General features: G+C 40.4%; 15 protein-coding genes and 2 long non-coding RNA genes across 38 annotated transcripts in view; 14 read left to right on the forward strand and 3 right to left on the reverse strand.

Annotated features, from left to right (window-relative positions):
• Positions 1-645, forward strand: part of LOC115752187 (receptor-like serine/threonine-protein kinase NCRK) — an 8,160-nt gene extending 7,515 nt beyond the window's left edge. For all 4 annotated transcript variants that reach the window (XM_030690248.2, XM_030690246.2, XM_048280252.1 and 1 more), the window contains one exon: positions 32-645. In XM_030690248.2, coding sequence (XP_030546108.1) covers positions 32-364 — 333 coding nt within the window. In that variant the 3' untranslated portion in view covers positions 365-645. The remainder of the gene's footprint in view (positions 1-31) is intronic.
• An 869-nt stretch (positions 646-1,514) lies between these two features.
• LOC115752222 lies at positions 1,515-2,264 on the forward strand. The gene is made up of 2 exons (XR_004016706.2): positions 1,515-2,007; positions 2,170-2,264. It is a non-coding gene; the product is annotated as an uncharacterized LOC115752222 (long non-coding RNA).
• Positions 2,265-6,749: 4,485 nt separating this feature from the next.
• On the forward strand, positions 6,750-11,091 carry LOC115752252 (protein CNGC15b). Its single transcript, XM_030690352.2, has 8 exons — positions 6,750-7,204; positions 7,289-7,724; positions 7,876-8,413; positions 8,520-8,732; positions 8,934-9,226; positions 9,541-9,652; positions 9,802-10,038; positions 10,193-11,091. Exons 2-8 carry the CDS (start codon positions 7,696-7,698, stop codon positions 10,874-10,876), a joined length of 2,106 nt encoding a protein of 701 aa, XP_030546212.2. The 5' UTR covers positions 6,750-7,204; positions 7,289-7,695; the 3' UTR covers positions 10,877-11,091.
• Positions 11,092-14,566: 3,475 nt separating this feature from the next.
• LOC115752264 (cytokinin riboside 5'-monophosphate phosphoribohydrolase LOG1) lies at positions 14,567-18,444 on the forward strand. 2 transcript variants are annotated; one of them, XM_048281463.1, is made up of 7 exons: positions 14,567-14,988; positions 15,167-15,264; positions 15,375-15,405; positions 16,005-16,104; positions 17,274-17,344; positions 17,464-17,610; positions 18,048-18,444. In XM_048281463.1, the coding sequence occupies exons 1-7, from the start codon at positions 14,878-14,880 to the stop codon at positions 18,138-18,140; spliced, it is 651 nt and encodes a 216-aa protein (XP_048137420.1). In that variant the 5' UTR covers positions 14,567-14,877; the 3' UTR covers positions 18,141-18,444. The 2 variants fall into 2 exon arrangements, with proteins under 2 accessions (XP_048137420.1, XP_030546233.2); XM_030690373.2 differs by having other exon boundaries at positions 14,570-14,988; positions 17,467-17,610.
• A 9,335-nt stretch (positions 18,445-27,779) lies between these two features.
• LOC115752263 lies at positions 27,780-31,768 on the forward strand. Its single transcript, XM_030690372.2, has 3 exons — positions 27,780-28,927; positions 29,841-30,514; positions 30,607-31,768. Exons 1-3 carry the CDS (start codon positions 27,813-27,815, stop codon positions 31,626-31,628), a joined length of 2,811 nt encoding a protein of 936 aa, XP_030546232.2. The 5' UTR covers positions 27,780-27,812; the 3' UTR covers positions 31,629-31,768.
• A 3,444-nt stretch (positions 31,769-35,212) lies between these two features.
• On the forward strand, positions 35,213-41,433 carry LOC115752260. The gene is made up of 15 exons (XM_030690366.2): positions 35,213-35,354; positions 36,430-36,625; positions 36,754-36,865; positions 36,948-37,040; positions 37,805-37,909; positions 38,072-38,155; positions 38,248-38,363; positions 38,587-38,688; positions 38,781-38,894; positions 39,016-39,072; positions 39,207-39,273; positions 39,383-39,436; positions 39,879-39,953; positions 40,614-40,649; positions 40,800-41,433. Exons 2-15 carry the CDS (start codon positions 36,606-36,608, stop codon positions 40,890-40,892), a joined length of 1,128 nt encoding a protein of 375 aa, XP_030546226.1. The 5' UTR covers positions 35,213-35,354; positions 36,430-36,605; the 3' UTR covers positions 40,893-41,433.
• Positions 41,434-44,792: 3,359 nt separating this feature from the next.
• Positions 44,793-47,860, forward strand: LOC115752261 (UDP-xylose transporter 1). Of its 2 annotated transcripts, none has more exons than XM_030690368.2 (9): positions 44,793-44,954; positions 45,061-45,102; positions 45,714-45,882; positions 45,990-46,174; positions 46,302-46,369; positions 46,458-46,590; positions 46,817-46,978; positions 47,174-47,443; positions 47,631-47,860. In XM_030690368.2, exons 3-9 carry the CDS (start codon positions 45,762-45,764, stop codon positions 47,733-47,735), a joined length of 1,044 nt encoding a protein of 347 aa, XP_030546228.1. In that variant the 5' UTR covers positions 44,793-44,954; positions 45,061-45,102; positions 45,714-45,761; the 3' UTR covers positions 47,736-47,860. The 2 variants fall into 2 exon arrangements, with proteins under 2 accessions (XP_030546228.1, XP_030546227.1); XM_030690367.2 differs by having other exon boundaries at positions 45,749-45,882.
• A 1,028-nt stretch (positions 47,861-48,888) lies between these two features.
• Positions 48,889-56,390, forward strand: LOC115752256 (protein ENHANCED DISEASE RESISTANCE 2-like). 6 transcript variants are annotated; one of them, XM_048281518.1, is made up of 21 exons: positions 48,889-49,146; positions 50,566-50,640; positions 50,748-50,801; positions 50,882-50,947; positions 51,022-51,083; positions 51,244-51,374; positions 51,461-51,489; positions 51,580-51,677; positions 51,852-51,947; positions 52,039-52,103; positions 52,195-52,266; positions 52,511-52,657; positions 52,758-53,044; positions 53,197-53,257; positions 53,406-53,581; positions 54,442-54,543; positions 54,655-54,705; positions 54,789-54,932; positions 55,281-55,376; positions 55,764-55,865; positions 56,026-56,390. In XM_048281518.1, exons 1-21 carry the CDS (start codon positions 49,021-49,023, stop codon positions 56,116-56,118), a joined length of 2,133 nt encoding a protein of 710 aa, XP_048137475.1. In that variant the 5' UTR covers positions 48,889-49,020; the 3' UTR covers positions 56,119-56,390. The 6 variants fall into 6 exon arrangements, 5 of the variants coding, with proteins under 5 accessions (XP_048137475.1, XP_048137477.1, XP_048137478.1 ...); XM_048281520.1 differs by having other exon boundaries at positions 49,081-49,146; positions 50,732-50,801; positions 51,443-51,489; XM_048281521.1 differs by having other exon boundaries at positions 49,081-49,146; positions 50,732-50,801; positions 51,032-51,083; positions 51,443-51,489.
• A 1,010-nt stretch (positions 56,391-57,400) lies between these two features.
• LOC115752257 (protein-tyrosine sulfotransferase-like) lies at positions 57,401-73,245 on the forward strand. Of its 8 annotated transcripts, XM_048281525.1 has the most exons (14): positions 67,535-67,869; positions 67,980-68,041; positions 68,391-68,482; positions 68,856-69,021; positions 69,126-69,197; positions 69,277-69,571; positions 69,885-70,025; positions 70,920-71,024; positions 71,137-71,284; positions 71,741-71,787; positions 71,893-71,952; positions 72,042-72,161; positions 72,699-72,851; positions 72,971-73,245. In XM_048281525.1, the coding sequence occupies exons 3-14, from the start codon at positions 68,428-68,430 to the stop codon at positions 73,112-73,114; spliced, it is 1,506 nt and encodes a 501-aa protein (XP_048137482.1). In that variant the 5' UTR covers positions 67,535-67,869; positions 67,980-68,041; positions 68,391-68,427; the 3' UTR covers positions 73,115-73,245. The 8 variants fall into 8 exon arrangements, with proteins under 8 accessions (XP_048137480.1, XP_048137485.1, XP_030546223.1 ...); XM_048281523.1 differs by lacking the exons at positions 67,535-67,869; positions 67,980-68,041; positions 68,391-68,482 and adding exons at positions 57,401-57,593; positions 57,950-58,025; XM_048281528.1 differs by lacking the exons at positions 67,535-67,869; positions 67,980-68,041; positions 68,391-68,482 and adding exons at positions 57,401-57,593; positions 57,950-58,025 and having other exon boundaries at positions 72,717-72,851.
• Positions 58,420-61,058, forward strand: LOC125315369 (protein-tyrosine sulfotransferase-like). Its single transcript, XM_048279965.1, has 6 exons — positions 58,420-58,585; positions 58,691-58,762; positions 58,845-59,139; positions 59,613-59,672; positions 59,897-59,986; positions 60,993-61,058. Exons 2-6 carry the CDS (start codon positions 58,701-58,703, stop codon positions 61,056-61,058), a joined length of 573 nt encoding a protein of 190 aa, XP_048135922.1. The 5' UTR covers positions 58,420-58,585; positions 58,691-58,700.
• On the forward strand, positions 61,157-61,995 carry LOC125315676. The gene is made up of 3 exons (XR_007198963.1): positions 61,157-61,288; positions 61,786-61,832; positions 61,942-61,995. It is a non-coding gene; the product is annotated as an uncharacterized LOC125315676 (long non-coding RNA).
• On the forward strand, positions 62,043-63,421 carry LOC115752262 (protein-tyrosine sulfotransferase-like). Of its 2 annotated transcripts, XR_007198962.1 has the most exons (4): positions 62,047-62,127; positions 62,216-62,278; positions 62,842-62,976; positions 63,096-63,420. XR_007198962.1 is itself a non-coding variant. In XM_030690371.2 (3 exons), exons 1-3 carry the CDS (start codon positions 62,165-62,167, stop codon positions 63,102-63,104), a joined length of 276 nt encoding a protein of 91 aa, XP_030546231.1. In that variant the 5' UTR covers positions 62,043-62,164; the 3' UTR covers positions 63,105-63,421. The 2 variants fall into 2 exon arrangements, 1 of the variants encoding a protein (XP_030546231.1); XM_030690371.2 differs by having other exon boundaries at positions 62,043-62,278; positions 62,824-62,976; positions 63,096-63,421.
• Positions 73,246-75,034: 1,789 nt separating the features above from the next.
• LOC115752259 (protein-tyrosine sulfotransferase-like) lies at positions 75,035-80,143 on the forward strand. 2 transcript variants are annotated; one of them, XR_007198961.1, is made up of 12 exons: positions 75,035-75,320; positions 75,704-75,869; positions 75,973-76,044; positions 76,124-76,403; positions 76,811-76,948; positions 77,746-77,850; positions 77,963-78,110; positions 78,618-78,664; positions 78,772-78,831; positions 78,976-79,042; positions 79,634-79,768; positions 79,879-80,016. XR_007198961.1 is itself a non-coding variant. In XM_030690365.2 (12 exons), exons 1-12 carry the CDS (start codon positions 75,257-75,259, stop codon positions 80,020-80,022), a joined length of 1,479 nt encoding a protein of 492 aa, XP_030546225.1. In that variant the 5' UTR covers positions 75,035-75,256; the 3' UTR covers positions 80,023-80,143. The 2 variants fall into 2 exon arrangements, 1 of the variants encoding a protein (XP_030546225.1); XM_030690365.2 differs by having other exon boundaries at positions 78,923-79,042; positions 79,879-80,143.
• Positions 80,144-81,361: 1,218 nt separating this feature from the next.
• On the forward strand, positions 81,362-82,939 carry LOC115752194 (GATA transcription factor 8). The gene is made up of 3 exons (XM_048280777.1): positions 81,362-81,634; positions 82,305-82,494; positions 82,599-82,939. The coding sequence occupies exons 1-3, from the start codon at positions 81,362-81,364 to the stop codon at positions 82,937-82,939; spliced, it is 804 nt and encodes a 267-aa protein (XP_048136734.1).
• Positions 81,888-86,435, reverse strand: LOC115752249 (pentatricopeptide repeat-containing protein DOT4, chloroplastic-like). Of its 2 annotated transcripts, XM_030690348.2 has the most exons (4): positions 86,406-86,435; positions 83,263-85,503; positions 82,711-82,840; positions 81,888-82,628 (listed from the first exon to the last, which is right to left on the reverse strand). In XM_030690348.2, the coding sequence occupies exon 2, from the start codon at positions 85,397-85,399 to the stop codon at positions 83,477-83,479; it is 1,923 nt and encodes a 640-aa protein (XP_030546208.1). In that variant the 5' UTR covers positions 85,400-85,503; positions 86,406-86,435; the 3' UTR covers positions 81,888-82,628; positions 82,711-82,840; positions 83,263-83,476. The 2 variants fall into 2 exon arrangements, with proteins under 2 accessions (XP_030546208.1, XP_030546207.1); XM_030690347.2 differs by having other exon boundaries at positions 81,888-82,840.
• A 2,093-nt stretch (positions 86,436-88,528) lies between these two features.
• Positions 88,529-97,958, reverse strand: LOC115752205 (serine/threonine-protein phosphatase 6 regulatory subunit 3). Of its 2 annotated transcripts, none has more exons than XM_030690282.2 (19): positions 97,637-97,958; positions 96,787-96,890; positions 96,302-96,388; positions 96,133-96,208; positions 95,954-96,028; positions 95,655-95,708; positions 94,582-94,641; positions 94,366-94,482; positions 94,123-94,217; positions 93,798-94,006; positions 92,971-93,068; positions 92,700-92,803; positions 92,405-92,570; positions 92,058-92,180; positions 90,858-90,940; positions 90,255-90,393; positions 90,131-90,160; positions 89,953-90,023; positions 88,529-89,552 (listed from the first exon to the last, which is right to left on the reverse strand). In XM_030690282.2, exons 1-19 carry the CDS (start codon positions 97,673-97,675, stop codon positions 88,781-88,783), a joined length of 2,502 nt encoding a protein of 833 aa, XP_030546142.1. In that variant the 5' UTR covers positions 97,676-97,958; the 3' UTR covers positions 88,529-88,780. The 2 variants fall into 2 exon arrangements, with proteins under 2 accessions (XP_030546142.1, XP_030546141.1); XM_030690281.2 differs by having other exon boundaries at positions 88,529-89,555.
• Positions 97,959-103,740: 5,782 nt separating this feature from the next.
• On the reverse strand, positions 103,741-110,431 carry LOC115752211 (homeobox-leucine zipper protein REVOLUTA). The gene is made up of 18 exons (XM_030690304.2): positions 109,276-110,431; positions 108,957-109,116; positions 108,462-108,547; positions 108,285-108,375; positions 108,071-108,166; positions 107,844-107,957; positions 107,664-107,747; positions 107,419-107,574; positions 107,270-107,344; positions 107,018-107,124; positions 106,657-106,840; positions 105,942-106,130; positions 105,567-105,647; positions 105,218-105,352; positions 104,747-105,081; positions 104,401-104,506; positions 104,150-104,299; positions 103,741-104,064 (listed from the first exon to the last, which is right to left on the reverse strand). The coding sequence occupies exons 1-18, from the start codon at positions 109,506-109,508 to the stop codon at positions 103,915-103,917; spliced, it is 2,532 nt and encodes an 843-aa protein (XP_030546164.2). The 5' UTR covers positions 109,509-110,431; the 3' UTR covers positions 103,741-103,914.
• Positions 110,432-114,679: the final 4,248 nt, after the last annotated feature.

Consider the following 114,679-nt stretch of genomic DNA (forward strand, 5'->3'; position numbering starts at 1 on the left):
GAATTTTCTTTGGTGCTTCTCTGATGTGCAGTGGTCTTCTGCCAGCATGAAATCTGATTTGATTACAGAAAGACCTGGCAAACTGGTAAATAGTCCTATAGACGCAGAAGAGTTGAAAAATATCGCGTCAAACGGGTTGTCCAGCCCATGTTCTTCATGTTCTCTACCAGTTGATGTCGGCCCAGAGCCTTGGGTTGCAAGCAATGACAACAATATTTCCTCCAATCATGCAGAGAGATTGATTCTGCTCTCCTCTAAAGCCAGGAGCTGCCGTTCCCACGAGGATGATACAGTGGACTTAGTTGAACCTCGGTTCGAATCCTTCTGCTTGGCGACTGCAAGTCCCCTTGAGAAGGCACATTGAGTCAGTTCATGGGGATGAGAGCAGCAGTGAGTACATAATTTCTGTAAACCTGCATTGCAATGTATTGGCTTCTTTTTGGCCTATTTGTTTGTTGAGTATACATAGGTTTACGAGATACATTAAGCTTCTCGTCTTTCTTTCATTTTTGTTCCCTTTCCCTCTCAAAACATAGGTTGAATTAGGTGGGAGGGTTCCAACCTCTTTCTTGGTTGTTTCATGCTTAATCAAATTGCTTGTACAGAAGTTAAACAATAGAAATGCCAATCTCTTTTTAGTAGAAATCTGAACTTCGATAGGATTCTGAAATTGTGCCACTTTCTTGTAGATTTGATGTGTGAAAGATGCCTCAGAGTTCAGTGTCATTGGAACACTGTCAATTGACTAACTAAAATGAGTTTAGTTGCGCAAAAGGTTGTAGGATGATTGAGGTGGAAAACACACAGCTTTGTTCTCACAAGTTTTTCTCTTTACTGAAGCTTTTTTCTGTCCTTGAACCATTTTTCTCAATCCATTGCCGCAACAGCCGGAAACGTGGATAATTGTCCATAAAGTCCTAAACCTATTGTGTGATGGCCAATTCGGTTATAATCTTTTCAATTGTGCTAATATAGTCTTAAACCTTTTGAAGACTTGTCAATTTAGTTCTAAACTTTTCAATTGTGCCAATTTAATTCTAAACCTTTTGACGATTTACCGATTTAGTTCTAATTCTTTTGATAATTTGCTAATTTAGTCCTTTTTGCCAATATATAATTAGGACTAAATTGATAAAACTTCAAAAGGTTTATGATTAAATTGTCGAAACTTAAGAAGGTATAGGGCTAAACTGGCACAATTGAAAGGTTTAAGGCTACATTTGTCAAAAATTTTAAGACTAAATTGGCACAATTGAAAGATCTAACACTAAATTGGTCGTTGTACGATAGGCATCTGACTTTATTTTACGACTTTCCCGCCAAAAAACATGTTGTCATGACAGCTTACATGAAAACTTGATCTAGACTCAATGACAGAGAGATAGTTTGATCTGTCAAGAGATTGAAGCAAACCAACACGACTCGTCGGCAATGAGTCCGGTCAATACTCTACAATTTTTTTAACGCAAACTGATCCATCAAGATAGCCTTACAGGGCACATGCAGTGGGAACGAGACTTGTTGCTTGAGGAGACCGGGACAGAAAAAAGAATGCCAGGATACTGAAAACTGATCTTCTTGCACAGATTCAATCAGCAAGTGAGAGGCATTAACAATCCACATCGCCTCACTACTTTTCTATAATTATCCCTCTTTCTGCGAGTATCCCTAGTTTTCGTGCACATGCAATCTCAAGCTAGTCTTAGTTCATACGTTACTGGCCTGATGAACATGTCCAAAACCTGGGTAGTTAGTCCCATGGCTTGACTGGTAGATGAATGCCTTGACCGGAGGTCAGTAGGAGCATTGGACTACCCTTTAAAAGCCATCTTAACCTCTCTTCAAAGGATAGAGAGCCTCATTCACTCAGCTTCCTGCTCTTCGCTTCGAGAAAGTGTCGGATCTCTCTTCTAGGTCGGCAATGGATCCACCGCCACCGGCAAGTGCACCGCTTCTGGCACCCGCTCCTCCGCCCGGTCCGCCCGGTGGAGGATGCTTGGATTTCATGTAAGATGATTCTTTCTTCACCACTCTTTTCAACTCTACATGTTAACCGGAAGAGAAGAAGAAGAAGAAGAAATACCCAAAGTTCTAATGCATGCAGACTAGCATGAGACAAATTGCTCATTATTGTTGATTCTTTTCTTCCTTTGTTGGCCTGCTGTGCAGCTTGTGGTTTCTGGGCTGCTGCGGCCTGTACCGAAGCTGCTGCCCGCCGCTCTTCGAGCCTGGGCCTCCCCCGCCGTGAGGCTTTCCGCATTTCCGGAAAAACCCGCCACAAGTATTTCAAAAATGCAATTTTTTTGTTTGTTTGATTGTTTGTACTGTTGAATTGGGTACAGAATTGTGTGTTGATTTGATTCCACTCTGCAAAGTGCCTAGACATTGTGTTTCCCCAATTGACCCCGTTGTGTTGGTGTAGTAGCTCGGATCTTTTCGCCTTCCTGATTTGCTACGTCGCGTTTTCTTATCCAACTGATGTATTTGTGTTAATAATACTGATGATTTCAGAAATCTAAAATGTGAGACTGGTTTGAAATTTTGCAGACTTGTGTGATTTTGCAGAGAAATAGGCTTCTCCTAGTTTCATTGCTAGAAATCGGCACTTTCATACTCTGGTTAGTATCGGAACAGATCTTTCACCGAGTCATAAACTTGTCATCTGGGCTTTAATTCTTCCCCCCACGCCAATTGATGCTGCAAAATACAAAAATCTAAAGCTTGCATGAGTTTAAACAATTCGACTCCGGATTCATTTAGCGCTTTCGAACACAAACTAAAACCAGTTGACAAATTCGACAGTGGCTCATCGAACGCTTTGACTTGCCGATGAGAGCGCAACGGTTGCCGCCGTTCTTGAAATTCTCAAGAGTTTGAGAGAAACATCTAAGAATATGGATTTCCCTGCCAATGTGCCAAGAATTGAGAGATGTCACAATCCAATCCAAGTGAATACCCCGCCCGAAATTATTTGAATTCGAAGCTTGGTCTGGCCGAGACGATTAGGGTGCGCATGATATCACTTTTGGGAGTGGATTTCTGCTCCAGAAGCACTTCTAGAACAAAATTCCGTTTGGTAATTTAACTTTTGAAGCAGAAATTCATTTGGTAAAAATATTTACTTCTGAAAGAAATTTCTACTTCTGAAGTTATTTTGCCACCAATTTTTTTTTTTTTGTCCAACTTTTGCCCCCAATTTGAGAAGTTAAAAAAAGTTACTTCTCAACTCAAGAAATACATTTGACAAAAAAAAAAAAAACCTCAAGAAGTACTTCTTGCCTCATCCTTTTTTCATTACGCCCTCATCCTCTTTTCTACCCCGCCCGCCTCCACCGCCACCCACCATTGACCACCGCTCCCCACCGCCCATCACCACCCGCGACCACCATCAACCGTCGACCACAGCCCGTCGCCCCCCACAACAAACCTCCATCCGTTGCCACCCACTGCTGCCACCCACCGGCCACCCCCACCCCCTCCCCCCCGGGTAACCACCACTAACCGCCCTTGGTTGGCAAGGGCCAGCCTATCTTGGAAAAATATGGGAGAAAAAATGAAAAAAAAAAAAAGATAAACTGAAGAAAATATCATTGATCACGTCCTTAATTGAAATTTTTCTTTTTTTATTATTTAGGGCTAAACAAGTAAACTAAGGGTTTTATCTTTCGGAGGTTAAGATGAGATTTTGGGTCTTATCAACATAGTGACTCTGTTTAATGTTATCTATAAACGAGGGCTCAGATCTCAAAATAAACACAGTGTTGGCTTTTATAATTGGGTCTCATTCCTACATTTGTTTTTGTAAAAGGGTCATCATTGCCGATTACAATTTTCAAGTTAAATATTTCCTTATTAGGACCTGGTTTTTTTTTTTGTACAGTCTTCGTCCTTAACACTATGTTCGGACAACTAAAGAAAGGAGGACTTGGATTTACACATTCCAAAATGCTTACAAGCATGAACATCCTTCTAGCAATTTTCTTTGGATCGGATTATTTCAATGTCTATAAAAATCGATGACTATTCATAACTTTTACTTTGACGTCAAAGAAGAGTTTGATCCAGTACTTTATTTCTATCCTAGTTGATCCTAATTCGAAAACTCAAATCTAAATCCAAATCATGTCTTTGATATTACTGGCGTCTCAAAGTACAACTTTTGCCCGCTTAATGAAAGTGTAGGCCCTTCCTTAGCGCAAATACACGAAATGCTTGGCCTCCTTCACAATTTGACTCCTACATCCACGAGAGTCTGTGGCTACAATTCAATTCAAAATAAGACCATACTCAGTATGTTGCGATAAAATGGACTAAATTGCAATCCGATGGCGAAGCATAAAATCATAAGCCTATCGCATTGCGGTTCCGCATTTAAGTCCCCTTCGTCCTAAATCACTTCTTTGACATGCGTGGAACGCGTGCCTTAAAATTTGACTCAATATTTCGTGATATTCTCTTTTATCGCGTCAACCTAACATATAATCGGGCACATCCACAATGTCATTCACATCTCTTTCTTTGATTATGCAATTAATTCGATCTTCGGAAACGTCACGGACCAAATTCTCACTTTCCCATAGTTTTCTTCCTCCATTACTACATTTCCTTTTGTTTTAAATACTACCAAATAGAAGAAAAGAAAAAATTTCAAAGAAGGTCCGAAGTGTCATTATTTTCTCAAATAAAGATATGAAGTGGACGTCGTTTCAAATAAGGTCCTAAAGTATTTAAATTATTTAAAAAAAGGGCCAAACCGAAAAGAATTTTTATCCTTTGCTTTTTTTTTGTTTGACCTTTTCTTTTCTTTTCTTTTTCTTTTCTTTTTTCTTCCCTCCCTCCCTTCCCCCTCCCCTCCCCAGGCCATCGTCGGTCTCGCCTGAGCCGGCATCAAGCGAGAGCAACCCTCACTCGGGCGGACGAAGGCGCCCCTCGCTAGATCCGGCGAGCGTAGCCCTCGTGTCACCTAGGTGGGCAAGGGCCCTCGCTAATGTCGGCCCGAGCGAGGGTAGCCCGACGCCTAGCCTCGCCAACCTAGGCGAGGGGGTCCTCGTTTGACGCCGCCCAAGTGAGGATGGCCTCGAGGTGGCGATGGCCAAGGGAGGGGAGGGGAGAAAAAAGAAAAGAAAGGGCAAAAATAAAAATAAAAAGATAAAAAAATGATAGAAAAAATAAATAAATAAAGGACTAAAATACCTTTTGATCAAGCCCATCTTTGAAATAAGTTGAGCACTTCGGGCCCTTATTTAAAACAAAGTTCATTTCGAGCCCTTTTTTGAAATTTTTCCAAAAGAAAATAAGGAAAATTGGGAGACTATAAATGAAAGCAAAGCATTATTGAAGAGGTGAGTGAGGAGATCATTGAAATGGGGGGGTTTGGTGTCATCCGGATGTCGTGGGTTCGATGCCTTCCATTGTACAAACAGAAGAGCTGGTTCGGGCCGAGATCTTGTTGGCTTGTCCGCTTTTTTTTTATTATTATCTTTAATTTTCCCATCGTTCCCAAAAAAATAAATATACGAAAATAACATTCTGGTCCCCCTAAAATTGCATAATTTTTTTTTGGTTAAAAAAATTGCATAATTCAGTGGCTTGTGATTGCAAATGGGGCAACTATTTCAATAATCCATAAATCGAGGGACTAATGGAGGGTCGTGTCTTCGGCCAGGAAGAGCTTCGCTGGCGTCTGCCAAAAAAACGTCCGACCGCCAATCGGACGAGGACGAGGAACATTGAATTGGAGGGGGTGGGGGGGCCCACTTCCGGCCTGGTTGGATAACCAGTCCCCACCAATCAGTGTCGCATCTGTCATCCACTTCATTCAATTCATGGGAGAATTTCTTGCTTTTCGAGAGTTTCAGACCATGCCCGGATCCCATTCCCATTCACATCTGGGGTCTTGTCTTAATCGCTCCGTTATTCGCCGACTGCAGTACGAAATGGGTTTTGAGTTAGCTCCAGAGGACGAGATTGGTCCGGACGGAAGTTAAGGACATCTTACCAACAACGAATTACAAATCCAGAACGTTAATGGGCGGATCATAAGAGTAACAATGGACATCGACGACCAAAGGGGTTGCTTGCTTCTTCTTAGAGCGGATTCAACTTGTGGAAACAGCAAGATTTGGTCTTTTTGTATGTCAAGCGGTTTGGACTTTGAGTTCTTGTGCATATTTTCCAGCTTGTTTGTTCAGAAGAAGATATTACGGCGCGTTCCTCTCTCGCGTCATATCTAGATGGTAAAAACAAAATCTTATATGTTGCGGAAACTATTTCGCGGCCAACTTATCGTATCAGTAAAAGATAAGTCTAATGCTATCGATCCTAAAAATTGAGAATCGGTTTTAACGGCCTGTCTCTTTTGTAACCTCGTACCTATTATCCCGTCTTAATTACGAATTAAATGCCTAAACGTGCCGCAATCAACAGAGGAGAGATGTAACCCAGAGGAGCAAGCAGCAAGCTCTGTCGCTCATGAAGGTCGGGTGCAGCATCAAGGTTCCATGTGGCATGGATATGCGCATCAAACTTTGTCAACGCTTGATCTTTTTTCAAAAGAAGAAAGAAAGCCACGACCCAACGATTTCTTCTTCTTTTTATCACTGTTTCTTTTGTCCTTTTTCGCATTTGTCTAATGATCATGTAATATAAAAAAAATAGAGACAAAGGCCAGCTTTTAAATGCTGATGGGATCAGGTACCTTGTCATTTTCTTGAAATTCTGAAATGTCTAATTAAGGGGGTTGCCCAACTCAAGGGTCGTAAGTGTTTGAAACAAGCGACGATCACGAGGAGGGTCGGCTTTGTACTGTTCCCGAACATCGAAAGTGGATCCTCGCTTCCCCATTTTGCCAAAGTTTCCACTTTTGGCATCTTCCTTCGCTGCTCCAATCTCGGAGTGGAAAATGAAAAATGCCATTCCAGATTCCTTTCTGAGCTGATCTCTATGCATTCTTAGTGAAATTCGATTCCGCAAGTTTGTGACTTTCATGGTGTCAGCTACTGAGAAAAGCAATACCCTTGTGAGCTCTCTGTCTCTCTCCCTCTCTCCAGTTCATGCTTGATTAACAGACTGAGGATTTTGAATTCTGATGTCAATCTGAGTCTTGAATTGATTGGCCTTGTCTTCTTTTACAGCCCAAGTGTGTTTCTTGTCGAACTTTTTCTGAGGTTTCTTATTCATGTTGTTTGCTGTCCAAGCATCTGGGGTTAGTTTTCAGTCTATGTGCAATTTGCTCTTTTTCCCTTTGTTGGAGATGTTTAGAGTCATGGTAATGTGTGATTAATTTCAGGCTTAAAGTTTCTGCTCATTCCGAAGTTCAAGAAAGACCGAAAGTTTCCAACTTGCTGGAGTTCACACTCTAAAGAGTATACAGGTCACATGTTTTGACTTACTTTGTGTCACAGAAAGGCGTTTTAAGTCACAAAAGGTTCAGCCTTCAAGTTGCTGCATCTTGAATTTATTTTCTTCACATGATTCATGGCCAAAGAAGGCCATACAAGGGCTTTTGACTCTTGTGGCTTCAAGGGCATCCCCAGTCACTTTCTTCTGATTTCACAAGTTGATAGTAGATAGATACTTGTGAAAAAAAGAAAGGGATGGTTCATTGATCAGTGCATAAATCAAGTCTTCTTGTATGAGAGATTTCCGCGATCAATTGCGGCTTTCGCCAAGGGACCGAACGTGTACTCGAGCACTATGGGATATGACAATTCAAGATCTGTCAGGTTTGTCTCTTCCTAGTTCCTGAGTCTCTGCCAAACTCTTGCTTTTTCTGGATTCTGAATGCCATAATCAATTGAATTGCCAATCTAGTACATGACCATTTCTTAAGTAGATTCAATCTTCAATGCCTGACATTCGCTCTAAACCGACCAGATTTCAAGAGGATCATCATCCAGCAAAGCTCCCTATGGCGAAAGGCAATGGAATTGGTCAACTGAACTACAAGAGTAATGGGAATGAGCTGTACGAACCAAAAGCCACGCCTGAGAAAGCAGGGAAGTCCTTGAAAGCTAAAGTGCTGCTAAGAGTGTTCTCCGAGGATTACGAGAGAGTGAAGCGAAAAATATTGGATCCTCGGGGACGAATCATTCACCGTTGGAACAAGATTTTCTTGGTGGCATCTTTGATTTCTCTGTTTGTGGACCCCCTCTTCTTTTATTTGCCTGTAGTTTGGAAGGAACAATGCATAGAAATAGGGATACCACTAGAAGTTGCCCTTACTATAGTAAGGTCGGTGGCTGATGTGTTTTACATGATTCAGATGTTCGTTCGGTTTCATACAGCTTATGTCGCGCCATCTTCCCGAGTCTTCGGGAGAGGTGAACTTGTTATTGACTCGTCGAAGATCGCCTCGAGGTACTTTCGCAAGGACTTCTGGATCGATCTTGTTGCTGCCTTACCACTTCCTCAGGTGAAAAATCCAGAATTTCTAGTACAAGTCATTCTCTGGCATGCTGAAAACTTGCTCGCGCACAATGGCTTGTGGTTGTTTTCTTCATTTTTTATCAATGCTTCAGGTGCTGATATGGCTTGTTATCCCCAATCTCGAGGGTTCGACAATGACCAATACCAAAAACGTCCTCCGTTTTATCATAATCTTTCAATATATCCCGAGACTCTTTCTTATATTCCCACTATCATCGCAAATCGTCAAGGCCGCTGGCGTCGTCACGGAGACAGCATGGGCCGGAGCAGCTTATAATCTCATGCTTTACATGTTGGCAAGCCATGTAAGTACAGAAAAACAGAGAACCTCAAAGCAATGTTTCCATAAAACTAGAGGTTATTCCATTGATTTTCTAAATGGAAGGTTTAGTAGTAGATCTTCCGGACATTCATGATCTCTCGCTGCCATCTATTTTTTACGTATCCCATTTCAATCAAGACTAATTTTCACCTCTGTTAATGCTCTTCTTCTTCTTTTTAAACAGGTTTTAGGAGCTTGTTGGTATCTGTTATCAATAGAACGACAGGAGGCATGCTGGAGAAGTGTATGTGACGATCAGAAGCTGTCTTGTGAGCCCGGTTTCTTCGATTGCTACAGGGCAAATAATGTCGACAGGACCGCCTGGTTCCAATCAAGCAATCTCTCCCGCTTATGCAATCCCTCGAGTGGTTTTTATGATTTCGGCATATATGGCGATGCGGTGACATCTGAAGTGACCGTGTCTCTGTTCTTCAACAAGTACTTTTATTGCCTTTGGTGGGGGTTGAGGAATCTGAGGTAAGATAACAGGAGATTACTCTGTTTCTGGAATTACCAGTTCGTACCGAACTTTCTTCTTCGTATAGGTACAACATTTCGTGTTTGACTATGATCGATGAACGTGCTCTGACATTCTCGCTTTACCAGATACATCTGAAACTTTTCTCTAGATGCTTGATTATGTCTGAAATTTAAGCACCATGGTTGGAAGCCACAGATAGATTTGCCAAGATGCATCTCTTTCTTTTTCTATTTTTACAATTATTGAGTCGAAAATCATTTTTGTTCAACCACTTCGAGTTCAGGTGATGATCTTTCGATTGCACTTGCAGTTCTTTGGGACAAAATCTCTCGACGAGCACATATGTCGGAGAAATCATTTTTGCGATAACCATTGCGACTCTAGGGCTGGTTCTCTTTGCATTGCTGATTGGAAATATGCAAGTAAGTATGAATGACTCGCTGTCTTTCTTCTTTCATTTCCCATACGTGTTTTTCAGTTTGAAAAGAAATTATGTAACTAGACAAGAATCGAAAACAATGCGCGATGCTTCGGTCAGGTAATGTTAGATGCTAATGTGCTCATCTAACAGACATACCTGCAATCTACGACGGTCCGACTGGAAGAGTGGAGGATCAAGCGAACAGATATAGAACAGTGGATGCATCACAGGCAACTACCTCAGGAGCTGAAGCAATCCATTCGGAAACATGACCAGTTCAGGTGGATTGCCACTAGAGGTGTCGATGAGGAAACTGTTCTGAAAGGCCTTCCCGTGGATCTCAGGAGGGACATCAAGCGTCATCTCTGCCTCGATCTAGTTCGACGCGTAAGTCCGAAACTATCGCCACTAGGCAACTTCATTAGTCATCCCTATGTGTCGTACTATGGTTCTTGATGAAGTTGACATGACGGTCGAGCTTCGAGATGCTGATCCTAATGTTTGAATTGATGATTTGAATTGTTTCTTGATGAACAAACAGGTCCCGTTATTTGATCAAATGGACGAGAGAATGCTGGATGCGATCTGCGAGAGGCTGAAGCCCACCTTGTGCACCGAAGGCACGTTCCTGGTGCGCGAAGGCGACCCCGTCAACGAGATGCTCTTCATCATCCGGGGCCATCTCGACTCTTACACCACCAACGGCGGACGCACCGGTTTCTTCAACTCGTGCTGCATTGGACCTGGCGACTTCTGCGGAGAGGAGCTGCTCACGTGGGCCCTGGACCCGCGACCGAGTGTGATCCTCCCGTCATCAACCCGGACAGTCAAGTCCATTTCGGAAGTTGAGGCATTTGCCCTCAGCGCGGAAGACTTGAAGTTCGTGGCATCGCAGTTCCGGAGGCTGCACAGCAAGCAGCTGCGGCACAAGTTCAGGTTCTACTCGCATCACTGGCGGACATGGGCCGCTTGCTTCGCACAAGCTGCGTGGCGCCGGTTCAAGAAGCAGAAGGAAGTCGCTGAGCTTAAGGCTCAAGAGAGCCTCGCACAGTGTGTTAAGGCTGCCAAAAAGGTCCTGGCCGGCTCAGGACTGGCTTCATACTCGACTAGGCCGGCCGCAAGCACTAGGAAAGGCGGTGGGCATAGTCATTCTGGCTCAGACTCAAGTCCCATTGCATCGCTACAGAAACCGGCAGAGCCGGACTTCTCCGTCGACGATGATTGAGCGGAGAACCAACCGATGATGCATGTACATTGATTGCCTTATAAGAAGTTAAGACATGGTGATTCTTTCATTGGTTGGGAGGAAGATATAGAAGAAGAGATAATTGCATGTTGAGAGAGACATGTTGTAGCTGATGCATATTGTAGCTAAGACATTGAAGACAGCTTGTCCTTCCTTTTAAAAGTACAAGTAGAAGCTTCAGAGTCAAAATTTGCAGCATCAATCATTCATGTTGACAACGTTAGGAAATGCAAATGCTAATTCTCGGAAGATCAAAGCTGTCACATAAGAAAAGATTCAATTCATTAATTAGAATAATACTCAGAGAGATATATAGAACGCTTTCAAGCCTAGCAAAGCTCACATAACTGCAAAACAAAGCAAACGCCGGAAAGCAATTAACAATGCATTGTCTGCAGTTTGAACCACACTCTCATCCTCAAGAATAGATCTGTCTTCGTAAAAGATCAGCGGCCGATCACCAGATTCAGTGATAAACACGTGCCGAAATCTCCCGTTCCATTTGCAACGGCTTGCGGTGGTAGCTAGGTACATTGTCCTTTTTAGATCTAAGGGGTGCAGGAAAATCACAAACACGCGCAGAAAAATGGTATCGCGTAGAGTGATTTATTATATCAAAGCAATCACATATCAAGACAAATTCAAAGCCACTAGAAACTGGAATGAGCTGTGCAACCATGATAAAGCTTTTCGTTCCTCGTGAGTTCATGATCAATCCCTTGATCTAGAGTTCGAGCCCAAATGAACTAAAACGTAATAAAAGCTTACGAGTAGCCCATGACTCAATTAGCAGTTGAGCTGAACCATAACAAACTTGCAAGTAGCCCATGACTTTGTGCTTCGTGGGAGAGAACCTCAAAAAATGAAACATTAAAAATGAAAAAAGCTACCAAAAACTCCAAACTATGCCCGATAAATTTACTTTAAACTTTTTTTTTACATAAAAAATCTCAAACTTGTACCCACGTGACACATTTATTCTAAACTTGTACCGATTTGACATATTTACCCCAAACTTTTTCTTGTGACACCAAAAATTCTAGACTTATATCCGTGCGATACATTTACCCCAAATTATTCTTTTGTTACATCAAAAACCCCAAACTTATAGGCGTGAGAGTAGTTTAGAGGTTCTGGTGGCTCTTTTCCAATAAAAAAAAAATGAGTAGAATTGCTTTGAAAGAAAAGTATATTCTATATTACCACATGGGACACAAGCAAGGCATCAACAATTTAGAAGTAGGCCCTTCATTGTTGAAGTGGGGGATGTAACTTGGGTTAGTTATTGAAGATAGGGCGGTCCCTTTTTGTGTTTTTTTTTACTAATGGCATGTTTTCCTAAGTTCCTCAAGTGATTATTGAGAAAAAAAAAAAAGCATGTAGTTTAATCATCTTCTCGCATCAAAAGTAAAGCTCGCTCTACTTTGTTGAACGGAACAGGGTCGTTGCAGTTTGTAATTCCTCTCCTGTGTACTGTTAATATATTCAATTACACTAAGCGTCACGCGCTGCTATTTTGAATCGACAGCCTTCGCCAAGGGTTTTTTTTTTTTTTGGCATTTTGTTGGTTATGTCGACCGACCGTTCGATTGCTCCATTAACACCTTGATACGATCGATCTGTCTATAGCTTGGCCTATTAATTCCCAAAGATAGTGACTCTTAAGGTTAAGGTGAAGAAGTGGTCCCCAAGGGTCCGAGCAACGTCTCGATGACGTGCATTTTTTTCTGGCTAAAATTCGATTCCAACCATCAATTCCAAGACCGATAAGGACACGGGTTCACATGCATGATGCCGAGCTAAAACATATCGATTTGCGTGTTCACGTTTGCTTCCCCTGAAATTAAAGCACTCTTCTGCTCCGATGATTGAGGTTCATTGCCGCGCGAGAGCGGCATGCATTCAAGATGGGGAGATTATAAAAAAAAAAAAAAGTCGGTGGTTACTTTTTGGCCTTTCCTTTCCTTTTAATTGCATTTTTGAATATTGCTTTCTCATGATTGGAATTGAATTGCTTTCTTGGCTATGTTTTATCTTCTTGATTGATATCCATCGTGAGGGAATCGATGGAGAAGTACCAAAAAAATCATAAATTTATTTCGTTGGTGACAATTCGGTCTTAAAACTTTTGATTTGGTCAATTTAGTCCTAAAAAATTTTGTGTTTATGCAAATTGAGTCCACTCGGCCAATTTGTCGAAATTTGGCCATCTTACGTGGTGCGGCCAGTGCTGATACGGATATTTTAATTATTTTTATTTAAACGAATTTTTTAATATATATTTTTTTTTGCCCTTTTTATTTTGGCCGCAATCCTTGTTGGTGACCCTCGCCCAGAGTTGGCGGGGCCACAAAGGCCCTAGGCAAGAGCCTTCGTAACCTCGCTTGTTGGCCACGGGCGAGTTGGCCCTCGCCAACTAGCATGAAAGGGGGAAAAAAAAGAAATAGAAGAAAAATATTCAATAATTTTAATTTTTTTAAAACAATTCGTAAATGTCCACATAAGCAACAAAGAGCTGAATGCAGACTAAAATTAGTTGAATGGACTCAATTAATACAAATGCAAAATGTTTATAATTAAATTAGTTCAATTGAATTGTTTAGAATTGAATTGGTACTAATTCAATAGGTCTAGGGTTTTTTTGATACTTTTCCTGGGAATTGGAATGGGAAACATGTTGCAAAGGGATGCAAGTGGGAACATGATTGGAATAGATTCATTCAGGATCAAATAAAGCAACAAAGAGCTGAATTCTTGTGGGGAAATTCGACTTGACTACCTTCGACAAATCGCTTTCGACTGACGTCGAGAAAGCAGCAAATGCAGTGCGAGCTGTTCTTGTTGTCCCACTGAGAACATCCCCATAAAAGCCAAACTTTCAGTCGTGTGTGCTCTCAGCATCAAAGTCGGAGAAAGAATGAAAAATCCTGGGTGGTCACTGCAGAACTTTGTGTGGATAGAGATGCTGCGCCCACGTTTGCGGAATATAAGTCTCATTCTTTCTACGCCAACTCACCTCCGTGGCAAGTGTGGATTTCCAAAGAGATAAGTAAGATGCTGACCACATAATAAATGTTGAGGGCGCACAGCAGAAGTCCAAAATAATCATCCGGGATATCGTCAAGAGGGAACCAAGTCCGAGCCTATTAACATATATAGTTGAACTCACTTTCACTCAAAAACTTAAGACGATGAGTTATGAGCCAATTAGTATATATTAGATGCTCGGCACCGCACCAATTTTATGATGATGGATTTTTCTAACACAACTCACGTGCATCCTAATAATAAGTCCGTAGTGCCTGCCTCCTCCTTATCCGAAGAAAAGCAATCACCTTTAGATTGGAAAAGGTATTGGAAATTTTTTCTTTGTCGAAAGTGACTTTAGAGCTCTTTCCAAAGTGGTTTCAAGCTCTTGATTGGAGGTTTCGTGGTCGAATCATTTAAGACTCGAATGTCCCGTCGAGGACAGGCTCGCTCGAGCCTACTTTGGGTTTGCGTGACGATGAAGTGCAAGGACTTTGCTCTCGATTGAGTTAGTCTCATAATTGATGTGGCACAGAACGTATATACTGAGAATATTTCTGATAGGTATGCAAGACATACGCTTTCCACCGCACGGATGTTTGTTCCTCCTAACTTCAAATCCAATATAGAGTCCATGTTTTCATTGCTTCAAACGACCGGACATGGCTAGCAAAAGTAGGATCGGAGGACAATCCTAGAATCTGTGTCGAAGGTACTGAAGTACTCGAGCCCGCAAGAGAAAAAAGCAAAGGTGGACCCCACATGCATGGCTTTGTGACTATGATTGAAGCTGCTACCGCTAGGGTTGTGTCGATTTACATGGCCATAAAACGAGAAGAGCCATAGAAGAATTCTTCGTCTATGGATTTATGGACAAACTCAGCTCCTCTCATATCAGTCTCAGCCCAGGAATAGGAAAGGCTTTGCATCTTCTCATATAGAGAGAGAGAGAGATGGAGATGAAGCAATCATCAAAGTTCAAGAGGGTATGTGTGTTCTGTGGGAGCAGCCAAGGGAAGAAGAGCAGCTATAAAGATGCTGCTATTGAGCTCGGCAAAGAGCTGGTTTGCTTTGTTCCTTCTTCTTCTTCTTCTTCTTCTTCTTCTCGCTTTAGTGATGTCCCTGTAATTCTCTTCGTTCGTTTTGGTGTGTGGCAAGCTCTTTACATAAGAAAGTAAATTGATATTGCAGTTCGGTCCGTCAAAATCACCAGTAATGCCTAGTTGCTTTTCCCTGTTGAAGGTGTCGAGGAATATCGATCTGGTGTATGGAGGAGGGAGCATCGGGCTGATGGGTCTTGTCTCGCAAGCCGTCTACAGCGGGGGCCGCCATGTCCTCGGGTGAGTGATATTGTCATCGTAATGAGATGAGACAGTGCTAAAGCGAAAGCAAAATCACGAAGACAAGAGGTTAAAGTTTAGCAGTAATTGAGGACGTGCTTGTTTTGCAGGGTCATTCCCAAAAGTCTCATGCCTCGAGAGGTTTGTATTCCTAGTATGCTACCCTTGAGAAAGTATCTTACGCATCGGCACGGTACTCGCGTGACATGAATCCCGACAAACTCGTAACCGGTGATTGGAAGCTGTGTCCAATCGAGTTTGTGGGCAGAACGGGGTGTGGGAGAAGCAAAGAGCCTCTCTCTTCTTGCCGGTGCCGGAGCCTAGAGTACACTAGGCTCGTCTGAATCGCAGGAAACTCATCTCTCCATTTGTACCCTTGTCCTAGTTCACGGCATTTGTCTGTCTCTGCTTGTTTTCACATGCCTTGGTTAGATTCTGTGCCGAGTATACTTTCACCCTTGTACCTTTCTGCACCTGCTCTTTACTAAGTGTGAGCGTGTCCCCCTCTTCACTTTTGTCAGTCTCCCCCGCCTGGCCTTCATCCACCCATATGAGTTCAGTATCTCAGTTCGAGGCTTGAAATTCCGGCATTACCCGGCGAATGCAAGCCTATTCCATCTCGGCTCACACGATCGGGCAAATGCTAACTCGCTCCGCATGACACATCCGAGGGGGGTTTTTGATCTGCATGTTTTGAATATTGGATTCGAGCAATGCAAAAGTTGTTTGTGGTGTGGCAGATAACTGGAGAAACAGTGGGAGAAGTGAAGGCGGTTGCCGACATGCATGAGAGGAAGGCGGAGATGGCTCGACGTTCGGACGCATTCATCGCCTTACCTGGTTAGTGCACACGTAAATCCCCTCGAAACATGTTCAGCAATGAATACATTCCATTTTCAACCAAGATCAGGTCCAATCACTTGACCACTTCGGGCTTAGTTTCGTCACTCGGCCCATGTTGAACCCAAGTGGTCTGGTTCGAATCTGACCCGCAGTCCATGACTTCAATTTTGAGCCTCCAAGTGCACCGAAAATCTTAAAATATTTCATAAAAGTGCATACGCAGCCCTAAAACTTACAAAATATATAATCAAATCCTCAAAATTATTAAATTAATGTAATCGAGTCTTTCCCTTAACTCTATCCAACTTGACTGACAAAAAATACTACCACGATTTTTTATTTTATTTTCTTTATCCTATGCGGCAACTATATAATAGAAACGACGTTGCTTTGATCCAAATATGACTTTTAATATATATTATATCTAAGCTACATTAAAAATAAGCTAAAAAAACAAAGAGAAAGAAAAAACGATGAGAAACTAGGCAGCGAGGGCTGCCGCCCCACCATTGCCAAAAAAGATCAGCAAGGGTGGGGAATGGGTAGCGACAAGTGGTCGACGACCCTCACCCAGATCTAGGCAAGGGCCTGCAAGCCCTTGCTTGCGGCCGAGGAGGGTTGCCAGCCGCTAGCCAAGGCCCAACAATCCTCGTCGGCCATCACCCACCCTCATCGGTCCTTCCTGACGATGGTGAAGCAGTGGCCGCAAGGGCTGCACCTCTTTTCTCTTAATGTAGCTTGTTTTGCAATTTTAAATAACATTTGTACTTATGCGAACCAAAACAATGTTATTTTAATATTATGTTTCATGTTTTAGTCATGTGAACGCCACTTAGAAAGAGAAATTATGAAAAAGAACAACGTCCGCATTTTTCATGGATCGCATCAAATTAACGAGCTTTAGGACTTGATTGCACTTTTAGTTAATTTTATGGCTCAATCATACTTTCATGATAAGTTTTAAGACTTTCAGTACATTTATCCTATTTTTGAAAAATAGGAGTGAAACAATAGTAACTCACTCGACTCACCTGACCAAAGAACCGAAAAAAAAGTTAGTATTGTCGAGGTTTATTTATGGCAAACTAGTCTCCATCAATTAATAACCTAGCAAGGAGCTAAATTTTTCGCAAAGGCGGTAAATCTGTGTATGATTTTTTCACAAGGGGGTTATGGAACGCTCGAAGAACTTCTGGAAGTGATTGCCTGGGCCCAACTGGGCATCCACGACAAGCCGGTAATTCATCTTTTTTACCGTAGTAAATCTTATTCTCCATTTAGTTTTTTTGTTAAAGTCGATCTTTATTTGAAAATTCTTCTTCTCGCATTCCTTAAGGTGAAAAAAGATAAATTTTGCAGGTGGGGATGCTGAACGTAGATGGGTACTACAACCCCTTGTTGGAATTCATCGACAAAGCAGTGGAGGAAGGTTTCATCCGGCCCAATGCACGCCACATCATTGTATCTGCACCTTGTGCCCGGGACTTGATCAAGAGGATGGAGGTAATTAAAACGTTTCTCCTCTGTTTGTTTCACAATAAATAAATGATTTGAAGAACATTTCATTGAAAATAATCTCTTGTATCGCTTGACACAATAAGTCAATCGAAAACATTTTCATCATCGATAAAAATATATGTCTAAACTATTTCGTGAACGGGGAAAATATTTTTTGATGTTCATTTTGGTAAGCGTTATAAGCGATCATTTTTAGGAAAATATTTTTCAGATCGTTCATTTTTCGCGAAATAAACGAAGCCCTTGTTCATTAACACTTCGGTTTTGGTAATGTTTGCCATTATTATGTTTGGTTTTGCTTCCAATAAATCTTGGTTGATTTGTATTAATTCGGCAAAAGAAAAGGAAAAAGAAGAAGAAGAAGAATTTATAAGTGAGAAGATGGATGCTAATCCTTCAAAATTGCGATATGAATTTTTCAGGAGTATTGTCCTCGCCATGAAAGGGTGGCTTCGAAGCTAAGTTGGGAGATGGAGCAACTGGCCTCCTCTACAAATTATGACATCTCCAGATGATTGAGAAAGAGAAAAAGAAGAAGAAGAAGAAATTAGGAGAAAAATAATCCTTGTGAAAAACTAAGGAAATTAAAAAGGATGACTCTACAATTCATTGTGGAATTTTTACCCTAATTTTTTTTTTCTCTTGTAAGTTAAAAGTTGGCCTCAAAAGAATGGGCTATGATCTAGGACACGCATTTATTTAGCAGTAAATTTTTCTGATTCACTGTGAACTTGATATAGTGGAATAATGTAAAAACTTTGTAGGATCACTATTGACTGTGTCAAATGTTTAAATGATTATCATTTGATCCTTTGTTCATTGGGTTTTCTCTAGACATTTTGTGTTAGGAAATAGTAAGAAAAGTACGATGTCTATGCCGATGCTTATAGCAAAATCATTCACATATTTTCATAGGCTTGGCACCTCCCCAGTAAGTGTCATATTTACTTATCATTTAAACCTTTCGTATTTTTGCCAGTTCACTCCAGCCGATCAATTTTGACTAGAAATCGCCGATATGGACGCAAATTGTTCTACGTGACACGACCAGCACCGAAATTGAGCATGTAGTCTGCCATGCCATATAGGACAATCGCTGTCTATATCAGCGATTTCCTGCCAAAATAGACCGGATAAACTAAATTGGCACAAATACAAAATGTTGAATACTGAATTGGTACGAAAGTAATAAGTTTAGGACTTTTTTGTACTATTCCCTCGAAGAACAAGATGGACGTTTTAACAGTTGCTGTAAAAAAGCTGTCACCCCAAATATAAAGCGGAACAAGAAAAGACAATCATGTGCCCACTTTAGAGAATTACTTGTTACCAACTGGCATCGCACATCTCCAATAATAATATCATCTCAAAATAGTCATGTTATCATAGAACGGGTTGACCCGGAAATTGAAGGGTTTGTCCGAACTTTAAATGCACCGCCTTATTCCGTAAAAAATACATTTATAATTATGTACTGTGTATAGTATTTTTAATCAAAGACAGATCCATTAATTTCATAGGCTTTATATATATGAAATCAAGGAACAAGTGGTGCACCGTACGGCACATCCTTGGTGATCAGCTCGAGACTTCCCTCGAGAGACTCGGGACTCACATGAGAATTATAGTCGTAGAAAAAAACCATGTGAAAATGCCGCGACAAAACAGGGTTGGCATCGCTCCACTTGTAGGTTTTCTAGATTCAAGATCCAACCCGATTTCATAGACTTGAGATCGCAAGACAAAATTGGGTGAATGGACTTAATTAATAAAATATAAAAATATTTAATAAAAATATTTAAGAGTGAATTAACAAAAGTGCAATATATTTATGACTCTTTTTGATAACTTTCTCCTTAATCTTGGACTCTAATCTTAGGATCCATTTGTTTGAAGGAAAATTATTTCGGGGGAAATTGTTATCCCACTTTACGGTGTTTAGATAACAAAAGATTCATCGATTCACGGAAAAATGAACTGAAAACTAACAACCTTAAATCGGAGGAAACCGACTTTCCTTTCTAGCAAGAACGAAATTATTTTCTCTAAATTACTGAACAAATAAAAAATAAATATTTTATTTGAAAAATGATTTTCATGAAATACATTTTCATCAATAGTATTACGTGAAATGCGCTCCCGGAAGATGCTTTATTGGTGCATGGGTAAAAGAGAGAGGGAAAATTACCAAAAAAATCTTAAACTTATTGCAATTGTGTCAATTAAGTCATAATTTTTTTTTGCCGATTCAGTCCTAAACATTTTGCAATTGTACCAATTCAGTCCATCCGACCAAATTTGACCAGCCGGCGCCGACGTGGACGTCGGCCAACGCCGACCGTCGGGTGACACATTATTTTAATATTTTATTTCTCTTTCCTTTTTTTTCCTTTCCCTCTTCATCTTCTTCCTCCGGCTCTTCGTCTCCTCGCCTCGGCCCTTCGTCTTCTTCCTTTGGCCAGCGACCCGCCTCGGGTGATGCTTGCCCCGCCGACCACTAGCAAGAAGCCTCACCGTTGCCGGGGCCTCGCCGGCTCGGATATGGCGAGATCGAGCCTCGCCGGCTCGACTTCGCCATCGCCGAACGAGGCATGAGCCTGCCTCATCTAGCGATGGCTGGGCTAGATAGGCCGAGACCTCGCTAGATCTAGGCTAGCGGGGTGAGCCTCACCCGGCCACGGCAAGGTCGAGTCTTACCCGGCCCACGGCGAGGTGGATTGCGCATTCACTATTGGGACATTGGTATTTTTCCAAACCGCTCGTGATGGACATCATAGGACAAGATTAAGTTATAGAGTGCCAAAGTCACTTGCTATAGGGGAAGAAGATGAAGAGGGAAGAAATTTTTTTTTGGAAAAATTGAAAAAAATTGAAAAAGAAAATTAAAAGTTAAAAAATATTAAAATATTATGTCGTCGGATGGCCGCCGCCGGTCGGCGTCTACGTCGTTGCCATGAGGCCAAAATTGGCCGGATGGACTGAATTGACACAATTGCAAAAGGTTTAGGACTGAATTTGCAAAAAAAAAGTTTAAGACTGAATTGGCATAATTGCAATAAGTTTAGGTCTTTTTTGGTCATTTTCCCAAAAGAGAGACTGACTGCTTCATTCTATGATGGCTAGCGCCTACTAAATCGGACCTGCTTTTTCTACTTAAACTACCGGTCGAACAATCTAAGACCATCGATATCGAGTCTTTTTGCAATTAATTGTTAGTTTTGAACATGAATATAGATCGATAAATGAAGCTGAAATCGAGCGTGTGGCCGCTCGTTAAAGAGTATGGGTGAACGGTACTAGGTTCGGGTTTCGTACAAGTTCTATTTATAATCTGGAGCATACCCTTCAAAACAGGTTCTTCATTTTTTGGAACTTGTAACTTACTCTGCATACCTTAGAACCCGAAACTTGTTTTGAACATGAATATAGATCGATAAATGAAGCTGAAATCGAGCGTGTGGCCGCTCGTTAAAGAGTATGGGTGAACGGTACTAGGTTCGGGTTTCGTACAAGTTCTATTTATAATCTGGAGCATACCCTTCAAAACAGGTTCTTCATTTTTTGGAACTTGTAACCTACTCTGCATACCTTAGAACCCGAAACTTATCACGTGACGATTTTAGGGTCTTCTCGGGTTTCACCTATATTTTTAATTTAGGAATTACAATTAACATCACCTTTAATGACCACCATTTATTGCTACAATTTATTGATCACAACTCATATTCCGACATACGAATAAATATGCAATATTAACAAAGTAAAAGTTTCATTCGTAAATATTGTTGGAAATAGAAACTCGGATGAGAGGTTCCAGATTATACACTCATCGTCGAACACCATGGAATGTCGCAGGATTGCACGAAAATATATACCATGTATGCAAAAACTCTTTACATGTTTCAGGTTCCAAGTTTCACGTACCTTTGTCGGAATAGGTTGTTCAATTTTCAGTACATAGAATCTCACCCCTGGTTTGCGCGAAAACATATACCATGTATGCATAAATTTTTTTTGTCACGCACGGCCTCGGGCGAGGCGGCCCTCTCCTAAGGACAACAAGCCCTCACCTAGTGGCCGGCGACACTTGCCGAAGTGAAAAAAAAAAAAAGAATGAAAAAAAGCAAAAAATAATTAAAAATATCATTTTAAAAATTACCTAAAATGCCCACGTCAATGTCGGCCACGCCACATGAATAATTTCCGGACTAAATTGGTCAAATATACTAAATTGGTACCAATGCAAAAAAATTTAGGATTGAATTGATACATATAATTTTTTTTTGGTACTTTTCTCATCAAATAAGAGTTAAGCCACGTGATAGATGACAAAGTTCCCGATGTTACTCTGAGGAGGAAGAAACCATGCACTTAAGTCAAGAGCCGCGCGGGTTATATCTCGTTTATGTCGAGATTAGGGCATCTAAGTACTTAACGTTATCCATTTTTTGCATGAAGTAACATATTATGAGATCAAGCTATACCGAATTACCGATCCATCGAAATCAATATTCTTCTTCTTCTTCTTCTTCTTTGCGTGTTAGGTCTTCCCTTCTGGGTTCCACAAGATCTACAGACTCATATTGGGCTCGGTCAAGTTCTGCCATCTGGCTCAAGTCAAAGGGGGCCAACGCAGTGCGCCTGTCAGCACACGGACCATCATATTGGACATTGAGAAATTAATAATTTCGTCCCTTTCCGGGACAAAAATTGGTTGACTTTTTTTCTGCTGGGGGCGTAGAGTTTTGACCTTCGAATGCTTCTATCTTGCCATTAAAATAAAATAAATTGAAGTCACAAAGAGTGGAATTAATAATTATGTCCCTTTGGGCCGTGCATGTCAATATTTCTAGAGTAGAATTTCTGCTCCACAAGTATTTTTGGAACAGAAATCCTTTTGATAATGTAACTTCCGGAATATAAATCCGTTTAGTTACGCAACTTCATTTTTCTACTTTTAAAACATTTTTTTACTTCATAAATAATTTTGGAACCACTTGAAAAAGTACAAAAAAGTTACTTCTTTCCATAAATTGATTTGTAGAGCAGAAGTATTGTTATGCACTTGCCCAAAAAGGGAGAAAAGAGCTCCAATCCTCCAGCTAGTAATATTGAGGAGATCTCGCCATTCTACCTCGGGATGCTTAATGCTAAGCGTATGAACTTAGACAAGTTAAAAATGATGATATTTCAAATGATATTCTAATTTACAAGAAATTCAACATTCGTCGCAACATAAGTAGTTTGTTTTTTTCAAAGAAAATGTCAATTTAATAACCCTTTTTAGGAGAGTAGTAGATAATTCATCGTCCTAGCGATTTATGTGAAAGAAAGCACACCGTTCTTGATGAACGAAGGGTAGTTCTTTTATTGCCGATTGAATGGCGAAGGTCGTGAGGCTCGAAAACTCTTCGAGAACTTCCTTGCCTTCTAATCTGCCTTGCTGCTAGAATGCCTAATGGCCGATCAAATTTGACATGTTTGCCGACATTTCTTTTTTGGCAAAATAACTCAAATGGTCCCTAAAATTTGATCCAATGTATAATGTAATCCCTGAACTTTTAATTTGGCCAATATGGTCCATGAACTTTTAGATCATGTTCAACTTAGTCCCCGAACTTGAATCAATGGAAGGACTATACTGAACATCTTCCTATAATTCATGGACTATATTGCACATGTTCCAAAAGTTCAAGGACCAAATTTGTCAAATTAAAAGTTTAGAGATCACATTGAATATTGGGTCAAAGTTCAATGACCATATTTGTCAAATTAAAAGTACATGGACTACATTGCACATAAGGTTGAAATTCATGGACTATTTGAGTCATTATCCCTTCTTTTTTATGCTTCCTCGATCTAAGTTATATAAGCGTGGAAGGTTGATTATATGATTAACTAGACAATTACAACTTTGTTAAAGCCATATACATCGCATCGCGAAGACGTTTATGTTCAGGGTATACTTTATTATCCCCACTCTCGTTCTCCCTTTTACCACCAACGAACTGAAGGAACTTATATGCTTTCTTCGTTTTCCAAGAATGAACCGACACGCCTCTTGGAGTCTACTACTTAGTCCTGATATGTTGTCAACCCGCGCAAATCTTTCATCTTAGGACAGAAATCAGCGAATGATCATTAGGCTGATGTGTGAAGTCTTAGTCAAAATGTGGATATAACTGGTAACTAAAACCCTTTCATTAATCACGGATGGGAAGAAGTCAACGCCGAAGCGCCATCTTCTCTCAACCACGGCGCTTCTTGGTAAACCTCACATGTTTCGTCGAAAGTCAACGAAAGGCGAGAGCTTCTTGTCTTTTGCTTTCTCAAACACAGATTGAGTAATGGGAGAGAAAGAGAACACAGAAAGTGTAAAGTGAGCTCAACGTGAAGGTATCAACTAATTTCATTTTTTTTTCTAAGAAAAAAGTTGATTGCTTCTTCTCATAAATTCGAATTAGAGCCAGAAAATTAACTCAAGGAATCACTTTTATGGATGATGTTATTATCCAAGACACAAAAAGTACCTAAGGAGTTGAATCTGGGAAAGTAGCATGTAACCCATGTACACACACGTAGAATACAGGTATATCTTTGGAGCGTTGAAAGAAAGATGGTAGGCTGAGCCATAGCCACATCTATGGAGATATACAGGCACCTTGACATTCTACTCCAATATTGACTCGACCTTATAAATAGAGAGATATAATTGTCTAGAAAGTCATAAACCTATTGTATATCCGTCAATTCAATTCTAAACGGAAAAATTGCTATGTGAGCACCGACAGCATCACATCGGTTGCCGGCCGGCATCGACATTAGCGTTGGCCGGTCAAAATTTGCCGAATGGATTGAATTGACACAAATATAAAAATTTTAACACTGAATTGGCAAAAAGAAAAATCTATGACTGAATTGGTATAATTGCAATAGGTTTATGACATTTTTGGTAATTTTTCCATCCTAAATCTTTCAATTTTGCCAGTGTAGTCCTAAACTTTTTGACGATTTGCTAATTTATTCCTAAATCTTTCCATTGTGCCGATTCAGGCCTAAACATTTTGACGATTTAGTCCCAAACCTTTTTATGATTTGTCAATGTAGTCATCTCTGCCAATATAGGTTTAGGACTAAATTGATAAAATTTCAAAAGATTTATGACCGAACCGGCACAATCAAAAGGTTCAAGACTTCATTAGCAAATCATCAAAAGGTTTAAAATTAAATTGGCATAATTGGAAGGTTTATAACTGAATTGGCCGTCATACAATAGATTTATGACTTTTTGGACAATTTTCCCTGAATAAAAATATATATACATGTATTATTATCGAGGGTTTTTTTCCAAAATTATTTTTTAAAAATAAATATTTACTGATTTGGGCCTCGCTCGGCGGTTGGATTGCCGAGCGAGGCCCGCTTCGGCGATGGGCCTCCCGAGCAAGGCACAAATCCAGCCCGCATTCCTTTTTTTTTTTTTTTTAATTTCGTATTTTTTTAATTATTGATACTTAGAATATTTATTTTATTTATAATTTTTTTCTTGTGAAGCTTATATTTATAACATTATTAGCAATAATTAATGTAAATATTTATTAAGACATATAATTAATAAATAATGTTGTGATATAATGTAATATAGCCGCAGGAATATGTTGGAAACCACAGTAATAGATAAATAGGAAACCGCAACAAAAGAGTTAAAAACCGTATGAAAAGATTAAAAACCACAGCAAAAGAGTGGAAACGAGTAAAGAAAGGGCAAAACTTTGGAAAAGCATATCTCATCGCTCGGACGTCCGTTTGAGACGAATTTTTTTTTATTTCACGTAATTTTTTGAGAACTTTGTCATCCATGCGATGGACACAAAGGCCCTATTTGGTTCAACATTTGGCTAAGGGACTTTAAGAAAATGCAAATACCTTTGGGTTAAAGGCCTTTTTCAAAATGCAAGTAGTGTTTGGTAAAGTGTATTTTAAAAACACATTTGGAAAGTAACTTTGACATAAATGTTGTTTGGTGAAAAATGAACTTGGTAAAATATTTTTTCTTTTTGAAAAAAAGGCGGCAGCAGCGTCGACCGACGACCGGCGACCGGCGGCTAATGGGCGATGGCGGCGGGCGGCGGCAGCAAGTGAAGGTGACAAAATTAAAATAATAAAAAAATTTGTTGCATTTACAAAAGTCCTTTAGCCCAAAGTACTTCTAGAGGTACTTTGAAGAGTATTTGAAATGCAATCGCATCTCCCCAAAGTGAGCCAAAAAATGAACCAAACAACATTTACATTTGGCCAAAGGACTTTAGAGCTCCAATGTTCATTTGGAATACTGAACCAAACAGGGCCAAACTTAGGTGAAACAAATGGAATGTGTCATGTTCAGCTTTACCTAATAATTTCCTAGGGTTTTTTTTTTTTTTTTTTTGTGGCCATGTCTCTGCAGTTTCTTCCCCCTGGTTGATTATGATTAGTCCGTTATACCTATCCTAGTTTTCCTCTCATTCCTCTCTCTCCCTCATGTTCTGCAACTTAATGCCAACCTACCGACCAAAGAAAAAAACATAAAGACTTGACCAACGAGGGAAAAAAAAAAAATATGCGTGGGTCTCTTTCTTTTTAATCTGAATTTCCCAGAATTCTTGTTCAAATTCCTTGAACGAGCCATGCCGAACCCATTTGTACTCTTCTCTCCCGCAAGCTAAAATACAAGCAATCCAGTCATCTGTTTTCTTGCGTTCAACTTGCCCATAAAGTTTGGCGAGATGGCATTAGCAAAGCCCACATTTCTGCTGATTTCATCTACGTATCTTCATGCAAAGTCAACATTGGCCATACCATATATGTATATCTGCACTTTATATATCTCCCCCATTTACTCAATCAAGCCATGCCCAATATTTGTTTCCTTTTTTCATTTCTTTCTCTTCATGCATGTTCATTCAGACGGTGGTGTGAGGTCGAGTTTCTTAGCTAAGCTTTAGCTTGATTTGCTGAAGAAGAAATTAAGCTCAAGCTAATTGATTTCGATCTCTCTTCCCCATCAAGGTACTCGGTTTTGACTTCTTAATTACTGTTTGTCGTTTCCCTTTAATTTGTCTCTTCCAGGTTTTTTCTTGTTCTAAGCTCAAGTTCTGGGCCATTCCTCGCTTGCATTTGCCGTGTGATGAACTTCTCCGGGTAGAAACTCGAGATGCTCCTCAAATCTTGATCTTGGGAAGTGGGTTTGACGAGGACTGGGGAATTTGATCGGGATTTGGGTTCCACCGAACTCTTTTAAGATAGTTTTTATGGAGAAGAATATCTAATTAATGAACCTGCAAAATGGATAATATATAGCTGGAACATTAATTGCAAATGACACCTGTACACCTTGCATTGTCTCCCTCAGCAGTGCTTTCTCAGGACCAGAAATCTTACGTTGTTTTCCTATTGGCCTAGAATTTTGCGGAAATTTTATTCAAAACCTCTCTGCTCCTTGTCAAACTCAAAACCAAGTTAGAGGGGGGGGTAGGGAGGTGTTGGTGTGTGGGGTTTAAATTTTATTAGCAGTAGAGAGAAGAAGCGAAGTGCCAAAAACGCAAGGGAAGCCCTATACTCCGGCATCAAAACCGGCTTCAAAACGGTGTCTCGAGGGTGGGAATATATGAGATGAAGTGAAGATAACGCGTCCTCACCATCTTCTTTCTTTCTTCTAATCGATGTATTTGTTTTTTTTTTTTTTGGGTGACAGGCACAAGCAAGTTTAGCCCATGTGACCTTTGGTGCCATTTCTCATGGGGTTGGGCTGCTTCATTTTTACATTTTTCTGGCTCCCTCTTTTTAATTATTATAAAGGCACAAGATCCATGGCTCTCCCGAATGCAGTGGTCTACCACTCTCCAGAATCCCTCAAAAACCTCTTAGCCCTTAAGCCTTCTTTCTTCCGAATCGAAACCGAGATAGATATCTATCCATCTTTTTCCATCGGAATCACGCCAAAGCTGTGCATATTTAACCGTTTTTCGCTTACTTTGGATTGTTAGTAGTTGTGGGTCACTCTCAAAATTTGATCTTTTTGCACATTTCATGCCTCAGCTCATTGAAGTAGTATAGACTGAATCAATGGTTTCTTGATTCTGTTCCTTTTTTTTCATTTTTAAGTTCCTTGCAGGGTCTTGGATATGCTCTAGGGCTAAATTCAAGAAATGGGTTTAGTCCGAAACGCAACCATGAGAAGCGGGGATTACTTGGAAGGCGTCTTGACCGACTACGTTAGTGGCAACAAGGCCAGCAAGCTGAAGCCCCAGCGGAGCTACTCCGGCCGCCTTGTCGCGTGCCTCACCTTCCTGCAGTTCGCCTTTGCTGTCTACGCGACCTTCCTGCTGTACTACATGAGCCCCGCGATCGATCTACGGTCCAAGCCAGACTTCGCGTGGGCCACGCGCATCGCGCAGCAGTGGAAGCAGCTCATAGTCCCACCCCACGTACTGAGCCGCCACCAACAATCAGCCAACGCGGTCCTGGGGCCCGAACTGATCCCGCGGGTCAGCCCTATGGAGGTGTGCGAGCACGAGAAGATTGAGTTCGAGCAGAAGAAGTCCAACGATGCAGTGATGATCAAGCTCAAGAGAGAGCTCTACGATGAGGTATTGTCATTCCAGGGCAAGAACTTTGGGACGGAGACTCTGGCTCAGCTCATGGCGATAAAGTCCAAGTGGGACTTGAAGGGCCCGAACCGGCCTAAAGTGACTGTGATCTTGAACCACTTCAAGAGGAAAACGCTCTGTGCACAACTGGACTCGCTGCTCCACCAAACGCTACCGTTTCACCATGTTTGGGTCCTCTCCTTCGGTAGCCCCAACGAGCTCTCCCTGAGAAGGATCGTTGAGAGCTACAACGACTCAAGAATCAGCTTCGTCAGCTCCAGCTACGACTTCAAATACTACGGGAGGTTCCAAATGGCGCTGCAGACCGAGGCCGACCTCGTGTATGTCCTCGACGATGACATGATCCCCGGGAAGAAGATGCTGCAGATCCTGTCTCACGTGGCCGGAACTGACAAGTACAAGAACTCGGTCCTCGGGAGCATCGGGCGGATCCTGCCCTTCCGGCAGAAGGACTTCACGTTCCCTAGCTACCGGAAGTTCCGGTCGAAGGAGGCGGGGCTCTATCTGCCCGATCCGGCCTACAACATCACAGTGGACCGGATCGTTCAGGTGGATTTCCTGTCCAGCTCGTGGTTCTTGTCGGCCGAGCTCGTGAAGACGCTCTTCATCGAGACGCCCCTCACGTTCATGACCGGCGAAGATCTCCACCTTAGGTACGTACTAAAATATTTCGATTTCTCTCTCACATGATCGGATCACGATATCCATCATTTTGTTCATTGGTTTTAGAACTTTATAAATAAACAGAGAAATGTCTAGTGATTAGTGAGACTTCACGCATCAGATAAAAGTCGATAAATGCTAACTTTGAGTAACCCAAAACAAAAAAGTACCATTAAAAATTGCTAAACTATAGTAGGAAATTAAAAATTTCATTGAGTGGGTGACCTGCTCTTCATAGTGCATACACTTGTTTGATTATTCGAGCCAGATTAGTTAGAAGCTAAGACTAAAATAAACATAGAAATTAGGACGAGCAAATGGTTCCGATCACGTAGAAATTTGAACTCCATAGATTGAAACTGGAAGTAATCATTTTCTACTCGAAGGGGCTATTAAAATAGCGTGCATGGGAAGCTTTATTTTATCTGAGGATCTTCCTACCCGAGGCATTCATTAATGGCGTGGTCAACGATTAGGGTTTTCATCACCTTCCTAAGTTATATACAATTCATCAAATTTCAAGTGTGTATTGAGGGGTTGGTCACAGAGTCCCTCTCCATTATTTCGTCTGATCTCGAGATGTTTTGTTTTTGTTCAAATCCTCATTTTTCATTCATATCGACTTTAGTAAATTGGACGGCTCTCCCAACTAATTAATCGAATTATTGCTCTTGTGCATATTTTTGGAAACTTTAATTAGTTCATGGTGAAAATCAAATTTTACAAGACACACCCGTAGCCACGTCAGATGATGAATTTGTAATTAAATTCTATCGTTTAATAATGATTGCGGGGCATTTATTTCCATAAGTTCGAAAAAAAAAAAGGGAAGGTGGGGGTGGCGGCTCGGATTGATTCCCTATTCCTTGGACATCAATATGCTCTTGATCCTGTATTTGGCAGCTACCAGCTTCAAAAGTATAGGAACGCCTACTCCTACGTGCTGCCGGTGGACCCCAGCGACATCGACACGTGGGGCGACAGCGAGCACCGGTTGGCCTACGTGTCAGAAACGACGGCGATCTTCAAGGACATCGTCCAGGTCCGGGACGATCAGTGGTGGAGAGCCCTCGCCTCCGGCTACGTCACCCAGTGGGCCCAGATGCACCCGCAGCGGATCGACGCCCTGTTCTACGCCCACTCCGTCGCCGAGGTCAAGGCCCTTGCCCCCCTCCTGGAGAAGTTCCGCTCCACCGTCGGCAAGAAGGCCTACCTAGCGGTCTCCGGCGGCGGCTTCTGCCCATGCGAGGCCGCCGCCGCCGTTCTCCAGTGGCCTCCGGCCGTTTGCAGCGAGAGGCGGTTCAAGGTGTTCGACCTGGCCGTCGGGGCGACCTCGGGGGTGTCGGACTCGGAGGTCCCGGTGCTCCAGGTGGTCTACTCGAGCGTGAAGGGGCTAATTCGGATCCACAACCCGACCGTGGTGGTTGCGGTGGCTGATCTGGACGAGAACGTGAAGAAGGCGCTGAGGATGGCGGCGGAGAGCAACGGGAATGGGATGACGACGGTGGTGCTCTTGCCCAGGGCCTCCCTGCCCAAGGTGCTTTGGATGGCTGATCTCCGGTCAACGGCGCTACCGAGTAAGACCTCTTACCCGCCACTTTTTCGTTCTCTTCTTCTTCTTAAGTTTCTTTTCACGATAGAGATAACCATTGGTTTGCTGGAAAAGCAGATTGGAACAGGATGCGAATCTCTGTCAACATCATCACGCAGAACCGAGCGACGTCCCTGAAGAGGCTACTCACGTCGCTCAGCAATGCCTTCTACCTCAGCGACGAGGTCCCTATCAGCTTCAACATGGACAGCAAGGTGGACGAGGCCACCATAAAGCTGGTGAACTCCTTCGACTGGCCGCACGGCCCCAAGACCCTACGCCGGAGGATCATCCAGGGAGGCCTGATCCGAGCCGTCAGCGAGAGCTGGTACCCGGCGTCCGACGACGACTACGGCCTCCTCCTCGAGGATGACATCGAGGTCTCCCCTTACTACTACTTGTGGGTCAAGTATGCTCTCTTGGCCTATCACTATGACCCGCAGGTCGCGCTCCCGGAGCTCTCGTCCATCTCTCTCTACACTCCGAAGCTGGTCGAGGTCGTGAAGGAGCGGCCGAAGTGGAATGCGACGGAGTTCTTCAAGCACATCCACCCGAATACGCCGTACCTCCACCAATTGCCGTGTAGCTGGGGCGCGGTCTTCTTCCCCAAGCATTGGAAGGAGTTCTACGTGTACATGAACATGAGGTTCACCGAGAACGCCAAGGAGAACCCAGTCCAGATCCCCAAGTCCCGCACCAACGGCTGGCAGGCCTCCTGGAAGAAGTTCCTGATCGACATGATGTACCTCCGGGGCTACGTGAGCCTGTACCCCAACTTCCCGAACCAGGCGAGCTTCTCCACCAACCACATGGAGCCCGGAGCCCACATCAGCGCCAAGGACAACGTCGTGAGGCACAACAAGGCCGACTTCGAGGTGCCGCTGCTGAAGGAGGACTTCAGGAACTTCTTGCCCGGCGGGAAGCTGCCTCCGGCGTCGAGGCTCCCCTCGCTGAACCTGTTCAACCAGCCGCTCTCCCTCAAGGGGCTGAAGGCGGCGGGTGCCAAGCTGGGGCAGGACGTGATTCGCTGCGACAACAAGACCGAGATAGTGGCGGTCGATCACGGGACGGGGCTGCCGGCGCGGTGTGCCAAGTTCTGATGGGTGGAGTAATCAAAATTTGTTATTCTTTCAATGGATTTGTTTCCTGTAAAATCTTGAAGAAAACACTCTTTTTATCCCATCTGGGTCGGTGGTCGGACTTAAAAGCTTTGTTCATCAACTGGTGCTTGTGGGATAGCGGATTGTGTGGGAGGACTAAGGATGGTATACAACGCTTGGTCACTGAACTGACTCCCCTTCTAATGCATTGGGGGAATCAGTATTCTGTTTATTTCAGTGAACATTGATAAATGGAACCTGCTGATTCAAGGCATTCTAAATAATAACTTGACGTGTCTTCAGTTTTAAAATAAGCCCTAAAGTCGTTGTATTAATCTCAAATAAATGCATGAAGTGGCGTGACAATTTCAAATAAGGCTTGTCGCCGTATTATGGCTGATCAAAGACATTTTCGTCCAAAGACAATTTTAATTTTGAATTATTTATTATTTTCTTTATTTCCTTTTTTTGGTCATTTCTTTTTTCCCTTTGCTGCGGCCAATGAGGGCTTGGCGACCATCGCTTGTAGCTTCGAGGGTGGCCTCACCCAAGGCCAGGGTTGCCTTGTCCAGGGGAGGTACGGCTGCCCCTCGCCCAACAACCCCTTCGGACATCACCGGTGGCCACCGGAGAAAAAAAATAGAAAAAGGAAAAAAAATTAAAAAATTAAATGACGAAAATGTCATTTTCTTTGAGACTGACATAACCACTTCAAACGTTTATTAGAAATAAGGTTCACTTTAATTCCTTATTTAAAAAAAATAAGGGCAGTTCAAGTCTTTATCTGAAATAAGATTTTCAAGTTTTATTTGGAATTTTTGTTTCGTTGTTTGATGTCTTGCTCGATCAAATTCGGCCCAAAAGTCTGGGAAAAAAGAGCGGAAAGGCCTGGCAATTTGAGCAGACTTGCTCAATTGGGTTGACTCTGAGATGCGAAACGGGCCGAACCTTGGGCCTCCGACATTCCGCACGTCAGTCATCTGTCTGCATCAATCTGAACCACACCAAATTCCAAATTGACCAGTTTCGGCTTCGCCAAATGATTAGCTGATAGAAGAAATTGGATCACGCAACGCGGAGTTGGAACATCCCTGCCGCGGTTTGGTCGCCTATCCAAATCTGAATTGGCAAAGCCATTAACGGCGGATCTTCCCCGATGCACATTTGATGATCTCGCGTCGACCTTTCGTTCGATGATGGGCACCGGTGTTCCCTTGTCAATTAAGCAACAAAACACTGGAGCTTCCACGAGGCTATCAAGGCTCGCGGGGTCCTAATCGGCCAAACTGCTCGTTGTTAATAGACTTGGACTTACTGGCCGTCGAGTTGAGCGTGGTTTATTCAGTGGTCTCGTACTCATTTGTCTTTGATGAAACCGAGAATTCGGATTCTATATACAACGAGTGAACCTCCGGCTGATTTATACTATTGGGCAATGCTACTCGGTGTAAAAAAGAAGTACAAACAGCTGACATATTAGTTAGATCATTGTGATGGCTCGCCAACTTCAAACCTTAGTGACTTGGACATGGTTAAATAATCACTATTCAAATCGTATATTAACGGATGCTAAACAGTATGGATGTTAGTAAACTTTTTGGCTAGTAAATGGTTTAGCTGGTTCCCAAATTAAGGCTGGCAATTGATGCGAGACGTGCTAAATATAAAGTGTAGATTAACTATAATAATAAAGATAAGAAACTTATCAGAAAAGCCGTTCACTGATGAAAAGATTATTGGCAGGTTCATCGTCAATGTAAGAAATCACCTGCGCCTTTACTATTGGATTATGACATGTATTTTGTATTACCGACAGCTGACCTTATAAGAGTCCATTTACAAACGACTATATGAACACTGATAAATAAACCGAATTAAGGTTGGTAAATGTCAAACTAATTGATAACTTAATCGAATGGAAGTTAATACATCCTTTAAATTAGGATTGAAAGTTGTAAATCACTCGATTAAGTAAGCATGTGTGTTATTGGAAAAGTTAATAATTTGGAAAGGGGAAAACCACACCTCGTCGGATTTTTGTAAGGCAATTATGGAGGAAACTGCGACATAAGGCGTATCCAGGTCACTAGTACAAGGGATATCATATCGGTGAGTTGACAAAGAAGTTTGGGATATTGGCGTTGCATGAGAAAAAAGTTTAGGATTTTTTGTGAGATTATCCTTTTTAAAGAAAAAAATCAAATAAATGTAGATAACTCTGGTAACAATTTTAAGGTTTGTGATTTTATATTGAAGTCGGTAAATTTTAAAAATAAAAGTTAGTAAGTTATTATAGAAGTTGGTAATTTACAGAGGATTATTACTCCATTCATTACAGTATAAATGAGAAGATTTACACATTGGATGAGTGACATGTGAGTTTGCAATCAATTTGAGAATGAATTCTTCCACTTGTCAATTATCTCATGACAAGTGTGTAAGTACTCTTTTTAATAAAGACAATAGACTTAATAGAAATCCATTCACAAATACGAAGACAAATGCTAGTATGTTACAAAGAAGAATTTTAGTATATCATTCAAATTAAAGAAAAAAAATTTCTGGTCAAAATTAAAGAAAAGTTGGCAAGTCACTCCGACAAAGTTACTCAAGATAATGGGGATTTTGGGATGGGTTATTTTCACTTATCGCTTAATTTAGTCTAGATTATTAACTCTATTAAGGTTAGCGGAATGTAACTGTTGACTCAACATTAGAGCAGCGCAACGTCGATAGCTTATCAATTGGGGTCGCGCAATCTTGCTCGAGGTCACCCGGTTTCCAAATCTAGTGCACTTAAAGTCATGTGCTTTAGTGTCGGCTTGCCCGGGATAGCGTGACATTGGTAGCTCATCACCTGCGATCGTAGGACCTTGGCGGAGGTCACGTGGTCTCCAAATTTGGCTCTTCCTGGGTCGCATGATCTCTCGATCCGTCACCGAGCTCATGTTCTTCTCTTTATTAAAGGCTCTATTTGTTTTGCAAATAATGAACAATTCGAAAAATATTTTTCTGAACACGATCGCTTGATTCGTTTGAAATAATTAGTCAATGAAAAATATTTTTATTACTTGCAACAATTGAAGTTTGGATATTTTCATGGATGATAAAAATATCTTTCGTATATTTATTTTTATAAGTGATATAAATGATCAATTTTAAAATAATATTTTTTAAAATTATTTATTTTTCTTGGGATAAATAAATTCTAATGAAAAAACATTGCTTTAAAGGGAGAAACCGCAAGACCTTACCAAACTGCTTGTCATGAAAATCCTTCGCATAATACAAAGTCGCTGGACAAAAGGCCAACCAAAAATACCTGTAATGGCTGTCACCGAACTCCTGACCGTCGTGGCATCTCACGATTGGTCATTGACCGAGGAGAGCAACACCAACGTGACACGCCGTGTGGCACGAGCTTTCCAGGTAGAATTTGTTGTCCCAGGCGACGCGGGCCCGCGAAAATGGACGAGACATTCGTCCTACACGTGGCACCTTTCCGTTGGCCTGTGCGCACCAGATGGCGGACTCTAGCGGAACACACGATGGAGACTCTCTCCTCCTGATCGGGAATTCAAAAAACCAGAGCGGGGGCAATATGGTCACGCGATATTGTGAAGCCATTTTCTTCTTCCTCCTTTCTGTTTTCAGAATCAGGTGGTAGCAAACAAAACTCGTTCTCTCTCTCTCTCTCTCTCTCTCTCCCGGAAGATCTCAAAGCAGGTATGCGTCGGTTCTTCTGTGTTCGCCTATGGTTTTCGCGATTAGCGGTCGGTTTGAATAACGTCGCGAATCAGCTCTCCTCGGAAATTGCTCCTTGAATGCGTTCCGCGGACGGCCGTGGCGTGTTGGTCCGATTCAATTGCCGCCTCATAATGATGGAGGATCTTTTGGAACGGAAGGCGCCGTTTGCAATTTAAGCTCGGTTCATCGATGATCTGTGCCCGATCGTTCGTCTTTTTTTTTTTTTTTGTGCGTGTGTGTTCTCCTCCAACGTTTGGCGGTGGTTTAATTTGCCTTCGGATTGGCAGTTTACGAGCGCGATAGTTCGCTGAAGTGAAATGAATAGCATATAGGCGGTATCTCTTCGGCCCGAGCGTCCGAGGAGGTTGGAGCCTGGGAAATCGGGGTTCGGTTGCTTCCGATGGGCTCGAACTTTTCTGGTTGGGCGTTTGAATCGGAGAACATGGAGCGGTCTAGGTTGTCATTTGGCTCGTTTAATGTGAAAGGATATAGACATGCTCTTCCTTCTAACATTAAGAGGACAAAATAGCTTGAATTTAGAGTAGTTCAGTCTGCCCTTCCGCTTGAATGTTAAGAGCCTGAGCATACCTAGAACTGTTCCTAGAGCAGTAAGATCTACCAGCAGCTTATATACACATATTCAAAATATATGTTGACTATGATTCTTACTTTTGTGGATGAATAGACTTGTTTCTAAGTTAAGATTACCATTCATTTAATGGATTCAATCATATTAAAAAACTCAACAAGGGAGAAGAGAGTAATGACCAACCTGAGAACTCGTGGATTAATTTGGGACAACGGGGGATTATCTGGCTGTGAAATGAATTGGTTCTGGCCCTTTGCCTACTAAATGACTATGCGTAGATATTTCTTCTGAGTTTCCCAAAGTTCCTAGCGATCGAGGACTGAACTAGAAGCATTCTTTTTCCCGTTGCTTCATGATGTATAATCTAAACTCAAACTATTCCTGCTATTGTTGTGTTGTTATATTGTTCTACTATATGGACTTTCTTTAATGATCATTGTTAATGATCATTTCTTTAAAATGAAGGGACTGCGTGTATTGTCATCGGTTTTTGAAGCTTGAAGCACCTTTTCTACAAGAGGCGGACACCTCGGAAGAACTGTTGTATTTTTGTGTAGATATTCTCTTCAAAATTCATTGAAGTAGTTGAGGTCCTCATTTTATTCTTGACCTGGTAATGTGAGAGTCGAGCATACATCAGGATGGGGATAATGCACCGCAGGTTCGTTCCACATGCTATATTTTAGCTGATTTTCTTGACATATCAGCTTTGAATATTTTAAGCCTTTCTCATTTCGATATGATGTTCAAGCTTTGAAATTGCCTAAGCTACCCTCATTTGGTCTGCAGTGGAGTTCTAAAGAAATCAAATGACAGGGCCAGAATTATCATTGCAACTGTCTTGGGCGTTGCATTTGGGTTCTTCATAGGCATTTCTTTTCCATCTGTTTCTCTGACAAAGGTATATGCTTTTGTGCTGTTAAACTAGGTTCACATTGCTTGCTGCTTACCATCAGTTGTTTGACTTGCATTTAAACTTGCAGATTAACTTCCGTTCAAGTATTATATCATCTCTTGATCTGATCAGTGATGAAAGTAGACCCATCAGCAAATCCTCTGATAATTTAGTCCCCAAGGTACGATGCCTTTTTTCTTCTGATTTTGTCTTTCTTCCATTGTCATGGATTGTTGCGTGTCTGATACTGGGAAGAGGAGTCATTAGTGATTGCTTCACCTAAGTGCAAATACATCTTGTTTTATAAGAGGTTTTGATTGGTTTGTTTGGTCTTTGTTCACCTGTTATTTCACCTGTTATTTCTAAGATGCCGTGGTTCTCAGTTCATAACCAGAAAATTCTGGTCATTTTCGGTGCATGCTCTCTGAAGTAGTTGTAACGGGGTAGTTTTTTTTTTTTTTCCTCACCCTCATGTTTCCCATTCAATGTGCTTCTTTCCAGTCATATTGAGGTAGCTTCTTCTTTCACTCCTTTTATTCATGACTAGCATCGAAGCTTAATAGCTTGAAAGTGAGCCTCACCTCTGCACAAATATTTTGGGAACAGATACTGGATTAAGCTCATGACACTTGTAAATCAGTTGGGTCTTCATTTTTCGTTGATACTAATCTTGCATGTGAGGCAGGAAAATTATATGTGAAAAACCTTCCTTAATTAAATCGATGCCCATGAACACGTATATGCAAATAAAAGTTTGAAATATGCATTAGAGCTTAACGTTGTCGGCAATCAGTTGCATTCTATTTGGCTGTTATGTGGCATCCGCACTTCGTGCTATGTAGTGCAAAGCGGGATGCCTAATCAGAATTATATGGTGAAGGGCTTCTCTTTTGCTGGAACATATGGTCATGGACATGGACTTTGATCATTCTTTTTTGTTTCCAGATATATGTTCCGACAAATCCTCGTGGTGCAGAGTCTTTGCCACCAAATATTATTGTATCAGAAACTGATTTCTATTTGCGCAGATTATGGGGTGAACCTAGCGAGGTATGAGTTTTATTTTGTCGTTCGAGTTTTGCTCATTATTTATGCGTATCATGTACCAATGGATAATACGTCTTTGGGAGATATGGGGTCTTTGCCTTTGGTATCAAGTCAACCTGATAAACTTTTAATATACATACCTAAGGACGTATGTTTTATCTGCAGGACCTGAAGAAGAAACCAAAATACTTGGTTACATTTACAGTGGGTTTCGATCAGAAGCATAACATTGATGCATCAATTAGAAAGGTTCTAAGATCTCACTTTAAACTATAGATCTTCATGTAGTCATCTCATTTTTAAATTGTTCTGAGATACCATATCTTTTATTGGTTTTGCAGTTCTCAGAGGACTTCCAAATTCTGCTTTTTCATTATGATGGTCGGGCAAGTGAATGGGACCAGTTCGAGTGGTCAAAGGATGCAATTCATATCAGCGTGAGGAAGCAAACCAAATGGTAAGTTGAGAACAACTTGTGTAGCTCTCATTTCCCTGCAGCATCACCTCTTAAGTTAGTACTAGAAAGTAGATAGTCTCCTACATTAACAGACCAGTTATCTTCAACTTCTAGCTAACTATACATTTTTTTTTTCTCCCTAAAGCTAGCTAAATATACGCTAGCATTCAGTTAGAATACCCTTGCAATCACTTGTTTTCACATGTCTAAGCTATATCTTCAGGTGGTATGCAAAAAGGTTTTTGCATCCAGATGTTGTTGCAGCTTATGAATATATTTTCATCTGGGATGAAGATCTTGGAGTTGAACATTTTAATGGGGATAAGTAAGCTATTTAAAATTATCACAAGCTATTTCGAATTATCATGTCGAATTCAATGATAGGTTCTTATATACTTGTTACATTCAATTTACCAGGTACATTCAGTTGGTCAAGAAACATGGTTTGGAGATATCTCAACCAGGTCTCGAGCCCAATAATGGACTGACATGGCAGATGACAAAGAGGAGAGGTGACAGAGAAGTGCACAAGTACTCTCTCTCTCTTACCCCCCTGCGCATGGGCATACTTGTTTCTGTATCTATCTGCACTGTTGTTCAATAGTCCAAGTGCATTTACGTTTTTCTCTTTTTCATTTGTCTTGATGAATAGGGATACAGAAGAGAAACCAGGCTGGTGTAGTGACCCACATTTGCCTCCATGTGCAGCGTAAATCCCTATCGTTTTTGTGGGATTGCATGTATAGTTCGTTTCATGACTTCTTCATAGTCATGAGGGAATGGAAGCAGTTCAAGTTTTCAAATTTGTTTTCTCAGTCCTCATGTTTAGTGCTTCTGCTATAGGTTTGTGGAAATTATGGCTCCAGTCTTTTCAAGAGAAGCTTGGCGCTGTGTATGGCATATGATTCAGGTTGCTGCTCTGTCTAAGATGATGGGCTAATGTCATGGATAATTAGACATGCATTTATCGTATATGGTTAAGCATATGCTGATCAAATGTTCTTAACACATGCTTTTAGAATGACTTGGTGCATGGATGGGGATTGGACTTCGCTCTCAGACGATGTGTAGAGGTCTGTAATCGCTGGCTCTCATAGATTATGCTTTTGTTATTCATTGCTGGCGCCTTTTGTTGGTGAAAGAAGAGAACCGCAGACCCGCCCGCGGGGCGGGGGGGCGGGGGGGAGGGGGGGAAGGAGCAGAGGGCAGGGGGTTGTTGTTTGGACAAACTAGCTGAAACAATTTGAAGTATCATAGTGGTGCTTTGGGAAGAGTGATGTCATTGAAAAAGAATGGCTCAAACAGCTTATGAAATAGTTTTCAGAGTTCTTAATTGTGAGCGAGTACAGCCAACTGTTTTAACAAACCTCTTCCAATGTGCTCTCTATCCCTATGTGGCCATTGAGAGTGACGTGGTCCATGGAAAGCTAACCTGCTTTTTCCCATTCATACTCATCTTTTTTGTCCTCTCCGTGTGCTTGTAGTGATTCATAAAAGTCCTTTTTGTTTCTGCAGCCTGCTCATGAGAAGATCGGTGTTGTTGATTCTCAATGGATTGTTCACCAAGTAATTCCTTCCTTGGGCAGTCAGGTAAGTAGTCCATCAACTTATTGTGGCTGTGGTTTCATTTACTGCACTCTCTGCACAATGCCTAAAGAAGATTGATGTCCAGTGGACCATTAAAACGTCTGTTTTCATGCATTCTTTTGAAAGAGGCTCTAGCAATACTTGCATGCGAGTGCTTTCTTGAAAAACAGATTCTTGATGTAAGAAATGACATCTGAAACCACGATGATTGACAATAACGTTTGACTTAATGCTTCTTTGATATCAACTTCCTGATGCTGTCTTACATATTTGTACTGTGGATATCCTCCTTCCATACATGATGGACATAACGCGAGGTGGTGTTTTTTCACTTTTAGCTTCTAGACTTCGTGAATTGTCGATTCTTTTAACTTTCTTATGACCTTTTGGGCAATGGTACCTTGGAGTCCACAGGCCATGTTAGTGTCAGGTTGGTCATGTAATGGCCCTCTAAATAACTACCAATCTGCTTCGTAACTGCTTTTACTATAATTTTATGTGAAGATTATGTGGTGGGATTGGGACTTGCTCTTCTTCTAAACTGTTTTCTCGTTGATTCATATTTCCTATTCCCTCTATTATGAAATATCTACTCTAAATCGGTCCACATAATTTTCTTCTTAAAACCCTGATAGGCTGATTCATTACTTTGTCAAATTGCAGGGGCAGTCAGAGAAAGGGAAAGCTCCATGGGAAGGAGTACGTATCTTTTTAGTATTGCCGTTCATCTTCTCATGTCCTGCAGTTATTTATCTTATTTGCTCATTCGACCAGTCCCGAGGAAGCGCTTAAATAAACAAATTTTGATGTCTGGCTGCTCATTTGTTGCCACTTCTTTACCTCTTTCAGGTCAGAGCAAGATGCAGAAACGAGTGGGCCTTGTTCCAGAATCGCCTCGCAGATGCAGACAAGGCATATTTAGCTCAGACTGAGAAGAACTGATTTTGGCACTCCCACTATGTTTGTCCTTTCCGGAAGGGAATTGTGTACATGTCTTACGACCACACATCAGAGCTGAAGAGTTTCACAAAGCCATGTGGTTTTTCGTGAACCAATGTGGTCGCACTTTTGAGAGCTGCATTTTGATTTTGTACAGACAGCACTAAGTAGAGCAGTACTTCGCCTCTCTTGTTGCCAACAAGGGGGAAAAGAAGTACTGAATTAGCAAGGCCCCAGCTTTTTTTTGTGTTGCCATATCTCTTATTTATCAATCAAAGGGGCCTTTATGTTTTTGTCAAAAAGAAGAGTTGGGGGGATTTTGTACTTGAGATATCTTGTATTGTATAACCTGGGTAGTCTTTGGATGGCTAGGTAGTGTTCTTCATCTTCCATCCTTTGTGGCAATAGCGTAGGATTCAGCCTGGGGAATGTGAAGCAAGCTCTGTCTGCTAAAGTCCCTGTTGTATCTTTGTATTTGGTTGAATTGGCATGAATATTGACTAATATTCAATCCATTGGTCCCTCCGCACGTGGGTTTCATCAATATATGACGTTCAAGCAGATAGATTGGAACATCTTTAGGAATAGCTTCTTTGTTTCCCTTGAGAACCGAGCTTCAGGCCGTATTGCTACTATTGCATCACCATTGCCACCGCATGAAAACATTCCTCCAAGGGTTGCTGTTATGAGTTTCTTTCTTTTTTTTGGTGACTCGGAATACTAACAAGGTAGCAGCATCTTTTCTTTCATAGTCGAAAGTATAATAAGTCAGGTTTACAATATTGGTAGATAGGGATCTCATAAAAAACTTCTTTCGAGGAATATTCTCTTAAGCTAAATTATTCGTGCTTGGATGGAGCTGATCCATATTCCCTCGAGCCACGTGGAGCGTTAATCCTTTGTTCCAGTCATTGTAGCATGCGTGTCGTTCGGGGCATATAAGGATAGGAACCCATGAACCATACGTTCTTTGATCGGAGTTCCAATTTCCTGGTCTTTGCATAAAAGAGAGAGGTAGGTTTGGGTGGAGAAGTTAATAGTTAATAGACACATTTTCATACTTTATATTCGAAGTACTTCATTCTCTTGAATGAAAATAGAAAAGAGATGTAACTCCAGTTCCTTTCATTCTCTTGAATGGAAATTTCTCTTGAATGGGAATAGAAAAGAGATGTAACTCCAGTTCCTTTGGAATGGTAATGATACCATAGACATCATTTTTTTTTTCTGTCTTATTCCTAACTATCCTCTCTCTCGCAAACAGAGGGCGGGAGTCAAAGCACCTGTGATACTAGAGCCGCGACCCATTCCCTTATGACTAGGCTGAATGTCTAGTGACTAATAGCTCACAACAATTTCAAAATTAGGTTTTCTGCAAAAGCTAGCGGGTGGCATCTTATGGATAATGGTAGGAAAAATTATCCAAAAAATCCTAAACATGTTGCATTTTTACCAATTCAGTACTAAACTTTTTAATTTTTCCAGTTGAGTCCTAAACCTTTTAACTTTTTGTCAATCTTGGCTGAAAATCATTGACATGAATACTGGCCGTCTTACGTGGCACGAGCGATACCGACATTGATAAATTTTAATAATATATAAAAATCGTTTCGAATTTTTAATTATTTTTTACTTTTCTTTCAAGAAATATTTTTTTTGAGTCGAAATTTCAAGAAATATTCAAAAAATAAAATAAAATAAAAACTGAATTAGATGTTTTTTTTTTGTCAGAAAAATAAATTAGATTAAAAATTGAAAAGCTAAAAAAAAAATTAAAATGAAAGAAAAACAAACCCCCATGGACGGAAAATATTCCCAACAGCTCATTTTTACGCGCAAGGTTTGGTTTTGCATTTGCCAATTTCCACCGAACAGTTCCCTTCCCTTGGGGAATCGAAATTCCATTTTTCTCTTTTGTTTGATAGTCCTCGTTTCTGCTTTTTTTTTGGCTTTCTTTTTGGTAAGCCAGCCGTTAGGAGTTAATAAGTGCAGAAATACACATTTTCATATGGGATTCGACCCCAAAAAAAAAAAAAAAAAAACAACAACAACAACAACAATGACGACAACGAACGGTATGGGAATTCTTTAATCAGAGTTTCTTGAGTTTTGAATTCATTCCTCTGCGATGGGTCCTGTGCAACAGTAGGTCGGAGACAGCAATTAGCGTATCGTTCTGTAATATTTCGTTCTTCATTATGTATGCCAAGATTCCTGACGTCATCTATCCAACGTTGATCGGGACATTGACATTTCTTCTGTCAATTGGCAACAAATGAAGGGCCATTGAAACTTTTGTGCTCCCTGTTGTGTTTGGTAATAGTGGCCGATGGAGACCTAAATCGAAAAAAAAAAAAGCAAGGGTTAATATTACGAAAAAAAATCTTAAATCAGTACACGCATAATAAATTCAGTTCCAAATTAATTTTTTTTACCGCTAAAAACCTCAAGCTAAATTTTTTTTCCTCCCATTTGCTTCGGTTAAATTTTGGCCATTAAAGTGCCGAATTAGATGACTCGTGGAAGCTGACTAGTATATCGCATGTGCACTAATTTAAAAGTTTTCATGGTATTAACATAATTTAACGAAAACAAATGAAGGGAAAAATTGTCACAGGTATATTAATTTAGGATTTTTTTTGCTGTTAAAAAACTAGCTAGCGTAAATTTGCCGCATGTGTACTAGTTTGAGGTTTTCAGTGATCAAAAAAATTTGTTTCGAGTAGATTTATCACAGATATACTAATTTAGAGTAGTTTCATGATATTAACTAAAGAAAACAATAAAAACAAAAAGGCCTTTGTTGTAGGGTTTCTGCTGAAGTGGAACAGAAGGTTCTTCACCCAACATTAGTTCAGTCTGGTTGGAGAGAGAGAGAGAGAGCCCTTTGCTTGCTTTTGCAGATTCTCAGGCCTCCCATGGCGAGATGTACATTTCACCTTCCTGTCTTGTCTACCAAGATTTGTTCAATGTTTAGCAACGGCCAGTTCAGGACGTCTCAGCTGTCAATGAATAATTTGTCAAAACTAAAATCGGTTCATGCTTTAATTTTGAATACCCTTCCACAGGGAAAACGACATTCACACTGCCTATGCACCTAATTTTGATACGGACAGCCCGGTTGCCTCATTTTGCTACATGACAGAAAACATGGTCAGTTTGATTTCTTCGAAACGATTGCACCTACGCCTTCCGAACACGCATCGGTTTGTGAGAAATGTGTCCGACGTAGCTTAACATGATGTCCGAGCGTAAACTTTTGCGCAAGTAGTAAGAAGAGGGTTCTCCTCGCTGTTGTCTCCTTGAGTTTTGGAAATGTGAAGGGTTTGATCCGTGCCGAAATTGACCACAGAACTTTTTGCCCTCAAACTCCTAGTGTTAACCAAAATATGACGAATACATGAGTAGGAGATTGCCAATAGCACACATTCTCCTATAGATTTTGCCCTTGTTGCTGAAAAAAAGAAGCATATAACTATGGGAAAGTCTCGTTGGTGTACCGTCGACTTGACTTTCGATTTGACATCTTTTCTACAATGCAAGCTGTTATTCCCATGGAATCTGCCATTTTGACCAGTCCAGACAGAGAGCGAGTGACCTTGATTCCATGGGTTAAAATCGAACCGAGATACAATCCAGCACCATGGCAAATTGGAGGTAAAACCCAGATGAGAGAGAAGAGTGGCTGCGTCATATGAAGCAGAACTCTCACCTCATTTACTAGAGAGTCTACTAGAGAGAGATATCGACCATGGACGCGTAGTCCTTGCTTGAAGTTGCCGTCAACGTTTAACTTGTGAAAGTGATGAGCCATTGCCTAACAGTTTAACACCCTTCTCCTATCATCACCAACCTCTCTTGGTAATAGTCTCTTATATACATGCCTTTCAATGCTCTTTTCATTCAAGCCAATCCCTCTCTCTCTCTCTCTCTCTCTCTCTCTCTCTAAGGGTTGGCTTCAAAAAAGTGCTGATTTGGTGCTTGAGCAGTGATTTGAGTTTGAAGCTCTAGGAGCTACTGCTATCTCCTCAACATCCTAGTTTTTTGCCTCTTCGGTTTTCCTTGGTAAGCACTAAGCATGCAGTTTTGTGACATTTGAGTTTGAATGTTCTAGTACAGACTCAATCATCTGCCTTCCTCCTTATCAATGTCTTAACTCTGATTCTCTCAGGTTTTGGATAACACCCTCCAAAGATCCATTAGTTTCTCCAAGGTACTTTTTCTGTTCTGTTCTGTTCCGTTCTGTTCTGTTCTGTCCTTTCTTTTTGCTGTTTCATGTTCAATGAATTTTCTAACATAACGTGCAATGTTTTGGCTACTGGAGTAAGGTCGAATTACTCCAGTTTATCAGGAATTCGGTTTTTTGGGGTTATGATTTCATTTCTCAATTCGTAAAACTAACAGGAACCAATGTGTTGTGGCTGAAAAAAATGGTTGGAATGACATGACATTCTCTAAGACAATACAGCCAAAACCACCCATTCAAGAAACATATTCTGAGATTTGTTTAAACCTTACTCCTGTAGAAATGCATGAGATTCGCATGGTCACCTAGAAAACAATGAAGTTATCCTGCTAAGCTGATCAATGGTTGTTAGCAGAATGTTAGCAGAACGAATGAACCACGAGCGCGACATTATCAAATGATTTTTTTGACTTGTTAACCTTCTCATCTTTATTTGTATTCGGCCAGCAGAAAACTTCTGACTTTCAAGATACTAGAATATTGTCTTTTCTCAGTCCCAACCCCCAGGAGACATTTAAAAAGGTTCACCAGCTATGCATTATGTGATTAGTCCGCTGAGATAAGTTTCATTTTGAAAGAGATTTTTGTGTGTCAACCTTGGTTTGTCTGTCAGAAAACATTGCAGCATGGGGGAGATGACAGGCTTCCAGTTGGGTGTGATTGGTGCTCTGTTTCTCTCAGTGGCATCATCTGTGTCCATTGTCATCTGCAACAAGGCTCTAATGAGCAATCTTGGCTTCCCTTTTGGTAAATGAAGCTCTTGTTTTGCGTAGATTCTGATGGTCGGATTTTTTCTTAGTTTTCAAGCATGAGCACGAGGTAAAATTCTCTCCTTTTGGTCTGGATGAATGCAGCCACAACTCTCACCAGTTGGCACCTGATGGTAACATTTTGTACGCTGCATGTGGCTCAACGTTTGAACTTCTTCGAAACAAAGGCGATCGACTTGAAGACCGTGATGCTATTTGGCATTCTGAATGGAGTTTCGATTGGCCTTTTGAACTTGAGTCTTGGTTTCAACTCCGTCGGATTCTACCAGGTTCCTATACCCCATTGTTTACTAGTAGAAGCATCTACAATTGAGAACGCTCGTACAATCTCAGTTAATAAGCTTTACACTGAATTTGCCTCCTCATTAACTTCTTCTAGCTTCTTGTTTTGGGCAGATGACAAAACTGGCAATCATACCATTCACTGTACTCCTGGAAACTCTCTTCCTTAATAAGCAGTTCAGGTAACATACCCTGTGATCCAGTTGCTTGAACATGGTTTCCTTTTTTCTTCTAGCCATTTTCTGAGACAACTTTTTTCTGTTCTTGCAGCCGGAAAATAAAATTCTCTCTATTTGTCTTGATTGCTGGGGTTGGCTTCGCCTCCATCACGGATCTCCAACTCAATTTTGTGGGGACAGTGCTCTCTGCTCTGGCCATCGTCACAACCTGCGTCGGCCAAATTGTATGCTTCCTCTTTCCAGAAATTTTTCTCTTTCCAACAAGGTGCACCTGAATTCATAAAAGTATAGTCAGTGATGTCTTGTACTAAACAAATGTGGATTGATTTGGATGCTCTTCTTGCAAAAACTCCAAAGGGGCATACATAAGCACAACTCTTTTCGCAAAACATCTTTTCTCTTATGGAGATGGATATGAAGTTTGACCCTTCGCAATTGTCCTCTCTTCAGTTGACAAACACCATACAGAAGAAGCTCAATGTCTCCTCCACGCAGCTGCTGTACCAGTCAGCACCTTTCCAAGCAGGCATTCTCTTTGTCTCAGGCCCTCTGGTGGATCAATGCCTCACCAAGCAAAATGTCTTTGCTTATAAGTACTCTCCCATAGTCTTGGTAAGTAACACATCCATTCCACTTTTCATCTACTCTTCTCGGTTCTTCACGGTTCACTCAAAACTAAATGATCACGCAATCCTGATAGTCTTGGAAAGGGACACATCCATTCCACTTTCCATTATACGGACCCTTTTCTGGTGAGAATCGAGCAAAAATCATCATGTGATCGCACCGTGAATGGACTTGTTGCAGGGTTTCATCATTCTTTCCTGCCTGATAGCAGTGTCAGTGAACTTCAGCACATTCTTGGTGATTGGGAAGACATCCCCTGTGACTTACCAAGTGCTGGGCCACCTCAAGACATGCCTGGTCCTGGGGTTCGGCTACACGTTGCTGCACGACCCTTTCACCGAGAGGAACATCATCGGCATTCTCGTCGCCATGCTTGGGATGGGCTTATACTCTTACTTCTGCACCCAAGAGAGCAAGAAGAAGCAGTCAACAGATCTCTCCATTCCTCAGGTCCCTCTCTCTCTCTCTCTCTCTCCCTCCCCCACCATGTTCTGCATATGGGTCAAAACGGATTAAATGGGCCAATATGGATCGGATCATATCGGACCCGACCCACCCCTTTGACTCCTCTACTGTATATAGTCTTGCGAGTAGGCTTTTTTCATACGTCCCTTTGTGTTTTTGGGTATTTTCTCAGATTAAAGAGAAGGTTACTGAACCGCTTCTTGATGGGAAGAGCTTGGGCTATCAAGACAAAGAAAGTCAAGATGCCAAGAAATCAAGTAGAGACTCCTTTGTCTGAGATTCAACAGAAAGCTGGGATTTTTTTGGGATTACTCGTGGGGTTCCTTTTTCTCTTTCTCCTCTTCCTAAGGCTTCATTTCGAGTGTAAATGGATTTTTATCAAGTGTAATAATATTCTTTCCCCCATTTCAGGGTCGTCGCTCTCCTGCCTATTTCATGCGATGGCACTTTAGTAGTTGATGATTGCGATTTTGCATATTGTCTTAGATAATAAGTCGGCAATCTTAGGAAGTTTTATTGAAACTTGAAAGATCCGTAGTTAGTAAATAGGAGTGTGCACCAGGAACGAGTAAGACGGATCGACCGAACCGAGATCCGTTTGAACCGGATCGAACCGAGTTCGATCCGGTTCTCAAGAGCACCGAATCAGTTTTCGGTTCCATAAAATTGAAATTTGTGATTTTCGATCTGGTTCTCGGTTTCAAGGGAATCGAACCGAAACCAATTACTTACGTACTTATTTTTTTGAAATGTGAACATAATTATAACTAATATGTTAAAATTAAAGTATGTATTGCTCCCGATTTCATTAGATCACCCGGAAATCGAATCGGACCAATTTGGTCTAGTTCATGATTCCTAGGTGAGACCGGACTAGACAAAGAACCGACCATCCCTAACATAATGCAAATTGAAATTCAATGTATTGATAATTTCGCGTCTTGGGGAAAATTTCAATGCCAATTTAATTTCTTTTTAAATTATTAGGCTGTGATTTATGTTTAAATCTTGACATTCTACCTTCGAGGGGAAAAAGGAACTAGAGGCACCGATTCAACATGTTATTTGAATTTCGACAAAAAAAACATGTTATCTGAAAATATATTGATCAATACATGTACACCAAGCGAGCGCATCTCCGCCGTTAATCGCGTGGGCCCCATGGTGGGCCCCGTTAACAGTTATTTGTTACTTTGGTTCATGATACGGTACGACGAGGCAACACTTTTAATAAAAATAATTAAAATAAAAATATAATCTCTTTCCAATCTTGGTCCGACATTAGGCACCAAAATCAGTTAAACTTCAACAGAAAGAAAGCGAGGAACTTTATTTTGGATTTGTCGTCTTCTTCGCTTGCGATTCTGTCGCCATCGCCATCATCAACCACCGTCTATGGAGGACGGGAGCGCGCAGTTTTCGATTCTCGGAACCTTCTCTCACTTCGATTTCCGCTCACGAGTTCGCTGCACGCACCGCTTGTAGTGGAAGAGGAGTTTCGGGACGATTTCTGGGTGGTGGTTTGGTTCGAGAAATCGGAGCGGACTCTGGGGTCGGATCGAATGGAGGGTTGGTTGTATCTGATCCGCTCCAATCGGCTCGGCCTTCAGTTCTCCAGGAAGCGCTACTTCGTCCACGACGATCACAGTCTCAAGTGCTTCAAATCGGTTCCTTCTTCTATAGATGAGGTCCCTTCTTCTTCTTCTTCTTCTTCTTCTTCTTCTTCGTACCGTGTAGCTTGCATGTGTTTAAGTTCTTCTAAAGGCTTGTTTACCTGAGACGAAGGTGGTGCTTACAGTCGAGGAACTTATGTGCCAAGCGGACTTAATGGATTGCTTTGTTTCTATCGATTCTTTTTTAAAGTCTCAATGTGGAGAAAACAGGTGAGAGCGAGCTTATCGTCCGGCCCTCTTCTGAGGGGGGATCATTTGGCAGTAGTTTCCCTGTCTGAGATCAACCTCCCTACGTGCAGAGATATTGACGAATGGAGATGGTTTTTTCCTGTTTAATGTAGCATTTGATGTCTAATGGCTCTGTCTAGTCCTTATTCCACCACACATTCGGGTGCCAAACTGGGATTTGGTTTTTCACTGTACGGTTTTTCAAATCGCTAGTGTCTGTCAAATAGTGAATCGTTAGTTCAATTGATATATACTGGTTTCTTTAGATTTGATACTGTATTTGGTCGTTCTCGCCCTTTGCTTGTACTTTATCCATTAAGGGTCAATTCGGTAATGGAACGTACACTGCATGTGCCCGACTTTGGGCCATGTTCTCAGTTCTCACAACCTAATTGATTGTGATGTGCTGGTACTGTACTAATTTCCACTCCATGCATGAGAAAGTTGATGTGATGTTTTACATAGATTAACAACAATCTTGGTAATTCAGTTGTTTGCCTATCGTTTGGATAAATTGCCCCACTAGTTTTACTGTGTTGCCCAAGAGATCCTCTGAGAAATATGTGAAGTTGGTCTCCAGTTGTTACTTCACTTCTGATGTTAAATGAATATTCAAATCCTGTTTACCAAAAAAAAAAAAAATTAAAAGAGACCACCGAAATTTTGGATGCTGGCAGTGGATAAACGCATTTTCCTGGGCCCTGTTCGGTTTGATTAAAATGTGATGCCTTTGGTTCGCTCAAAATTAGATTGACCGGGTTGAATAATTGCTGCTATCAGAGAGCATGATTTCTTAAGTCTTGGTAGTGTTTTGTCCATTACAATGTATGTTAATGTGAAAGGGACATGAGGACTTACTCACATTGTATGTGTAGCTATCTGATAGAGGGAAGTTTCGGGATATTGATCTGATTTAGGCATGGAATCAATAGTTTTCAGTGCCTCTAATTGAGGTAGGAACCTGGTTAATATGAGGAGCATTTCTGGGCCAGTTGATTCAATCCCAGTGCTAGGATGTGCTTAAGACTATCTTGCGCATTTTCTTTTTTTCTAAGGGGACCAGCTCTAACTATAACATCACATTCTGTCTTAAAATATAAGCATTCCATACCTCTGTAATTGGTTCGTAGAACATGGGAACGATACGTATATGCAAGTATCACTTGTTCTTAGGACGCCTAATCATGTGCTTCATTTTTATCTCAGGATCCTGTGAGAAGTGCGATGATTGATTCCTGTATTCGAGTCATGGACAATGGAAGAGAAAGCATTCATAGAAAAGTATGGTCTTTTTTCATTTATTTCTTTCCACTAGAAGTCAATCAACTAATGTTTTTATCCAATAACTGCAGTTCAATGTACTTATGAAAAGCTCTTTGTGCTAACAGGTGTTCTTCATATTCACACTTTATAATACGTCAAATCACAATGACCAACTCAAGGTACAAGAGTAAATGTGACTGCCATTTAAAGATTTTCTTCAAATTTCTAATCTTTTAACTTAAGGTACTATACCAAATAGCTGGGAGCATATAGTCCTGAAGAAGCAGCAAGATGGATTCATTCCTTCCAGGAAGCAGCTATTAAGGTTCGAAGTTCTTGCATTATTGGGCAAGGCATACCTTATTTGGACTACAGACTAATGCTTTACTTTCTCTCTAGGGCGGTCCAGATCCTGGTGCTAGTGTTCTGAACTGCTCAAAAATGAGCCGGCACTCATTAAGGTGTGAAGAGTTATACGATATGTACACAGAAGCACTTGGTTTACTATTGACGTTTTTGTTGTTCGAATGCTGTTGATAAGACAAACTATAGCTGATGTTGTATGTTGAGATTATACTCCTATTCTTATTTTGGCTACTAATAATTCGTTCATGTCTGTAGATTAAGTGGTTCCAACAGAGTAAGTCATGTTATTCCAGTGGACTGGACTCTTGGTACATCCAACCATACAGATCTAGTGGCATCAGATGTTGTTGCCCCTTCACCATGGACAATCTTTGGTTTCCAGAATGGTAATAAGTACTTCCTAGCATACTCTTGATTTAGCTTGCTCTATTTCCTATGGCATAGATCTGTGCAGGTTTGCGGCTTTTTAAAGAAGCAAAAGAGTGGGATTCTCATGGGAAAGTTAGTTAGCTGTTCCTTTCTCTCACTTGCTGGTTTCAATGAACTAATTGATTGCTGAGCAAGCAACCTGCAACTTTTTCTCCTCTGCAGTGGGATGACCATCCTGCAGTAATGGCTGTCGGTGTGGTTGATGGCACATCAGAAGCCATTTTTCAAACACTTATGTCTCTTGGTCCCTCAAGATCTGAGTAGGTCCTCTTTGTTAGATATTTTCCATCTGCAAGTGAGATCACCTATAGGCGTCAATACCATTGTTAATATGATCTTAGAATTGAGCTTATATGGAGATTAAGAAGAATGCTGTGCCTTCCACCGATTTTACACAGTTCTAAATTTTCCTTGTCTATGAAATTCCAATACAGATGGGACTTCTGTTTCTATAAGGGAAGGGTGGTTGAGCATCTCGATGGTCACACCGATATCATTCACAAGCAGCTGTATAGCGATTGGCTACCTTGGTTAGTTGAAAATTTTTGCAATCTCAAATTTTCTAGAAGGCAGCTTAAAATTTGCTTTTGTGGCTCTCTCATTTGTGTGTCATACATTCAGGGAACTGAAATGTAGAGATCTGTTGTTGCGTCGATATTGGAGAAGAGAAGATGATGGTACATATGGTATGCACTCTATTGGATATTACTTGCGGGTTAGATCTTTTACTGAATCCAGCAAAATGTGAGGTGACATCTTTGTCCTATTATTTTGCAGTTATACTCTATCATTCAGTGTTCCACAAGAAGTGCCCCCCGCAGAAAGGCTTTGTCCGAGTGTGCCTAAAAAGTAATGTATGCTTGACTCTAATTTAATGTATGCACCTTATTGCGTTGCATTGCTATATCAGCCCTGATATTTCATCTCCTAGACCAAAAAATCTCAGGGGAACAATGGTGCAATTAACGTGTTCATCTGAATCTTTGTGTACAAACATGACTCTAATTACTTGTTTGGGTGGTGAACCTGCATGATCATACCGTAGGTGCTGCGAAGCTCACAATTTCTGACAGTGGAATTTTTCTGTCTGCAGGTGGAGGATATGTCATTACTCCAGTGAACCAAGGGGCACAATCAATAGTAAAACACATGCTTGCTATTGATTGGAAATACTGGAAATCTTACATACGAACTTCTTCAGGCCGGTGTATAACAATCAAAATGCTTGGCAGAGTTGCTGGTGAATCTGATCTGTGCATAATTAGTTATATCTAATATGATTGCTCCACTATGGACCCTTCCAATGTTTACTAAAAGCAACTAGCTTTTGTTTTTCGCAGCACTAAGAGAGTTGTTTCAAGCAAAAATAGGGAATTTTTCCTCAAACTTTTCGTCAGGAGAGCTGGCAAGAAATGTTATGTTTCATGACGATAGACCCATGGAATCGTTAAAGGATGGTAGGACAGTGGAAGAGATGAGTGATGGATCAGGTAAGGCGCCTTCAGAGCATGCTAGCCTTCTCAGCCTAAACGATGCTGCTGACGAGTTCTTTGATGTTCTGGAGCCATCAGATGACCAATCAGAGAGCAGTTGGTCTCGTGATTTTGCACCAGACATTTACCCTCAGGTACAGCTAACATAGAATGGGTATGACCGGGTGATTTTATCATAAACCGATAGTAGATGGAGTTCTCATTAGTTTTACATCTAGGCACATGGCCTCTTGCTCTCTATGTATTGAGTTTCTCATCTGATTTCTATCCCGCCATCACGTTGCAGGGACATCATCCGAGATTATCAACTGCTGCTGGTTTTGTGAGAAAATTACATGACCTTGCAGGTGAACAGAATTAATTTGGAGCACTTACAGGCTTATACAGTTGTCCTACGCATTTGCTGCACTCTTTTCTGTTTTAAATGGCCATCTCACGAGGACCAAGACCTATATAATTCGATGTGCTGACAGTTGAGACTTTTGTATGTTGTAGTTCAGAAGAGGGGCTATGTTGACTTACAAGATATGGTGACAGAAGACATTGTCTCATGTTGCTATGGAACTACTCTTCCTAAAGATCCGACTTGCATGTTGACTTCCAGCTGGACTGAAGCAGACCCTTCTACATTTTTAATCCGTGGAAAGAATTATTTGAAGGACCATCAGAAGGTGTGTACAATACACTGCACAGATTAGCCAGAGCGCTAGCTTGGGATGGCACTTACTCATACATTGCCTGATATATTCATCTATATGACCCATTGAAGGGTTAACAGAGACAAAAATGGTGTCTACTGGCAGATGACTCTTTCTACGTCAGGGATCTGAACTCATGATCCTCTGTAGGAAGTTCTGCTAGCCACTGAATAAGGTTCCCGCCACTACCTGTTGGCAGAGATGATTTTAGTTGAGATTGTGAGCTTTAGTGGGACCACCGGCAACTGTTCTAAAAGCTTGATCTCACATGATATCACAGCAGGAGGTCATGAGTTCAAATCTTTCCATGCCCTATTTGTCTCCCCAATTATATATTTCCACGCTTAGTACTAGGCAAAAAAAATAGTTTACGCTGTGCTCATTACATAACAGAGACTATGCTAAAAACTTGCCTATATTGAGGGGAACTTATGTACTTTGGAAATGTAAAAGGAGTAATTGTGCATGATAAGATATTCTCAAAGAGTGAAATCATCGTGAGCTGTTCATTTTGAAACTGTAGTGGTATGTATAGTTGGCCAAGGCACTTTTTCTTTTTGTATTTTATTTTGCCATAAGACCTTAGGCACTTGTTTACAAGACCACTATTGGTTGGCTTCTGTGGACTCTTTTCATGCAATGGATCCACATAAAACAAAATCAATGAATTGACAGTTAACTCTTCGGTGGAAGTACCTACTGGTGAAGTTTTTTTTCATATGACCAAGTGTTCTTGTAGAGTCATTTCCCGATAGAAATACATCATATTTTACTCTCTCTCTCTCTCTCTCTCTCTCTCTCTCTCATGTTATTGCTTCTGAACTGACCTCAAGGTTAAAGCCAAAGGAACCTTGATGCAAATGGTTGCTGCAGATTGGCTAAGATCTGACAAAAGGGAAGATGATCTTGGAGGAAGGCCGGGGAGTATTGTTCAGGTTCAAACTTAAATCCAAATATTTATATAACCTCTTCACTAAATTCACATTTCTTTGTTTTAGCATGGTGGCATTTATGTTTTTTCTTATCATGCTGACTTTGTTATGCAGAAATATGCAGCCCATGGTGGAGCAGAGTTCTTATTTATTGTAAACATACAGGCAAATATTTTCTCTCGTCTATGTTAACTGAGCTTGATGTCATTGCCCTTATCGGTTATAAAGATTCATGTCCTGTGAAGCAGGTACCTGGATCAACAACCTACAGCCTAGCACTATACTACATGATGAGCACTACCCTGAAAGATGCACCCCTACTGGAGAGCTTTGTCAAGGGGGATGATGCACATAGAAATTCAAGGTTCAAGCTTATACCTTATATCTCAAAGGTCCGTGTCCTTCATGATTGCTTTAATATTAAAGAAACTAGCAGCATACTTTCATGATTTTCACTGACTGAACTGACAAGATGGTTTATCCACCCCATGTACTGCACAGGTAGCCATCAACAATTCACTTATTTGCTCAAGTTTACCTTGCGTTTGTTTTCTTGAGGGTCAGTATCACCTCAGTTAGATGACTATCCTAGAACGCGACTAGGCAGAAAAATATCTGCCTCCAATTTGGTGCTATGCTATGCAGATTAGCTCAATCAGATGTGTACATTTAGTTTAGTGGCACGACCACCTTCTTTTGTATGTTCCATGAACCTTGTTAATTCTTTTCCTTATTTTCAGGGTTCTTGGATAGTTAAGCAGAGTGTAGGAAAGAAAGCCTGTCTGATTGACCAAGCACTGCAAATGAATTATTTTCGTGGGAGTAACTACTTGGAGGTAACTCCAATGCATTTTAGCTTCGTGGATTCGATTACTTGAACTTGGCATGACAATATCAGATATGTATTGGAATAAAATGGTGCATTCGTATTGATAGTCTTCAAAGAATTTTCATCTTGGCATTCAGTTGTTCTCTTGACCATTCTGCCAGGGAACACAAAGAGTGGTACGCTTAGCCATTTATCATTTCTTCTTGGATTCATCCCATCTGTGCATTTACCTCATTGATCATGTAACATTACATGATCACAATGCTTGTGCTAGGGCTTGTCGGTTGTTAACCCATTCACTGCATTGAAACACTGAAAAAATAAACCACAAAGTTGAGACATCATGTATAAAAGTTACACATCAAAGCATGCTAACCCTAAATACGCATTACAGCTTGGGATCAACATTGGGTCATCAACAGTTGCCAGGGGAGTGGTTAATCTGGTACTTGGTTACCTTAACAGCCTGGTCATCGAAATGGCATTCTTGGTGCAGGTAAAAGTGTTCATTTTGTTTAAGTTGTTACGGAAGTTTCATTTGGCCGTCTTGATGTCCAGTGTGCAATTATTCCCCCAGCTGTTACTTCATATTCGTTTCAGTCCCTCTTACTTTATTTCTGAACCACACTGTTGCACGGATTGTCTGTTCTCATCAGGCTAACACGGAAGACGAGCTGCCCGAGTATCATCTGGGAACTTGCCGGCTTAACTATCTGGATGCAGCAAGATCGGTTCTACTCAAACAGTGATATGGTTGTCTCCTGTTGTCTGTATCTCATCAGGCAGCATAACAAGCCTTTGCTCTGTAGAGTTGCAGAAGAGAAAAGGGGAGTGTTAGAGTTTGTAATTTTAGTATAGATGGACACTCGTTAATTCAATCCCGTTGAATGGGGCAAATTCGCATTCTACCAAGAAAGACAACAAAAGAAAATCGACAATATAAAGAGTATCGTTAAAGGTTGCCTTGAATAGTATATTTGTTATGTACAGTTAAAGTCGAAATTGAGAGAATATTTACTTTTAAGCTCGGCACGTGGCACCCAACTTAATTCCTGTGATTACCACATGTCATAATTGTGCCACATACCCCATACTCGACCGATTAGCAATAGTTTCGTGGTTTATTATTCTCAATTCTCCATCATTTATTATATTCGAATTTCAGAACCGATATCGAAAAGGATGTGGAAATGTATAATTTAAAAATGGATAAAAGAGAGGGAGCATGTTCAAATATATTGAGTTGGAAAATAGGTCAAGCACCTTGAAATAATTTAATTTTTCTCCTTCGAAAATATTCATTTCTTTCGACTTATTTAGTCGATCTTAAATTTGAAAAGGAGGAGATAATCATAAAGCATCTTTGAATCTATAATTTATCCATTTAACTAGAATAAAAATAGCAATTTTATTTGAAACATGCGAGTTACATTTCATTTAGTTTTATTTTCTTATTTTGAAATTCATTTATTTTGGCCGTCCGACGAGGTGAGATCCTTGTTTGAAATAATTATGGGCACTGCAGACCCTTATTTGGCTGTACTTTTGATCCTTATATGAAATTTTGTCTTTTTTGAATTCAAAAATATTTGGACAAAAATGCCCTTGTTTCAGCTGTTGGAAAAGTTGCATACTTGCCCATGTCCTTATTTGAAACTAATTTGGATATTCAGATCCTTACGTGAGATAATATTCATGTTATGTCTTTTTTTGAGAGAATGGTCTCATTTCATTTCAGGCGTTTGTTTAGAATTTTTCTTGAAAAGAGAAGCAAAATTTGTAGCATTGAAAACGCCGACGTTGGTTCTTTCTTGCGGTTGCTCCTCCGTCACCCTGAAGCTCCCTCGCTCTTTTTTCGTTTCATTGAATTACGATGATGTCCACGAGCATCTCTCTCCTCCCCCTCCTCCCCCTCCTCCTCTCTCCCTCTCTCCTCCTCCTGCTCTTGCTTTCGGGGGCGACAGAGAACGCCCATCGGCTTCCGCTGCTGAAGACGATGACGGGGATGAAGACGACGATGACGAGGCCCAGGACGATCGATGCCGCCGCCGTTTCGACACCATCAGCGTGCTTTGTTTCTCTGTTCCTTCTCTGAGTGTAATGTTATTAATATTTTATGCAGCTCCACATTTCGACATCATCGCCATGCTTCGGTTTTTAGCTTGTCTCAGAATTCTGTGATCAGTGTTTCCTTTCAACAAGAAAAGAAGGCCCTTCTTTATTGGTATGTCGATTCTGGTTCGAACGTAGACGATTTTCCCTTTTTTGTCCATTTAATTCGTTTAGAAAGCTCGCGCCTTTAGTTTTGGCTCGAGTTTTTTTTTTTTTTTTGCATGGATTATCTGATGAGTCTTTTTAAATGGCAAAAGAAAGGTGTTATTTGAGTTGCTACTAGGTGCTAGCTAGACAATGCTAAATTTGTAATGGACGGCGGCATTGATCTAATAGATTTGAAATAAAAGCAAAGGAATAAGATGTAGCGTTTCAGCTCAATTTTTTAAACTGTCTTGGTTGTTATGGTTTAGTTGGAGACTTCTAAGAACTTGCTTTTCGATGTTTTGTCAGATTTTGTTCTAGCAGGTGTTCAGTAGGATGAGGGTTATGGACCCTACTCTAAGCCCGAGGCTTGCTATTTTGCTGATTCTTCTTGGATTGGGTAAGTGGGGGCAGATTCTAAATCCCATCTTCATTTTTCACCATCCTTAGCTTCTTTCCCACCTTGTAATGGTAAATGTTGTATTATCATTTTGACTTAAGCAAGAGTGATAAGAAGGGATGCTTTGTGCAGTCCTTGCAGTCATGAGATGAAGTATGGAACTCCATTTACTGACTTGAAACTGAGTAGTCGCTTCCCTCCTTTTCTGCTCAGTCGAGAGATAATTCTATTGCAATCAGTGCTTTGTCATATATTACGTCCTACTATGAGGATGGAGTTTGTGTGAGTGACCAGATTGTTTGGGAAAACATTAGGGTTGATCATGAACATTTAACTTCTAAGCTTGGCTTTTAGCCGAATGAGGCTTTTAAACTTTCCCTGTTTTCTCTGTCGGCTAATGCTTCACCTCACAAAAGGCATTATGGGCATTGTGAGAATGTAGTGAAGAAGTGAGTTGCTTCTGCACCTAGTCTGGAAGTTAAAGAAGATAAGCACGCCCTGCGAGATTTGCTCTTCTTTCTCCATATTCCAAGAACAGGAGGAACTACATACTTCCGCTGGTAATTCAATTCTCTCTTGGTGCAGAGCACATAGTTGTAGGTTATTGGTGCATTCATTGGATGAGCCACCAGTGTGTTTCCTTCTTGCGAAATCCGTATTTGCAGTTTCCTGAAGATGTTGTATCCTAGTGCTCTGGAATGCCCTCACTCTTATGATCAATTGAGGTTTGATCCCAGGTATGACTTTCTTTCCTCCCTTGTTGACATTTGTGTTGTACTTAATTTTCTGTGTTTAAGTTGAATGTCTATTGCTGTGTAGCAAGCGAAAGTGCAGGTTGTTGGTCACTCATGATGACTGTAGCCTGATGTCAAAACTTCCTAAGGATAGAACATCAGTGGTGACCATACTAAGAGACCCCGTCGATCGTGTTTTCAGTACATATGAATTCTCGGTGGAGGAAGCAGCTAGATTTTTGGTGCACCCTAATTTAACTTCTTACACAAGAATGGTTGGGCGCTTGCGCTCCGAGACTAAAGGATTTGCAGTTAGTACACTGGATATATGGCCATGGAAGTATCTAGTTACTTGGATGAGAGAAGACCTATTTGCAAGGGTACGCTTGCTTATATTGCCTGATTCTAGATATTTTCTCCATTTTTTATCCTCTATTGATGGTCATCGGAAATTTCTGGCTAACTGGTTTTTGATGGAGACCTTTATTAACTTTAAGGCATGCTGCAAAGAATCAATCTGATGAAGAGAGAAAAGGAAAAGTTTGAAGTTGCAGTAGACGGAGATGGATGATTCACTTGTTTGTCTGGTGGATAAAGTAATCTAAGCAGATCAATCTCCTGGGAAGGAGCTGCTGCGAAATTTTGGGTAAGAGAGAGAGAGGTTTTTGTGTGGTGGGGTTTGGGGTTTTGTTTTTGTGTTTGGGGGGGTTGTTGGTTGTTGTGGTGGTTATAGGAATCAAATGTTCCCCGACCCTGCGTTGTATGGGGTTTCTATTTTCTGTTAGTAAATGGTCTGTCTTGTGTTATATGCTTCTGTTTCATATGTGTTTACCAGCAACCTCTTTCTCTACAGAGATATGCGAGAAGGCATGGTGGATCCAGGGATATCTACAGCAGCAACCCATACAATATGTTCGGATCGCCTAAGTCAATAGCTCAAAAATGGGATCCCACTTTTCGCAGGGTACAAAACTTCATTGGGTATAGAGAGAGCTAGTGAGGGCCAGAATGGAATATCATATGTAGTGTAGAATTGGATCCGAAGCTCTAATGAAAGGAATTTCTAGAGAGACCATGGAGGAGTTCCTTGAAAAAGAAGGTTTGATCCTGGCTCAGGAGTGGGGTATAGTTGCCCAAGAGGAAGGGCAATGCATTGTAATGCCATTGCATAAGTATATCTATGACCCTATTGCTCGAGATATAATTCACAATGGTGCCACGTTTCAGGTAAGTCTGATTCTTTTAAATCCGTGTCATTTGCCAATTTCATGTCTGTTTCGTTTTCGGGCTGTTGAAGCATGAGTTTCACCCTTCTTGCTTCAAATTGTGAGCTTTCTTTGAAAATTAATATTCTGGTTGAATGTTATGATTTAACATACGTCAAAATCCTTAATCCGAGATGTGAAATGTTCTTTTTATTCAAGTGCCTAAGATTCTCTGGAAGGAAGTTTAGATGGGACAGAGAAGCAACAATTGGTTTGATGACAGTTCTTCTTTTAAATCTTTGAGGATAAATGCTACTTTCAAGTAAAAAATTGTTCGATGCCTTACATGCACTTAACATATACAGTGTAGTAATCTGCATCAACTTTCCGGAAAAAAGGGAACAGAACCTTAAAGGACATTAGGAACAGAGGAGTTCCGTTGCTTGATTAGAGTGTGGAATTCACATGCTAATTCACTCCTAGTCTTGCTGTGGTCCCTGTCAATGAACTTCAGTTTTCTTGTGTTGGTTAGACGTGTTTGAGGCTTGTCTTTGTGTTGATTGGAGGCTTGTTATTTGGTTGCTAAGCATGTCATATTATGAGGGAAGACTTGATTGCGCATTTCTTTGGAGTTCTCTTGTTTACTATTTAGGTGGTTTAGATTTTTTTGGTATTCCACTGATGAAAGAATCATTAACTCCACCAGATTGCCTGGTAAATGATGTCTATAGAATTCGCTTTCTATGATTATTGAGTAAAGAGAAGATATTCTGCTTTTTGCTTATGGCAACAGGAAAATCATTCTCGTTTTTCTAACTACCCCACGGAAGTTTTAAAACTACGCTTGTGCTAAGTTTCTGGTGTCATGAATCTTTCTTGTCTGCCAATATTCTAAATATCTTAAAATCTAGTATGTAGTGGCCTGTATAGACCAATTTCAGGCTAAATTTTCTTGATGACAGATTGCAGGGTTAACTAACAATTCCTATTTTGCGGAGTCACATGAAGTACGTCACTGTGTTATGCAGCACAAAGAACTTGGCAAACTTGTCCTTGAAGTTGCAAAGGCCAGTGAAATTGGTTATTGGGTTTAATGGATCATGCTCTTATATTTGTTTCCTAATATTGTGTTTCCCTTTTGCGCTAGCGATCATGGTAGATAACTCTAAATCTTGCAGAGGAGATTGGACGATATGCTACGTTGGTCTCACCGAGGACCATAAGGAATCTGCAGCAATGTTTGCATGTGGTCGGTGCACAATTAATTTCTCAACTGAGAGGATCTTGCTCTGTGGTTCGCAGACTGTGGCAACAAATAAATCAGGTACATGTGGTGCTATTATTACTGTTTTTAGCCTCTAGGTACAGTTTGTTGGTTCTTTTGAACAAGTTTTGCTGAATATGGTTGAATAAAAAAGTTGAGCTTCTGGACCCCAAAAAAAAAAAAAAATTAAGTTGAGCTTCTGGGCCAAATTTGCTGGTCAATTTATTTTCTTCTTCTCTGCTACCCTTCTTCCTTAGCTACTTCACACCAGTTGAATCTGTAATAGTCCACCATACCCCAACAGATGCTGAAGATGCATCGTTGCCGTATTTTATGTGATATTGTAGTTTTAACTTGAACAGTTACCATAGAACTAGCTTCTCAGAATTCTTGTGTTTCTCTGTTGAACTGCAAGTTCATGGTAAAGGAGGATTCCTTGTCCTTCAGTTTGCTTTGCCATGCTTCAATGGCCTTTTCATCTCTTTGAGTTCCATAAGAACAAGATATAAGGGTTTATCATCATTCCCTTGCCTGTAAGTTATGTACATCTGTTGCAGAACAGAGCTCCTTGTCAGACAGCGAACCTGATGACGAATACTGTCAGGTAGATAGCAGCAGAGTGTGTGCTTTTTGCTGAATGTAAGATTTCCTGAATCGATGCTAATAACTGACTTTCCTTGTATCCTCATTGTTTTCTACTGCCTTTTTTGCAGAATGAAACTTTGGAATTGCTGAAGGTAAACAATGAAGCAAGTAATTTCCTTACCAAAAAAAAAAAAACAATGAAGCAAGTAATCTTTACCAAAAAAAAAAAAAAACAATGAAGCAAGTAAAGAAAACATAGGGCATGTTTTGCATGTTGTATCTTGTACCGTGTGAGGAAATTACATCTTGGATAAGTAAGTTCATGGTAGATCTCGTATCTTTCGGGTGACAATGGAAGAACTTATGGAATCTTATCAGAGCTGCCTGTCTACTCGGAGGAAGTCCAAGTCTCTCCACGGCATCTCTTTCTGGAAGAGAATCTCCCCTGCGAATTTTACGAAAGAGGTGCGGTCAAATTTACGTTTTTGCTTCTTGAAAGTAGCGATGCTAATTTTTATTTACTGATTTACATACTTCTTATCCCAGATACAATAAATTTTGGGTTTGCTGAAAATTCTGTCAAAAGAAAGATATAAGAAATTGTACTATCTACATGAAAACAACAGGAGGTTCGAATTTTACCCCCGTGCTTCCATTTCTCACCTACCAAGTTGTCTAGAATTGACCTGTCCATTATGTAGATAAAACTTTCACTCAGTATCGTTGCTCCATAATTGCTCCTGTTATATCTGGTTGTTATAATAAATGTTGAATACAGGGTATCTGTCACAATTTTAACCTCTGCTCCTAAATAATATTTGAAGTATCTTGCATTTATTAGTCTAATTCTTCTAGCTCACTTTTTTTGAATAAAGCTAAATGCCGGCTTTGTCCTGCATGACATCTTTACTCTGCTTGGTAGTTTATTCGAAAGAGTTCCACCTGTCCAACCCGGTTGCTCTCTGTTCTTCCTTTCGTAAACATTTCCACGTATTTCCTGCTAATTTTAGGACACTTTGAATCTGCAGTTGCATCGTCAGGTCGGTGAAGTGGTTCTTCAGGAGATAAAATCACTGAATAATCTTGATTTGGAGCTCTATGGGTATGCTAAGGATATTTTTGCTCAGCGACGTGGACGGACCATCCAGAAGTCCACTGTCACAGTTTAGTATTCAGCCTCATGCTGCCATAAGAAGGGGGATATTTGATTAAATTTCGTTAACCAATCCTACTACTGATAAGCACAACTGAGTGAGTAATGTTCCACCATTTTATTTTGCAGGAGAAATAGAGAAAATGATAACCAGTTCATATGGCACTTCACAGTGGATTCGCGTTTTCTTGTTCTTGCCCATCATATTGCTCCCGGTATTCTTCATCCTTTTTGTAAATGCAAGGAGAAGGACATCAAAAGTGAAGATACAAATGTAATTGCTTCTCGAAAATTAAAGTCTATCTAGGTGGTAGAAAGAGATTGATTTTGATATGGCGACAATGTGCTACATTATGACAAGTCTCCACTCTGAAAGGGAAAAAAAACAAAAGATGTTAACTTGCTTTATCTTTCTGATAGAAGAGGGTCTTTTTATTCCTATTTCTAAATGTAGCCTTCACGTGGTTGTTCATTTTGTTTGTTAACCCCCCTTTCAGGTTGTATTTCTAAATATTTTTTGGCTGGTGAAAACGTGTTTGATCATAGGGTGTCCGTTTTCCTTGAGAAATTTCATTGACTAAGACCTTGCAATTCGGTAGTCAGATTGATGATACTCCATAGGTCGTATGTTCAAATTTAGACACACTTATAAAAATAAATACCATGTAGAAGTGTTTTTTTAATCAAACTAAGAAGTATATCCTTTATAATAGGACTATAAATTTTGTTTACTTTGTTCTAACCTTTTTTTTTTTCGCCGGGGGGGGGCGTTGGTGTTTGTTTGTTCTGATGATAGTGTATCATTTTGCTTGTATAAATTGTACTTTTCAATCTAATTTTTTTACTGCGACACTGCACAAACACAATTGCTCCATCTAATCAAGGCTCCCCCATTGGATTAACAAGGCCTATTCCTCAGGTTTTCTCCTCAGCGAAGATGATTCAGACCGCCATAATTTCATTTCTTTTGAAACATTTACCAAGCACGAAGAACAATCCGAACGGAATTGAAAATGGAATAAATAAGTTAGGCCTCAAATAGTTAAATTTGGTTCATCGTTGCATTGTGACAGCTATCCTACAAGACAGACATGGTGGCAACTGACAAGAACCAAACCAGGGGAAGCTTTGGATTTTCTTTGCCCGTTCAATTCGCGTATGAAAGCTCTTGCCTTTCATTTTGGTGGGAGCGACCTTTTCCCATATCGACTAATGCATCGAAACCTTTTGTTTTGAGAAAAAGGTGGGGTGGATTATCCGATGGGTGTTATTAAAGACGGTTCTAAATTCAAAAATGGACTTTGGCACTGATCTAACACACATTGGAATTAGAAACATAGGAATAACAACCTGGGATCGACATCGTACCTTTTTCTCTTGCCACAACCAACATAGTAAACCACTAAACATTAGATGATGGCCAACACGGTTCATGTAGATATAGATAGACATGGGCAGATGAAGGCACCCTACAATTTGACACGAGCCGTTTGAGCCTAGTTTGCGGTCCGAGAGAGTCAAGAGACGGAGAGAGTGGTTCGTTTGATGAGAAATAGAAAGGAACATCGGAATTTCATGGTTCGATATTCTAATGTCCTAGGGGGTCCGTCCCATGTCATCTGAACCCCCAAAAAAGCAAAGCAAAAATGTGTGGGGCTAACTTGGATAGCACGCTATAAGTTTCTCTTCTCAATGCCCTCGATATTAGTTTTGCCAACATATTGATTTATCATACTATATATATAGCTAAGAGATATACAACTAACTAAGCTCATACCCAAAATTCCCTCTATCAAATGCGTTGGCTGTAATGTGAACGCTCTCATTGTATTAGCCGCTAACCGAGGGAGGGACCTGAAAATATTTAGAAGGAATGGGATGAGCAACACAATCCAGTGAGTAATACATCTCTTCTAAGCAAATCGAACATTCACCACGCACATTTAGACACAAAATCATAACTCATTTACACCAAATCCAGGATGTAACAAACTTGCAAGATCAAAATGAGTTGTCTATATCAGTTCAACAAAACTACAATCATAGGAGAAATGTCATTTTGAACACTCATATCAAAACATGATCCAATCCATCGATCAATCTCATTAAATCACACGTCAATGGTCTATTCTATTGACCAATCTTGTGCTCAAGTCTCCAATCGTGATCACACATAACTTTCGTGACAAACACGACCAAGTTCCTCCATTGGGTAGGTCTCCACTTATATTGCCGATGGTTGGCCCACAAGGAAATCCTAAAATTAGTATGCATACATATAAACCCCTCAACGAGTTTACAGAGATATTGAACATAATCCATCAACCTATCTCCAATAATCCACAACAAAAATCAGAAACCCTCTCAATACTCGGGTTTAATAACCAAAAATCACATAACTTTTCATGATCCAATATATATAAACGTACCTTTCATAAACCACTTTCACAAATCATAAACTTTTCGTGATCCTTTCATAAAAGGTTTCGCAATCCAATTATAGGCAATCAACTCAAACTGTAATCAACGAATACTTGTTCCATTTCAAATTAACACAACGGTAATAAATGCTCGATCCAAATTTTATGCCATAAGCATGACATGTCATAAACTCATGACAATGCATATCTTGGGAAGTTGCTTATGTGTATGCCAATGCTTAGCTGTGAAACTCTAAAGTTAAGCATGTTTACGGATAAGCCTTACTAGGATGGGAACATAGGAGTTTGTTGCTAAGCATTTGACCAAATATGATTGTCCAGTTCCTATAGAACCTATCACTAAAGTACCCCTAAAGGGGGATAGGGTTAAGCAGAGCGAAAAAGATTTTTCATGAGATGTGAAATGAAAATTATTAGCCTCACATGAGATTGTGAATAAGTGACTATCCAATAATGAGTAAGGAATATCCGCCTTTCTGCTAAACAGAATATATTGAACTCATAATTCATTGGATATTTTTTATGAATGTCAACTAAGTATCGTAAGTAAATTACTCCCGATTGTTCAATCATTTAATAATCAGTCATTCTTTTTCAAATGATCACTATGAGTAACTCCTAGTAAAGCTCACACCTCTACACCAAAGGACACAATTGTGAGGCTCGATATGGAACGGGCTAAAATGAATAATACCTTGAGTGAGTTAATTCAGGGATATCACACTTTCTATTTCTAGATTTTCAAGTCAACGGTGAACTGAGAACCGGGAGTGGGGCTCCCAGTGGTGCCTCGGAATTGTATATGAAAAGGTTATACCAATAAATGAGTGGGCCCTCCAACTGTTATTGGCACTATAAAGAGCATTATCGATGGTTGCCTTGAATAGTTCATTTATTATGTATAGTTAAAGTCGAAATTGAGAGAATATTTACTCTTAAGCCCGTCACATGGCACTCAATTTTATTTTTATGGCATAATTATACGACATAGCCCATACTCGATCGATGAGTATTAGTTTCGTTATTTGTTATCCTCAAACTTATATCGCTTATTATTATAATTATACTTGACGAGTCCTAACCCCCTATAAATAGATCGACTATTTGAAATATGCATGGTACATTTCGTTTAATTTTATTTTCTTATTTTGAAATTCACTCATTTCAAATATAGCTCACATCATTTGAAGCAATTTTTTTTAGCAAAAAATAAAAATGAAAACAAACTTTTCCAAAACTCATTTGATTTAAATCCAAGATATCGTTAGAAAGGAAAATCGGATAACAAGAGATAATTAAGCTCATGATTTCTTATTTACCATTATATTGTTTGAATGGTGGTCAATAACATAAATAACAAGGATATATATTTCTAGTAATTTGAAATAGATTGAATATTTTGTTGAAATCTATACTTATATTTATAATTTCTTGAATCAGCAATTAGGTTCAAGCATGAGGGATCATAGCTCATCTCCTCTTCTCTACTGATAGCCTTCATTTAGGGTCCTCACAAACGAAGACATACTCCGGAATTGCTATTTCATGGAAACTGAAACTTTTTTTTTTTTTGGCGATCAAGGCCCTTATTGTGTTCATCGTCGTAATAGTGAGAAGAAAGGATCTTATAATTTTTGCGATTATAGGAAGAAATTATACATTAAACATTGGAATTAATAATATTCAACAATACAAATTCTGATCTAACTTCAAATAGAAAATTTTGTTTTGGCATGGATACACGTAAAAAAAAAATTATTTACAAACATATTTCCACGTAAAACGCATGTCATACAATTAATAAGAAATATTTAACTTTTTGAAACGTCAGTTATATATGAGATGAGAAAATTTATGCATGTGAAACGGTCTTATTAACCAGTGTCTTAAATTACTTGTTAAATAAATTTGCTATGTTCTTAATTGGTTACTTTATCGGGCAGTTTAACAAAATCCTGTTAAAATTTGCAATTTAATTTTGGTTTAACTGGTCGACAACGGCGCGCATGTCATTCCATTTTAGTATTTTACCAATATGTCCCTCTTCTCCTTCCGACACTCGAATAATTTATTTAAAAGATTAAAAAAAAAAAAACACAGACAGCGACACATTCCACTCACTGTTGCGATCGTCGTCAAAAGCATTTCACTTCTTCCATCGAATCGCTGACTCTCTGTCTCTCTCTCTCTCTCTCTCTCTCTCTGACTTCTATCGGTTTCGACGGCTCTATCCCATTTTCCCTTTTGCGCTTCGCTCCGAGGTCTTCTGAGGTCGCTCGCTATGGCGAGGGCAATTCTGTAGATTTTCCTGCGTCAATCCCTTGCTTGGATGCCGAGAAAATCACTGGTAATTGTGAAAGTGGTGGTGGGACACCGGTTATTGTGAGACTTGTCTGGTGGAGCAGCAACAGAGATCGAGGGAATTTATGAGCACGAGACTTCGGTAGTCGTCTGTACACAGGGTAGGTCCACTTTGTTTTGTTTCTTTGTTCCGTCTCTGAGTTTTAGTCTTATTAATTTTCTTTTTATGCCACTCCACATTTCGACATCATCGCCATGCTTCGGATTTTAGCTTGTCTCCAAATTCCGTGATCAGGGTTTCCTTCCAATAAGAAAAGAAGGCCCTCTTTATTGGTATGTCGATTGTGGTTCGGAGGCAGGCGATTTTTTTCTTTTTTGTCCGTTCAATTCGTTTAAGAAAGCTCGTGCCTTTCGTTTTAGCTCGAGTTTTTTCTGTTTGAGAAGGTTGCATGGATTATCTGATGAGTTTTTTTAAATGGGAAAAGAAATGTGTTATTGAGTTGCTCCTAGGTGCTAGCTAGACAATGTTAAATTGGTAATGGACCACGACATTGATCTAATAGATTTGAAGTAAAAGCAAAGGAAGAAGGTGTAGCGTTTCAGTTCAATTTTTTAGAATGGTATGGTTTTTATGGTTTAGTTGAAGAGACTTATGAGAACTTGTTTGTCAATGTTTTGCCAGACTTCGTTCTAGCAGTTGTTGGAGTAGGAAGAGGGTGATGGATCCTACTCTAAGCCTGAGGCTTGTTATTTTGCTGATTCTTCTTGGATTGGGTAAGTGGGGGCAGATTCTGAATCCCATCTTCATTTTTCACAATCCTGAGCTTCTTTCCCACCTTGTTGTTTTGTGTTAAGCGAGAGTGATAAGAAGGGATGCTTTGTGCAATCCTTGAAGTCATGAGATTAAGTATGGAACTCCATTTACTGACTTGAAAATGAGTAGTCGCCTCGCCTCCCTCCTTTCCTGCTCAGTTGAGATACGATTCTATTGGAATCAGTGCTTTGTCATACATCATTCTATGAGGATGAAGTTTGTGTGAGTGACCAGCTTGTTTGGGAAAACATTAGGGTTGACCACGAACATTTAACTTCTAAGCTTGGCTTTTAGCTGAATGAGGTTTTTAACTTTCCCTGGTTTCTCTATCAGCTAATGCTTCTCCTCACGAAAGGGAATTTGGGTATTGTGAGAAGGTAGTGAAGAAGTGGGCTTCTTCTGCACCTAGTCTAGAAGTTAAAGAAAACAAGCACACCCTGCGAGATTTGCTGTTCTTTCTCCATATTCCAAGAACAGGAGGACGTACATACTTCCACTGGTAATTTAAATCTCTCTTGGTGCAGAGCACATAGTTGTATTTATTGGTGCATTCATTGAATGAGCCACCAGTGTGATTCCTTCTTGCTAAATCCGTACCTGCAGTTTCCTGAAAAAGTTGTATCCTAGTGCTCTGGAATGCCCTCGCTCTTATGATAAATTGAGGTTTGACCCCAGGTATGACCATTTTTTCCCCTTTTTGACATTTGTGTTGTACTTCATTTTTATGTTAACCCGATTCTCTACTACTGTGTAGCAAGCCAAAGTGCAGGTTGTTGGCCACTCATGATGACTATAGCATGATGTCAAAACTTCCCAAGGATAAAACATCAGTGGTGACCATACTAAGACACCCAGTAGATCGTGTTTTCAGTACATATGAATTCTCGGTGGAGGTAGCAGCTAGATTTTTGGTGCACCCTAATTTAACTTCTGCCACGAGAATGGTTGGGCGCTTGCGCTCCAAGAATAAAGGATTTGCAGTTAGTACACTGGATATATGGCCGTGGAAGTATCTAGTTCCTTGGATGAGAGAAGACCTATTTGCAAGGGTAAACTTGTTATATTGCTTGATGTTCATATTTTCTCCATTTTTTTGGATATTTCTGGCCTACTGATTTTTGTTGGAGACCTTTATTAACCTTAAGGCATGCTGCAAAGAATCAATCTGATGTATAGAGAGAAGGAAAGGTTCATAGTTGCTGTAGATGGAGATGGATGATTCACTTGTTTGTCTAGTGGATTAAGTAATAATCTAAGCAGATCAATCTCCTGGGAAGGAGCAGCTGGGAATTTGGGGGGGGAAGGTTTATAGGAATCAATGCTTCTGTTCTATATGTGTTTATCAGCAACCTCTCTGTACAGAGAGATGCAAGAAGGCATAGTGGATCCAGGGACATCTACGGCAGTGACCCATACAATATGGAGGATGTTGTAATGCCATTGCATAAGTATATCAACGACCCTATTGCTCGAGATATAATTCACAATGGTGTCACATTTCAGGTAAGTTGGATTCTGTTAAATCTGTATTACTTGCCAAATTCATGTCTGTTTCGTTTTCAGGCTGTGAAGCATGAGTTTCGCCCTTATGCCTTCAAATTGTGAGCTTTCTTTGAAAAGTAATGTTCTGGCTAAATTTTAAGATGTAACATCGCTTAAAGGCCTTAATCTGAGATGTGAAATGGACTTTTTATTCAAGTGCCTAAGATTCTCTGGAAGGAAGTTTAGATGGGATAGAGAAGCAACCATTGGTTTGACGGCAGTTCTTCTGTTAAATCCTTGAGGATAAATGCTACTCTTGAGTAAAAATTTGTTAGATGCCTTACACGCACTTAAAATACAGTGTTCTAATTTTGAATCAACTTTCCTAAGTGGGGGGAACAGAACCTTAAAGAACAATAGGAACAGAGTAGTTCCTTTGCTTGATGGGAGTGTGGAATTCACAGGCTAATTCACAGAGCTAGTCTTGCAGTGGTACCTGTCAATGAACTTCAGTTTTCTTGTGTTGGTGTGACGTGTTTGAGGCCTTGTCTTTGCGTTGAAGAGGCTTGTTATTTGGTTGCTATTATGAGGGAAGAGTTTATAGATTCAGGTGGTTTAGATTCTTCAGTATGCCACTGTGAAAGAATCATAAATCCACCAGATTGCCTGGTAAGTGATGTCTATGGAATTTTCTTTTGACGATGACTGAGTAAAGAGAAGGTATTCTGCATTCTGCTTATGACAACTGAAAACTCATTCGCATTTTCTAACTGCCCCAAAAAAGTTTTAAATGTAAACTTGTGCTAAGTTTCAGGTTTCATGAATCTGTTTTGTCTGATAGGATCTATATATCTTAAAATCTAGTACCTAGTGGCTTAAATAGACCAATTCCAGGCTAAATTTTCTTGGTGACAGATTGCAGGGTTAACTAACAATTCCTATTTTGCGGAATCACATGAAGTACGTCACTGTGTTATGCTGCACAAAGAACTTGGTGAACTTGTCCTTGAAGTTGCAAAGGTCGGTAAAATTGGTTTTGGGGTTTTAATGGATCAGGCTCTTATATTGTTTTCCTAATATTGTGTTGCCCTTTTGCGGTTGTGATCATGGTAGATAATTGTAAATCTTGCAGAGGAGATTGGATGATATGCTGTACGTTGGTCTCACTGAGGACCATAGGGAATCTGCAACAATGTTTGGAGATGTGGTCGGTGCACAAGTAATTTCTCAATTGAGAGGATCTAGCTCTGGTGTGCAGACTGTGGCAACAAATAATTCAGGTACATGTGCTATTATTGCTGTTTCTAGCCTCTAGGTGCAGTTAGTTCTTTTGAACAGGTTTTGCTGAATGTGGTTGCATAAATAAGTTGAGCTTCCGGACCAAATTTGTTGGTCAATTTATTTTCTTCTTCTCTTCTACCCTTCTTCCTTAGCTACTTCACACTAGTTGGATCTGTAATAGTCCACCATATCCCAACAGATGCTTAAGATGCATTGTTGCTGTATTTTGTGCGATATTGTAGTTTCAAGTTGAGCTGTTACAACCGAACTAGCTTCTCTATCAGAAATCTTGTGTTTTTCTGTTGTACCGCAAGTTTATGGTGGAGGAGGATTCCTTGTCCTTCAGTTTGTTTTGCCATGCTTCAATGGCCTTCTCATCTCTTTGAGTTCCACATGAACAAGATACAAGGGTTAATCATCATTTCCTTACCTGAACTTATGTACATCTGTTGCAGAACAGAGCTCCTTGCCAGACAGCGAGCCTGATGAGGAACACAGTCAGGTAGATGGCAGAGTGTGTGCATTTTGCTGAATGTAAACCTTCCTCAATCGATGCTAATAAGTGAGTTCCCTTGTATCCTCATTGTTTTCTACTGCCTTTTTGCAGAATGCCACTTTGGACTTTGAGGTTTCTATGAAGGAAAACAATGAAGCAAGTAAAGGAAACGTAAGGCATTTTTGTCACTTTTTATCTTCTACTGTGCAGGAAATTACATCTTGGATAAGTAAGTTTATGGTGGATCTTGTATATTTCAGATGACAGTGGGAAAACTTATGGAATCTTATGAAAGTTGCATATCTACTTTGAGGAAGTCCCAGTCTCTCCGCCGCATCTCTTCCTTGAAGAGAGTCTCACCTGCAAATTTTACAAAAGAGGTGTGGTCAACTTTACGCTTTTGCTTCTTGAAAGAAGCGATGCTAATTTTTCTTTGACTTAAATTTACATAATTCTTACCCCAGATACACTATATATTAGGTTTGCTGAAAATGAAATGCTTCTGTCAAAAGAACGATTATATAAGAGATTTACTATTCACATGGAAATGAGAGACAGGATGTTCACATTTTAACCGCATGTTTCCATCACTCACATACCAAGTTGTCTAGAATTGACTTGTCCATTGCGTTGATAAAATTTTTACTTAGGATTGTTGCTTTGTAGCTTCTCCTGTTATATCTGGATATTATCATATATGTTGTGTCACAATTTTAACAGCTGCTACTAAAAGATTTTTGAAGTGTTGTGCATATATTAGTCTAATTCTTTCTGAATAAAACTAAATGTTCGCTTTGCCCTGCATGAGATTTTTACTATGCTTGGTTAGTTCATTTGAAAGAGTTCCTCCAGTCCAACCCTGTTGCTCTTTTTTTATTTCTTTGGATACATATCCGCGTATTTCCTGCAAATTTTGAGAAACTTTGAATCTGCAGTCGCGTCGTCAGGTCGGTGGAGCGGTGCTTCAGGAGATAAAATCACTGAATAATCTTGATTTGGAGCTCTATGAGTATGCTAAGGATATTTTTGCTCAACAACATAGACGGACCGCCCAGAATTCTGCCGTCACAGTTAAGTATTCAGCCTTGTGCAGCCATAAGAAGGGGAAATTTTTTAATAAATTTCTTTGGCCAATCCTACTCTGATAAGCACAACCGAGTGTGTAACGTTTCGTCATTTTATTTTGCAGGAGAAATTAGAGAACATGATAACCAGTTCATATGGGACTTCTCAGTGGATTCGCGTTTTCTTATTCTTGCCCATCATGTTGCTTCTCATATTCTTTTTTCTTTTTGTAAATGCAAGGAGAAGAACATCTAAAGTGAAGATATGAATGTAATTGCTTCTCGAAAATTATTACATATCGCAAGGTCTAAAGTCTCTCTAGGTGGTAGAAAGAGATTAATTTTGATACGGCCACGATATGGTACATGTTATGTCTCCGGTAAAAAGAAGGGTTCTTTAGATGATGCTTTATTTTCCTGATAGAAGAGAGTCCTTTTATTACGCTTTGCTTCTATATATAGCCTCCCCTTTGCTTCTCAGTTTGTTTGTTAACCCCTCTTTCATGTTGAATTGATAGCCACTGAATCCAAAGTTAGAGGCTAGCACTCCATTCAATTTCTTTTCTTGGGTTGAAATTTAGTTGTGCCTTTGTCTTGCCGATACGCCCCATGACCTGTAGTATGATATGAAGCTAATGCATTTATTACCATTCCACGAGCCATTTGAAAGCAAATTCAAGAGGCTTTAAGTGCTGCTACATAGTAATTGATTAGATCTGTTTGAAGCCCTTATAATTTATCCTCATGAATTCTAATCAATTTTGTTATACTCCTGTCTTTGTGCCAACTTTTAAGTCAGACCGCAAGGTCCCTCATTTAATAATCTGCAGTTTTAAGGAATTTATGGAAAGGTGAATTTAAGATCTGGTCTCAACACGGGAGTACCAAGGCTACTTTGTAACCATTATTCGATATGGTCCGTTATGAAGATTACACTTAAGGAGAGAATTAACTCTTCAATTGGTAACGAATTTATAATGCCGCTTTAATTGGAAAAATTAGTAAGCGCCATAATTATAAGTTATTGCTACGCTTCTCTCCTTACCATATCTGCAAATTTCTCTCCACCCTTCTTATTGCACCCAGATCTGAGCTGTTTCCCTTGGACCATTGTCCATTTCTCTCGTTGAGATATAGCTGAAATTAGTTCATGAGTCGTAGTTGAGAACAACGCTATAAGGTTAGATCTTATGTCACAAGGTTTGAAGCCTTCCGACATGCTCATGCGTGATTGAAATGAAACCCAAGTTGAGTTGCTTGTTGGAATTTACTTGGTTTATGAATAAAATTTTGCTGGTGAAAACACGTTCATCGTAGGGTTACTGGGTTAGTTCGTTTTCCTTAAGAAATTTCATTGGCTTAGACCATGCAATTCAGTAGTCAGATTCATGATACTCCATAGGTCGTCTGTTCATATTTAGACAGATTTATAAAAATAAATACCATATACAAAATTCAAATTAAGAAGTAAGAATATTTCTTGCCCTTACCACCCACCTGGGTGGCGCCGCTGGTTCGCGCACTCTTCCTCTCGCAAAAGGTCGAGTGTTCGAATCCCAGGGGCGTCGCAGGGTGACTTACCCGGTGGCACGTGTGTGCTGACTAGCACGTGTTGCCCCCGGGGTTTACCTCCCGGCTGCCGGCCGTGCGGGGGTTCCTTGGATCACAAAAAAATATATATTTCTTGCCCTTTATTATAGGCTTATCAACGTTTACTGTGTTCTAACTTTTCTTTTCGTTTTTTAAGTTCTGATGATACTGCAGCATTTTACTTGGATAAATTGTACTTTTTAAACTAGTTTTTGACTGCAACGCTGCACAAACACAATTGCTCCATCTAATCAAGGCTCCCCCATTGGATTAACAATGCCTATTACTCAAGTTATCTCCTCAGTGAAGATGATTCAGGCCATCATAATCTCATTTCTTTTGAAACATTTACTAAGCATGAAGAATAATCCGAACAAAATTGAAAATGGAAACAAGTTAGGTCTCCAATAGTAAATTTGGTTGATCGTTTTCACAGTGACTGGTATCCTACAGGGCAGACATGGTGACAACTGACAAGAACCAAACTAGAGAAAGCTCGGGTATGAAAGCTCTTGCCTTTCATTTTGGTTGGAGCATCAAGATATACAAAATTGAGCTCCAGGGCTTTTCCATATATCGGCTAATGCACCGGAACCTTTTGTTTTGACAAAAGTTTAGTGGATTATCTGATGGATGTTATTAAAGACAGTTCTAAATTGGAAAAGGACTTTGGCACTGATCTAGTACACATTGGAATTACAAACATTAGAAGAAAGTCCAATTTTTTCGATTGTTTTTGTTAGTAATGTTCTTGTTGGCCTCACAAAAACTTGTCTGTTGATTTCTTGTCAAAATTTTGTACGAGCAGGTGTTGGAATAGGATGAGGCTGATGGATCCTACTCCGAGCCTGAGGTTTGCTATTTTGCTGATTCTTCTTGGATTGAGTACGTGTGAGCACATTCTGATTTCTGAATCCCATCTTCATTTTTCACTCTCTTCTATTTCTTTCTCTCCTTGTGATGTTAAACGTTGTATTATGGCTTTGTTTGTAAGTGAGGGTGATAGGTAGGAATGTTTTGTGCGATTCGTGAAGTTATGATCCGTGACATTGAGTAAGGAAATCCGCTTACTGACTTGAAATTGAGTAGCTGTTTCCCTGCCTTTATTGTCCAGTTGGGATCTAAATGCTATTGCAATCAGTGCTTTGTAATGAACTCCACATACTCTGGGGATGAAAGTTGGTGCGAGTCACCAGATTGTCTGGGGAACTAATTAGGGGACCAACATGAACAATTTTGACCTCTAACTTCCCTGGATTCTCTATCAGCTAATGCTTTTCCACAGAAAAGGGATTTTGGGCATTGTGAGAGTGTAGTGAAGAGGTGGACTTCTTCTGCACCTAGTCTAGAAGTTAAGGCAGACAATCACGCCCTGCGAGATTTGCTGTTCTTCCTCCATGTTCCGAGAACAGGAGGTCGCACATACTTCCACTGGTAATTCAAATCTCTTTTGGTGCAGTGCATGCCCGTAGATATCAGGGGCATTGAATCAGGTATGCACTGGTGTAATTCCTTCTTGCTAAATTCATACTCGCAGTTTCTTGCACAAGCTGTATTCTGGTGCTCTGGAATGCCCTCGCTCTTATGACAAATTGAATTTTGATCCCAGGTATTACCTTTTTCCCTGTTTGGACATTTGTGTTGTAATCAATCTGTGATGTTTAACCCGATTCTCTTCTTTTGTGTAGCAAGCGAAAGTGCAGCTTGTTGGTCTCTCATGATGACTACAGCTTGGTGTCGAAACTTCCCAAAGATAGAACATCAGTGGTGACCATACTAAGAGACCCCATTGATCGTGTTTTCAGTACATACGAATTATCGGTGGAGCTAGCGACTGAATTTTTGGCATACCCTAATTTAACTTCGGCCACAACGACGGCTGGAAGCTTGAGCTCCAAGACAAGTACACTGGATATATGGCCGTGGAAGTATCTAGTTCCTTGGATGAAAGAAGACCTATTTGCAAGGGTACGCTGGTTATCTGAGATGATGCTATATCTCCTCATATTTTTCGTACATCAATGATCATCCGATATTTCTGGTCTCTACTGATTTTCGTCAGAGACCTTTCATGACTTTAAGGGCATGCTGCAAAGATATGAATCTGATGTATAGAGAAAAGAAAAAATTCATCGTTGCCATAGATAGAGTTGGATGCTTCACTTGTTTGTTTTGTGGATGAAGTAATCTAAGCCGATAAATCTCCTTGGATGGAGCTGCTAGATAATTCTGGGTTAGAGAGGGAGAGCTGTATAGGAATCATGTTCTACAACTTGATTGTAGGCTATATTTACTTTTAAGTTATCAGATGTTTGATCACATGTTATATGCTTCCATTTCATGTGGATTTTCGGGCAACCTCTCTCTCTATACAGAGAGATGCAAGAAGAAGAGGATCAAGGGATACCTACAGCAGCGACCCATACAATATGGAGGACATTGTAATCCCATTGCATAAGTTTATCAAGGATCCTATTTCACAAGATATAATTCACAATGGGGCCACGTTTCAGGTTAGTTGAATTTGTACAAATCTGTGTTCGCGTCAGTTTCATTCTGTTCCATTTCTGGCTGCCTTAAATTCTGCTGAAGGAAGCTCCCAAGTGATAGGGAAAGCAACCATTGGCTTGATAACGGTTCTTCATTAATTTCTTGAGGATAATTGCTACTCTTTAGTAAAAATTTGTTCAATGCCTTGCATGTAATGTAAGTCTAGTGTAGTAATTTGCATCAACTTGTCGTGAAGAGGAACAGAACGTGAGAGGATGCCTGGAACATAGGAGCTTCTTTGTTTGATGCGAGGGTAACATTTTCACATGCTTGTTCACAGAGCTCTTCTTGCAGCTGCACCTGTCGATGAACTACAGTTGTATTGGGTTTCTCATAACATTTCTGAGGCACATCTTTGTGTTCCGAAGAGGCTTGTTATTTGGTTCATAAACATGTGGGAAGATTTCAATTCATAATTCTTTGTAGTTCTCTTGTTGACATATTCAGGTGGTTTAGATTTTTTGGCATGCCACTGATGAAAAGTCATTAACTCCACCTGATGTATGCAAACTAGTATTTCCGCTAGAATTTGCTTCTGATGATCACAGATGTGAAGAGACTGGTGCTCTTTCTGCTGCTTATGACAACTAAAAGATTAATCCTCACTTTTTTCAATGCCCCACAAAAATTCTACTAAATCTGTGCTCACTTTCTGGTGTCTAAAATCTGTCCTGTCTGTATATGAGATTCCGTATACCTTGCAATCTAGTACAAGGTGGCCTCAGTAGACCAATTTCTGGCTAAATCTTCTTGCTAACAGGTTGCAGGGTTAACTAACAATTCGTATTTTCCGGAGTCACGTGAAGTACGTCACTGTGTTACGCAGCATAAAGTACTAGGTCAACATGTCCTTGAAGTTGCAAAGGTCAGTAAAATTGGTTATCAGGGTGTCATGGGTCATGCTCTTATGTTGTTTTCCTGATATACTATCAAGCCTTTGAGGTTGTGATCGTGGTAGATAATTGTAAATCTTGCAGAGGAGATTGGATAATATGCTATATGTTGGTCTCACCGAGGACCATAAGAAATCTGCAACAATGTTTGCAGATGTGGTTGGTGCACAAGCAATTTCCCAACTGAAAGGATCTAGCTCCGGTGTGGAGACTGCGTCTACAAATGAATCAGGTTCATGTTGTGCTACTAGTACTGCTTCTAGCCTCTAGGTACTGTTTGTCAGTGCATTTGAACAGGTTTTGCTGAATATAGTTTAATAGATAAGTTATAACTCCAGATCAAATGTGGTCCTCATTAATTTTCTTCTCCTCTTCAACCATTCTTCCTATGCTAGTCCGTCACAGTGTTGGACCTCTAATTGTCCCTGCATACCCAAATTGATATGCTTAAGATGCGTTGTTTTAAGCAACAAATGCAGTATCCACTTGGAACATTTCCCAACGTACCATATAACTAGCTCTCCATCAGAATCCTAGTGGTGTTAATGGTATAGGTAAAATTTCTCTTAACATTACCGTTTAACGTCAAGTTTATGGAAAAAGGAGCATTCATAGTCCTTCAGTTTGCTTTGCCATGCTTCGATGACCTTCTCATCTACTTTATGTTCTAGGAGAACAACATAGATACTCTTCGATTTATCATGATTTGCTTTCCTGAAGTTATGCACATCTGCTGCAGAACAGAGCTCCTTGTCAGATAGCAAGTCTGACGATGATCAGAGTCAGGTAAATAGCGGCAGAATGTGTGCATTTCGCTGAATGTGAGCTTTCCTCAATTGAAGCTAATAACTGAGCTTCCTTGTACGTCATTGTCTTCTACTGCCCTTTTACAGAATGTCCCTCCAGATGTTGAGGTTTCTGCAGTGGGAAAAGATGGAGCAAGTAACAAAAACGTAAGGCCTTTTTTATCATGTAAGATCTTCCAATATACAAGGCAATCACATCTTGGATAAACAAGTTCATGCAAGATTTTGTACTTGTCAGATGACAGAGGGAGAACTTAAGGAATCTTACGAAAGTTGTGTTTCTTCTTTTAGCGACGCCCAGTCCCACCGCCACATCTCTGCCTTGAAGAAAATATCCCCTGTGAATTTCACGAAAGAGGTGTGTTCAAATTCATGCTTTTCCATCTTGAAAGTAGCAATGCTACTTTTTTGGGCCAGCAAATGAGCAGTGCTAATTGTTCTTTCATTTGCGTTCACGTATTTTTACCCCTAACACAAGACATCATAAGTTTGCCATATTGCTTCTGTCAAAAGCAAGATGATATAGGAGGTTTTACTATTCACTAGGAAATGAGAGAGAGGAGCTTCACATTTTATCCGCATGATTCCCTCGACTGCATACTTAAGTTGTCAGGAATTGACTTTTTGATTATTTTGACTCAGCATTGTTGCTGTAGCTTTTCGGGATAGATCTGGTTGTAATTATTAAAGTTGAATACGTGGTATCTGTGATAATTTAACTAAATACTCCTGTGAAGTGTCGGACATATATTCGTAAGTGATCTAGCTCTCTCGTAGCTCACTCTTGGACAATGCTAAATGCTGGCTTTGTCCTGCATATGACATTGTTGCTATGCTTGGTTAGTTGGTGCCAAAGATCTCCTTCAGTCCAACCAGGTTCCTCTCTGAATTGCTTTGGATGCATTTGAGCATATTCTCTGCTAAATTTTAGGGTTCTTTGAATCTGCAGTCGCGTCGTCAGGTCCCTGAAGCGGTTCTTCAGGAGATAAAATCGCTCAATAACCTTGATGTGGAGCTGTATGAGTATGCTAAGGAAATTTTCGCGCAGCAAAACAGACGGACAACCGAGAAGTCCACTCTCACAGTTAAGTATCCAGACCCGCGCTGACATAAAAAGGGAAAAAAATCCATTATATTTGTCAACCGGTCCTCCTAGTGTCAAAATAAGCACAATGGTGTTAATTTATCTTGCAGGAGAAATTTGGGAGCATGATAAGCAGCGCATATGGCACTTCACAGAGGAGTCGCCTTTTCGTATTCTTGCCCGTCATATTGCTCCTTATTTCCTGTATTCTTTCTGTAAATGCAAGGAGAAGAACATCAAAAGTGAAGATATGAATGTAAGTGCATTTCGAAAAAAATATTTCGGATCACAAAGTCTAAAGTCTCTCTAGGTGGTTGAAAGAGATTAGATCCAGCCACGATGCAGGATAGGTTGGCCCTGGCCCAGCTCTGTAAAAAGAAAATCAATCTTTAGGTGATACTTTCGTCTACTTTTCTGAGAGAAGGTAGTCATTTACCTTCGCTTCTCAATGCAACCTTCACTCTGTTCCTCAATGTGATTGTAACCCCATTTCGGGTTGAACTGATAGCTACTGAATCTCAACTTAAGAGGCTCAAAAATCTTTCCAACTTTTTTTTCCCTTAGCTTAGTTTTACCTTGCCAATGTGCTCCATGTGTTTCCTTGATGGTAACCAGATCAAGAGCAAGAGCTTTTCCGCGGTCAGGTGTTCAGGATCAATTCTGAATGAGGAATCGTAGCTTAAATCCTCTATCATGCTCTCATTGACATTATTGCCCATCACGTACCAACATTTGGGTCCGGATCATTGCTTAAATTCGGTATACCGTTCGAAACACCTCTATCGCATGGACCAAAATCACAACGCTGGTGGTTTTTCTCCATTTAGGGCTAGTTTATATTCTCCATCTTAATCTTATAATGTTGTACTGTTTATATACATTTCATCAAATGGGATTAGTACTTGCTTCTTGCACTCTTCCCGTCACGTATGATGTTTGGTCACATGTTCGCACGACAAACTTATCCTAAATTAGTTTAATCACACAAGGGAGCGGAAAAACTCATTTAATTACGGATTTTTCAAGAACCCGAAATTCGGCCAAAAAGAAAAAACAAAAAAAAGACCCGTGTATAGGGTCACTGTAGTATCTATCATTAAGGGTGCTTTCAATTCAAGCAAGTGGATAAGTATTCAATCCCTAATAGAAATCTACAGCCGAATCCAATCTTATTCATCGCGGTATTACCTAACATTTATTCTATGTAGTTACCAAATGCTCCAAACTTCATCAACCCTTCTTAGGGGAAACAAGTACGAATGCAATAAATTAAACATCACATTGAGTTTTCCCGATCCTAAAAAGACTCCTCAATTTCTTCCCAATTAAGGAATAAATCCCAGTATTTATCTAGAACAAAGATTTGGTCTTCCTGGGAGTCGCAGTGGCAGTGACTGTAATCTTTAATTGGATAAGGCAAAGCACACGTGATAATTCATGATCTTAAATATCAATTTTACCTGTCGACGGGCAGAATCTTTTTTCCTTATAATCTGCGATTCGAAAAAGGACTTCCTTTTTGCCGTATATGTATATATACATGTGCAAGTAAAGACAGTCTAAACGTGAGTTTTGCCGTGCCTCTAGTCAAGGATGACACTTTCTTCCACAGGTCACTTCGTGGGTACGTCAGGCTCTTGGTTCTTGACGAACTTCACTGATGTCTCCGATGAATTCTTCGACTGGTTGGATTTCTTCTGTGATGAAGATGATACTAAAGACCGTAAGATGAAAGCGGGACAAAGGGATGCTGCATTAGTCCCAAAACATTGTTCCGATTTCTCATCGCCGAGTCGGAGTTGGACAAATGAATTTGGTGCTAATTCGTGCGATTACGCTTCCAAACTGCCGAGAAATCCCTTTCAGGTGAGCATTTTCCCTATGAAAAGAGAAAAAGTGAAATTCTTAGCATTTCTTTTGGGTCCTAGAGTCTCTTCACTTTGTATGTATCGCATGGAAAAGATAACTAGAGAGGACATAACTGCAGCTGTGGAATTGGGGGGAATATCACGTTCTGGCGGGCAGAGCGGAAAAGATTTGTGAACTACAAGTTTGGAGTCCAGAAGAGAAGATTCGATGAATTTGTGGATTGGGTAAAGATAGGAGTAAAAAGTAGCACTGCAGTGCCAAAGTGAACATGACATAATCAACAGTCAATTGAAAAAGAAAATAACAATACATGCAACAAGCTGTATTTGTTTCAATAGACACAGTCTGCATCGTTGCAAAGGATTTAATTGCCACGGAAGCAATAGTTTCACGACCACTTTAGCTGCCTGTCACTGGAGTTGCTTCTAGGATAGAAATGTTAATTGTTGGGGAAAAAGATCACTAAATGGATGAACTTGCTGTATGGCTTTTCACATAGGGTAAATATCCTACCCTCCTTGGACACTCCAAGGACTGCCTGGAAGTGTGATTGTCACGTCATCATTCTCTGTTGTTCATCATGAGATCCCTATGCTCATTCGATTAATCATCGAACCCCAGTGGAGGCTCTCGCCCTTCTTTTCTTGAAATCTGATTTCGTGTCCAGGTCAAGCAAAGACGTATACCACAAGTTCTGCCAAGCCAAGTTGAGGATAATACTCCAGGTGGTCAACAAGCCACGCTAATCAAGTCTCCAAGTCCGGTCTCAGTCCTGGAGATCAACAGAAGCTTTAACACACCTGAAATCTTGGCAGCCAACACCTCCAGCCTCTCTTACCCAGAGAAACGCCCTCGTGGTAAACAATAGGGTCTAGTTGTAATCTTAGAGTCACTATCCCTTCACCAACTTCAATCCTCTGCTGCTTTCAACTCTAAACACTCGCTCTTAAATCATGAGCAGAATCTCCTCTCCATGAAAAGCCATGGGACCCTGCCAAAAGGAGAAGAAAGGAGGAGGATCAGTCTCTGCAGCAGCCGGATCAACCAAGAAGATGTGTGCATTGCGCAGCAACCGGGTCCCCAATGTGGAGGGTGGGGCCCAATGGGCCCAAAACTCTCTGCAATGCTTGTGGCATCCGTTACAAGACAGGTCGCCTCTTTCCAGAGTACCGTCCGATTGCAAGTCCAACATATGTCCCTTCTCTGCATTCACATTTTCACAAGAAGGTAATTAGAATTAGGGAGGCCACAAATTGTGAGCACACGGAAGTTGCAGCAAATACTCAGAGGCCATCACAGTAAGGAAATATAGAGCCATGCTTCTAGCTAGATAGTTCTTCTTTCCTTCTCTCCATGTACATATTGTCTTTAGGCAAGCCTAAATCCATACATGTGCAATGATTGCGTTGACAGATGATCATAAAGTGCATAGTTGATAGTTTGCACAGATTATTCGATGGTTATGGGACATTCACCTGCTTTCTTTTCCAGAATTTTAGTTTTTTGATGAGTGAAATCAACTTAGTCCGAAGCAAAGTTAAAAACCTGAGATCTATCGTGAAAACTATATCGCGCACTATTCGCAAATGGTATAAGCATTTAAAAAGAAATATCGCACATCTTACCTTAACATGGTATCCAATGAAATCCCTCTAGGCCATTTATGGCTTTCCCTTCTGGAAAAATAAATTGTTTCAACCATTGTCGCTCCAACACGTATCCGATCGACAGTGCGATTGCAAAACATGTCTGTTGTCCAACCTTCTCCAAAAAAGTGGCAGAGTACATGCTGATTTAGATCCCAGAGGACACACACCAACCACCTCACAGGGAAGAAAATTATAATGCACAAGACAAGTCACTTCGTCTGTCACTCCGCCCATCATCTCGTTGATCTTCACCTTCAACCCAACTATATCCAAATGGCTTGACCAATTTTTGTCCTTCCATCACCTTCCTCACTCTTACAGCATCATGCCATCTGCCTGCTTTCGCATATATATTTGCCAACGTAACATAATGTCCAGCATGGTCAGGTTCCAAGCGGATCAATGCTTCTGCGGCCAGGCAAGCAACATCAACATTGTGATAAGCTTGACAAGCCGCAAGTAAAGCCCCCCAAGTACGCTTGTCAGGAAGAGAAGGCATTTTCCTAATAAGCTCCACAGCGTCCTCAAGCTGCCCAGCACGTGCTAGCATATCAACAACACAAGCAAAATGCTCCAATGTGGGAGTGAGGCCGAAGCTCGGCATGCTGTTGAAAAGTCGAAGCCCCTCATTTACAAGGCCCGAGTGACTGCAAGCAGACAGTGCAGAAGTAAACGTCACAGAATTGGGCAGAAAGCCAGAAACTTTCATCTCTTGCAACAGCTGGAGAGCAGCTTCACCATGCCCGTGCATACCAAAACCTCCAATAAGTGAGTTCCAAGAAATAAGGTCTTTGGTCCCCATGTTCGAAAAGATAGAAGTAGCGGATTGGATGCATCCCCGTTTGGAGTACATGTGTATAAGTGCATTCCACACAATTACACCAGAGAGAGACCTGTTTTTCTGGATGTAGGCATGAATCTGCTTTCCCATGGTTAAGTCACACACTGGCAGAAGAGTAGATAGAGTTATTTGATCGAATGCGATTCCCAGGTTTAGCATCTCGATGAAACAATCAATTGCTGAGTTTCCATATCCCAGGTCAACAAAACCGAGAATCATTGCATTCCAAGTGACGAAATCGGATTTGTCCATCTGTTTAAATACGCTCCTTGCCTCTTGGATTTTCCCGCATTTTGCATACATTGTCAACAGGGCAGCGCCGGCTGAGTTGTAAAATAAACTCCTCGATTCTGTTTTGATCCCATGGGCGTGAATTTCCTTACCAATTACAAGAGCCCCGATATGACGGCACGATGTTAGAGCACTTGACAGAGTCCTGACGTCAGGGTAAACCTTGCCCGTGTTTACCATATCCAGAAAAACCTCCAGGGAGGTCTTATGCTTACCAATCTTTGTATAACCCGAAATCAAAGTGGTCCATGAAATGATGTTAGGCTCTTTGATTTGTCTCAATACATTCCTAGCCTCATCAAAAAGCCCCATCTGGCAATAAGCATCCATCACCAAATTCCAAGTCACAATATCAGGGCCTAGACCATCCAATCTCATGACTGGAAGCAACTCAACGGCCGAACTATGCAACCCATTCCAAATATACCCCGAAATCATGGAATTCCACGACAGCAAATCCCTGCCACACATTTGATCGAACACCTGCCTCGCGCACTCGACATCCCCACATTTGCCGTACATGTCGATCAAGGAATTGCAAACCTGCACATTCGATTCACATGCGCACACAATCACATCTTTGTGCACGAATGCACCCACCTCCGAGCATCCCAATTGAGCGCAAGCCCTCAAGATCTTTGGAAACACATAGCCGTCAGGCACAACACCCTTGAGTTTCATTTCGCAGTAAGTGCCCAAACAATCTCCGAACATCCCATTCCTCGAACAGTAAGCCAGAATGGCAGTCCAAGCAAACACATTGGGTCGCAACAACTTGCGGAAGAGCTTCTTGGCCGATGCGAAATCGTCCAAATCCGCATATGACTGCGTCAACTTGGTGGCGACAAATGGATCGACGTGGAGGCCGTGCTGGACGATCCGCTGATGCACTTGCTTGCATTGGGCGAGTGATCCGGAATCGCAACAGAGTTGAAGAAGGTTGTTGGCCTGCAGTGGAGAGAAGGACTGCCATATTCTCATTTCATTTGTGCCTTTGCCAACGAGAGACCGAGGCTGGAGCTGGACTAACGGAAAACGAAGAGTCTCCTGAATTTTATCTAATCCTGGATTGACAGCTACGTCAATAAAGACAACTTTTCGACAAAAAAAAAAATAGTAAAGACAATTTTTTTTTTTTTTTGGTCCAAGTATAAAGACAACTTCACTGTGTGAAGAAATTCACTCGGTTTATAACTAGAACAGAATATCCTTAAACTATTTTGTCTGAACTATAGAACATAGAATTCAGAGATATTCCTTGGAATAAAGGGAAAAAAAATATTTTCTCTCAATTTTGAAGGTAATAGTATGAAAGGTAGACTCCAAGTCATATGACTACGCCAAGTAAGGTCGTATAGTAGCATCCTGCATTTGGGATGAATTATCGAAGTTTCGATTCCTTATTCTTCGACCTGTGCTTCACATATTGTCTTTAAACCGATTTGTCGGTTACGTATCCTCGATTCAAAGATACTATGCAAAGACAATTTTTAGATTAAAAAAAAGTAAAAACAACTTTTTTTTGGAGGGGAGGGGGGGCCTAAGTATAAAGACAACTTCACTGTGTGAAGAAATTCACTCGGTATATAACTAGAATAGAAATAAATGTTAAAAAGAAGTTGTAGCTATTGAAATTTTAAATTTTTCCATTTTCTATAATTGTGTATACAGTTAAAAATATTTATTTTTAAGAAGATGGGTTTATTAAAAATATCGTTTTTGAAGATGGGTAATGTTAACTTTTTATTGTTAATGTTGTCACTCTTGGATTGGATATCCATTTACCATAATATGAACAAAATTTGGCATTCAATCGTACTGGTGTTGCTTCTATACATGCGTGATAAGCATAGTTATTAGATTAAGCATTTTCCTAACATTCAAGAATCTTATGAGTTCGCAGTGCTATACGTTGGTACGACTACGAACGAACAGAGGACAGAATTGTGGAAAGAAAAAAAACGTACATTTCCGAATTGAGGAGTCACCCCTTGCTCTTGTTTCAGAATCTTAACACGTTACAAGCTATTGGCCATGAGCTTCGCCAGCATGTGCCGTTCAGTTCAATAAAGCACTTAGTCAAATATTTCCCCGTTGTGGGTGTCTCGCAACGCTTCAGGACTTACCGATGGACGGCATTGCCCGATCGGTGATCGTGACCTCGACGTTTCAGGCGAATACGTTGGCGGTGGTGGGAACTCTGAACTGATAAGCTCTCTTACAGATCCTATGTAGATCAGTTGACTGGGAAGTATGTGCACTTATTAGTGAGGCTATTGATCTGATGAAGCCTCTCTCGGATATTCAGCTGCAGACTGGATTGCAAAAGCCCACGGAAGAAAAGCCTTGCCCACAAATTGGATTTTCACTCCCCCACAAGCCTTATGAAATTTACTTTGTTCTGAAGTAAAATCTTTTTTTACCAAAAAAAGTAATTTAGGTCTTATCAAACTTTATCTAATTGAATGAAAATATTTTTTTACCACAAAAAAAAAAATTGTCAATACGGGAACGGATCACACAATGAAAAGATTCCCAAACATCCATGAAAGATGGAAAATGGTTGTTTTAGAGTTCAATTTATGCATTCGTTATTTCATTAGTTCTAATCTTACATAAGATTACTATTGACAAAAAGTACCAAAAAAGTCATAAACCAATTATATTAGTACCAATTCATTCCTAAATCTTTCGTTTGGATCAATTTAGTCCTTAATCTTTTCATACGTGCACCAATTCGGTTCTCCCAACCAATTTAGGCTGGAAATCATTAACGTGAATGTCGACCACCCTTCGTGTCATGGTCGGCTCTAACGTTGATTTATTATATATATATTTTTTAGAAAAATTATTTTGTGCCTTCCTACATGGCGGCCCCACTGTGCCTTGCCTTGGCGATAGCAAGACCCGGTGAGAGTCGGCCTCACCACCGGCGAGGAGTACCTCGTCAATGCTTGCCCTTGCCGACCACCGACAAAAATAAAAGTGAAAGCAAAAAAGGAAAATTTTTGAAAGAAAAATATTTAAAAATTACTTTAAAATGTTAATGTTAGTGTCGATTATGCCACGTAGAATATCCGACATCCACGTCAACAATTTTCAGCCTGAATTAGCCAAATGGACTAAATTGGTATCATGTGAAAAGGTTTAGAGCTAAATTGACCCAATTGAAAAGTTTAACACTGAATTATTATCATTGCAATAAATTTATGACTTTTTTTATACTTTTCTCAGTTATTATTGCATAATTAAAGGCTTTATGAGAAATTTTTACCTTTGCTATTGAAATTTTCAAATTTTAGGATTATTATGCAATTGTTTTTTTCTTTTGGTCAAATTATTACGCAATTGGTTAAATTTTATTTTGCTGCACGCTATGTAATTTTTTAATATTTTCAATTTTTCGGGACGACCGATGCTTTGAAGCTTTCAGCCAAAAGGAAAAACAAAAATCTCAACAATGAGATCATATCTGCTATGATGATCTTTATCTATAGAATAATAATATCATTTGACTATTAATTTGGACCGTCGAGAAAGTTACTGAATGTATCGTGACAGTACCGACTAAGAAATTCGCATGAAATGGCCACCTGAGTACAAAGGTCACTTGGTGGTTGTTACAGGGCGATAACCACCCCCCGCCAATCACCGTCACGCATCGGCTGTTAAGCAATCCAATAGCCACTGCAAGTCCGCCACCATCCCTGCGATGATCATTGAATAATCACAGAAGACGGTTTGGCACCGACCATTGGACCATGCCATAATAATTTTTGCCACTAAGCCACCATCAACATCCAGATTTATCTTCTCAGAAGTCATCACACCAGACCACCATCAATACGCCATTATTGAGTAACTTCAAACCACGTGATAAATTAGTGCCTTGGGACAAAGGTGGGAAATGTCTAAAACCCAAATCGTCTTCGAGAAATAATTGCAGTTCACGGGCACACGCATGCCTGTCTAGTCACGGAGATAACAACGAGAAGGGAAGAACTTAGTCTCCATTGTTCTTGGTAGGGAAATCATTTTGGTCCTTCCAGTCTAAAATGCAATTTCACAAGTTGGGGATTGGGGTAACTTCGAAGCCACAACAAAATGGAGGAGGATAAAATAGGCGGAACCCTAGATCAGCGACGAGGAAAAGCCCAGGAATCATCAATAACATAAGAGATTAACCAGCAACAGACAAATTGACAACCCTCCATCCAATCCGCTATTCGGAAAGCAAAATTACACTGTACATAGCTTGTGTTCTTCTTAAGCCTTTCCCAGGCAAATGTGGGCGGGTTGAAGATGAAAGATCTGACCTTCAATAATTCAAGCATCGCACAGAGGATCAAGATGAACCTTGCATTACTCCAAGACCGCAACCTCCTGGTCGACCCTCCAATAGTTTGCGTCATTAAACTCCTTGATCCCCTCCTCGCCCTCGTCAGACTTATCATTTTCAGGGGCCTTAGGAGTCATGTTCCTTTTCAGTGGGCCCGCCTCCCCAACTATCCCCTCCTTCAAAGCCTGCTCCATCGCCTTCTCAGTTCCTTCTAATTCCACGCCCACAAATTCCACATCCTCTTCAAACAATGAGGGTACAGCAGCAGATTTCTGACTTGTGTCACTTCCCCCTGAACTGTCACTGGAGCCAGTACTGGCAATTGAGCCATTAGATAGTACAGGTTCTGTGCTTGAGGAGGGACTGACATCTGGCACCACCTCAACTTGACTGGAAAATTTGTCATCTGAGTCGTCATGATCAACAAATGGATTCACACTCGAACCACCTATCTGCAAATCAGCTGAATCACCCCATCCCACCCACTCAGCTAAAGGTCTGTCAACGAATATATCCTCACTATCAGGCATGTCAAAACGGAAGAAACTCGGGGCCGAGGGAGCACTTCCATTTGGTAAATTCGAATTTGATGTGGATGGGACATTGGGGCATTCTTTAGCCCCAGTTAAGTCTTCATCCTCTCCTACAACCACCTCGTCATCGCTGCTGCTGTTGCCGCCATTTGCAGCTCCATTCAGATTTATTTCATCCATCACCTCCATAGATGAAGCACCGACATTTGCATCATCCATTCTGTCATCTTGGAATGTGAACCAATTGGAGTTTGTGAACAAACTACTGCACCAAATAAACAAACAGATGTAACTTTGTCATTATAGAAGAGCAATTCACAAAAAGCAGGTAACAATTGGAAACCGCTGAATTAATTAAGCAGCGTAATGAAATGTAGGCCCAGAAGAGAGATCTGCACCAAGTAAGTAGATAACCAAGAGAATTTATTCACACTTTAAATGACAACAATTTCTTTAGCTGCATGGAATGAAGATGAAAAGCCGCCTTTAACTAATGTTATAGCCTACTTTTGAATATGTTCCCATTTTTCAAGCTTAATGCAGCAATTAAGAGGGTGTGAATGATATTAACTGCAACTTTCCTAGAGAACTAATTCCTATGTCCAGACTTCTTTTCAAATTATCACTGGAACTGAACTATTGTCGATCACGTGAAGAATTACCTCCCATGATCATCGCCAAGTCTGAGGGATGATATAACAACTTCAGCAGATTCATCATCAAAGTAAACATCCTGCATTATGAACACCAATTCAAAATAAGGTTAAACAACACTTCCAGGGTTACCCTTGAATCAAATTATGCCAGTCTCACATTAACTCTCTAGATAATTATTATTACCTCATCATCTCGATCAAGAGCTCCATGATCCTGCAATGAAAAAGATGAAAGTTCAGCTAAAAGGTAATAGGGCAGATGATGCAAGTTCACATAAAAAAGAAAAGCATTAAAAGTGCAAGATTACCTCTGCATCCTCATTTCCGTATATTTTGTATCTCAAAGCCTGACTTAAGTTATTTGCTAGGGCTGCTACATCATAATCTCTGTCATGCAGGTCATCTTCATCACTATCCTTCGTCCTATCATGTAATGCAGTTGGGCGGCTGCAGATGTTAAGAAAAAGTCCTTATCAGCAACAACTGAAGCACGAGAGCAATTGGCGAAAAAGTGCATGAAAATTCAATGAGGAGACAATGCTGATGGGAACTTTTGTCAATAAGAAGATGCATATCAAGATTAAGAATTTAAAGAGTAAAGAATAATACAGACCTGTACCTCAACAGGCGACAGGAACAAGTTCATGTAACCTCGATTATGCATAATACTTTGTGTAGAAGTGTTTGAATTCCACAATAAATTTGTCCAACAGATATAGAAAGGAATGAATGTAGTAAATATGCCATGACAGAATATTAAAAGAAAAATAGCAACCTCTTTCGATGTCAAGTCTAAAATTCACTTAAACCCCAGATTTCAGATAAAATACAACCAACAAAGTGATTGGCAAGCCACTGATATGGTGACAAATTCTCTACCAATGCAGATTGAAATTCATACGAGAACTTACCCGCATGCCCAGCGGAAGACATTTTCGACTGCGTTACGCTCCTGAAGAACATTAGCTTGCCACTCACTCCATTCACTATTTTCCTAAAGTAAACATTGTAAAAAAAGTGTCAGCAGAGATCGTGAAACCTATGCAACAGGACTATCTGCAAAAGTCCTCGGTGATTAATATCTTGAACATCTCTTTTTCCCTATAAAGCAAAACCAAAGGCAACCACGAACCCCAAACATTCCCCCATCCAAGCTACCATTTATTGAATTAAAAGATCACAATGTTTTTTTTTTTTTTTTTGGTCAGAAAAAAAATGATTTATTGAATTAAAAAATACAATGTTAAACAGAAGACAAAATGCCATTGTAGCCATCACGTTGAAACAAAAATCTCTTCACTTAAAATAACTCAAATCAAAGCTTTTCTTCCTCTATTAACATAATTTTCATACTTTGCGCACCTATATGTGTGAGCTATTTTGCTAGGCACATAATAAGCCTTACTTCATAAATACGGAATCGGGAAATAGTTGCCCAACCAAAACAAAATTTAAGATGAGAGGAATGCAACTGCATGGCCGAATAAAAAGGATACCGATGACCTCCTAGAAGATTAAAGTATTGAGTATAGCAAATAATAACAGTAATGGTTACTGCCCAAACAGACACATAATGGAATAAGACGCAACAAGATCCCCAGTGTAGATCAACAGCACAGGAGTAAGACAATTTCCTTACTAACATTACACATGGTGCCTTTAAATGGGGCAAGTGCGCTATCTCTCCAATTAATAATCTCCGTATCAAAACATACAAGCAAAGCTAAACATATTTCACATAATTAAAAAACAATTTTGCAGATCATTAAAAAAATTAATTTTGCATTACAAATATAGTGGACAATATTTACTACCTAGAATCCGTTACTTGAACGAAACTAGATCTTGTCGAATCATATTGAATATTTGACGATACATTCCGATAGAAAATTTATAGCATAAATTGCATACATAAATTTATGTTAGTAAAACTAATCAGGTAATATTATATGAAAAAATCTAATTAACACATGTGGGGGTACTTAAATTTCAATTCATCCTATTAGAGGTCAATAGATAGTGGAAAAGCTAAGATTAACAATCATATGAGAACTTCGATAATGAAGTACCTTTAGAAACTAATGCAAAAAAAGCAAAAAACACCTTCCCACCTGAAGATAGTTCTGAATATGACTATTGACGCTACCATGTTGGATGAGCTTATTGGAGATCCGAGTAATGTGTCCAAGATTCCCAGCTTTAGGAGCTCGTTTTCCTGCAGCAGGTAAAGTTGGCTGCACAAGGAGCACCAAAAATCACATCTTTATGATCATAACAGATTTTCTATGGAAATTCCTGGAGTCTATGTCTTTAAACCTTCCCCTTTCATCAAACTTAATTCAGAATTAAGGTGAGTCCAGCGCGTTACAACGACGTTCCATTGCTTGTAAAATTAAGGACTCTAAGACCTTGCTCAAATAATTGACATGTCATAATCTTGCATTTGAAGCACGTCTACCTTATCATCACCACCAGAAAGAACAGGCTGTTTATCTGTTTCCAACATTTTCTTTATTAAATTGCAATCTCGAAATAAATGATCAGCCAATTCTGTGCTCTTGCTTTCAAAGCACGATGATATGATACTCTCCACGTGATGATGCAACGCATTGTTGTAAGGGTACCTGCACACAAAAATACATGTACAAGTTTTTAATGAAGATAACTCTCAAAAGAAGATCACAAAAACTGAAGGGATTAGTCAAGAGCAATGCAGTTTCATGTGCTTAAACTGCGAAAAAGAAGAATCTTACTCAAAGAAAAGATTCAGAACCCGCAGAACAGTTCCTGAGCTAATCAATTCCTTCTCGGCAGCTTCATTGCCAGTTCTCATCAACACTGCAATGAACTCCACAATCTGCAAAAGAGGAATGGAAAGAAGAACAACCATCACCTATCGGCTTACAGAAAATAAGATCATAAAGATCCGCAACAAATTCTCCAGCTTTCATCAACATCAATATGAAAAATAAGGTAAGTTGAACTCAGTGGTAAACAAAAAGTGCTGTAAGAACTTGCACCAACCTTTAGACGATGCTTCCCAAGCGGTGGCCTAAGTTCTCCATATGTTGTGGGCAGTACCCTCTGGTCTGATGACACGTTCAAAAGCACAAGCAAATCACCTGGAGATCAATTAATAGAAAAGTAAGAACAAAATCGCAGAGCCTCAATGTGAGAAGTGACCTGACTATATCAGTTATTGCAGCAGAAACAAATGTAAATTGATGTACACAACTCTGCTAGCAGGTGGTTATAGGATCACACTCCAAATGAATTTCAACACCTCAAAAGGCTCAAGATTCGATTGTACGATTACAATCTTTCACCCAAGAGGCTCCTTAGCAATTTCAGAGCTTACCTATCTCCACTATACGAGGTGAGTTGCTTTTAATACGTGATGTCAGCCTATGTGACGCACATCAAAGGTGGAACAATGACTCCACTTTATCCCCTTAAAAACCTATCTCAACCAACAGAATCCTTACAGGCTTACACAGAACACGTAGAGAGCACTCTATTATAATAGGTCAAATCACGTGATCTGCAACACAGAGATGACCGGACAAAGTTTTCACTTTATACAAGCATCAATATTGGAGCACCATAACAATTTGACAAAAATGCAAGCAACCATAGAAAAAGTTCCTCCAATGCCTCTAAGCATTTCTAAATCAACACAGAAATTTCCTTATCATAGTAAAGCATATACAACCATCTATTGAACAGAACAAAACATGCATAAACCTGTCTCATATACCTGAAACACATCAACAGCATGCTTGGGATGAAAAAAGAACAGTCTTTCAACATGTTTTGAAAATGATACCAAAGCCAAAAGTATTCAGACGTACCAAGTCTTGGAAGCATCGCATTAATAGTCTCTGCATTAACAGTTATCGGGCACTCATACATGTGTTGACTGCGGAAAGAATGAAGCAAAGAGGAAGAAACCGCTGATCTTTTTGGATCCAGCAAAGAGATGCAGACTGAAAGTGAGTGGACAAGGCCAGATATCGAAGGCGACTCTTCCAATGCATGACTAAAGACTCTCTCGACAAAGCTGCATAGATCATAACAAACATCAAAGGCCGTTTAAAAAGGTACTCCCAGAGACATCCACAATAGAAATTAAAAACCACAAAATAAAGGAAACGAGTCAATCATGATTAGACAAACCTCGCAGATGAAAGTTTTGTGGCTAAAGCTGATGGCGAATTACGAGTAATGGCACACAGTGTTTCAGCAGCATTAGCTTGAACTTCAGGAGGGCACTGATCAACATAAAGATGAAAGATTCATTTGAATGTTACTTGGGCTCTGTTTGAAAACTGGGAAGGGATAAAAATTGATAGGTACAGATTGAAAATGGGAAGTCATTTGGATACATCCAAAAATAAAAATGCAACAATTGCCACTTACAGATGGACTCAGTTTATCAACAATCATTTCCAGCAGATTGCTCTCAGCTAACCATTGCATCACATCCAAAAAATTTGGATAGACATGGTCATCAGCACCTACCAGTCGCACCAATACCTGTTTAGAAAGGTTATTTCATTAAAAAAAGTATGAACAATAGCCACCACAATCGAGTGAGTTTATGATTAAGTGCAACAAGGGAGAAACATCAGTTACCTCCATGATTGATGTAATTCCGATCAAATCAACAAGCTTGCGAAAAACATCCTCATGAGCCTAATAGAAGAAAATGTTACCAATATTCTCAAGAAAGTAACATTGGATGCAAAAATAAATCAACCAATTAATCGTAGTTTTAAGTTTAACAACAACACTACAAGAGATCCATCACTTTGAATCAAGTATGCATTTAAGTTCACGGCACTCCATTTCTCTCAAACAAAGTTAACAGGAGTAGAACTCAAGAGACACAGAAGAGACACCTCTAATTTTTCAATCAATTTTGCTGAGTCCTAACAAGATGCTTGTTGTGCAGACAAAAATATGCGGAGAGAATATAATGTGAGGAGCCCATAAACGGAAATGCAAAGTTATGGCATTATGATCAGCCATGGGATTGAACTGTATATATAAGGTATCAGATGTGACCTACAAGCAAACAACACTCTTCGGTCATTTAAACACCCCAGCCAGCATCCTGAATCAGATTACTTTCATAAGCCTGGCCTGAGATGTTTTCCAAGCCAAAGCATCAGAGAGAGAGAGAAGAAGGGAGCGAGGGATGGAGGGAGGGAGGAATGTACTACCAATAACCATCTAGCATATCCAATCCTAACGCCCTGCAATCGCACTAGTTCAGGATTGATATCGCCATAACAGAAGAATTTCTCGACCATGGATGATTACAATAGAATCTCTAAAACTCAATATCACACCACAACCTGTTCTATGACATATTAGATAATTAGTCTGTTTGGCTGATTTGACTGAATGACATCACTGATTTAGCAAACAAAAATGATATATCGGATCACAGTACCACAATGTAGTTCCCCAACCTTGCCGCCATGCAAGTGGGATCGTGGCCCAAAAATTTTGTAATAAGTGGGGCATTTAGACTCTTTAAAAACATCACCAACACACTAAATGGTTATTGAACTCGAATTGAGAGCGGAAGTAAAACTTTTCACTAATCTTTCCCTTCGCATCATGAAAGAAAAGCTACAGACCAGAGATTTGTTAAAATACCAAGAAAAGTGAAATGATGAGTGGTCTAATATTTAACTCACTTGAACGTAATTCATAAGTTGAACAGTCTTCCGCAACATGAGACATACAACCACCTGCAATGCAAAATAAACCATTTTAACTGGATGTTTGAAGCCAGAACCCGTAGTTTCAAGTGGCGAAATTCATAAGCTCAGAAGTTTTTGGTAGAGCAGAGGACTGAAAATCCTCACATCACCAAAATATTAATAACCCTATTTAGTAACTCATATGGTTATTTGAAGGACAGTGGATAGAAGGTTGAGCAGGATGCCCTTCACCAAACTATCAAACAGTGTTTTTGCATCACTGAAAAGTATACCTTGCTAAAGTACCCGGCAAGCAATGCACTATGAGGACGGTTTGGATCCAAGAATGAGAAGAGCAAGTCCATTAGCTGGAGCAACAATAAAAAAATGAATTAGAAAAAGAGCGCTACCGTTCCGTACGCTCTAACATAGATAAAAACAAGGACCATCACGAAAAATCGTAAACCAAAACCTCCTCTTCCTCCACTAAAGTCTTGAGAATAACGTCGATCTCGCAAGTAAATATCTCACAGGCAATAAAGGGGAACCTGAAAATGTGGCAGATTCCAAATTGTCAAAGAAGAAAACTATACAGTACATGATGAGCATTATTTCTCTTCTGTCATGACAAAGGATCATACTTGAAAGCACGTTTGCTCTCAGCATCTTCAGGAGGTTCTTCAATGACGTACCGCAACAACTGCTCTACTTGAGCTCTGTCTCGCAGGCTGAAAATATATATATGTCTGATGAGCATCTAATGCATGAATTGAGCTCTACTTCATGCCACAATCAGTGTGGTTCTACAGATATCAACATCCAGTGGAGGGAAATTATCCAAATGTACGAAAAATTTGCGCTAAAACGTTCACATGAATAGGATAATAAAATAACTGTAAATCCAAGAAATATCCTCTGTGATGCAAAACGAAATTACAAGTTAATTAGACGAATGTTTAAAGCTTTGCATTCTTGGACGATCTCTTCTTCATCCAAAAGCTCCTCTAATGTGAGGAGGGAAATTATCCAAATGTACGAAAACTTTGCGCTAAAACATTCACATGAATAGGATAATAAAATAACTGTAAATCCAAGACATGTCCTCAGAGACGCAAAATGAGATTACAAGTTAATTAGACGACTGTTTAAAGCTTTGCATTCTTGGATAATCTCTTCTTCATCCAAAAGCTCCTCCAATGTGTAATTTTCCTTGTCAAGTAGTGACTCTACCTGTAAAAGCAACAACAAGTTCAGAGCTAGGACTGACGTTATGAGCAAACGCAGATGCATTCTCAGACTTTCCTTAGGGGAAAAAAAAATAGAGGGTACAGCACACACTGCAACAATAGGAAAGCAGGATACAAGAGAGACCAAATTCAGTGAAGTTCCATTTTAACTAATGCTTCTTTTTCTGATGCAAACAAACGCTGTTTGATCAAACTAAGATGGTATCTACCTAGAAGATTATCTCACACAAGCCCAGTAAGGTAAAAATCCTCGAAAGTAATCCAAATCTTGACTAACAATTCAACAAGAGAACTCGTGCAATGCATACGCGTAACACGGCGAGATGCATGAGTAGTGTGCCAGTACATGACATACTTGAATACAGAGCACTCGGGCCATCGACTAAATCTAAATAACTAAAGACAAGAACCTCATATCGACTTCAGCTCCCTCAACCGAATCAGCAGACCAAACACGATCCAAGAACATGAAGAAAACTACCACGCCACCACTGTTAGTACAAACACAACTCGGGATGCATCAAGCTGCCGGGCGCGAAGCTCCAATTGCCGAGAGAAAACACATCAAGTAACAAAAAACAAAAACAAAACCAAGAAATCCACCACAAGCTTAAAACATCCAGATTCTCGAAACGACAGAACCGAGGCAAGCGAAGCATTCCTGGCTCGCAGGGGACATCCAGAGAGCCAGCTGAGGAAGGGAAATTAGGGGATGAGAATTGAACTTACGGGAGAGGACGCGGACAAAACGGGAAGCTTCCAGAACATCTTCAGAGGAGCAGAAACGGCAGAGGCGACAGGCGAGAGCGAGAGCGAGAGCGACTTACATCCGAAGCGCCCTCGGGAAAAGGAGCGAATCCAGGTGCTGCTGTGGACAGAGAGCGAGCTCGAGATTCGAGACCTTCTTTGAATTAGCAGCAGTTGCCAAGTGCTCCGGAGCTCCAAAAACCCTAATTTTTGGGGGATTCGTATGGGAGAGGGAGAGAGACGGGGACACAGAGCGAGCCGTGAAGATCGAGAAGGACGAGCGAGAGAGAAAGGCGTCGAGAAGAAAAATCGAAGCTAAAAGAGAGAGAGAGAGAGAGAGAGAGAGATGAGAGCGAGGGGAAGAGAGAGAGACAGAGAGGCTGAAATTATTTTCCTCATTTGTTGTTTTTAATTTTATTATTTTTCTTTTTTTATTTTGTAATTTCTTGCTCTTTACAAAAACAAAAAGAGAAGTAATGTCATTTTAGACTAATAATAAGCTCGGTGTAACTCAATATTCGTCTTTACAATCACGAATCCACCGTTGCCGGTCTCCGAACCCCGCCGGTCGCCGCCGCCTCCACCGACATTCTTAAATAAACGAAATCGGGAATATAAATTTTTAGAATCGGAATTCCTGTTCTTTCTCTAATTATGGGAAAATAAATTTTATGCAGTGACCAAACTCGCTCTTCTGCTTAGATATTGTTTCCCGAGAACAGAATCAAGAAAAAAAATCATTTTTGCTCAGAAATTGTTTTCGAGGACAAAAGCATAAGCATTGCCAAAAATGTTGGGGAAAATGATTTGCGCGTGGGGGGAGGAGGGAAAGTACAAAAGAGGCGCTCCGTTTTTCGCAAATTCCATTGGACGCCACAAAGCGCCCGCAATTTTTGAAAATGAAAAATAAAAAAATAAAAATAAAAAATCACCTGAAGCCAAAAAAAAAAAAAAGAATAAATGTGGTACGTAGTGGTCTGTAATGGTTATTCTTACGACGCGAGGGAGGGACCAAGGTTCGCTAGTTTGGCTAATTACGTGTGACCTAGGAAAGGAAACCCATCCGTGTCGAAAGGCCACCCAAAAAAGCTAGGCAAAAGTAACCCAAAAACAATAGTTAAAAAAGTGTTGGTCTTCCACTTTATTGATAAATGTCCAAGCGATCGGCCATCGGCGTCGGATGACCCCAAGCGATCGGCCGTTGAGGTCACATGATACTAGGCGAGACGACGCCAGTGACACGTGATTCTGGGTGGGTGCAACTCTGCTTTATTTGAGCCGGTAAATTTCAGAATTAGATACTTTGACCACGGCAAGTTGAAAATAAAAATTTTCAATAGCCCCTAAAGTTGCTCTTCTTGAAAGCTTCAAAGCGAAAGCAAATGAGATTTGTCTTGAGCTTTGAGCATGTACAAAGCAAAATGGTTCATCAAAGGCTCTTAAAAGTGTGTCTGGAGGCCTAATGCTGCTTGTAGATGCTGAACCAAATGCACTCTAAACGGGACCAAGAATTAAGCGCATTAAAAACACAAGAGATGTTAGCCACGGTATTTTGTGTTGGGTAGTCTTGGGTCTCACACAAGAGATGTTAGCCACGGTATTTTGTGGTGGGTAGTATTGGGTCTCTCTCATCCCAAAAGCTTGTTCAACCAACCCCTTCCACAACCGATGTTGGATAACCCTAACAATCTCCTGTTGAATTCGGATTTGTTGGTAACCTGAGTTTTGATACCATTTTAACCCTAACAATCTCCTGTTGAATTCAGATTTGTTGGTAACCCGAGTTTTGATACCATTTTGAGTAGTCTTATGCCTTTTTCATCCCAAAAGCTAGCTCAAATGTTGAGACTTTCCCTCACACTTATAAACAGATCACCGACCCATTCCATAACCGATGTGAGACAACCCCAACAATCTCCTGTTGAGTCTAGATTTGTTAGTAACCCGAGTTTTAATACCAGTTTTGAGTAGTCTTGTACCTTTCTCATCTCAAAAGCTAACTCAAATGTTGAGACTTTCCCTCACACTTATAAACCGACCATCGGCCCCTTCCACAATCGATGTGGGACAACCCCAACATCTTGCATTTCCCTAGTCGCTCATATGTGTCATTCCTATCAATAGATCATCTTCAAAGAATGCAATGTCGAGACAGAATGCAACAAAATGGTACATTTATGGAGGTACAACGAATCGATCGTCGGTCTCGACAATCTCATCTCCTTGATATCATTGTAATTGAATGCAATCTTGAGAACAATTAAAAAAGTGTCGAAGATCTAGAGGTCCAAGTTATCCATAACAGTTTGTTATACTGTTTAGTGACGACTTTTGCCGACTCTTGTCGACTCTTGTCTTGTTTTCAGTCTCGAACTCAATAACGTGATAACTACCAAGTAACGATTTCGATGACTCCCCGAGTCATCGCATCCAAAAGTTCATTGACTCGAATCCGAATATAATGTGCAAATCTCCTTAAAATTCAGGAATTTTTTCGGTGCAGTTAGATCCTTAAAAGGGTTTTATGACATCTCAAATAGGGATGGTAGGGTTGTCTTTATAGTCATGACAAGATTATTGTTTCTTGTACCTATTGACGATGCATGTTTGTTAAATCAAAGAAGGGCGAAACGTCCAAAGGGGGATTCTCTTCTTTGCTTTGAATGCTTGGCATTTATGAAGACAAGGAGGCAAGGACACTCGAAGACGCATGTGTTATGCAATTTGATGTTCCATCCTTGTTAATCATAGGGTTTAACGATTAATTAATCCACGACCCTCCCGCACTACTCTTTTTTAAACGGGTAGATGGCATTGGGTGAAACCCATTTAAAACATGGTCCGAGAATTTTGTCTTCTCTTCCACGATTCCAAAAGTCGACTTCCTATTTATCCGGAAAAATTACCCAATTAGTCCTAAATCTATTATACGATGTCAATGCGATCTTAAATTTTTCGATTTTATTAATTTAATGGAAATCGCCGACGCGACATTCTACCAGTAGAGTGGGCACAACGTCTCGTCGATGATTTTCAGCGAAAATTAACTAGAATAATTACATTGGAATTTCATACAAGGGACTAGGACTAAATTGATAAATTTGGAAAGTTTACTAACCGAATTAGCATCCGTACAATAAGACTAGGACCGATTAGATAATTTCTCCATCTTATATTCCATGGCTAATTCTCATTTGAAAAAACATGCATCTAAGCTGTATGATTGTCGGAAGTCGCTTACCTTTGGCGCGACGCCGTGGCGACACAAATCAAATGGGATGAATTCTCTTACTTCTAGCTCGTTTGAATTTGTCTTGGAGATAGAGCAAATATTGCTTTTCATGGTATATTTGGAGCTAGACATTTCTAGCTTTGAAATCGCACGCGATCCCACAAAAGCTACTATCTATAAATTTCGAAAAGGTTTTCAAACTTTTCGTCCAAGAAAAGTCAGATTTGCACATATCAGGATTCGTAGCTATAAATGGCTTTCTCTGCGTGCTTCGCGTTCAAAGACAACCGTCGAATCCTTGATTCGTCTCGTCCATAGAAAGAAGCCAGGATTCCTCGTCCTCGGAATCACATAAAGACTAAAGCATCTCACGGGGATCAACCTCTTTTCGTGTCCCAAAATGGGATGTTGGTCCTAATCACGATTCTCGACACGTGATTAGTAGGTTTAATCACATTCTTATAAAAGCATAATCAGTTTGTTTTTTTTTGGGCAGTTGTTTGTTGGTCGAAACGGTGGCGCGAGAAACAGATCCGAACCGTCCAAAACTTGTCGAGAAGTCAATAGGAACGGCCCAAATCAAAGAAGGCTGCGGCAAGACTTTCCTTGGTTTTTGTCTTGGGGATTTTGGAATTTTTTAAAATCCTTCAATTGGGTGATCGAAGAAAGTCAATTCAAATGTATATAGTCGAAGATGATGACGACATGAGACGCTGTGACAACCTCTTTGCCACGCCGCGATTGCTCTTAATAAACCCTTAGGTCATATTCGATGCCGTAAGCATAAGGGCTTTTGAATTTTGATATAAACTATGATGGTGACGAGTGAGACGATGCCATAGATACCCCTGTCGTTAGGAAGGAAAGAAAAGTTTCCCGGTTTAGTAAGGATTTTATATAAGTTATATCAAGGCCGTCAAATGGGGCGAGTCGGGTCGAGTAAAAAACGATCCAATCCAAACCGATCCAATCCAAATAAATTATTGCAGTCTCGTCGAGATATTTTGGACCCATTTTGTCAAGTCTAGTTACGCCATCTTTGACGCAACCGGTCCTTAAATGGGAAATTTTAGCTAACGACGAAACGAATGCGGTTGCCGGAATTAAAAGCGTCATCATTGTCGCCGGAACTCCGCTTGTCTAGTGATTCCTTTGCACCGCCAGTGAACCATGCAAAAGCCCATTAATTAATAGCGGGCTTGATTTAGATTTAGGACCAGAACTCATGAGGGTTGACAAAGGCATAATTCACGCTTTCATCGATCTAGTGAGAGAGCTGTTTCCCTTGTATTTACGACACAGAAAATGGCACGAACGACAACGAAGTAGAGATGTTCATTAAGGTTGGTTTATGACTTTCGTCATAACTAACATACCACAACTAATTTTACGAGTCAAAAGTCAGGCATGCAAGTTAGGTATAGTCTAAATATCTTTCCACATCAATCGATTCATTATTGAAAAATGCCACGAGCGCGGAAGGAATCTAGCTCGATAAAAAATCGAATGATAGAATCTCCTTAAATAAAGTTCATACCTCAAAATGCCAAAACTTCGAGTTTGCAGACCATAGGCATCCTACCAAAAGAAGAACAATTTCAAATTAAATGGGAAACCATGGACACCACCATAGAAATTCCACGTCTATCAATTGGGACAAGTCCCACGGAATTCGTCCGAATCTTGGAGCCGAACATGCGGGCCCCGATCATAACGCGACTTGCATTAGAAACTCCGCGTCTTCTTCACGATCTCCATATGCTATATATGTACCATCCTAGTATCAACCAGTGCCAGTTCTTCACTAGCTACATCACACCTATGTCGATTTCGAAATATCGGTTTGTCATTTAGACGGGCGCCGATTCAACCGGGTTACAAACTGATTTAATCTTGGCCGGTCTTTCTACCCGCAAAAAGTCAGTCATGTCAAACCAATAAGACCATAAAAGGATAACCGGTCGAACCAACCGGTTTAAACTCGGTGATCTATCAAGTCCCATATAATTTTGCAAGAAATTTGATGAGCTTTTCCCATAGAGATAGAAAAGGGTATAAGAGTTCATTAAATGATGGAGGAACAAGGAAAAAGAACTGGGACTGTTCTTGTATTTAATGCAAACTGAGCTCGGGAGTTAAGGAGTGAGTCTGCAGGGAGATCTCGCAGAGTTTTGCAGGATAAGACCAGAGACGATTACCGCTCGGCCTGAAATCTGGAGAGGACCAGAATCAAGAAAATTACTCAGAGTCATGACCATTGTTGCAGTCCAGCCAAAAAGGTTTCAAAAAACCAAAAAGAGACGAGGACTGGCATTAAAGCAAGCATATGGTGGACAGCTTTTGCTCGACATCTGCAAAAGAAGGGAATCAGATAGGGCCTCTGAACAAAGATTCTCACATTAACATCAGACTCCGCCTCATCTACTACCGACAAATACATAAAGCCGCAGGAACAGAAGGAAAACAAAGACTCATGTCACCTTCTCTCTATTCACTTATCAAGTTCACACTGTGACAAGAATCATTCGAAAAAGGAGAGCAAGTGTGAGCTATGGCGACCAAGACAAGGATGCAGCAAAGAAAGGATGCCCGGTTCTACGGTCCCCATGATGGACGACCGATCCGCCGATGGAACCGGGTCGTATCCACTTGAGATTTTCTCGCTCCCATAGAAAACAGGGCAACACACAATTTTGAAAAGGTTTCAAGATCAACAAGCTAGGTTTACTCTCTTTTTTTTTTTCTGATCTGATGATCATCACGGGAGCGGGGGATCCATTCCTCAAGGATCCTGAGAAACACCCTGAAGCTCCATGCCAAAAAGATCCAACCTTTTTAAAGTCAAGAGAGGAGATTATGCACATCACATGGAAAATTTCATTAAATAAAAAATTGGGGAACTGGATGTGTTCTCTTTTTTCCTTTTTCAGTATATGACAAAACTCCTAACCCCTCTCTTAATTTTTTCACATCTATTCAACAGCAGAAAGAGGGTTTGCTAAAAAAAAAGAATATATTAGGCTATGGCTCACACAAAAGACCAATTCACAAAAGAGAAAGCGAGGCAATGGACAGTGTTCTCCTCCGCGGAAACGACCTTCCACGCGATCGCTTGTTCATACGAGACGTGCCGCCCCATGGTCGACATGCAAATTCCAGTGGGCAAGTATGCGAACCCCTGAGATGAAAATTCCGTGTAAATTAGCCATTTTCGGGCATCCCTAAAGCTTCTCGTCACGTAGCATAAAGGATGATAAAAGTACCTCTTGCATTAACTTAGTGAACTCGGGGCACAATTCTTTGCGGACAGGCTCGTCAAATATCTTATCCAAAGTGACATCTTGTAGAGCCACCAAAGTGGTCTCTAGCATGTCAAGTCCCGCCTGGTTTGCAAAGATGAAAACTGGAATGGACTGCCAAACCAAGAGGAAGACCTTCATGAATCATTCCTAATTACACGGCAAGATTTACTTTTAACAATTTCAAGTTAACACAAATAACAGACATTGGATACCTTCAATGAACAACACAATATGGCGTCCGGATGACTCCAAAGATTCTTCAACACGGAATCAGCACCAAGTGAATCAGATCCCAGCAACTCTGTTCCTAGATAGAAGCTGCCAGTGAACAAAATCCTATCAGTTAGAAACAGATGAGAATTGAGCGTCTCTGTTCTACAGTCTCTACAGAAGGTGTGTTAGCTATTAAGGCGGTCCACTGATCTCTAGTCCTCTTGAATGCACGTGCATGCATGAAAGAGGGAGAGAGATAGTCGAGCGTCAACTTGATGAGTGGCAGATCGCAACAAATGATATGCACCAAAAGAAGACCCATTCAATCAAATTATTAAAACATGCCTGTAACTCTGGCAGACCCAATTAGCAAGTGTTAGAGCTTCTGGAGATCCCTGTGAAAGCTTGGGGTTAATGGAAGGGCCCAAGCCGGATGGAGATATGACCATGGCAACCCGCTGCACGGACGAAATAACGCTGCGGACATACTGCCTTGCCATGGTCGCCACATTATCCTGCATGTTGGCATCAAATGGGAACTGGAAGGCGATAGTCAGAACTGATCGTGCACCATGGCTCGACGAAACATCTCCAACGCAATTTGTTGATGCAGGCCCCACCTCAAGACTCGATGTCAGATCAAGGGTCCGATGTGATGTTAGAGAATCCTGTACATCAGACTGCACCACAATGAAAATATAACATTAGTGCCTGTTAGGATGATTCACAGCTGATTTAGCGTTAACATCTGTTTAGAGGTTTTTATTAGACATGAGCAAAACTGAAAAACTCCAGTAGAACTCAGGTTAACTCAACTGATTTTGAATCCAGTGGTATGACACGGAAACCAGAGGGTAGCAATGGAGCATCATCAGGAAACATTTCATCAATTGGTGCAAAAATAAGTTCGGAACATACTCCAACTGCATTCTCGTCTATCCCGCTGCAGATCTGCCAAAAATAGGTAAAGACAATAGGACAATAAGTAACTCACAATAAATAACGCTAACATCTGATGTATTTATCTTGGGGGTTTAAGGATTTCTATGGCCTCTAGGTACCATTTAACTAAAGCATCATGCAAAAGATAGAAGCTAAAAGAAATGGGAATGATAAAACTATGATCACTATCCATAGATGCTCCACATCAGACTGAGAAGAGCACCTGCAAAAGATGAATATCTCTTGATACAAAAGCATCATCTTGAGCAAGAGAATGGCCTTCAAGACGGATAACTTCAAGCATCTGCATCAGAAAATGACAGTAAGTAACCCATTCCATAATTAGCAAGAAATTGAGTTTTCGCTGTGCTCCTTTCAGGTTGTCTGAGTATTTCACCATGCTCCTCTCAGATTATGTGCTCTTCTAGACTAAACCAGTATTATACATCTCAATTGCTTCTTAGAACTTGATAAATTCAGGAATAGCCCTGAAGTATATATAAGTTACTTTAAGTTTTCAGCTACGAGAAGCTTGTACAAGCACTATTTCAGTCTTGTAATCGGCATTTTGAACCTCCTGTCCAGCCTAAAAAAGTACCTCTTCCTGCTCAATTGTGTGACCAAGAGGCATGATGATTTGACTCCCAGTAAATCTTGTGGGCCTCATACCAGGATAGCCAAATGGACAAGCTTTTATTGATGCAGCAGAATAAGCATCCACATTGAAATCAGCCCATTCTGAGCGGTGCTCCCTCAGAAACCGGACCAACACAGCAGGAGGGACACTCTGGCAGGCAAAAACATTTCATCAGTGAAATGCCTGATAGTGAAGTAAAAAGTTCAAGCAATAGATTCACGGAAAGTACAACAGTTTCTCGGTACTTTTATCCTCAAGATCGGGAGATGGGAAAAGCCTATTGAGGATCATAATTAATGACACTCCCAACTGACAAAATACGTTAGCAATATAGGGCTGTGCCTAGTCAAAGAGAACAGAGAAGCCCCAAACTGAAAATGACAACTCTCGTGCATAACTAATGACCAAAGGAAAGGGACGACAATGTTCAGACATCCTAGGGAACTGATCAAGGAGAAAACACGTCTAAAATTGGCAAGTGAACTAACAAAGTTACTCGATCAGTACATCTAAACATATCTAATTCGTAAGTTTTAACCTTCCATCTTACGGACTGAACATATAAGTGACAATTTTTTTTTATTATTGGAGTCCAAACTTATGTAGCGCCCGTCAAAATGAAGTATAGATCAAGATATAAATGCTACATGCTTCAATGTCAGTAAATCGAACTCACTTGGAGTAACATGGAAGCCTTGGCACATAGAATTCCCCCCACAAATGGAAGGGGATTAACAGGATTTGATGCGGCATTCAACTTTTTAGAGAAATTAACTGCAATTATGACATCTTCGGCACCGTCACCATTCATCAATGACCACCCACCATCATTGAATCCGTTTAGTGCATCATTAAAGCCTCTAAAACAAGTAGACAATAGAAAGTACATATTAGCAAAGTGTCTCATGCATTATGATCATTCCAGAGATATAAAAATCATTTATAGTGAATGGGTGTGCAAAAGAGGAAATAATGAGAGAAAATATCCAGGCAACTAGCCTGAGGATCCAAGAAATAAAGTTGCACAAGATAGCTACCTGCTCAATCTTTGACTGAAAGTTCTCAAAACTGCTGGCTGCCTTCCCAAACCATAAACCACCTCCCCACTCGTCTCCTGAGCAATTTGCCGGATATATCGAAGAGCCTTGACAGAAATTAATAATGTATTAATGGCCATCTAACATTCTTAATCCACAATTCGCCACCACCATGCCTCTACCAAATCATTCCAAAACCATAAACTCCATTCATAATTAAGTGGGTGACATCTGTTAACAGACAGTACTTACCGCAATAGTAATTCTCTGGGCCACAACTTTGGATGATTCGTAAAGCGGTCGAAGAACCTCAGGAACACTCCAAGCCTGCAATTAGATGCTAAAATAAAATTTTCTTTCTTGAGAAGAATGGCGAAAGTCCTTGTTGAGAAACTACCGACCTCGAGATTGAGGTGGTCAACAATGTGAATGATTGATCCTCCACCCTCACATGGGCGAATCAAATAGCCACTAGGAAGCATTTCACCTCTCACAAATTGAGGTGCTGCAGCTGGGTTAGGGCCAGCACCAGATCCGGACAGAGATCTCTCACATACCTTGGAACAAGAATAGAAAGGGAATAAGAAGATTACGAAATAAACCCAACCAGAACAAAGAAACAAAGCAGCAAGCAGGCGATGTTTACCACAAGACTGCCATTTTCTAGAGTCATGGTATATCTGAGAGTCCATAAATCTCGTGCAGGAGCCAGAGTAGTTGGAGCATAAATCTGATGCAGTTTCACATACAACAAATCGTCATTACAGCCAGGAAAAATCAGAAAACCCTGCCATAATGAACTAAATGCACATGCCAGATTTTTCACCTGAGTGTAAACAAGTTCGATGGTCCCACCATTTCCAGCAGGAAACATGGTGAAGACTTCAAGGCTCCGACAGTCCCGGAACCACGAAGGACGATCCTTGAGAATCTCGACAATCTGCCGAAATTTAACGAGATTTGAGATCGAATTAATGAAAATCTAGCCACTCTGTTCTTTCTTAACATACCTAACAAAACCTAAAAGTTCTCCTGATGCAATGCATGGCTTACCTTGGTTGGTTCTAAACTAACAAGACCACAGGCTCGAGCAGCCACTCCACTGCAACTTTGTGAAATGGCGAAGATTCCAACCGAATCCGGACCAGGCTGAAACAACAATCAACAGATCGTATTAAATATGCTTAGAGTTATGGATACATCCCTACACGAAACAACAGAGAGCAAAGGCGAAAGGAAATCAAGCTTTCTGATAGGTAACGGCCACCTTCATCCCAGGCATTTGAACCCAATCGACAGCAGTTCCTGTAGCCTTGGAGAGGAACTCCGCCAATGTCTCCTCTGCAATGGAGAGGAGCCTGTCAAGAAAATATAACAAATTTTAGGTCCCAAACACATATCAGAGATATAGAAATGAGCCATGTCCACTATTCGTTGGGATTACCCAGCAGGGTTATTTGCATCTCTGAGAGAGTGCTGAGGAGTGGTAACGACAGAGTCGCAGCTTGCATCGGTGGTAGTAGCCGATGTCTGCAAATAAATCCAGACACATAATTTCAAATTGTGAAAAGGAAAAAATAAAGTAGTCTATTCAGCAAGGAAAGAAGCAAATCAAACCAAAATGCGTGTCCCAAGACCAAAACATATCACTCTAGCTACATTTATAACTCGAAGGGAGAAAAAGAATAGCACTCTTCACGATCATACAATAGTTAGCAAGGGCTGGGCAAAACTGAACGCAAAACTCTCGAGATTTGATTCCAATTCAAGCGTCTTTTTTTCAGAGAGATCGTTTAATACGGATAATTATCTCTAGTGCAAGCTAATTTTAGTGTCAAGATCTCGTTTCCCGAACTTACACAGTAATCTTCGATCAAAGAAAGAGATTAACTACAAAGAAGACCAAGTACACAGGAAACAGGAAGCAGTAGGAACATACAGTATGGAGTTGCTGACGCATGTAGCCATTTTCGCATACCAATTGCGAAACCTGCTTCTGCAGCCGATCATTCTCCTCCATCAAGAGCTTGTTCATGGCCGACAGTTTCCTATTCACTGTCTGGAGTCTTGAGGCCTCTTTTCTCTGCTTCTCACGACACCTGCATAGGCCAAACAACAACCTCTATCGCAAAATTACCAAGGAAAACACGTTTGGGCTACGAACATACATCACAGGGCGTACGAGACAGTTACTTTGCACAACCCAAAAGACTAAGTTTGAATGAACTTTCTTTATTACGCATAAGCTCGTGCCTTACCTGCGATTCTGAAACCAGACTTTGATCTGCTTAGGCTCGATGTTGGACAAAATGGGGCACTCCCGAATCAGCTGTTGTCTGCGCAAAGAGGTGGGCTTAGGGCATTCTGCATAGACCCTCTCGAGAGCTTCCACTTGCTCTGCTGTGTACCTCACGTACTTGCCCGAGTCGGTCAAGTGCCTGTTGATGCTTCCACTGCTGCTCTCTCTGTGAGGCACCATCGTCATCGCCATTTCTTTCTCCTTCGACCAAATCCAAGCTTGAAGAAGCTCTCTATATTGGAGTGAAGTTAAAGACTTTTCCGTTGAAGCTGTCTTCTGAAAGCCCGTCCCTTTGTCAAAGAAAGCTTGTTGGACTGTTCTTCTACTGAATTTTGTGTTTTTTTTCTTTTTGTGGAGGGGGTTGGTCTTATGTAAAAGCTTGTGGAAGAAGAGTTCTAAAGAGAGAGAACCAAGACATGGGTTTGAGCAGGAGAGAGTCTTTGGCGGTGTTCAGACAACACAAACGCTTGTGTTGCTTCTTCTTCTTGTTTCTCTCTCTTTTCGTTTTTCTATAGACAGCCGTTACGGGCAGATAGAGCTGCAAAAACCCACTGTCCCCCTTGAAAGAATTTTTGCTGTAAATGGCCAAAAGATCTAAAGACCTTTCTCCATCTTTCTTCTTGAACTCGCAAAACTCCGCTCTCTTTTCCAAGACAAGCAAGCAAAACCAGCTAAGAAATTAACCAGCCAAAAAACCCCCAGGGCCAGCTGCTTCACATCTAAAAGAAGAAAGGAAGGATGACAGCAGATGGGGAAAAGGAAAAAAAGAAAAAAGAGAAACAGAAAAACTAAGCCAGGTTATTACTAAAAGATCTCTCCTTGTAATTCTAAAAACAACGTAGAGAAGAAGAAAGCGAGGCTCTCGTTCGGGAGAAAGAGCCCGGCAGTCAAAGCAGCTAAGGAAGAGAGGATGGCAATGACATGCAAGGCGAGGAACACGCAGAAGAAGAACCGAGAACCCTAATCATGACTCGAGAGTCAAGAAGACAAAAGAAACGAGAGATTGTGCGAAAATTCAGGGATTTTGAATGGGATGGTCCAGATGAACAAACAGAGAGAGAGAGAGAGAGAGCTGAAACAGTGAGTTGGGTCTAGGAGGAGAGGAGGAGGGAGAGAGAGAGTGAGCTTGTGCGTTTGTGTCATTACAGAAGAGAGAGAGAGAGAGAGAGAAGGAAAAAGGCGAGAAAGAAACATAAGATCATTTCCGCGCAAAACGACAAGAGAGTCAAGTCAGGCACTGAGGTTTTCTTTATTGCTCGGAAGGGAGGGGGTGGAGTATGCAATTACGATTGAGCCCATCAACTTTTGCTGAAATGACATCTCTGGCCCCACTGCCCCCCCTCTCCCCTCCGTCCTCAGTCCTATCGGCCTAACTTTTTACCTTCTCCACAGCCTACACACTACGGTCTACAGAAACTCCCCCCAACACACCAGTATTTCCGATTTCTTTACTTTTTTTGGTGATTTAATATATATATATATATATATTTTTTTTATTTTTATTTTTAATATCGCATGAACATTTAAATATAAAAAAAAATATATCTTCAACATATACAAAAATATTTACGCATAAATCGAATGAACAATACAAACACTTTTTATTAGCTTATTATTTCATATGGAAACGGTCATTTTCCGGTTTAATTAACGAGAAAAATGGTATCGCAACTCACCCAAAACTTAGTTACAGCAATTTATCTCGATTAGCTTGAACCTATGGCATAAATCAAAATGAACGGAGCCATTTAGTCAAAATAAAAATAAAAAATTGCGCAACCGAAGTTCACTTCTCTTTATTCCTCGTACCTATCTTATTCTTTTTGTTTTGCGGAAAATAATCGTAGCAAATGATTTAAAAAGAAAAGAAAAGGAGGGATAGGCTAAGAATCTATGTCGTGCCGTGAACCAACTGACCGACCATCATCAAGACATGGCTTTTGAGGATTAAACATGTCGATAATAAACCGAATGAGGAGAATATTCTTCTTAAAAAGAAGGGGGGGAAATAGTAAAAAAAGCAAACATAGGAATAAGAAAAAGGATGGCAGTCTCGAGATTCTCCGAGCACAAGCAAAGGACGGCTTATAGAAAAACTCTGTGGGAGGGGACCAAATTTGTTCCATGGACTTTTTTGGCTTTCCTGCGGGGCGGTTTCTTAATTCGGGACCAAATGTCTTATTTATTTTCAGTCACCTATTATAAACCAAAGAAAAAAAAGGGAATGTGCATAAGTCAAAAGTACACACATGCATCCCCTCCGGCGCCGTCCATCGGCCGGCAGCCGCCTTGGTCGGTGGTGCTTGTGGACTCGGCCATCAGCGTGCACGTTGCCACCTTATGTCCCTTTTTTATGCGATATTTTACCGGCCTTCCTTTTTGCGTCGATGAAATGCCTCTTTTTTTTTTTTAATCGTGACAAGCGACAACATGAGTCTATGATGCTTGTTGAACTTCTTTCTGCGCGATGTAACAATCGATATAACTATACGAAACATCAGTAGTGTACTGCAGAATTTTTTCGGTTTAGCCCACTAACAATCTTGCAAACACGCTCGCTTCCCACGTTTTTGAGCGCCCTGCTGCTTTTACGACAGCATTTGTAATGGCTCGAATTCGTTCGGTGCAATTCGAGTTTAAATAGAAATACCTCGAACAGTCACGGTTCCTTCATCACAATTATATATAGGGTTTAATATCACAAAAAAATTCAAACGGGCACACTTGCGGCAAAAATACCCTCCGTTAATTTCTTTTATATTTTACCGTTGAATTGTCGAGTTAGATGACACGTGCTATTTGACGGGTGCACCAATTTGAAGTGTTTACCTTTCATTTATCATAGGTGTGCCAGATTTAGATTTTTCACGAGTCTAACGAATGGTAAATTTGTCGTAAGTACATCAATTTCGAATTTTTTATGATAAAAAAAATTAGCTATTTGTATCGATTACTTTGCCCCCAAGACAAGAGAACGGTTTAGTTCTGTTCTGACTTGGGGACTGTCCGTATTTCCGACCAGCCAAAGAATGTCGGGTTAGCTGCCGAAAAACAAAATAACCAAACAAAAAAAAGAGAAAGAATGAAATCGATAAACAAAATGAACAAAATAAATAAATAATTGATGCAGTGTTTGCCAATTTTTCTCCTTGCTTTTTGGCATGCGCCAAAAGCAGGTTCACATGCTTCCCACAAAAATCCCCACACACACACGCAAAAAAAAAAAAAAAAAAAACATAGAAAAGGCATCTCCCCATCTCCTTCCTTATTTATTATTACTTTATTCTAATTCTTTATTATCCCCCCTCTTTTCTTTTCTTTTTTTTTGCATTTTTTCCCTTTCAAAGAATTGTCCAAGCTAATTCATGTCGGAATAAAACCCAAAAATTAAATAAATAAAAATAAGGATTGATAAAATAAATAAAAGGGAGCAGCCATCGAGATCCTGCATTGCATCACAAGCAACAAAAGAAGAGGACATAATGGATCCGAGTAAAATCTTTAAATTACTTCGTATGAACTTTGAGACGTGAAATTCGAGGGTGTTTCATGAGATGAAGGGAGAAAAAATATTTTCTCTCGACTTAGGAAGTGATGGTGAGGAAGATAGACTCCACGTCATATTCGAATGGCTACCACCGAGTAGAGTCGTGTAGTAGAATCCTACGCCTGAAGTGAATCATCAGAGCTTCGACTCGTACGTCGTCGATCCGTGATCCGTACAATGTTTTTGAGCCGACTTGCCGGCGACGAAAAACGAAAAAGGAAAAAGAAAAGGGGGGCAGCACCGAGATTCTGCACTGCATCGCAGGCAACGAAAGAAGAGGGCATAATAAGATAATATTATTTTCGCCAATCAAGTTAGAATTAATCTTTTCGGTCCAATGATTGTGCATTTTTTATGCGACACCAAAACATTATTAAAATCCACGAAATAGGGAAAAAAAGAGAGAGGCCGTGCTTGTGTGGATTCCGCCGCACCGGATTACCAGGGAGCCGCTCTCTCCAAAAGAGGATTAATTAGTCATGTGGTTTCATGCTTAGCCGATGAGCAACTTTTTATGGGAAAGCAAAAGGCCACAGTGAAGTGGCACCACCGGTCAACATCCTCATGAATTGACCATTTAAATAACAATTCGAAGAAATTTCCATGATTTTCAAACGTCGAACCAATAATACCCAGCAGAAATTCAATACCTTTAATCGGAAGGTCGTCAAGATAGAGCCCAAATTCAAACACATCGATATATTCAGTTGGAGTTACCTTCACTTAAAAATTCAAGCACAATTCGAGATCGATCGGATTGCTCGAAGGTGATTAAGAGCCTCTCTCTACTCCTTTTTTTTTTTGTTTGTTTGGCCCCTCGAGACCAACCACTTTCGTTAAATAGCGGAAATACCATGTGCCGAAACGATTATTTTGTGCAACTAACTACTCCAACGACTAAGGTGGAATTGATATTTAAACAAGGCTACACATAGATTCAAAGGATTCACTGTAGTTTTCACTCTTTCACTCAAGCGGGGTCAACTTATTTTCGGGGGAGGGAGGAAAAAAAAAAAAAAAGAACAAGAGGACGAAGTGGGGGGAAAAAGTCAAATTTAAAAATAAATAAAAAAAAGAAAGAAAGAAAGATAAAGGGGAGAAAAGACAGTGATTTGTGAACTTAGGTTAAATGCAAAAAATGTCTTGAAAGGTCCAAAGAAAGGGACAATCAATGGGGCATGATGAGGCATAACAAAAGTCAAAATGGGTGCCCATTTTTTCTCTTTTCGAAACTTTAGGCTTGATGGGGATCAACATCCCTCCACTTTGTCTCCCTCTCCTCCTGTTTTGCTTTTTCTTTTTTCTTTCTTTTGTCCTCTTTGCCCCTTCTCCATTTGTCCCTCCCTCCCCGTTAAAGTTGTTATCTCATTTCCTCTGACAACGAATTTTATATACTTTTATATTCATGCGCTTCTCCATCCGTCTATCGATTTAGACTTTTGAATTTGACTTTCTAATATGACATCGGAACCAGTATTGTCATCTTTGTACATGAGAGGGGATATTAAAGTTTTATTGTCCCATTCAACCAAAAGAAAAAAAGAAAAAAAAATTGTTGTCCCACATCGTCGGACATCGCCTTAAGTTTTTGAGTTTGACTTTTTAACACCTCCTAGGTCCCGTTTACCTCGCATCGTTGGCGAGATTAAGCTTAAGCTTCTGCAACGTGGAGAATCAGAAGAGATGTGAATTTAACGATAAATCTATTCGAATCAGATGGTCCAGACGCGTTTCGAGGCGTGCGAATTCCGATTTACGCGATAGATTTTGATTCGTAATGGGTGGGGAGAGGGGAGAGGGGGGGGGGGGGCGGGGT

This window comes from Rhodamnia argentea, chromosome 6 (assembly GCF_020921035.1).
Source record: "Rhodamnia argentea isolate NSW1041297 chromosome 6, ASM2092103v1, whole genome shotgun sequence".
Taxonomy (NCBI): domain Eukaryota; kingdom Viridiplantae; phylum Streptophyta; class Magnoliopsida; order Myrtales; family Myrtaceae; genus Rhodamnia; species Rhodamnia argentea.

Coding starts and splice junctions, on each gene's coding strand:
- LOC115752259 (XM_030690365.2), top strand. CDS start 75,257: ATGAGGCTGATGGATCCTACTCCGAGCCTGAGGTTTGCTATTTTGCTG. Junction 77,851..77,962: donor ATGTCCTTGAAGTTGCAAAG/GTCAGTAAAATT, acceptor TAAATCTTGCAG/AGGAGATTGGATAATATGCT. Junction 79,043..79,633: donor CTGTGAATTTCACGAAAGAG/GTGTGTTCAAAT, acceptor TTGAATCTGCAG/TCGCGTCGTCAGGTCCCTGA.
- LOC115752252 (XM_030690352.2), top strand. CDS start 7,696: ATGGGATATGACAATTCAAGATCTGTCAG. Junction 7,725..7,875: donor GACAATTCAAGATCTGTCAG/GTTTGTCTCTTC, acceptor TAAACCGACCAG/ATTTCAAGAGGATCATCATC. Junction 9,227..9,540: donor TGGGGGTTGAGGAATCTGAG/GTAAGATAACAG, acceptor TTGCACTTGCAG/TTCTTTGGGACAAAATCTCT.
- LOC115752263 (XM_030690372.2), top strand. CDS start 27,813: ATGGGTTTAGTCCGAAACGCAACCATGAGAAGCGGGGATTACTTGGAA. Junction 28,928..29,840: donor GGCGAAGATCTCCACCTTAG/GTACGTACTAAA, acceptor TGTATTTGGCAG/CTACCAGCTTCAAAAGTATA. Junction 30,515..30,606: donor CCGGTCAACGGCGCTACCGA/GTAAGACCTCTT, acceptor CTGGAAAAGCAG/ATTGGAACAGGATGCGAATC.
- LOC115752194 (XM_048280777.1), top strand. CDS start 81,362: ATGACACTTTCTTCCACAGGTCACTTCGTGGGTACGTCAGGCTCTTGG. Junction 81,635..82,304: donor TGCCGAGAAATCCCTTTCAG/GTGAGCATTTTC, acceptor TTTCGTGTCCAG/GTCAAGCAAAGACGTATACC. Junction 82,495..82,598: donor CCCAGAGAAACGCCCTCGTG/GTAAACAATAGG, acceptor AATCATGAGCAG/AATCTCCTCTCCATGAAAAG.
- LOC115752249 (XM_030690348.2), bottom strand. CDS start 85,399: ATGAGAATATGGCAGTCCTTCTCTCCACTGCAGGCCAACAACCTTCTT.
- LOC115752257 (XM_048281523.1), top strand. CDS start 57,962: ATGAGGGTTATGGACCCTACTCTAAGCCCGAGGCTTGCTATTTTGCTG. Junction 71,285..71,740: donor TGTGGCAACAAATAATTCAG/GTACATGTGCTA, acceptor CATCTGTTGCAG/AACAGAGCTCCTTGCCAGAC. Junction 72,162..72,698: donor CTGCAAATTTTACAAAAGAG/GTGTGGTCAACT, acceptor TGCAAATTTTGA/GAAACTTTGAATCTGCAGTC.
- LOC115752256 (XM_048281518.1), top strand. CDS start 49,021: ATGGAGGGTTGGTTGTATCTGATCCGCTCCAATCGGCTCGGCCTTCAG. Junction 53,258..53,405: donor AAAATTACATGACCTTGCAG/GTGAACAGAATT, acceptor TGTATGTTGTAG/TTCAGAAGAGGGGCTATGTT. Junction 55,377..55,763: donor GTGGGAGTAACTACTTGGAG/GTAACTCCAATG, acceptor TACGCATTACAG/CTTGGGATCAACATTGGGTC.
- LOC115752264 (XM_048281463.1), top strand. CDS start 14,878: ATGGAGATGAAGCAATCATCAAAGTTCAAGAGGGTATGTGTGTTCTGT. Junction 15,265..15,374: donor GGGGGCCGCCATGTCCTCGG/GTGAGTGATATT, acceptor CTTGTTTTGCAG/GGTCATTCCCAAAAGTCTCA. Junction 17,611..18,047: donor ACTTGATCAAGAGGATGGAG/GTAATTAAAACG, acceptor TGAATTTTTCAG/GAGTATTGTCCTCGCCATGA.
- LOC115752260 (XM_030690366.2), top strand. CDS start 36,606: ATGGGGATAATGCACCGCAG. Junction 37,041..37,804: donor CTGATAATTTAGTCCCCAAG/GTACGATGCCTT, acceptor TTTTGTTTCCAG/ATATATGTTCCGACAAATCC. Junction 39,073..39,206: donor CATTTGCCTCCATGTGCAGC/GTAAATCCCTAT, acceptor CTTCTGCTATAG/GTTTGTGGAAATTATGGCTC.
- LOC125315369 (XM_048279965.1), top strand. CDS start 58,701: ATGTTGTATCCTAGTGCTCTGGAATGCCCTCACTCTTATGATCAATTG. Junction 58,763..58,844: donor CAATTGAGGTTTGATCCCAG/GTATGACTTTCT, acceptor ATTGCTGTGTAG/CAAGCGAAAGTGCAGGTTGT. Junction 59,140..59,612: donor GAGAAGACCTATTTGCAAGG/GTACGCTTGCTT, acceptor CTTTCTCTACAG/AGATATGCGAGAAGGCATGG.
- LOC115752205 (XM_030690281.2), bottom strand. CDS start 97,675: ATGTTCTGGAAGCTTCCCGTTTTGTCCGCGTCCTCTCCC. Junction 96,029..96,132: donor CTTTAGTGGAGGAAGAGGAG/GTTTTGGTTTAC, acceptor TTGTTGCTCCAG/CTAATGGACTTGCTCTTCTC. Junction 92,804..92,970: donor TTGGGAAGCATCGTCTAAAG/GTTGGTGCAAGT, acceptor CCTCTTTTGCAG/ATTGTGGAGTTCATTGCAGT.
- LOC115752262 (XM_030690371.2), top strand. CDS start 62,165: ATGGAAGAACTTATGGAATCTTATCAGAGCTGCCTGTCTACTCGGAGG. Junction 62,279..62,823: donor CTGCGAATTTTACGAAAGAG/GTGCGGTCAAAT, acceptor TGCTAATTTTAG/GACACTTTGAATCTGCAGTT.
- LOC115752211 (XM_030690304.2), bottom strand. CDS start 109,508: ATGGCGATGACGATGGTGCCTCACAGAGAGAGCAGCAGTGGAAGCATC. Junction 108,376..108,461: donor GATGCAAATAACCCTGCTGG/GTAATCCCAACG, acceptor TTTTCTTGACAG/GCTCCTCTCCATTGCAGAGG. Junction 105,353..105,566: donor GAGATATTCATCTTTTGCAG/GTGCTCTTCTCA, acceptor TATTTTTGGCAG/ATCTGCAGCGGGATAGACGA.
- LOC115752261 (XM_030690368.2), top strand. CDS start 45,762: ATGGGGGAGATGACAGGCTTCCAGTTGGGTGTGATTGGTGCTCTGTTT. Junction 45,883..45,989: donor CAATCTTGGCTTCCCTTTTG/GTAAATGAAGCT, acceptor GGATGAATGCAG/CCACAACTCTCACCAGTTGG. Junction 46,175..46,301: donor ACTCCGTCGGATTCTACCAG/GTTCCTATACCC, acceptor TGTTTTGGGCAG/ATGACAAAACTGGCAATCAT.